This window comes from Corvus kubaryi, unplaced genomic scaffold (assembly GCF_017639235.1).
Source record: "Corvus kubaryi isolate FWS band 111438036 unplaced genomic scaffold, C.kubaryi_AGA036_p1.0 71, whole genome shotgun sequence".
NCBI classification, from domain to species: domain Eukaryota; kingdom Metazoa; phylum Chordata; class Aves; order Passeriformes; family Corvidae; genus Corvus; species Corvus kubaryi.
This window is the reverse complement of record NW_024582059.1, coordinates 28,867-173,045: the sequence shown is the minus strand read 5'-3', so window position 1 is coordinate 173,045 and position 144,179 is coordinate 28,867. Positions and strand designations below refer to the sequence as shown.

Genomic DNA, 144,179 nt, shown 5'->3' with positions numbered 1-144,179 from the left:
TAAAAACAAGCAACAAAACCAACAACTAAATCCTTTTTTGACACAGAAACTGACACAGACATTAAACTCCTTTTTTGCCCTGGCTTAAATAGCAAAAGGACTGATTTGGCATAAAATACTTTAAAGAAAGCAATGAGTATCACAGCTAAAATAACTTTGAGTGAGTCTGAGCACAGACTGCTGCAGAGGAAGTTCTTTGGGAAAAATTGTCCATTTGGGGTTTTGGAGTTCAGTTAGGAACTTGTTAGCGCTGCTTTATATATGTACAAAGCTCAGGAGTCGTGTGTTTTCCTGACTGTATTTCGAGATGTGAAATGCTCTACTTGATGATGTCCTGATCACCGCTGTGGTGTCAGTAAAATACTGTACCTTGTGTTCTGTGCTGTGCTGCTTGAGTCACACAGCAGGAAGTCTTGTTCAGTGAATAACTTACTGTGTACTGGTGTAGAAGAAACACCAAAGTGCCCGTAGGAGTCCTGATAGTCTCCTTACTAACACTATGCAAAAAGTCCTTGTGGCACCTCAAAGGAAGGGCAGGTGGGAGTTTTTCACACTGCCAAAATACAGGAGTCACCCCTCCTCCCCTCCCAAACAAACCAAAGAAGCTCTAGCAAGAAAACTCTGGTTCTGAACTCTGACAGTTTTGGCAGGCTTCAGCTGGTGCATTTGTGTCTTTAATGTAACCACACTTGAACGTATACTGGTTTATGCATGTGGCACATTAACCTGCCTTTTACTGCTTGGCCTGCTGCTGTCATCCCCTTTGGTCAAAAACTGGTGCCAAGTTTTTTAAAAATTTCAGCTAAGATAAAAAATTTAGTATGTGAAGTAATCACTGGTCACTCTATGATTAAGCGCCTCCCAAAGGTTTTCTAGCCTTTTTGTTAGTGTTTGCCCGAGTAGCCTTTGAATGCAATGCTGTGCTGTGTGATGCTGTATCCCTACCAACAAAGAACCATTTTCCTCCCTTCAGGCAAGATTGAGAATAAAATATGTGCAGCTTGAAACACTGATCAATTCACTTCGGAGAACTGCATGTGAATTTTACAAGCAGGGTAACAGTACAAGTACTGTCACACCTTCTACTTTTAAATGCATTTAATCTTTGTAGAAGAAGATTATGCAAACATTTGGGTTTTGTTTGTGAGTAGAAAACTTACTGCTGAGAAAGCACTACTATGCAAGTTTTTTTTATAAGGCTAATGCTCTAGAGAAATGTTTTAATATTCTCCTGCAAATTATTGTATTAAAAAGGAAAGGAAAAAAAGGAAATCAAAATTTTGCATGCTCTGCAGCAGTGACCATTTATAATTAGGCCATATGGTCTTACTTGGATGTCTGTGGAGAATTGAGACTTTTTCTCTGTAAAGTGTTTTGTTGATAATGAGGTAAACTTCCACCTTTTTATTGCTTATTGTAATTGCTTCCAAATACTTTTAGGCTGTGCAGGAGTTTTTTTCATAATTGTCAAGAAAATCCAAAGTTAATCCTGGTGAGAGGTGTAAGTCTTCTCATGAATGTCTGTTTTCTGCCAGTGGGGATTACTGAGACCATTCCTGTGTGCTTTATCCTCATAGTAGGCTGTGTTTGTGCAAAGATGGGCCTTTCCTAGGGCATGACTAGGGGCTTAGGTCAGTGGTCTGTGTTCCTCTGTATTTTGTCTCAAGTAGAGCAAGTAAGGTTTCTCCGAGGCAAGAGGCATTTAAACAACAAAGCATGCATGCAGCCAGCAATCTTTTCCTGATTGTAATCTCCCAGTGAGCAACAGTGTAAAAACTTTGTGAGCCAGAAGCTGCATCAGAATCACATTTCAATAGCTATGGGCTGTCTGTTAATTATCTAATTCTTTTTTTTCTGAATGCCATTAAGCTTTTGATTTCCACAGTGATAGAGTTCATGATTCCATTCTGAATCTTTTTCTCCTAATGGATCTTGCTCGTTGTTCCTCATCTGCTCTTCTTCATCTGCTCAAAAAAGCATTTCTGGTTTAGGATATGGAGAGAACCGAGCAGCATGTAATTCTTTTATTGTCTTGAAAACTCTTGAGAACTGAGTTTTCTGTCTTTTCTTGACAGAACCTAGGCATCCTTGTTTTTTAGGTGCTTCAGTTTAGCACAGTACAGTCTGATCACCCAGTCTGTAAACAGGGATGAGCTTGGCCTGGCTTGAGACCTGTAGTTTATGCACTGATCAAATACACTTCCATTCTAGTTTTCTGTGCTTGTGCTGTTCAAAACCTTATTAACCTGTTCACAAAACGTAGTGTCTTGTGCCCCTTTGTGAATAACACTATGCCACTTCCAAATGCAACTTACAGATTTTTATAATATATGGCTTTTGCCCCCCCTCACTCCTGTTCCTTCAAACAATGGTGCCTTTGGCTGTGTAAGAAAGAAGGAAAGGAGCCTATTACTGCAAAAAAGAGCTGCATTTGTCTGAGAGAGAATTGGAAACTTGAACAGCTTTATCTCAAGTTTCAAATAATCGCTGCAGTCAGGAAGATCACACACAATTTTTTGGCAAGCTTTATAACCATTAAAAAAAGCAGTCTTGATACAGGTAAGATGACCTTTTTTTGGCTTTTTTGTGGTATATCGCAAGAGGCTGTACTGACTTTCTCAAATCCATGTCTTGTACTTTATGAATAATTAAGACTGTTGAAATAAGACTTTCTTGACGAGCAGCCCTGCTTTCCATCTAGGAAAAATTTCCATCTATTTTTTGTTAAAATGCAGCCAAGCCTGCAACAGTTTCCTTTGAAGAATGCTGACTTGTAGTATTGTTTAAATTTACAGTCATGACTTCTGAAGTCACAAAGGAAAAGTTTCATTCCCAGCATGGTCCTTTGGGTAGCTGGCACAGCACACTTGGAGGAGAAAGTTACAGAAATGCAAGGGGTGTTTGGGAACTTCAAGGCATTGTAATGAGCATATTCTGCTTGATAATGTGTTATGCTTTACAGATATCCTTGTAATACAAAGCTAAAATTGCCCCTTCAAAAAAAGTGCATGTAAGGAAGAAGGAGTCTTTCTTTGAAACTGTGGAAATCACTTCTGGGAAAGGTTTTAAAGTTTATATTCCTGCCTCCTCCCACTTTTCAACAGAAAAACGCTTTTGTCCTGTTTGCAAAAGAGAAACCATTAGGATACTTAACTGTTTACTCAGATCTTAAAGAGAAAGGGTATTTATGTGCCAAAATAACTCTGTACACGGCAGTGTGGAAAAACGACAAAGAAAACCAGAGTTTTATGTTTGAGCAACATTCTATTACGTGCCCTGAAACTACAGTGAAAATAGTTTTCTTTTTAGTTGGCACTTGTAAAATCAAATATGCAAGTTGGACAGATGAACATTTAGAGATGTGCTCAGACATCTACTAACTGTATTTTAAACATTTTACGTGATTGATACTGTATCATGCCAAATATGCAATAATGTTGGGAGATGGAGTGCTCGTTCTGCCTGTTTTGCTTGTTTCACTGATCATTGGTGTAGCTTTTGTGTGGAATCGCTGTAGATTTGGACAGAAATGATGCCCTTTAAATTATTCAGTGGAATGGGGAACTCAGGGATATAATAAAATCAAAGATGGTGTTCCTTTTTCTGTCATGGGGGAAAGACTACCTCTTGATTTGGTGCTGTCGAATCCTTTGGAGGAGAAGGGGAATGTAACTTCCTTTATGAAACAGTCAGTATCAGAAAAGTTATAAAATGTTGGCTCCAGGGCTTTTAAAAATTCTTAGTCTGTCAGACCAGTATTATTTTTATTATTTTTTTCCCCTCAAACATCATAGGTTATTTTATGTGAACAACATTGCTAAAACTGATAATAAACATGTATTTAGGACTTTTAAAATCACCTTCTCACTGGGAGAGCTCTGCAAGGACAATTGCTTTGTACAGGCAGTGGTGATGCAATAGTAAAATAGCAAACAAAAGTGTTGCTTGACTGTGGAGTTTGCTTTGAGTCCTACAAACTCAGAAAGAACCTTACTTGCCCCGTACTGATAAAGTGACACATATTGCACTTACTGTTCCCATGTGGAACATCCCTGAGTTGTGCAAGTTTTAAATTCTTTAACTTAAAATAGTTGAATTGTAAAATAAAGTAGATACATATTGTAAAACTCTCATGGAGTGCCCCTCAGTCATGGTAAAAGTATTATCCGACAGAGATGATGAGTCAATATGTATCTTAAAAAAAAAAACAAAACAAACCCAGACAAAAACCACCACAAATTTCTAATTCCGGCTCTTTTTTTTCATTTTCCTTTAGTTCCTTGGCATAGCATTTCTTGGGATTGGATTGTGGGCATGGAATGAAAAGGTAAGTTGAATATAGCACCAAACTTAGTTTTTCCTCTTTATCTCTCTTTTTCTGATGGAATATTGAAACAGTAATATGCTGCATATTTTGTGTTCGCACACAGTTTCTAGTGAAACAAAATCAATCGTCTCTGTCAAATAAAACCTTAGCTTGGGTCACCCAGAGGAACATTGTTGACATCTTTCCCAAGAATACCTTGGCAAGGAATGGTGGCCGACACTTGCCCATAAAATAACCATTCCAATCCCTGCACATGCAAACTGCAGCTCAGATACCAGAACACTCTGCTGAGGCAGTATGTGCAGTGTGTCTCCAGGAATGGAGGGGGAGCCTAAATGTCTTAGGCAGCTTCCTGAAAAGCACCTCACTGGGCTTTGCCTTAACATAGCATGTTAATTGCTGTTCCTTTTAAAAAAACAAAACCAAAAAACTGAAAGCCAAGATGAAGTCTGTAAACCAATGCAAACTGGAGGCAGATTAACTTGTTTTTTCTTGTGCAAATGAAACTGGCCACTAAAACACCCTCTGTTGCAAGACTCTAAAATCAGCTTTGAAATGGGAAGTAGATGTGTGCGGGGTGAGCGGGCAGGGAAGGAGAAAGCATTTCTGAACCAGAGTCTGATTTTTAGTTTGCTTGCTGCAGAAGTTGGGAAGAAGATAAAATATCAAGGCATAATATACAAAACAAGTCCGTATGTCTTGGGTTACTGGATGAAGACTTTGGCTTGCTAAAAGACAACAGCTAAAATTAAAGCCAGGATTTCTTTTTCTTCTGTGTTTAAAAGATTGAAAATAATAAAACCTGGCTGTTAAAATTGGTGCTGTGTTGTTCAGTTACATAATAGGTTTTTCTTCTTTTAATGGAAAACAGAGTAAGTTATAAATTTATCTTCACTAAGGCATAATAACTGGTGCTTGCAGCAGAACAAATAACATATTTGCAAGATCTGGAATTCTGCCTCCGAAAAATTCAGGACAAATTTTGAGTTGTTAACTTATATTCTATTTGCTCTGTGTGTGTGCCTTGGATGTAGATCATTACAAACAGTAATGGGATATTAATTAACGCACACTGTATACACCTATATAGATGTATATGTATATTTACATACCATATGATATTGATGTTGGATAGCTCAAATAGGCTTAGAAAGAGGTACTGTGACTTTTTTTATTCAGCAAAGATGTAAAAACGTTTTATTTACTACTCTGAACATACTCTCAGAGCTTGTACCTATGTCTAAGCCCTTGAGGACTGGGTTGTTTGGGAGTGGCTTTACAGAAGAGATTTGAACATTTTTGTATCATTATGGTCGGTAACACAAATGATTCCTGTTTAGAGTGAATGAGCAGGTAAAGGGAAAACAACTGTAGTGTTTAAAGTCTAAAGTATGCCAGTCTTAACAGCTAGAAGGTGTTCTGGTGGAATCCTGGTTCATTAGGGTTTACATAATTTCTGTATGGGAAAGCATGTACCCTTTCCTAGGGCAAATGCATTCAATTCGTAATTGCTAATAGCCAGAAGCCAAAGCTTGGGTTTTTATGTGACGTGTGGGCATCTGTTATCAAGTCATCTTAAACCATTTTTAATCAGATTCTGTAAGTTGGAGAAAATGCCATGTTGTTTTAAGACAAGCAAATAAAACCATCCTAGTTTAATATGCATTAACTCAGGCTCCATATGAAGTAGGTTTTTTAGAATTTTGTTTTTTAAATTAACAAGTAAAATAAAATACTGTTTATTGGTTTAAAACGTGGGTTTTTCCTTGAAAAATGAGTGTTTCCCAGCTTCTTTAACTATTGTATTCTGCAGTGCTTAGTCTGGAGTGTTTCAGTTCATGGTTGTAACAATCAAAATGCTGTATAGGTATAGCTGAACAGCAGAGCTCTTGAGCACAGACAGATTTGAGTTTTGTAGAAGAACTATGGAAAAATTGACTAGTGTCAAACCAATTTGAGTCCTTTATTTCACTCAGCTCTTTAGAGGACAGGCAGTGGCCAAAAGCTGCAGGATCAAGTTCCAGGTACTCATAGGCCCAGTGTTATTTAGTGGGGGGTAGATCAGTTAGATCCCATACAGAGTTGTTCTTACTGCTGTTGAGGAGTTGAAGATGAAAGCCAGGTAGGTGAAGTCCAGGGCTTGAGAGATCTGTAAGACAACTGAAAAGCACTTCTGTAGCTAGGCTGCTACTTGCCTAAGGCTGGGATGGATATCCCTTAGGCATTATGGGCTGTTGTGATGGTACACTGTAAGACAACAAAGCATCTTGTCAGAGAAGGACCTGGGGGTCCTGGTGTACACAAAGTCAAACCATGAGCCAGCACTGTGTCCTTGTGACAAAGAAGGCTGATGTGTCCTGGGCTGTACTAGGAGTGCTGCCAACAAGTTGAGGGAGGGAATTCTGCCCCTCTGTTCAGCACTGGTGAGGCCACACCTAGGCCAGTTCTGGGTTTCCCAGTCTAAGAGGGATACTGATGTACTGGAGAATCCAGCAAAGGGCTGCATAGATGATTAAGGGACTGGAGCATCTGTCCTACAAGGAAAGGCTGAGAAAGCAAGGACTGTTCAGTCCAGAGAAGAGTAGGCTCAGGGGAATCGTAATGTATGGAAATACCTGCAGGAAGAGTGCAAAGAGAATGGAGCCAGGCTGTTTTCAGTGGTGCCCAGTGACAAAGACAATGGCCATAAAATGAAACACAGGTGGTGTTTCCCCTGATCATCAGGGGACACCTTTTTTTCATAATGTGAGGATGACCGAGCACCTGCACAGTTTGCCCAGAGATGATTTGAATGAGGTCTCTGTCTTAGGAGATTTTTCCAATCAGGACATGGTTCTAGGCAGCCAGAGCTAGGTGGCTAGATGACCTCAGCCATTCTGTGAAGACTTGCTGCTGCTCCAATGAACTTGACATTATCAAACTTGAACTTGACACTGCTGTTGTATAATGTGTAAATTTGTAAGGGGTTTTTTTGCAGGAGTAGGTCTTCAGAACTCCTACTGTAAACTTCATTTGGTGGTGGGGAAGATTTTGATTAACTTCTGTTTTGAATTGTGTGGCTTTATATTCAGCTGTGTGGTTTTACAGCCTGGCCATCAACTTGTATATACTTTTGTTGCTTCACAGAACCTTTTTCAAGGTAAAAAGACTGTGTTGCAGGCCACATTAAAACTGCAGGATGTAAAGAAATAATCCACACTTCACAGGGAGTCCCACTGTCTGTGGGTTTAAACCAGTTTGGGACAGATTTGTGGACTTGATGCATAGTTTCTCTTTTTTTTTTTTTTTTTGCTAAGTTGGCTTGAATTCTCCCCTTTAAACTTGTGAAGAAGAAAAGCACAATATCCAGTCTTGTGGCCTTCCTTATGGCCTTTGCAGGGAGGCAAAAGAGCTCATTTGTCAAATAGGCAATAGAATTGGCTTGACAGCCAGTCAGCCAGCCCTGCACAAAAGCTGGGCAATTAGCATTCTGAGCCATGAACCTGAAAGAGAGCTGGGGGTGGGGTGGGGGCAGTAAACTCTAGGATGAATAAAGCTGTCTATACATGGATGTACTGTATAGCTCACACTCTTGCAGTGTTTTCAGGCACGCCAGGCTTGGGCTTGTACCGTTAAATAGTTCATCCATGGCAGCTGATTTCCACCCTCCTCCCTGCAACAGTGACATCACCATTGTTAACATATAAAGAGCCTGTATGGAGCCTCAGCAACTTATAGCACTTTTGCTCAGCAGCAGGGGAAAACGTTTATATTTCATTGTTTTTCTTAACCACTTCAAGTCATGTCTTCTGTTGACTCTTTAAAAATAAACTTGTACAAAATGCCTATTTCCCTCCTTGGTTGTATATATTAGATACTGCGGTCTTAAGGCTGTTCATGGTGTGATACCAGCTTGGGAAAATAAGTTTCCCGGCTATCTCCAGGAGATTTATATTCAAGAGTAGCGTGCCTAAGTGATGAACTGCTGCTATGTCTTCTGAGACCTTATAAGATTGTCCATGGAGAGGGACCTTTTAGAAGGAAAGCACTGTGGTTTTGGGGTAAACCCTTAAGTAGGAGGTAGCAAAAGTAAGAGACACTAAAGTAGGGTAGAAATCTTGCAAATTTTGTTGATTTGGTTTGTGTATAAAGTTGACTGAAATGAAGAGAGAGAAGTGAAAGAAGCTGACAATGTGCATGAATTTGGCTTCTCAGCTCTCCTTGTTAAATCAGCGTAACAATAAGATGCTTCAGCTCAGAAGTCAAGTTGTCTGCAGTTTGGAGTACCAGTATGGTACCTCTGGGTGCCAGCAGTGCACCCATTCTTAGTGAGCAGGAGCTCTGAATCTGGATCACAAGTTTTAAGATAAAACTTTTACTTGTATAAGGTGATTTAGGTCTGCTTTGGTGTTCTCGGACAAGCTAAACTCCCTACATGGAAGCAATCACAATTTGTCAGATCAAATCAGTCTCTCCTTGCCCTGAAGTGAAAACTAAAGTTGTTTTTGAGAAAAAATTATCACTTCTCTAATTGTCCCAGTGAGTGGCAGACATCAGGAAGGAGTGATGCACTAGTCACTCCATAATTGTTGTGCATAACATGTCTATCACACAGTTCTTCTAAAAATTATTGCCAACAAGGAAACTGTGTACATATCCTATGTTCCTTACAGGCTGAAGGATACCCAAAGCCTCTATCTCGTCTCTAAGATAGGGCTGTGTGTGGGTTTTATAGGACTGGAGAAGAGAGGAGGGGATACACTATTACACTTAGTTTAAATTTCAATACATAAAGATACATAATCTAAACAGGCAGGGTCTTAAAAATGATTTACTAGTGTTCCAGTACTTTATAATCATTAATCCTGAAAAGTCTAAAAATCTTGTATATATTTATGCCAGTTATTCACCTATTGAACTCTGCTTTGTCAGGACAAGAAAGCTAGGCTAGTTCTTCTCCTCTGTTAGACTCTTGAAAAATACAGTTCTGCTATTATTACTGTTTGCTGTTGGAAATGCAAAACCAGCAAAAATCAAAGGAATAAGATTTGTCAACATCCCCCACCTAGTTTCTTGCTTGCAGAGGCAAAATTCTGGAGTAGAATTAATGTGGCATATTTCAATAAAGTATTGTTCCGTTCATTCAGATGCCCAGCATGGAGAAACGGCATGAAATTTATGACTAACAAAGCAGAGAGATATTCTTCTGTTTTAAAATCATGCTTTTGAAAATACTTTTATTTACCATCACCCCCCAAATGTTCCTGTTTGCCAGTGATACTAAGTCCTACAGACAAGCCTGGGAAAACGCTGAACCTCTGTTTGCAAAAATAAATGTTTCAGAACATTCTGTATTGATATATCTTGTTCTGATATTCTGGGTTTTTTGTGTGTATGGTGTAGGGTTTTTTTTTTCTTGCTTGTTTTTGTGGTGGTTTGGTTTTGTTTCTTTTCCTCCCAGTAATGGGATATCACAGCAGAGTAGTTTTTTTTCCCCATCTTGGAGGAAACGGAAAATAAAAAATAGCTGATTTCTCCCATCCTCCTGTACTGTTGAGTGCTCTTCTTTTACGTGCATCCTGTGGGCCAAATTCCATATAGACTCATTGTATTTCCTCTTTGATTCTTAGGCTGATGATTCTCCAAAGTTGTCTCTGACTCATGATGCCTTGAATTTTCATTACTGGGTCAGCTTTTCAAAATTACTGCTGCCTGGAGTGTTTTCAGTTGGAGCCATTCTCTCCTGTCCTGCAGTTTGCTACTGTGCGTGTTAAAGCGGCAGCTGTTCAGCAACAGATGATCCGGGAATGTCACTGGTTTGTTAGTGCACTTGTGACTCCCTTCTCTTTGGCCCCATTAGGAACCCAGGAATGCATCAGATTGTGTAGGTGTGACAACACTGGGTCATTGCTCCAGCCAAGATGTGTGTCTGGCTTTGGTCTCAGCCTGTGAGGGCTGTCTGCTAAATGCAGGCAGTGGGGACCAGCAGGAGAAGAAGTGGTGCTGAAGATCCAGCTTGCACACTCTGCAGGTGTTGCAAGGTTTGAGTTCTTTTTAACCTAGTTCTAGTGTGATCTTGGGGACTGAATGCCTGCTAGCGGTTGGAGTGTGAGTTATGTTCCAGGGGCACATCTTCATTTGTAAGGAATCCTGTCTGTGTGCTCTGAGACTGTTCCCTGGTGTGAACTGAAGCACAGCTTGTGTGTGATCACTTCCAAAAGACTGCTGGATCTGACCTGAAATATTAATGTAGATGTGCACCAAAGGCAGGAGCTGGAGTCAGGGGTCTGTCTCTGGAAAGTACTGCAAGTTGTTCTGATGATCTTAAAGAGTAAAGGACGGAGAAGGGTTTAGGTGTGGACTCTTCCTGCTTTTGTATGTGACCATTGCTTCCTTATTCTTTATTGATGGGATAAAGGCAAACTATTGTGCAGCTATAGTATCAGTAGGGGTGTTCATGAGCTCCTGTGTTCAAGATCAGCATCTTCCCTTTGCCTTGTTCTCCCCTGAGCTATACATGAGATCCTACTTGTAGCATGGTGGGCTCTGGCCATGGGGAAAACATGACATGGCAACAGAGGGGACTTGTCAGGCATCTGTCAGGCTGTTTTTCTATCTGTGCTCACATACCATGAGGAGAGGACTCCAGTTCTGCAGGAGTTTTTGTTGGGCCTGGCTTGGTTGTCTCACATTTCTTGTTGGGGTAGAAGGCACCCTTGTGTTGAGGAAAAGAGCAGGTCCTACTATTTCATTTGATTTCTCCTGAATTTGGGGTGGAGTAGAAATACAGGGTCAGTCTTTCCTGTTCCATATGTCATTGTATCCTACTGGTTGAAGTACATTTCACAAACGAAGGAACTTTTTTCACAACTTCACTCTTACTTATTTTAATTCACTTATGGATTACACTTTTGTTGTTTTATTACACCAAATAAATTTTGACTTGTGTTGGATTAAAATACTAAATAGCAACTCATGGACTTTAATGTACAACAGGCTATGAAGGGTGGAGGAACAGAGCAAACAGATGAGCTGGAGATAAGCCAAGGAGCATGTCCTGCTGGCTCTCCTCGTGGGACTACAGAAGAGCACTGGGTTGACACCATAGTGAGAAGTAAATTACTCAAGTATGTAGCTTTGTACAAACAAAGCATTTCCTGCCAAGTACAGGTTACACACATGCCTAAACTACCACGAAAGTGATGTGCATGTACCTCAAAAATAACCGTACTTCAAAACAAGAATGTGTTTAGAGGAAAAAGTTGTTCCTCCTTTTAGATATTGAAATATCAGAGTACTTTCAACTATTTGACAGTCATGGTTGTAGTGGGCAACTGTAGTAGTGTTGTTGAAGAAAAATACCTTGCATTTGTAGAAAGCCTGACTTTAAAGTATTTACAGGTGGTTTGTTTAGGTCTTGCATTGATGCAAGAGAGAAGTCGACAGTCACAATATATTGCATGACTGACTGCTCAGCCAGAGGATTCTGAGTGTGTCATGGAGGATGCTGTGTTAGAATATGAGATTGCTGATCCTTTGCTCAAGCACCTCTGGAAGTGTTTTGTATTGGTTTTGGCTAAAGATGAGTTGAAGACAGAATTGGTCACTACCAGATGTCTGTACATTTCTGTCAAACTTTTCCCAGGAGTAGCTGTTGCAGCCAAAAAATACTTGATACTGTGGTAGTTGGTGTAGTAGGCTTTGTAGAAACTTCTAGTGGATCAGAAGAGTATGTGCCTAGAGGACTGTACATTTAGATCTTAACAATATAAAGTGAGATATTATTCCCCAGTCGTTGCCCTGCTGCTTGAAGCAAAATATGCTTTTCTTAAGGGTATTGCACTGCTGTATCTTCAGAGAGCTTATTTTTAAGTGTCCAGAGTACAAGACTGGAAAATTTTATTCTAAGCAGTAAGCAGGAATCTTCTATCACACTACCGCTGTGTATCTCCACCTGTAATCACAGAGAATTGTCTGTGTTTCTCATTCCCACTGCTAGCTATTGTTTTATTGATGAAGCCTCTCTGAAGATTGTGTATCCTGAGATGTCTCTCCAGAATACTGATAACTTGGGGTTTGTATGCAGAGAGCATACGGAGTACAGATGAGAATTGAGTAGCATGTACTTTGCATTGTCAGGATGTGTTATTTGGGATTTATCCAAGCTAGGCTTATGATTGCCATATGCAGACTAGCAACAGATGCACATAAAGGTGCTTTCCAAGGACAGCAAACAATGGCAGATAAAGCCTGTGTTGTTCTATTCAGTATGTGTTGGACCATAGCTACCCTGAGGAGTGACCAGCCAAAATGTGGCATTACAGGGTGCTAAGAGCCTGGCAGTTCTAGAAAATCAAGTAAAGGGAGAAAGGACAGGAGTGGGAAAACAGTATGAAACTGTCTCAATAAATTTTATTGCCATTGAATTTAAAGTGAGTGTGACAAAATGCAAAGTGGTGTGTTTCTTACTACCACTTTTATATTGTGACTGTCTTCTCTAACACTATTGTCTATGAAATTTTACTTGGATTTATTTTAATTTGAATTTTCCTACTTTCATATGGAAAGAAGTTGATTTAGCATAGTAGTTTGCTTTGAGTTTTTTGTTGAATTATTTCTGTTGCTTTGTTTTTAAAGAAAAGCAAAGTTTCTTATGAAGAGAGACTTAACTCTTCAGCTTTTTTGGATTTTTTTTTTAATGTAAATACAAGTAATACAAAGGAAACATCTTTTTCCCAGTGACTGTTTTTTCACTCTACTACACCACAGTCCATTAATTCCAAAATCAGCTAATGTTAAAAGAAAAGAGTAGTAGTCGTTGCTTTAGGGCAGAATTTATTCTCATCTTATGGTAACTATTTAAGCACAGGGGAAAGGACTTCAAAACTTTGTGAAGAAATCATTTTAGTAGTTGTTTTTCCCCTTGAGGCAGAGCTCATGCTTCTTGACTTGTGTAGGGCCAAGGCCTTGATTTTTTTCAAAGTTTTGTATGTCGTTGGATTATCCTGTTTATATTGCTTATTATTCTTAGCCAGAAAGTTGGCTTGGATTTCTTTTCTATCACAAATGTAATGAAACAAAAGTAGTGGAAAAACTTTTGCACAAGTTGATGTGTTAATGACAGGTAAGTGTTCATTTCATCTTGGTGTGTAGCATCTCTCACATAGATGGTACCAGAAAAAGGGACGGGCCCTCTGCTTTGCTTTGGTAGCATTGCTGGCTTGAGTTGTGTTATATAGTTCCTTACATCTCTTTTTGCTTTTTTAATGAATGACAGTAAGGCTAGTACTGTATGTGATGTAGGAGGAAAGTGATGAATGTGATATTTTTTTTTTAATTAAAAAAGAATTTTTTTTTCATCCCCCTCAGGCTGTAGTAGGAGGGAGAAGAATATGCTTTGAGAATGTCATTCATCCTGTTGGATTATTGTTCATACTTTAGGATTAGGTTGTAGTAAGATTTTTCTTTGGGTTTCAGCCTTTTCTAAGGCTTCTTGATATATGCATTGGTGAAATTCACATGTATATTTTGTCTACTCTGTCCTTGTCTGCAGGATTAAAAAGCTTTGAGTACTGTCTTTACTACTTGCTCAAGTTTTGCTTGGGAAACTATGAAAGTGGTTGCAGAATACACGAAGTAATGTGTTAGAGATATTGGTTACGTGACAATTGATATGTTTTGAGTGGTTCAAAATGAGTATGTGTGTGTATATATATATAATAATCACAGGTCTAAAGCCACAGTTGTGAACGATCATCATTAACAGTGTTACTATAAGCTTCTGGAAATGAGGTTATGATAAGTTCCCTCTAAATTGTTGCTGTTTTGGGACTATTTGAAAGAAACAAAGGGGATATGAACAGGAATAAGAAAAAGGACGAACCTTAGAGTTTTGCAGATGAGGAGCTGTAGATGTAGAGATCTCTATTGCTGCTTCTCAAGCCACAGCATCATTCGGGCGTTAGAGGAAGCAGTAGTCCAAAGTACTCAGCCTGGGTTCAGGCTTCTTTGAGGAAACACAGCAGTGTGCTTTGCATTGACCTACAGCACTGGGGAGGGGAATGAAGAAATAGTGACACTTCAGCATTTTTTTTCTGCCAGAAAGCCTTAGGAAACTGTAATTGTTCCTGTGCAAACTCACTGGAATAGAGGAAACTTTGTACTTGCTGCTTGATACAACCCATCTGTTCAACATCAGCCAAACTCTGCCTAAAATGTGTTCAAAAAATTAAAATAGTTCCTCAGGATTACTGGTGTCCCAACCCAAGCTTTGCTTCTAAGGCAAAAGTGGCATTACAAGCAGACTGTGCTGTCATATCTGAAACACAGCATATGTGATTTAACGTATGATAGGTCTACCCTAAGTCAGTGTAAACCGTGTCCCAAGACAAGTTCTTGAATTGTCTTTCGTCCTACTAAGAGACTTCATTATTTTCAAATTTTTCCTGCTAACTAGTTATTCAGTAGCCATACTTTATTTCTAGAATGAGGGTTTGGCGCTGTAGATGCCTGAAGTTGAATTGGCCAGATATGTAGTTTGTTGAAATTTGTTGAAAAAAAAATTTTTTTGCAAGATGCTGCAACCTAGGAGCTCATGTCTAATATCTGACAATTGCTGTAAATAATGAGCCTAAATGCTAAATTCAATATGGTTTTAATGCTTTTAACTGTTTTTTTCTATCATAACATGTAACTGTGTGTTTACATAAATGATGTATATGATTCGTAAAATGTATCTCAGCATGGGTAATAAGATGGAGTTTTGTTCAAATATCTATTCTGAGTTTCTGACAGACTACTTCTTATAGCTACACAAGCAGAAAATGCCCTGTGGGTTTCTCACCGAGGATTCTTCAAGAACATTTTGTTACTTATTCATGTGTTGATTCAGAAATATTGCACGTAATGGCACTTTTTATCTCTTTTGGGATACAAAGATTTTCTTAATTGTGTTTTCTTGCTGTGCTGTGGAACATTTATTTTGCTGTAGTCTTCTTTTTTAAGAAGAAAAATGCAGGCAGAATTTGTGCAATGGAAAGCTGAACATACTTTTTATCCCTTGGCATTGTCTCTTTCTCAGGGAGTGCTGTCCAATATCTCCTCCATCACTGACCTGGGAGGCTTTGATCCTGTTTGGCTCTTCCTAGTGGTAGGAGGAGTAATGTTCATTTTGGGATTTGCAGGATGCATTGGAGCTTTACGAGAAAACACTTTTCTTCTCAAATTTGTAAGTAGCCTTTGCAACTGTGACATTTCTCATTTACACAGCATGCCATGTTCTCTGTTCTGTTTTACTGTGTTAAGCTTTTAAAATGTATTTTGGAGAGGAAGGTGTTATCCAGTGTCAGAGTACCATGAAAGCACTTAGCTTTTAACACTTTACAGCTCTTCAGTCTCTGGTGCTTACTGGTTGTGTTTTGTTGAAGTTCAGAACTATTGGTGATAAGAATCGTATCATGGAAGCACTGCTTTTGATATGGATGTAGCCTAACATTTTGCTTCCCTGCCACAAGAGAAAAATTTCTTGTGAGAATCTGTGTGTTGAACTTGGAGTCCATAACAAGCTGCTTATGAAATATGAGGGATGTAGATACAGCAGTGAATGTGACCCGTGTGGCTTCGGCTGTGCAAGGGCCCTTCATGGTACAGAGGAGGCAGATTATGAGGGGTTGCTGGCTGATATCCCCAGTCTGTGCCATTCAGCTAATTGGAAAAGGCTTCATTGCTTTCAATGCTGGGGCCTGAGAAGAAGAAGAGGAGGAGAATGTGTCCGGGATGCATAAAGAAAATGGGAGTTTTCTTGAACTCTGGGCTGGATTGTTGGTTAGGGAAGGAGCTGCTGACATACAAAGGTACCTCAGTACGCTGAACTTCTTTAGCTAAGTAGCCGGGTTCTATATTTTGAAAGACCTCCTCCTGTGAAGATGAGGGTAACAGTGTCATGTTCCCTTTTAGGTAAATTGAAGATTTGTAATAAAAAAGATTCTTTCATCCACCACTCCCATTTCCAGAGGTGGGCACAGCCTGGGTGGTAGTTGTGTCTTCATAACCATTAACTGTTAATATATACATGGAAAAGCTTCCAGTGAAATAACTGCCTCCAAGTGACACATTTGGCTCCCACAGACATGTTGTATAAGGGGAGGAGGCAATTGAGAGTCACAGTTCTTGTGGCATTTATAAAGCAGCTTGTAACACTTTTTTTTTCTTCTTCCTTGCTTCTCTTAGCTTGCCTAAAATGAACCCATCTGCTCTACCAGAAATAGCTTCCCATACAGCAGCTGCAGCAGAAATTAAAAATGCATCTGAACACACACAGAGAGCATATTAAAATAAAACTCAAAAGGCACAGTTGCAAAGGGGATGGACTTCCAGTATACCAGGACCCCTGTGTGGTTTAAAACAGTGTAGACTCAGTGGAAATGCTTAGAGAAAGTGGCAGATCGTTAGTAATGCCTTTGGCCTCCATTGCATTTGCATTAATCATAGCAGCCTCATTTAGTTTTAATGTGGATGTGAGTCATTTCATAGACATTCTGCTCCGACTTAGTCATTAATTAATTTCTGCTGTTACCAATTTCTGCTTTGTCTGCTTAGACGAAGCTTTGCCAGTGAGAGGATCTAAAGCAAAAGTCACGTAGAAAGCATTTTACTGGCACTGCTGGTTGTTTATGCCCTCTGAAATGTAGTGCCTATGTAGAAATTTAAGATGGGTTTTCAAGGGCCCTACATGTGGTGGTGACTGGCCGTCTCTTGAAATTTACAGTGAATTCTCTCTGATCGCTTTGAAAATCTTGGTGAAATGTCCAAGGTTTGGACATTTGTTAGCATTTTTATTATTTGTTAGAATAGAATTAAGATTTCTGTACTACAGCTCCAATGAAAATGGTGTGTTTTTCATTTAAAATTTCCTGTGTGCCAAAATGGCTTGAACTTGCACTGAAACAGATAAAGCATTATCACTGGATATAATTGTGAGCTTTGAAAAAGTTTTTGATCAGAAAGTAAAATAATTTTAGCCTTTTTTATTTTCTTCGTAGTTCTCTGTATTTCTTGGAATTATTTTCTTCTTGGAGCTCACTGCTGGTGTTCTAGCATTTGTTTTCAAAGACTGGATAAAGGACCAGCTGTATTTCTTTATAAACAACAACATCAGAGCATACCGAGATGACATTGATTTACAAAACCTCATAGACTTCACACAGGAATATGTAAGTTGGACTATGTTTATTTTCTTGGTAAAGCTTACTTTTAAGAAATACCTGCTCTTATTTTTTACTTTCAATCTGTTTTGTTTCTTCAAGAGCAACAGAAATATTCTAGCATATAATACTTTTGAATATATGTATATTTGTCTTTACAGAACTGCAAACATACAGCACCTGTGAAAAGTGGCTTTATTGATGCATGAATGAGTAAAACAAGATGGACAGTTGGGGTGGCTTTTCTTGAAGACTTAGAGATAGTGTGTCAAATGCACAAAGTTAAAGTATTTTGTTGTAGAAGCTATCACATCTGTTTAAGAAGTTATTCCTTTTCTAAGCTTGATTTGGTCCTAAGATGAATGTTGTTGCGGTTTTAGCAACATTTGCTGTGCTACACCGCACTGCAGAGTGGCAGAGGTATTTAGTTGGTCCAAATGAAACTACAATGTTATTTCTTCTGAATTTGACTTAATGGAATTAGCCTAATGAAGTGGGACACTTGTGGAGTTCTTGTAGGACATCTCTAAGTGATGCCATGTCTGTGCTTGGGAGGGAAGGGTGAAACCAGTGGTGCACCTGTTTGTGCAGGTTAAGCTCTGTAATTTATCAGTGTGTGTGAAGAAGTCTTGCATTGACTTCAGCACACAAGGTGTGCCAATACCTTCCCTCTTCAGTACTCAGTTCTGGCCTGTTTTGATGAAGTCCTCTTTGAATTTGGCACTCTGTGGCTAACATAGTTAAGTGTTGGTTGAATTCATGTTTCCTGATTTTTGAACGTTCTGCAATTAAAATAGTTTCAATGCTTGATTTGCTTCTCCATGCCTGGGGGGAAGAATGGTAAGTAACAGGATTTGGATCCTTGCACTGTTTTGAATCTTTTGCGAGAAGGTCAGAGGTCACCACAGTCTGAAAGCAGTGGTCCACTTGTATGCAGCCAAAGGCTACAGTCCAATTTTGCAGTCACTACCTAAAGCTTCCTCTCCTAACTGGATTAGCACTCAGCAGATAAGCCAGGGCCAGCGCAAGTTGTGAGAGCGAGTTACTTCTTCAACCAGTAGAGATAGTGCATGTAGACTACATGTTCAGGTATTGCAAAGAGAACTGTGCTACATCTAGAAAAAGAGAATTGCTATTCCACCACTTTAAAAAATGTGGTTTGTTTGTGAGGTTTTAAATTTTACCTTTTTTTTAAAGTTGACACAGATGAGTTCATTGGTGTAGCTCCTTAAATGCTGTAAACCATCAGTGCTTCACTGATCTCCAGTCCATTCTGTGTATGTTCAGCAAAGCACACCAATTCCTTGTGTGTTCAACATGTTTTGCCAGAGACTAAGCCTGCCTTTTTGCAGATTTACTCTTTGAAGAATTCAGTATTAGAGGTGTTAATTGTGCAGTGTGTGATGCTCAGGGAACAATGTGTTCACACTGTCCGATGTACACCCAGGCAAAGTTCCCCCAAACTGGCAAAAGGAGTAGCTGTACCAGTGTAGCCCTTGGAGCTTGTTTTTTTTTGAAAATCCAGGGCCCATTAGACTGGACAGAATATTGTACTCTTGGCTCGAACTGTCCCTCAGGCCTGAGTTTGTGGGCCTGTGCAACTTTGTGGTATTGTGTAGGCTTATCAGCTCACCCACGGGTTTCTCTCCAGAGAGCAGCATAGCAGGGTGTGAACATAACTTGAATCACATGATAACTTTGGAGCAACTTACAGGTCTGGAATGGTATTTTAAAAAATGACAACCCCAACCAAGCAAAAAAAAGCCAGCTTCAATGAAAGCAGTGGGAGTCTCAGATTTTGCTTTGAAAGCTAGAGGGAAACTGGCAGCAATGATGCATGTTACTAATGCTAAGATTTTTGTTCTGAAATTTAAGAAGCTCTTCCTTTTTTGTTTTAGTGGCAGTGCTGTGGGGCTTTTGGAGCCGATGACTGGAACCTTAATATTTACTTCAATTGTACAGATTCCAACGCGAGTCGAGAGCGCTGTGGTGTGCCATTCTCTTGCTGTACTAAAGACCCTGCTGTAAGTGACAGTCAAGAGGGTAGGATGGGTGTGCTGTTCCAATTGTAAATAACTCTTCAAGATTTTTCTTCTTTTTTTTTTTTCTTTTTTTCTGGAGATTGTGCATAATAATTGACTTCTCACCAACCTGTATTCTTTTTGTTTTTGCAGCTCAGCTTTACCACTAGCTTTACTTCAGTCATCAAAAATCATAAGCTAACTTAAGTCTTTATTTTGTGGCTTTTATTAAAAAGAGAGAACCATGGGCTTGGCTGAACATACGTATTAATTTTAGCAAGTATAAAAAGGAGAAGCTCTTAATGAGTTGAAGGATGTAAGCTTTCAATTGAAATTCATTAGAACAGGAATGCTTAAGATCAGGCACTTTAAAGGAGGTATAATTCATTATTTAATGCAGTGTCCTGAGGCTGCAGCCAGTTTGACCCAGTTTGTGCCAGGTACGGTGATGAATGACAGTCTGTGCCCTGAGGAACTGGCATGTTTGCATTAGAATCTTGAGTTGGGTATGGATATCTTTACATACTCTTTTTTTACCTTTAAAATTACTGCCTGTCGTAGAGTCACTTGAAATCAGACTTGAAAGGTCAGAAATTGTAGCGGGAGCAGCTTTTTAGTAAATTTTCACGTCTTTTTAAATATTTATAGTTCTGGATCACTAAGTGGAAAATGTTGGAGCCATGCATTGCTAATGTGGACATGATTAAGAAGAGCAAGGTAAAGTGTAGGGAATCAGTTCACTAATAGCGAAAAGCTTGGAACAGGAATGGGTGTGTACATGGAAACTGTTATGTGCCTAGCACTGTATACATTTGACTTTATATAGCTTGAAAGAAGCTGGCTTTGAGTGCTTTTATTATCTATCAATTCAGCTGTGGCTTTTTCTCCACCTGGAATGACTTACAATTCCTTGAATGTATTAGTCTAGCACAGACTGAAGTTAGGTGAGCTGCCAAAAGGCACCTCAGGTGCTTCCTGCCTTGCTAATAATGCAATGCAGCCACTGCTGCTGGCATCCAGTTGCTGCTGCTCACCCCCTCTCCTTATACGGCACTGCCACTTGCACAAGCTGGTTCTGGTTCCTTTGCAGTGAATGTGTCTTCACAGTAGTTTGAATTTTTCTGACAAACATAGCTGAAAATGTTTTAATGAGATATTAAAACAAAATGTAGGTTAGGCTCAAACATTACATTATGCTTAGGATTCCCTCTACTGTTTGCCTTTCTGCCTACCCACCCACACAGAGGTCATCACAACCCAGTTTTAAAAATATAGTTGTTATAAAACCAAAGCAGTGACAGCAGTACAAGGTAATCCTATAAATACATAATCCATCCTAAAGTTCTCTCTTTCTCTCTCTGTTGTGTAAATGGCTGTGCATTTTGTTAGGGTGTGATGCTGCAACCAGAAATTTAAAGATAAATCTCATTCTTATTCACTGTAAGGAAACAACAACCTTAATGGCCTTTAAAGACTGAAAATATTAGAAGTCATGCATACAATTAAAATAATTTTAACCAAGCTGTGGTTGGTTCAGCTGCAGTGATAACATACAGGTTTATTCTGTGGGAAAGCTGGTCTGTCTCTTTTAGAATTAGGTTTCAGTGTTGGACTGATGCAAACAGTTACATGGATGCCTTATTGTTTTTAGTTTAGCTTGAATCAGGAAGTGGTAAGTTTAAAGTGGGATAAAATAAGTCTTTTAAAACTACTATAGTTGACTTTGATGAAGTTAAGGAGGTTGAAGTGTTCCAAATTCCTGTACAGGCAAGTCTAGAAAATTTTTTTTATTTCCATTGCAGTTTTCGTACCTTCTTTTGGGTAACAAATTCCAAGGCTAAAGGCAGAAGACATTAATGATGAAGCAAGTAGGCTTTTAGAACAAGGAAGAAAACTTAAAATCTCTCTGTCAGAATCCTAGGCACTTCTACATCCTTGAAGTCTGTGGCACTTAGATCCTGGAACAGAAGCATTCATCTCATTAAGAGATACAAGTAGCTCAAATTTTGAAGGTCCATTAAGGGAATCCAGTTTGGGCAGCTGACAGAGTGTGACCTCTTGTACTTCCTGCAAAGTGAGGAAGCAGAGGAGCTTTCCATGCTGATAGGAGATACTTTTTTCCATATGGCTGCTTTTTAAAATCCATTTCTTGACTGCCTGCCTTTCTCACTTCCCACAATTTGATTAAATTGTGCTGTTTGGTACACCTAGCTAAGATTGGCTGATTTTCTCACTTACTTGAGTAGTCCTTCTTCTGCTCACTGTCGTTATATGATAAATCAGTAACTTAATATTTTGCTACCATTGTGGCTGATGCCAAAAGTTTCATGCTTCATTTTATTACCATGAAATAACTGTATACAAAGTAAGCACACAGCTTAAGCTGCCAATGGGAAGCACTTGTTCACTAGGGAAAGTCTGCCAGAGCCTATTTTATTACCTGTGCTTTGGGTGTACTAAAGGAAAGGGAGTAGGCAAAAACCCTCCTTTCCCATTGGTATCAAGCTCCTATAAGAAAGAACAGGCAGTAAGAGCATATTACTCCATCTGTTCTTTTTTCTTTCATGTTTTTGGAAATGAACTAGATACTGTACATATTTCTACAGACATTCTCAGAAAGAACTTGCAGCTTCTGCAACAGAACTGCCCCTTGTCACCTCTTCATTCTGCACAGACTGAACCCTGAAAATGATAACAGTACTCTTGGCATATTTTTTAGTACAGACAAAACGTTTTCAGCAGAAGGTTTTAACATGGATGGTCTCTAGTCCCTTTACTTTGACTACTAAATGCTTGTATCTGGAACATGGAGTTCACCCAAGTGGAGGGCTGGTTTTCCCAGCTTGCTGACTTGGGAGATAAAAAGTTTTTTGACCTTGTGCTCTTGTTTGCTGTGAATAATTAATAGTGCAGAGTGAAGGAGGAAGGTTTTTTTTATTAAAGCAATATGCTAACCAAAGTCTGGGTGATTGTCTTATTACATACAGGACCAACTCCAGGGAGCTGGAAGAACGTGTTTGGGAGACATTTTACTGATTGCCTCTCTTCTCTCTCTCTCTCTCTCTTTTCTAGGAAGATGTTATTAATACTCAGTGTGGCTATGATGCAAGGCAAAAACCAGTAAGCTTTTTTTTCTTTACCTTAATGTGGTATGTTAAGGATCTGAATCCCCGTTTCGAGAGGAGATTATTCTACTGATGGCGTAGTTGAATGTAATTATCTCTGTTTTCTTCCCTCTTCTCCTTGGCAGGAAGTTGATCAGCAGATTGTTATCTACACTAAAGGCTGTGTCCCTCAGTTTGAGAAATGGTTGCAGGACAACCTTACCATAGTTGCTGGTATATTCATTGGGATAGCATTACTGCAGGTAAACATCATGTTCCATGTAATGAGTTGCACAGAGGAATAAAAGATAAAGTGAATATATGACAGGGGGAAACTGTATATGAGAACTGGAAATGCAGTGTCAGTTGCCTGTTCATGGATTTTAGCAGTGGGAACTAAATGTTTGAGGCTTTCTTTGTGTTAAGGAATATTTAATTTTTATCTACAGGGATGCATTTTTTTCTTCTCAGCTTTCAGCAGGTCAAAACTAACATCTGTTAGATAAAGCTTAGGTAGAGATTTTTAAGCCTGTACAGACCTACTGTTTCCAGTGGTGCTTAAATGAGCAGCAGAGAGCCTTTAGGGTCGCTTTGAAACAAGACTAGAACTGTTAATTAACTGCAACCCGCTGTGACTATAAAAATACTGGTGTTACAGGAGTTCTGCAATATTCTTACTTCTTCCAACACTTACTGTTAATTTAATTTCTACCTCTGTTGTTTCTTTCATATCTAAATTCTGTATAACCTAAGGAGTTTGCCTATGTGAAAAGAGTTGTCTTATGCTCCAAATGAATAAACTGTTGTCTCTTCCAGATATTTGGGATATGCTTAGCCCAGAATTTGGTTAGTGACATTGAGGCTGTCAGAGCCAGCTGGTAAAACTGCTGAAGTAACCACAACAAGACACTGGACAACCGAAACCCTCTGAAACCTCCAGTGTGTCACTCCGACACCAAGCTGTATGGACATGGGTGACAGGGAAGCCTTCTCTCCCAAGTAGTCTCAAGTCTAAGTTCCTGATATTGCAGTGAACTCGTGTTTCTTTGGGGTGGGGGAGAGAAGAGTGGGCTATTGAAAATCTGCTGCTCACTACAATTTTTTTTTTCTTTTAAACCACCACTTTGAAAGCTGTTGAGCCGTGAATCTCTACTGTATTCTTGATTTTGAGTAACAAGTGGACACTTTTTTAAATTGGTGTATTCAGTGAGACAGAGTTGCATTGTTGTAGTCTGTGGATATGCTGTTTATTCTTCATGTCATGAGCTCTTTGATAGCTGCCAAATATTCCTGAGATGATGGTCTATCTCCTCACCACTCTGTAAAGGAACAATCTTCTTGTTTTCACAGCTAAACATAGCTACAGGCCTAAACCCATGAAGCAGGAAGCAACTTTCTATGCATCTATTGTACAGTAAAAAAAATTGTTTTTAAAACAAGGGAAATTTTTTTTTTTTATGCAAGCTCCCAACCATCTCCCTGTAGTACTTTGAGGCTGGAATCAGCAACAGGGAGAATTGCTTAATTTTGTCAAGATCTTTTTTCCTTCTCCACTGTTGTATGAAGGGAAAGGAGTTTTATATTTGACAAACAAGGGTTGCTGCCATACCTTTGGATATCAGTCTCTTAAGGCAAGGATGGGATATAACTGTATAAATGTATGAAAGCAGTGTGGATGTTGGGTCCAAGTGAAGAATAATATTCAAAGAATGAATTATATATTAACTTAAAAAAATTGAAACTTATGTATCTGATATGGCAAAACCTTTTGTTTCTCTGAAATTTAGTGTAACCTAATGTATTTAGGGATCTCACTAATATTAATGCTTTGACATACTCATGCGAAGCTTGTTTCTTTGGTCTGTTCCTAGTTGGGGCTTTGGTCTTTCTTTTTTCTTTTACTTTTCTTTAATTCTTTTTACTTGCATGAGCTGTGGAATAAGAATCTGTGACACTCCAGTGCTTTAAATATGTGCATATGTTTTAATACAGTCTAATCCAAACTTATTTATTGATAAATGCATGTGATTATGGAAAGATCATATATCCCATTCTCTTGGAAGTCGGAGAGAACAGTTTTTGCCAGAGTAAATGCTTACCTCCAGTGAACGAATCCATGCTATGGGGATGTGTCTCCCTTTCCCGCTCTAAAGGCAACAAAGAGCTTTCTTGAAGCAACAGAATAACAGTCTTAAAATAGAAGCATTTATTAGGATCAGCTAAGACAGACCCTTTTGAATTGGACACAAGAAAGCAGAATATGGAAAAAAGCACAAATAGTGACAGAAGACTTAGATCAGGCTCCATCCAGCTTAGCGCTTTTGATTTGTTCTTCTTCACTAATAATAGTGAACTTAAAGACCTGACCATGCCTTGGGTAGTTTATTGCACTTTGTATAAATTGAGCTTGTTTTATGACCCTTCTCAGTATCTCCTATACCAGTCCTGAAAGCTGTGGTGCTGCTTTGGTCAGACAGCTGCAAAGGGAGTGTAGCACCTCTTTGTAAGAATGTAACATCTTTCTCAGTTGAGTTTCCTAAAATAGGAGGCATGTGGAGTAGAAGAGAGGAATACGTTGCTTTCAAAGCTTCCTTGTTGTGGGGGATAAATAGAAGGCTGATCTGATGACCTGTTAAGGCCCTTTCTGGTCCTGTGACTGTTAAACAAATGAATATATGTACCCTTGCACATTTGGCTTTCTGTGCTTTAGTTGGCCACAGTTTTTCTCCCCTCTGAAGGCTGGAGATGGGCATGCTGGTGCTTCACAGATGCCTCAGACAGACCCATTGTCCTCCCATCTTTGAGCATTACCTCATCCTCTTCTGGTTAACTCCCACTGACTGGCTCTGAATCAGGCAGCCTCCATATCCCTTGGTATCTGCTGTTAAAGGCCAGACATGACTCAGAGTATTTTTTTAAAGCCTTTCAAAGCACTTATAATTCACTGTCCTTAATAAAGTTGGTTCCACCTCAGCACAGTGTTATCTTTTTCTTAGCCACTCCTCAACTTGAGGAGTTACTGGTTGTTTTTCCCCAGAGGGACATACTATTTTGCCTGATAGTTGCAGGACAGACAGATCATCAGCACCAGTGTTGCTGCACTGAGACAAAATGGTGCAGGGAGGAATCAGGGAAGCGGGGTTGAGGAAATAACCCCTCCACCAAAGAGCCTTGATTGTGATCCTGGGCTTTGGTTTGGAGGGAAAACAAAAAGCCTAATTACAGAAACATTCCTTGTTGCCACTGATCTTGAATTCTGCTGTTGCTGCTCTGAGCTTCTGAAGATAGCTTCATTCTTCTACTTGAATCTCTGCAGTTGTACTGTATTGGCCTTCTGTCTTGTCATGCTGTTCTCTGAGTTCCAGTCTGCTGGCTGTGCTGTTGGCAGTGTCACACTGATAGGAGGGTAAATGCTCCAAGCTGAGCAAATCTTGTTCTCGCAACTTGCACGTCTACTCACAAATGTGCAACACTTCTGCTGAATCCCAGAATGACTGACTGTTCTTACAAAAACCACTAAATAACTTATTTTTCTAGAGCTTGTCTTTATTGCTGCAGATGTGGATCCTTTTCCCTCCCTCATTTCCAAGAGATACTTATTTACTCATTTTTGCAGTTGTTTGATGGATGTGCACTGAATGTTTAGGATTAGCTGTCTATGTTACACATTTAAATCCCACATGTTTTTTGTCTACAGATCAGGTAAGGTGTCCTAGAAATGTCCCATCAGCAGCTTCTCAGCAGCTTAGGTGTCCGGTTTGGAAAGCTTGTGGGAGGCCTTGGAAATCGATGTATTAGTGTCAGAGCCTGCCAAATACAAGCAAACTTTCTTTCAGGAAACTTTGTAAAGTTCAGGTGAGCTGCGAATAAAGCACAACTGCTGGCTGCAAGGGCTCAGTGTCTAAAGCAATAAGATATGGTAGGTGCTAGGACTCCATGGCAATTTCTAGCCTGCCTGGTGTGGTGGTGGGGTTAGATGTGGGTTCAGAGATCAGTCTAATTATCTTTAATGTGCAGTAGTTGTTCAGAAATTTGTTGTCAGGCTTATGGAATGTGAAACAGCTCTGTTTGCTGGGTGATTCTTGTGGAGTAGTGGCATTGCTAATGAGGAGTCTGGTAGCTCAGCAGCAGCCCTGGCTTTAAAGCTATTTCCATATATCCCATTGAGCCCTGCCAGAGGGCATCACAGTCCTTGCTCCTCTGCTTTCTAAATACCCTCTGTATTCACAGGCCTTTCTGTTGTTTGGGGTTTTGTGTTTTTGTTTTTTTTTTTTTTTTTTTTGATTAATAGCCTAATGGACAAATGTTTGATTCATCTCTGTCTGTTATGGTAGCAGTAGGATCTCTTTGCTTAACATCCATAATTTTGATTGTGCCCCTTAGAGTTTCAAGCTGTGGGGGTGCTTGCTCAAGTGTACTCTGTCCCGAAAGCCTTCTTCTCTCCCCTTTGAGAGAGATGCTCATTGTAGTTCTCGTGTGTAAATAGTGTTTGAAATGTAAATAGTAGCATGCAGATTAAATGATTCTTGCACATGACTGCTTTTCATCCTGAAAGTGTTCATTATGGATAGGAAAGGTGTCCACCGGGAGAGTTTGCTGGTGAATCCCGAGTGGTTGTCCGGGCTGTCCCTTGCCCTGATGGAGCAGCAGGAGCACCTCAGCCTGTGCTCGCATGTCTGCCCAGTGGGTGGGTGGCTGCACCTGTGCAAGGTGAAGCCCTGGCCAGCCCTTTGGGCTCTGGCTAGTGGCAGGGCCTCCCTTGCCTTTTCCCTTTGCTGCTTGGCATTAGAACAGCATTAGACTGTAAAGTGGAGAGTTGGTGGCAGCACCTCCTACCAGTTTGGGAGGTTGCCATCACTTGTGGCAGGACTAAACATGGTGCTATAAGAACTGTCCTGGACATCAATCTGTGTTTCTACTACTTTAGAGATGCCCTTGTTAAAATTGGTCTTGATTAATATGGTTGGTTATGAGAGAAACTATTGTCTGAATTTTTGATTCTGTTTCCCTTCTTGCTGTGTTATGTCTTTTGGGTGCATTGAAGTAGCAGTTCTGCAAATACCTAGGAAGGAGATTAGACCTCAAAAGGTGTCAAGCACTGCTGAATGTTCCAATTCCAGTTCCTCCCTTTTTGTTTTTTCTCTGAATCTTTTTCAGATACTTGTAACAGGTGATGAAACTGTCTAAAACAAATGAAATAATACTTCTCTGATCTATTAGCTACCAAATTTTGCCACTTGAAAAAAAGAAATAAAAACATCTGTCTCCCTTAACATGCAGTATAAGAAGAAGTGTTGTACTACTAGCGTGCACGAGGCAGCACTGCTAGTTGTCTTCTGTGTTTTGGCGATATAAATGTGTTAATAAAAAACTCCATCTGTATGTGTGTTCATGTTCACGCTGTGTACATAGCAGAGATGGACCTTGAGCTCTGGGGAGATCAGGAATTTGGGTTTGTGACTCAGAGCTGTTTCTGATATGTATATTCCAGATTAGTTCCAGCTGAATCTTTCTCTCTGGTTCATCTGAAGGTGTACAGCAAGGTGTCAATATTTACCCTTTGTGTATCATTCCTTTTTATACGAATGTATTCTCTTGTGTTCCTTTTTTATCAGTTGTAAAATTGATTGTAAAAGCCAACTACACATACCGATTGAAAGTATTGCTATAACAGAACTGCATGCCCAGTAGAGTTTGACTTGAGCTTTAGTTTTCTGAGTTCAGACTGGTTCCCTTCAGTGTAGGAGAAAAGCATAGATCAGGTGCATAATGTATTACTTGTCATCTTTAGCATTAGACTGTGGTATTGTATCACATGCTGATCTCAATGGATGTAACTGGAGTCTACTTAGGAAGTTAATGCAACTTCCTGGTAATTCATTTTAAGCTATTGAAAATGGTCTTGGTCATGCTACTTGTGTTCTTGGGTTTTTGTTTTTTAATAGAGGCATTTTTTAGGAATGTTTTAATACACTTATGATGGACAATACAATAGTTTTAATAGTTGTGCAGTATTCTGTATTTACTTGAAGTAAATCATTTTATATGCAATTTGTTAGATAATTACAATTTTATAAATAAAATTGTGTGAAATATGATGTTGTGAATGTGTATGTACTCTTGATGTAACACTTAATATTAACAATAGAAAGATACATTCATGAAAAGTTTCTCCAGGAAAAGATCCCTACCTCCTTTCCTCCAAACTAACAGGGGAAATAAATCCCTATCTCTCATATGTGTTGTGGAATACTGTGTTCTAATTAAGTCACAATGCTCATGCCACCAGTGGCTGCCCTTAAGTGAATAATAAGCTAGTATATGAAGAGCATGTCCCCACGTGAAGAGATCCCTTATTTGCTGTCAGCTGTTGTTGAAGTCTCTGCCTAATGAACACACTCTGCTTCTTTCCAACAGGTTGCTGATGTTCCTCAGGCTGCAGTGGTTGCGCTCTCCCCAGAATTATTCTGGTGACCCTGATGTGTTCAGAAGTTGCTGCTTTGTATGACTTAGACAAATGAAACTCCCACCTCCCTTTTCAAAAGTCTAAATAAGTGCAACATGTCCTTAAACAGAAGTAGTGAGAACTGGCTTACATAATTGTGCAGGTAAAAATGGGTAATGATGTCTTCTGCTACTTTGGATAGAGGAAGAAGCGGACTACTTTTTTTTTTTTAATATTTCAAAACCTCTAGTTTTTGTACACAAAGTGGCACCATGATCAATTTAAAAGCATGTCTATATCCAGATTGAAGTCTAATGCCCTTTGGATATTTCAGGCATATGACATTTATCTGTATGTATGGAAACAATTTGGCAAAATAAGCATCTAAATTGGGGACAGATGACACACAAGCACAGGAATGGCCAGAAATTAACAAAAAAGAAGAGCCAAGGACATTGCCCAATAGATGTGACAGACTTGAATAAGCATTTTCATGATGGAGAGGGAGACTAGGAGTGGCTTCCTGCCATGTGTCAAACTCCTAACAGACTTGAACACTGATTCCTGAAGCTGAGTTACTGTTTGTAGGACTTTTGAAACAAATGACTTTTTCTGGGTCTCATGGTCTCATTTGACCAATGGGTGCTCTGGATGCAAGGCCAGTATTGTTGGGGTTTGTGCTTTACCCAGAGTGAAGCTTCTCCTTGTAATAAGGACACCGTAAAATGTAAAAACACGTGGATGTGTTCTCCTTCCTGACAGTGAGATGCTGAGCCTTGCAAAGTTTGTACCGATGCGCGAGACCCTCAAGGGAGGTGCTGCCGGTCCTGTGGTGTGGCCGTAGGGATCGTTCTGGCTTGGCTTGCGGTGGCACTAAGACAAAGACAAGGCCCCGTGTCCGGCATTGCCGTCATAGAAACAGTCTGAGCAGCAGATGTCAAGCTTTGCTTAGATGTAATCTAGCTAGTAAGCATCTAATTGGAATTACTGTCAGCAGTTTCACTTCACTTCAGTGAATAGTGAAATGCATGTGATAGTAATGTCCTTAGATCCCATTTGTTTTTAAAGGTGCTCAGAGGATAAATGATTTACCAACCACATAGAAGTGACCTGCAGGCTGCAGCACGCCTCAGGACAGCACAGCATTTGTGTGGCTAGATACAGTCTCTTCAATTACCACCTTCTACTGCGACGTACACCCATCTTTGCCCTTATGTGGGCCTTTCTTCCTAGGCTCAGCACAGATTTTATCTAGGAATGTAAGTAATCTGATATTCCATCCAGGGAAACCATCTGAAAGTAGGGTATCACCACTGGCCTGTATGTATGCTTGCTGTGACAGTGGTATTCCTGATAAACATTTGGTAATGAGCATAGAGCTAGTGCTTAACCACAGCTCCAGTTAGACAGCCAAATGGAAATCCTGTCAATGTCACAACCAGTTTGTGTGAGCACTTGCAGTTTATACCAATGTCAAAAGGAATAGTTTCTTTCTAGAACCAGGCAGGTTGGTGATAACTAGCCTTTCAAATGCTATTTTGGGTTCTGTTTAAGTCAATAGAAAGAATTTCTGTGCCTGAGAAAACTTGGGCCTGTGAGCTGTGATTGTAAACACGCTGGTTATGTTCAGCAGCAGTGCAGAGGTTCTGTATTATTTGGAGCCTGATGTCACAAGGTCCTGGTCTGTATTGACAGCTCTGCACTCTGTCAGCAGCTTTATTGCACTAGTACTAGCAAATACCTTTTTGAATGTGTGTTTTGTTGTTTTGTTTTGTTTTTTGCTGTTGCGCAGTTTGGTATTGGAGGCTTTTTCTGCATGTTTCTGGCACTGCCTTAAATGGATGTGGAATCTCTGCGGTGTGAAAACTCCTGTAGCATCTGCTGTGTTTTGGTACAATCTGAGAGCTTAAGCTGACTATTGAAGGCAAATTTCTTTTCATACCCAGCTTGTGTAAATAATCCCTTTCCCCTCATGACTGACATCTTCTCATCACAATATCTGAGGGATAGGCACTGGTTTCATAGAGCTGGGAAGTGAATTTGTGAAGGTCAAAAGCTGTGGTTTGCAATTACCTGGCATGGGATCTCATAGGTGTTTGGACTTTGGGTTTGCCGCCTCTGCTGGTAAGAAAAGGAACTTGAAACTTCTGAGGCTGGCACTTCAGCACTGGGAATGCTGAATTCACTTTAAAACGTTATAGATCTTACGACCTTCATGCGTGGTGGGCTTGATTAAGCTAGGCAATGGTATCACACAGTCCAAAATAACATCTGCTGGCTTGTTGGAAACTGCTATCCCAACTGGCTCCTTGTTTTGCCAAAGTGGTGTCTGCTGGTTTGCTCACTGGCATGTTACAGACCTACAAAAGAGCAGCTGTGAGATAAGATGCTCAGACTGGCAGTTTTCCATCTCCCTTACCTAGGAAAGGAGAAAAAAGGAAGACTCTTGTGTCTTCTGTTTCTCACTCGATGGGCTTCTGTTGAACAGCTGCTGCAAGATATGCCTTTAAAAATCCATCTATAAAACCCCCCCAGTAAACAAAGAAGCAATCCCAAGCAAGCCCAGGAGCACTCATACGTACATGGCTTTATAGGATAAGGATTGTATCATGCATTGCTGCTAAAATGCATGATTGTTACGCCACACAGTGCCTCCGTGTGAGCACACACAGTGAAAGTGGTTGGAATAGTTCCTTTGTATCCACTCAGCCGAAAGGCAGTGATTGCATTGGGCCAGAGCCAGGAACAAAAACAACTCCTCACCAGTGCATGATGGTGCAGTCGCGGCTTCTGCGTGGGATTAGAAAAAAGGACAAACCACAGGGTAAAGTGAGAGCACTGAAATTTTTATTTATTACCTCTAGGTACCACGAGTTTGACATTAATAGGCAAGACCAGTGAATGAGCAGCAGTACATTGCATTCAAACCTGAATCTCCAAAGCACCAAAAACTGAGCTAGATTTACTTCTTAATCCTATAGTCAGCACACTAGTCTGGACTTGCTGCATCTCGTATCGTCCCTAATTTAGTAGTACATTATTATGCAGTTAGGGGGCATGAGGAAAGAGTCAGTTGTGTAGTACGACTTCTACGTCATCATAGGACTACAACATGCACATTCTACTATGTGGCCCAAGCAACAAGAATACAAGTAGAACAGTTACGGGTGGAGACAGGTTCATGTTAACACCACCTATGAATTTGTAGAAACCTTTTTGGACGGGTACCTACAGCAGTTCATCAATTTGTGTGGGAACGTTACACGCATGCACAAGTGATACAGTGGAAAACATAGCAGGAGCGGCAGCAGGACGGAGGACAAAGGTGAAATCTGTGATGGGATGCACTGGAAACAAGACCTTCCTCAGCTTTCTACAGCAAGTCTCTGCTCTGTTAGCGAGGCCTGCTGGGCAACAGTTTTGTTCTCATGGCTGCGGAGTTTTGATACGACTTCTAGAAATGCCATGCTCTGCACTTCCTTTTGAAGAGGTTCTGGAAAAGGAAATATTAAAAGAAACAGTGCTTTGTATGAGACAGGCAGAAGAACAGAAAACTGTGAGAAACTTTTCTAGTAAACCCTGTACACACAAGCACGTAGCTGTGTGTCCACAAAACCTGGTTATTTTTGAATTGCTTTTTGAGGATGGAGAGAAAACTTTTCAGGGCTTCCAGCACACACAGACTCCATGGATTTCAGGTAATGATGAAGCTGCTGCATAGCAGTTAAGAATATCCACCTGGATTACCTTCCAAAACAGATGCTTAGGAAGTATTTTTAGTGAAAACATTTTTTTGGTTTATTCTTTAAATTAGCCTGCCCAAGTGAGCTGGCTGTGACAGGCTCACTGCATCATTTGTGTCAACTCTTACTGGTTGTATGGGAGTGTGAGATGGGTCCTTAATGGATGTGTCACCACCTGGTCACTGTCTGCTATCCCTTTACAGCTCAGCTCTGAAGTTAATACAAACACAACACGCAGAGTATTGCCCAGTGCTGTGCATGTAGATGCAGTGTTTATGTTCTACGCAAAACTAGGAGACACTGTCTGATGATTCGGATCCTGGGCTGCCTGTTATTTTTTGTATTAATTAAGAGAGGTTGGCAGCAACTCATGAAATTGAGCAATTTTGTAAGAAATTTGACGGGTTTTCTCAAAGACCTGTACTCTGAACATCTCTCAGTTTTGATCTAAAACAGTTGGTTTTGGTTTATGCCACTCTAGTGAAATCCCACTCAGCAACAAATACTTGCATATAATTTTGCTTTCCATGTGCTGCTGGGGGCTTAATCTCTTGAACTTCTCAGGAGAAAACCCAACCACCTGTTTCAGATAGCTACGCTTTATGCTGTGCTATTTACTTTTTTTTTAATAGCAAACTTGGCATTCGTTCCCATCCCTACCTACTTTCTGGTTCACATGTTTTCAGTTTCATGCAGTTTAACCCCTACCATGTAAGAGCTGGAACCTCTCATGCTGCTGTGCACCTGGGAATGTGTATGTACAGAGTGATGTCAGTGAAGTTGTTGGGGTGGTCATGCTATGTAAGCACTTCCTGCTTTCTCCTGAGATACCAACATCTTTAAGCAGGCATTTCACTGTGCTTTACAGTGGCTGATAACATCCAGTTTCATGGAGACTTTTGCCTACAGAAGACTGTGCTAGCTATGAATGCTGTGCTTGGGTAATTCTTCCATTTTCCATTGTCCTCATTTTTCTTTCCCTACCCATTCACTCAGTTGCAAGAGGAACTTCCAGATGCAAAGAATCACATAAAAATAGGCATCTATTAACTGTTTAACACCATCTGAAGTTGAGCAAAGGCAAATGTGGAGTTCGGCACCTGGGGAAGAATAACCCCAGGCACCAGCACAGGCTGGGGGCTGATCTGGGGAAAGCAGCTTTGTGGAGAAGGATGTGGTGGACAACAAGCTGTCCATGAGCCAGCAGTGCCCTTGTAGCCAAGAAGGCCATCAGTATTCTGGGGTGCAGTAGGACGAACACGGACAGCAGGTCAAGGGATCCTCTGCTCAGTCCTGATAAAGCGACATCTGGAGTGCTTTGTCCAGTTCTGGGCTCCTCAGTACAAGAGAGATGTGGAGCTCCTGGAGTGGGTCCAGTGGACGGCAGCAAAGATGATTAGATTAAGGGACTGAAACATCTCTCACAAGGAAAGGCTGAGGGAGCTGAGCCTGTTCAGCCTTGAGAAGAGATGTCAGGGAAGGAAACTTATCAATGTCTACGAGTATCTGAAGGGAGGGTGCGAAGAGGACAGAACCAGGCTCTGCTCAGCGATGCCAAGCACTGGGACAAAAAGCAATGCACAGGAAGTTCCACCTGAACAGGAGGAAGAACTTTACTGTGCAGGTGACTGAACACTGGAACAGATTGCCCAGAGAGTTTCTGGAGTCTTCCTCACTGGAACTTTCTGGATCCAATCCTGTGCCATGTGCTCTAGAGTGGCTCTGCTTTAGCAGGGAGGTTGGACCACTGTGGTCCCTTCCAACCTGACCCGTTCTGTAAACCTGTGAACACACAGGTGTTGGCAACATCAAGTTAAATGTGATGCCAGATACCCCATAACAAAGCATAGTAACAACAGCAGTCATGGGAGAATTAAACTAAACCAATAGGTAAACCACTGGAACTGGTTCTAGGCCTTATCAAACTATACTGGGGTCAGCTACTTTAAAAAGAACTGCACAGGTCTGTTCACAGTAGAATAAGGAAACATGCAAATGCTCACAGCGTGGAGATGGTAATGAAAAGAGTTTAGAGGCAACAGAGCTAGGAGAGGTGTACTTTAGTATTTCCCCATGTAAAGAACAACTAGTTCCTTGATCCTCTTCTCCTTGGTTAAAGTAAAAATAACCTCCCCCAACTAAAAAGTCCTCCCTAAACTTAGAAGTTAATACCAGGGTTGCTTAGTTGTTAATCTCGTGTCCTTACTGATTTTACACAGGTCTGTTCATAAGGAAGCAGGACAGAACACGGGGTCAGTCAAATGCTGGGCCTTACCTTCCCAGCTGCATAATGCAGTAACACGCTGCTGTCCGTTCTCTGAGAGCAGGGTAAGGAGCCTTATGCCTAGGCAAAGCTTACAGTGTGGTGGCAGACTAAACTCCGCCATTTGGATAGCCATAAAATACCCCCCTAAGATAAGACTGGTCTGTACCCTGGTGGACTAGAGAGACAGGTATTTGACTTTAAATAACTCTGTCAGTCTTGCAGGTGACAAGATTCAGGAAGGGAAGATGCAACTGTCAGGCAGATTTTCTGAAGATGATTATTTTAGCTGGAAACAGTGGAAATAAAGATCAAGACAGTGAGGCTGACTGTGAAGCTTTGGCAAAAGGCTTCTGCTCTAAAATGAATGGATAATCCCAAGCATGAAATGGCTCAAGAAGGTTGTGAGTAACAACTAAGTTTACATGTCTTAACATTAAAGTGAGTGCTTACTGGGAGCTGAGGTTTGTTAGCACATTTTGAGCACAATCTTTGCACACTGAGATGCATATACTCTCTAAAACCGAGTATTTGTTCCTATAAAATGGCAGGAATACAATATGCACTTGCATGGATGTACAGGTCTTCAAAATTACACTTGCAGTAGGCATGGTGAACTCTGTTTAAGGAAAAAAAGCATCTTTGTTTACAGAGACGGCACATGTTTAACTGTGGTAACTTTTAATCTGTTAATTGAATTGCTGTAAACTCATCTGTGGAGTACCTTCATGTATTTCAAACTTGACAAGTTGTGCAGGTAGGCTCTGAGTTTCCACCTTTCTGTAATAATTCCAGTTCTTTGTCATCTTAGTTGTCTGTAACTACCTAAAACCTTTATGGAATGAAATTTGTTCTCCCTCCACAGATCCAATCTTTCTTAAAGAACTGAAGAAATGTAGCAACTTCTTGAAACCTTGAATGAAATTTCCCTGTGACACCTAGCTCTTTTTTGTTTTGTGGTTTGTTTCTGTTTGTTTGCCCATATGCATGTGGGAAGTTGGAATATCAAACCACAGCCTGCTCCAACAGCCTGTAAACAGCCTGACCTATAGCAGAGGGTGAGCTCAGAGAGATGAGAGTTTACAGTGTCCAGCACTGATGTGTGTTAGTGCACACTGTGCCTGCCTGGTGGGCTGAGCATGTGAGGGCTGTTGAGGGAAGGAGTCTTTTCTAGCAACATAAATGTAAGGATGCTTCCTAAAGCACCATCACACATCAATTACAGGGAACTTGCAGCTAGAAATGAAAATAAAGTTCTTGTTATCTGCATATTTGCAAAGACAACTTGATACTGTACAGTTTTAAATGCTTCTCCTTTCTTTCCTGTCAAAGTTTGAGCTAGCTACATCCTACAGAAGCCAGGGGCAAGTTTCTGCAGTTAATATCCAAAACTGAGTTAACAGCCTCATCCTTGACACTACAGATAGACACTATAGAGTCATAGTGAACAGAACCTTTCTGTCTACATCCATTGTTGACAGAGAACCAGTCGCACTGTGTTTGCACATGCTCTGTGTTCAGCTGTAGGAGAGAACTATATTGCATACATAAATCTTGGGAAGCAGCCTCTCCTGAATACTCACCAGATCCTATAAGAGCACAGATCAGCACCATGGAGTTATATTTTATTTCTGGAGCGCTTCTGTCGTCTGAGAGCAGTCTGTGTAGAATCTGAACAAGCTGAGCATTTTCAAGATCCTTTTCAGCAGTGACTGAAATACAAGTGAAAATGTTTAAGTCTGGAAGTGCCACTTGCTTTGACGCTACCATGTGTTATCCCTTTACTGAAACGTGATCTCTCACCAAAGTGAGAGTGAGGCTGTGGTACATAACTCATGGGTCTAAAACTCGAGCATGTATTTGATGGTATGAGGACAGGAATCACAGCTCTTGCTATAAAAATGTGAAGTCATCTAACTGCTTGAAAGGACAGTCACAGAGTTTAATGATGAAATCCAGTCTTAATGTGCAGTAAGCTGATGATGGACAAGCCATGAGGCTTTCTAGCCATTTAGGCCAACACCTGGAATACTTCAGCTTTCAAGACTTCCATTGCCTGAATTTGCTTTTGGAAATTCTGTCTGAGTAAATATAGATTGTGTAGTTCTTGATTCCATGGTAGAGGGAGCTCTGGGTCCACTATAAAGGCTGTGGAAAACTTTTCAAGATCTCCATTTGAGTTACTACATCTGTAGCTTTCCAAGATACATGTATTGAATTTGGGCTCAACCTTTAAAATCCTGAAGACAAGACAAAGAGATGATTCATGTGAATAGGAACATCTTTCCTTTTATTTAAAACAATTCCTTGATGTATTGGCAGTGATTCAAAAGTTGAGCAGAGCATTCCTGGAGTACACAGTGGCAAGAGAAGTCAAGAACAAAAATATGTAAGGTAGTTTGTTTAGTTCCTTAGTTAATAAGCAAGCAAATAGGATAAACAAAACCTCTGTTGAGCATTTACTCTCCTGTTTGAAAAGCTGAAGTGCTACAAATGCAGGTCAAGACACGTAATCATGTCTGCCTTCATATGGCAGTTCTTGCACTTACTTTTGTGAAATTTAATGAAGACATGTTGGGGGCATTAACGACCTCTGTGTATTCTCTAGTTCTTCCTTACTAGATAAGCGCTCTCAAAAGGCGATTAACATTCCAGTGTAGGAATGGGGTCAGGTCATATAATCTAAGGTACATTTATTTGCCTTCTGGGTTTTACTCCAAATCTGAAAGTGGAGGGCCTTTCTAGATCATACCATCACCTACCAGAATGATGGAGCAGATCCCATATAACCAGCACTCTCCAGTTTCCTGCATAACATGATGGCCTGCCTGTACTGCATGAACCACCACATATTTCCGTGCTACTGAAAGGCAGGTGGAAGGAGGAGGCTATCCTCCATTGCATTCTCCCTCTCTGGCTTCTCTTGGGCATGGACTGGAAAGGAAACAGGTGGAGTGAGCTGCTGGGATACTCACCTAACTCTAGAGCCGCTATCAATGCCAGTGCAACAAGAGCTTCGTTTTGCATTATTACATGTTCACTGGTCGCCATGGTTACTAAATGCTTGATGCCACCGCTCTGTACAATGGTCCTAATTACATCCTAAAATAAATAATGCAAAGATGAAAAAATTCTGCATTGCATACAAACTGTATTAAATAAGGGAACTGTCAGGGATGCTGTTATCTTTGGGTAAGGGTACTCGTTGGCTTTATGCACATAGAATCACTTTATACATCAGTGTACACACATGTAGGCCTACACATTACCTGTTACAACTGCAGAGCAGTAAGGTACAGTGTGTTAAACCAAGGCAGGTAACCCCATGACTAAGTTAAGACACACATAATGAACTCTTTTCCAGGTTATACAGTGTAACTCAAGTTCTCATGCTGTGCCATCAATCACCAAATAATTAGGGGTTCAAAGTGTCCAACAAACTATATACTTAGGGTAAGGAAACTCAGTTGTAATTGTTATTAAATCCTTCATCTCTCTCCATGAATTTTCAGAGTTTCTTCAAAATGTTCAGAGAGGTGAGATCACAAATATTACACCTTACTATGCAACAGAAATGGTGTACATGAAAAGCTGTTTAGACATGGACGAGAAAATGAGCAGTGGTCTCTTACTATGGAATTTTTCTTCAAATACAAAACAGGTAAGGAAAGGGTACGTATGGGATACCAATGTGTTGTTTCCTGTTTTAAATCCAGTTGTTAAAATGAACTGTTGCGCAGTACTGCTGCCCAGTATCTAGGAACTTAAAATGTCATTTAACTGGGTTAAATGTGTCCAAAGCAGATAAAAAATACACAGCGGGGATTCTGTTTTCAAGTCTAAAATTTGATCTGACTTACGTGACAAGGGATAAATAAAGATTTCTGGTCTCTACAGGTATTTGTTAGTTATAATTTCAAAAGTGGTTGTGCACGTCATGTTTTCACCATCTTATGTCCCAAAAATACTTGCAAAATGTTTGCCTGAAAAATCATGTAACTTGGCAAGCTGAAAGGAAACTGTTCAAGGAAATGTGGATTGGGTTTTATTATTTTTTATTTGTCCTGTGAGTGCACAAAGGTTTGAAATAGCATTTATTTCTTGAAACAAGAATCTAATTTTTTTATCTGTATGTTAAAAAGAACCACCATTTGTTTAATACCATTTAAAACACACCCCCCTTTCTAACACCAGCCACAAGCCAAAATTGATAAACTGACGTGTGTTGAGAATGAACTATTTTCTCAGTTCTTGCGCAGGCTTTGCAGTGGTGCTGTTTATGCAAGGAAACAGACACAATATAATCATAGTCCTTGAAAACAAAAATATTTTTAGATAATCATACTGAAGATACTAGCGGCCCAAAGTATAGCCTAATGACCCAAGAATATCATATTTAAAACCTTTTTTTTTTTCCTAAATCACATAATGTATGCAAGCATTTAAGTATTTTTATTTTTCTGTACTTGAAATGATGTATTTTATTATTTGTGATTTTCTGCTGGAACTCCAAAGTAGTTTTGGGAGTGAGACAATCTGGGAACTGCTAAGTTCTATTTGAATTGGTGTGGAATTTTGGCTATATAAGTCTTAAGAACCAATCAGTGTCTTTGGCATCAAGATTTTTTATTTTGTAGGTGAACATCACCCTTTAAAAGGCAGTACCAAATAGATGACAGCCATCATGTTTGGTGCTAGTGTGGCTGAAATCACAGGTACCTACTCTGGTTTTTTTAAAATGACTAAAACTGACTGTTGCCTTTGTAAATATTACCCCAAAGCATTTAAAACTAAAAGCCAAAATCAAACCTGATCTTCTGTTAAGAGCCATACAGCCGTATTCATATTCAAACCTAGAGGGCAGCAAAAGCTTAAAAAACCCCACCCTTTCAGCTGTGTTATCCTCTTCCTGTTAAATTTCCTCTGAATACATGCACCACACAAAAATTAATTCACCTGTGATAATGCTGTTAATTTTTGCCTTAATATCTATTTGATGTCAACAGTAGTGTCTCCATATTTAGAATTGAATTCTGTTTTCCTATAGAGAATATTTATTAAATCTCACGTCTGTGGTGGTGTTTGCCATCCGTGCATGCATGTTGGGGACTGTGGGGAGGGGGGCAGAAAAAGTGAGAACTCAGAGTAAGTGAACCCTGATCAGTTTTAGAGGCTGAAATGGAGAATGGGTATTAGACAGACAGTGATATTAGAAATCAACAAAGATTTAAATCCCTGTAAGGCCTGTTCATTTGTTCTTGGAGAGGCTCAATATAGATCAAGCCCCTACGATGTTTTTCACTTCATAAATGCCATGGATGAATGAAGACGTCACTGTTACAGTCTGAGTTCTCCAAATCACACTTGCTATTTAAGCTCAGTAATGCAGCCGGTGTTCATATCAGTGAACATGCTAAAGGAAGTCTGAGCCTGAAATAGCCTGTCTCCAGAGGAGATGTTTGTCCTTTATAAGGCTGCTTTGTCTAATACTCTGCTGAACAAGAGTGATGGACCTGGACTGCTTAGGTAAAGATATTGATTGATGTGAAGGTGATGGGAGGGGCAGATTAATTTTTCTTAATGTCATACCTTTTGCCATATACAAGTAAGCTTTTGTTAGAATTTGGAATACATTATCATTTCTAATGATCCATCAGAATCTTAAAACTCTGAAATATGCTGTATGAAGAGTAGGGAGACAGACTATTTCTGGATCTCAATTTTATATAAATATATAGCAAGATCCTAACAACTGAGTTCACTGATTCTTCATATATAGCATCATTAAAACAGAGAATGCAGCATGCTGAGCTTCTGCAGGATACGTTAAAAATAAAAATGAGTCAAGCCTTGGGCAGAGGAGATGTAACACAAGAATACCCAAGCTGGCTCGCTAGAAGGATTGTAAGCTGGAGGGTTGGCTACCAACAGCAAGTGCACAGGTAACTCTTAGTTCTGACAAGCTGACCTTTTTCTCCACTAACTTACTTTTGATTTGCTGTGTCGTATAAGTGCAGAAAGTAGTCTGTTGGACTCTCCCATCACACCTGCGTGATCCTTGGCTTCACACCACTCCACCAATCGTTCCACCAGTTTTACATTTTTGCCCAGCTGTTCAGCTGCTTCTGCTACATGATGCCGGAGCCAACAACACAACAAAAAGGTTGTCACTTTTTTTAAGCAAGTGCTAGAAAAACAAGCTGAAAGTTACTAACTAGGAGGAGTTAGAAGAACTTCACTAGCTTGCACTACCAGTGGGAGAAGTCAAGGTTGCATTGAAGCAAGTAAAGCCAGTCAAAATGGAAAAAAAAAATCCAGAAAAACATTCATAATTTAGTTTTTGAAGCAATTTATCAGCCCAGTTAATGAAGCTCGTGCATTGATTAAGAGCAGGGAACATAAGATGATGTCACATCCCCAGCTGAGCTGTGAGCTAGGTCAAAAATTTAAAATCAGGCAGGACTGCTGCCAGAAGGGAGCACTGTGGTCAGTTAGATTGTTTGATAGACTGTAAGTCATGAAAGTTTCTTCAATAAATTTCTATTTCATATCTAATAGCTTTGCTAAAACTAGAATGGATCTTTTGAAAAAATCTGTAGGACTGAGTGAAAAACAAACACACAGCTAATTTAACTCATGAACTACTTCTGGTTTTTAGCAGACTTCTGATTTTATAAATCCTCATCCTGGAACAAAGTGTTAACTAAAAGGTGCTTTTTCTTTCTGAAATTGCAGTCTATCAATTAATAGAGTATTATCCTGTTCCAAGGACCAAGGTACAGCCAGAGAATACAGTAAGTGAACAGCAAAATAGGAGTGGTAGCTTAAAACACTCACGCCTCAACACATACTTGTAAAGAAGTTCAAAAGTAAATAAGCATTTGACACCTGTTTGGAGGGTTTCTGGTAGTCAGTTTAGGAGTTCTGAAAAAAAATCAACCCACATTCCTCTCCTTTTGTATATGTATTAGATTTATTCCATGACTGCAGGAATGAATTTAAAAAAACTCTGCTTCTCTCTTTTAAGAATCTTGGCAGCATATCACAGACTGAACCAAAGAGAATCACTTAACATAGAGAACAGTTTATTTTTACCTTGTGCATCTATTAACATTCTTAATGTTCCCAGCAGCTTGAACTGAACGGGGGGCATCTCCGATCTGAGAAATTTCAATACAGCTTCTGCAACACCAGCTGATAGCATCTTAGCCTTATTTACAACTGCATGAATAAAGAACAGGGATTGATCTCAAAAACATTTCTGGAAGATGCAGTTTATTTCTGAGCTGGTCTTGAAGCAAATTTTCAGACATGGTTTGAAAAAGAGGTTGTGAGCACAGATTTCAGGAACAGTGTGCGCTGGTGATACCGTGTTGTGGAAAAATGTCACGGTTCCTGTGAAATCAAGTGCTTTTTCCTAGCATGCACATCTAATTTTCAGTTCAGGTTGAGCACCAACTAAGGGCTAGACTCCTCCCCTTGGTCTAGGAAAGGCATCTTCCACAAAGTGCACAGGCAGAAGTCCAAGCTAATACTTGCACCCCCAAATATGAGGAAACTTCTCTGAGTCCCAATCACACTCTTCTATTTCTCACAGGCAAAGGAACTAAAGCTTCTAATTAGCAGAATAACCTCTTACCCAGTTCCAATACTTCATACAAACAACACTGTGGCCTGACATGTCTGGAGTTTGTAGTCTTTTGTTGCCTCCTTCCCCCCTCCAACCTCTCCTTCATCCCTTCCACTAGTCCATGTTCTCCACTTCCACAGAGCTCTGTGAAATACATTTAAGGTGCAAACCTTGCCCAATAGTGTACTTGGAAAAAAGTCTTATTAGGTATTTGAAATCGTGTTTTGACACACAGCTCATCACTGAGGTCAGTTCTTACTTGCTCATTTCTTTCTAACGATGTACAGGGAAGGTTATGTAGGTCTCTGGGAGACACCCTTCAGCATAGGCTACAGGGAAGCTGACTGATGGAAGTGAAAAGAATGACTCACCTGAGAAAGGTAAGCAAATGGAATACTGCTAAAGCTGAGTGGGTTCAGTTATGTATGCATGACCATTTCTAAAAGTTACTATTTGTCAAAACTGAAAATAGTAAAATGAGGTTAAATGGATGAAAGACTTATTTTTGGCTCGGCACAAAAGAGCATACATAAGTGTTGCAGATTTGCTTTGTTTTGTGCATGTGCTACCTTTACACTTGGTAATCAAAACTCATACAAATTAAGTTATTAAAAATGACAAAATTACATTCAGCTTACTGCCAACAAACAGTAACTAACTGCAGTAGGCTGGCTATTCTGACAGTCTACCTCCGGCTCTAATTTGGTAATTTTCAAAGTCTTAAGTAAGATACAGTGTTTTAACGAAGTGGGCACTGTTCTCTGGTGGGGACCCTCAGCTGTGAGACAGATTGCAAATGAAGGAACCAAAAAGAAAAGTAAATATGCAGTGCTCTGGACAAAAAGGGTTGAGAAATCATATTCAAGGCCTCCTCAGTTCCTTGCCAATTACAAGGCGGTCTGCCCTTTGGTGGGGGATGCTGTGGGATCAAAGTGGTAAGGAACAGTCACTATGCCTGTGATGTATTCAGAACTGCTTGTCACAACTGCTGTGCAACAGACACAAAAGCAGCGATGGGTCAGAATGAAAAGCAGCAGTCTGACCTGCCTCTAGGACTGTCAGTGAGTTCTCCCACCCACATTCCCTGGGGGTTACAGTGGGAGGACAGAATTTCACCTTTATGCAGTTAGCAATGCAAAGAGAGGCTTACCAGGAATAGCCAGGTTTCTGAGAGCACTCAGTGCAGCGTGCTGCACAGTCACATTTCCATCCTCCACATGTCTGTCTAGCAGATCCATCAGCTTTTGAACTATGCCATTATCCACCATATGGATGCAGTTTCCATCTGTGCGAGATGTAACAAGTCACTTGTGAAGGGAAGATTATTACTAAGATTTTTACAATAGCTTCTTATGAATGGAAGGGTTATTTCCTTGGTCCTTTCTAGATTTCATTGTTGAGAATTTGATCACTATCATCTGTAAGAATTGCAGTGCTCATGATAAACTTACAAGAGTGATAGAAGAAACACTGAAGAAGTCAGAGATCCCTTATACCTCTCTACAAATGCAAAATAAGATTTTTAAAGTAGGCTTAATACTTCTGAGGATTATAAAGTTTAAAACTACTCATGTTTCTGTGTAACTCAACAGCAGCTTTACTGCAACACAATTCTTGTTTGCAGCTGTACAGCTAAAGCATGATAGAGGGGCACACATAAAATTACATAAGCTATTATGGCATGTTCTTACCATTTCTGGCAAAATTTGCAATAGCCAGTGCTCCTGCAAGCTGTAGCTGATGACTGTTGGAAGGAATCCATGAAAGTACTCTTTGGAACACACTGCCTTTTCCTCCTTCAAATAACTTTTGCATGGATTCATCTGGGGTAAAAAGCAGAGAGAGTCAGCAAGCTGAAGGGTTTGTTAGGGGAACTTCTATATTTGTGAAGCTCTGCTGGTTCCACTACAATTAATCCAGTCCTGCAATGAGGGACAAAATCTGACCTGTTAAATATTTGTCTGGTGGGTAGCAGGTCCTCTAGGTTATTTAGAAAATTAATAAATAGTGAAATTCAGCAGCCAAACAGCATTACAAGTATCTGCTGTTGCTTTGCAGAACATAGTGGCAGCCCATACTTACCTCCAAGCAACAATAGAACCATAAGATCAGACGCTGTTTTAAGCTCTGCAATATCATCCTCTTTGTCACTGTCCACAGTCTTCTGGACGATCTCAAGTAAGCACTCCACCAAACCTGCTTCAACCAGCTGCAGTTTAATGACATCTGGAAAATAGCGTGGATAACAGGAGTCAGAATCAGGATTTTACATGCATCTATCATACACACATGCAGGACAGACTGTAAGAAATAGTGATGTCAGTGTTTTCACTGACAACTTGTGTACATAAAACTGCAATTTCCTTATTTGAAATTCTTATGGCCGACTTCTGTTATTATTCATCTAACAGGCTTTCCCTGGCTCTGGACTGCCTTTAGAGCTGAAGGTATATGGAGCTCTTCACTTCTAAAAATGAGGATATTTCTCTGTAGCAAACTTCTGGCACCTCAGTCATAGCACAGCAGACTCATAAGGACTGTGCTGTGTTCACACTTTCCAAACACAGACAGTATATCTGCCATTTGTTCAAAAGTCTGCAGGAGGAATGCAGAAAGGCCAAATCCAAAAGGTTCGGTTGGCAGAGAAGTTTGTTCTGGAAACTGATGAGGCAAACAATAATTTCTTAGTTGTTATTCAAAACAAGGCTTGAGAAGGTAATAAATTTTTTTTTCAGATGACATAGAATCTGGGAACAATATTTTTTCTTTTGTTTCTAAAATAACAAAATATTTAACAGATCTTTCCCTTGGAGTTTCCTTTACATGCCTAAACTCCCTTTCTGTTAAGAGGGAATGGCAGGCTGTCTTATGCTATGTTAGGTCTTTTCACACCTGAAAGTGATTCCAGTAGATTTTGCATGCTGATTTTGAAAAACAGTCACAAAGCTCTGCAGAAGTGTGCAAAAGAAGTGGATCTCTCTCAGTTTTCTACATGAAATAGTGTTTCAACAAAAAGGTGTTTAACGCAGGTTAAAGTATTTTTTGGCCAGGGCTTTGGAAATATGTTTTTCACACAGTTTACAAGCCACATTTGGGAGAGGAAGTGTGTTCTACCTCGGGTGAAGGATGTGTCTGACTCTCAGGTTCCTGGTGTCACTAGGCTTTTTGCCTGAGTGAAATCTATTGTTCCTCTAAGAGCAGCTGACCTTCTCATGAACTTTGTAAGGAAATGCAAAATCTCCAGTTGGGATTTTTTTTTAAATAGGCCCTTTTGCACTGAGGTGCTTTTAAAAATACAGAATTCCCTTAGCTACAGAATACTGGGTTGCAGATGTTCTGTGATTAGAAATTGAAATTGCTACACCAGCATGCTTAATCAACAACTGAATTACAAAAAAAGCTTAAAACACTCTAACCACCAAAATCTAGACTCTGCAAATACTTCATTTAGATGTTTTTCCCTTCTGACCTATTGCTAATTATCTACAATCAAAAGCACCTAAACAGTACCAGCAAAGTGAACTCATTTAAGTATGCCTTGAATCCACAGTGGAAATGTTCCTCTCAACATGGAAGCATCTGAGCCAGGGTCAGCCAGCAGCAGTGAATTTCTCAAATCTTATTGAAACTAAAAACATACTCTAAGAAAAATTAAGCATTTGAACTGACATATGTCAAACACAAAAATTTCAACCCTATTCCGTATCAGCCTCTGAGGATGGAACTATCTTAGAGGAAATAGCAATTATTATATAATAAATTAAAATATTTTGGAAAAAGATGGGCATTTTTAGAACTGAAAAAGAGGAATTGATTTTCCATGCCACTTAAAAGTCAAAGTAGCTTTTTAAATGGAAGTGAAAGTTTATCCTGACCTATACTATGTAAAACAGACACACACACAGTGTGTATGTACAACAGAGTAGAATGAAACATAAATCTGAGTCTGCAGTCCTATCTAACAATTTATTGAATTAAAACAAGCTTTAATGCTTTGGTGGTTAAAACAAGGTTAGAGAGCCATCAAATAACTGTGATGTCTTCCCTACACAACTGCTTCCCACATCAGTCCAACTCGACCTGTTAACTCATTTCTTTATTTCCATTAAGTGCAAATGATACATTGTACAAGCCACCTTTGTCTGATCCTTTGGGAGGAACATCCTGGAGGGGGTGATCAGGTGCACATCAATTCCTGCTCTGGCTTGAGCAGCGAGTCAAACTCCCAGGGGCTGCTGGGGGCTACGTAAGATATGCCACCAAACACCCAAATTAAATTCATATAATCTCTCAATGAACAGTAAGGGCAGAGTGTTTAGCCCTTAGCTCTGCCATTGACATGCCCCTAGCAAAAATAATGTCCACAGGAAATGGAACAGCCACGGGCTCTGCAATTCCAGGAAATTATGTCCTGGTGCTCCAATGGTCTACGAACACTTGAGCCAGTGTTTCCAGACAAATGTTGTGAAGCCCTCTAAAAAGCAGCTTTTTGATATTCCCGCTGTGGGCACAGGGCAATAAAATATAACATAATTGTATACAGAGTGAATCAGTGATGGAATTACCATCAACAATGTCCTGGCTCCTGTCATATGCTCAACAATTAAGATCTATTCACTTGCATGAAACTACAATCACAAGGATCAGCCATGGTGGCTTTGGAATGAGGCAGCTCGTTACTCTGCATTTAGTGCCTGAAAAAGATACTGATATACTGGAATACAGAATACACATAAGAGAATGAGTAAAAGAGTAAGAAAAAAAGAATTCTCACCATTTTCTGCTAGGGGGGCCAAAACTTCAAAAATCATCTCTTTTTTATCATGCTCTATTTGCTTCTTGAACAGTTTCACAAGCTCTTCAGCAATGTTTGTGTAGGCAAACTGCTCCTTACTTGACTCTGTGAAGCAAAAGGAGAAAATCAGCATAAAGTAAACAAACCACATCAAAAGGTAGAACTACTTTTTCTCTTTGTTACCAGGTTTATTCAGTAAGATGACTAACTGCTATTTACAGACAAGAGCAATAGACTCATGCTTGTCACAAAATGAAAAGATAAATGTCTAACACTTCAAATGTGCTGACCTGAATTAATTATGGTTAAGGCTGTTAAAAATATATTATTATATTATTCAAGACTGCTGGGTCTGGTTTTGCCCAACAAAATGTAAGGTAGCTATAGAAACAGTAATAATACAAAAATAATAAGTCTTTGACTTCCCTCATCTTAACAGAAAGAAGGTTATATACCTGCCCCAGCAGGTTATATACTGCCTTTGCTATGGGAGAGATAAAGATTTGCACCAAATGCTTTAATATTTACAGGGTTTCATGATGGTGACATTTCTTTTGAAATCTGTGTGTGGCTGTTGCTGGGCCGTCTCATACTGCACAGGTACAGCATAAAGCAGCTTTACAGATGGGTGAGATTCCTACCAGATTAGCCAGCAGATCTTCACATGTACATTCAACAAAAGCATCTTTTATTCCATTGCCTGTATCATAGTCCTCCTCACTGGCAGTATTACAGAGGATGCAGGTGGTAGGGCTGGTGTTCTGCGTTCTCCAGTTGCCACCTCCTGAGGGCCATCTGTAGTTAGAAAACCTTCCAGCACCTTTGCTATTGCTCTGATGGATGGGATTACTTTACTGTAGAATTGACCCCAAGGACTCGGGGAAAGTATGAACTGCAGTCCTAGACACTTTTGTGCACATTGTGTGTCATTATTGTTTTCTCTCACTATGCATGGTTGCATTGTATATTCTATGGGGATTTTTGATCTTTCCAGTATTTTAGCAGATCCATCACTGGTTTGTGCCCTGCTTTGACACACAGTAACAGTCATATAATGCTTTTCAAATCTGTGCAATGTTGTTGTCTCATAAGTGATGAAAAATGACAACCTCACAAAAAAATTCCCTGAAGTTACAAGGCAAAAATAAAATAATACAGTTACAATGTGATGGACTAAACTATTGCTTAAGAAAGAATAAAGTATTACAAAGTAAATTAATTTTGTGCCAGTCTTAAAGAACGAGCACCTTTTCAGTGTATACGAACTGGAAGGGAAGCAGCTGCTCTTGTGTTTCTTTCCCACAGTTCTCATTACTCAACAAGACAGAGCTGGATCTTTCCAAAGAGGGAAAGGAAATTCTCAGTGAGGCTACCATTTATTACATTTAATATCATTATGGTTTTGGTTGCATTTAAGCACTAGAACTTTCAGTGTATGACTCTTATACTTTCTGCTGTGCAGACTCAGTATATAGTGCCCATCTTGAAGACCTCTGATCTGTTGATTTCTTTAGTGCTACCTTGATGGCTCTTTCTGTTGTTGATTTGTTAAGACTTGTCTGCTGTAAATAAATGTGTTACGTGTATGATCAGACTAAACTAGGTAACATAATACTTTCTCTGGCCTGAAAATCTATGAACTCAGGCCACCAAATACTACAAACTCAGAGATATATTCTTCATATTTTGAACTGCTGAATGTTCTTAGAAATACAAGATGATATCCTAAGTGCTATGTATTATTTCCTCCAGTGCAAAAAAACCCCAACTCGTAAGACTAGAATTTCACCAAATAGGTTGGCAAAAGAACAGCAATATAAACCACAAAAGTTAATAAAACACAGGCCATAACAACCTGTTGATTTACACATGGACAAATTCCAATGAAAACTGATCCACTTGCAAAGACATTGGATCAAAGCAGGGCCACAAACTTCAATTTAAATGAAGTTGTAACTAAAATTAACATCTATTCATGATTTGTACATGGAGGTATTTAAACTAGAACATGTTAAAATTCTACACCTAAAATAATACTGTATATGCAGATTAATGAACTGTGCATGCCTCAGTTTCATTCAGAGATTTTCATGAGCCAAATTTAATCCTGATAAAACTTTGTGGAGCTACACCAGGATACAACATTTATATTATTAATAAATAATTCACATTAAGTAGCAGTGCTATGGAAATACTGTTCAGATGATTTAAAATGTGCTTAGTTGCACCGAAGCACAGTAACATAAAACATAAGGCTGAATTAAGTACCCAAATAAATTTCACTTACTGAAGGGGAAAAAAAAAAAGAGACAACTATATATTCTAGAGAAAATAAGCAAAAATTTCTTGTCTGTTATTATTGAATGTACCAAAAGGACTTGAATGAGCTTTTGCTAGGCTTTAACTAAGACTTAACATTATGAAAACTGGATGTAAATTTGAGAATAGTATCATGGACTTACCGAGTTCTGCTAAATTGCCAAATGCAACAAGGCACATTTCTGTCAGAGCTGCATTTTGGCAATGAATACCCAACAATTTCACTAACGTAGGAATAACACCCATATTGATAAGCTGTGACTGCAAGGTATCTACATAAAAAAAGAGTACAACGGTGAGTTAGCATTTCTCTTCATAGTTCTGTTCTTTTAACCAAAAAAGCATTTTTCACACAAAGCAACTTCTAAGCTAAGCAGCATTAAAATGTCTGTCTCCTCTACTCTTCAAACTAGGATTTGGTCCAGATTTGAGATATGGACTCATAATTCTCCTTGTCCCTGGCAATGGAATGTATTCCCAGAAATATTCCTTCCTGATCTGGTCATAGGGTATAGTGAATTATGCAGCTACTGACAATTTTGTGGTTATCAGGTTCCTAATACATGTCAGATTTGATTCTGGGCTCACTGAGACTAGCTGACTGAAATTGACCTGAACTAGGTCAGTGAAATAATGATTTATCTGAGATCTTTTTGTATATACTCTTTTTAAAATTAAAGATCAAAACTGGAAAATTAAAATCAGAATGAATATAAACTGGCACTGAAATAAACATGAAAAGTTTTATAAACACAGGAAGTCACAATGTAGATTATGAGGAGCTTGAGAAAAAAGAAAGTTTAATAAAGACAAAAAATGGAAGGTTTAAGAAAAGTCCTTAGAAGCCATTCTGATAATTTCTTGCATAGGATGAAAGCTTACAGTATTTACAAGTAAGAAAAGTATTGCTCCTAGGTGTCTGCAAATAGAAAGATGCTTTGATGGTTAGGCAGAAACATGACTGGTTTAAAAGATTATTTATAACAGTATTTCCTCTTACACATTTTACCTATAACATAGCAAAGAAGAAAAACATTGTTTCACAGTGAATAGAATGAAGCAGACATAAACACACCAGATGTTGTTTAGTAATTTTCCTAAGCATCTTTTTTCCTTTGTTTCTAAAGGAATTCAACTATGTTTAAATGTTACAGACTCAAAAGACAAGGAAGGATCCAAAGCCCAGTGAAGTCAAGAGAATTGTATTACTTCATTTAGCTTTTGGTCAAGCCCTATCGGGGAATTCTGAGGGGTTTTTTGTGGGTTTTTGTTTGTTTGTTTTTTGCTGTAGTTTTCTTGTTAAGGAATTTATTCTAGGCAACTGAAATCAGTTGGAGTTCTTATATCTGTGGCATCAGAGCCATAAAAATTTGCAGATTTTTACAGGGAGATAAAAACATATGACATCTGAAGTTTAGCAAATTTAGAATCATCTCATGCTCTTGAAAAACTCTGTGCCCTCAAAATTCTGCCAAGCATGTTTGAAATTTTCATATAATGAAAATTATTATATGATTCCAAAATATTTAGCTCATTTGTATTCAGTATAAAATAATTTGATAATAATTATGAATTTGGTATACTAAGTAAATAGCATAGTTATTACAGGTTATTGGGGATGAGCAGGAATCCTTATGGCTTGACATCTTTAATAAAACTGTATTACTTACCAGTAACTGAATTTCCTTTTTTGGGGGGAGGGATTACCTCTTCCACAGATTCGTGGTCTTTAGTGAAATTTATGAGAACGCCATGTCAGACACCAAAGAGCTGTTGAAGTTGTCAAATTTCAGGTAAGTACAAATTGTACTAGCGCATGCATTGAATGCCATTTTACCTCTGGCAGATGTGTGAGTCACTACTACACCCTCCTACTTCATTCCAAACTGACTGTAAAAATCTGTCTTTCAGTAGGAAAACTGGGGAGAGGGGGAGATGGAATGGTTCTATAGAGAAAATTATTGTGTAGGAGAACTCAAGTTACTGGTAAATAATCTGTTTTTGTCCTTGGCTTGTAATTGTCCCCTGCAAACACTTAAAAATTCTGAAGGAAAACTGGTCATCATGGAGAGTGGGAGAACAAAGACACAAACCACAAATGCCATAGAAAATTATGTGGAAAGAAATTGCTTTGTTACTAGACGATACCTTTAGTCACTCTAAAAGTCGCTTTATCCAACTTTAACGGATAAAGAGACAATCTCTATGGACTTCATTCCAACATCAGAAGCCTAAACTCTCCATTTTGAGCAGGGTTTTTTTCTGCTGTCTCTTTCTTAATACAAAATATATAAAAAGCATGGAGGAGATGAGTGGAAAAAGGGAAACCACATAATCTTTGAAAGGAAATAGGAATCTTAAGAGCCAAATAGAAAGATATATTGTTGATCAAGAGAGCACAGAGTGCACTGACTAAAGGACCTCTAGAATTTCCAAATTAAAAAAAGAGGAAAGAGCCCCATATTCTAAGAAAGAACAATTGTACTGGGTCAGAAGTCAGATATTATAGCAGACTCCATACCAGTCAGATTTTTCCAGAGTAGAAGGATGGCACCTGAGTACAGGAATTATCTATCTACAGTGGTAAGAATGGCATTACAAGAATTGTCAATAAAGTAAACATTGCCTTAACAGCAGTAAGTGCTAATTTAAAATTTATAAATTTTCTCGTTTCACAAAGACAGGGCAACCCTGTGAGTCACAAAACTGCACAGGAAGCAAGACCCTTGAAAATAAAAGGCTGCCAGCAGCTATTTGCTGTGTTTATACTTAAGCCTGGGCTTGCCATAAAAATTCTGGACCTGACATTTACATATGTAATTATCACCGATAGGAGGCTCATTCTCTAGCGAAGTCTATTAAGCAATTTAAGATAAAGCATTAGGCATCTCACTGGTACGGAGACCTACAGCACTTTTTAGTTCAGATAAATTAAAAACATCTAAATGGTTCAATCTCACTCTCTCTGTGCCCTAGGAAAGACCTCAGACTGGGTAGCTCGGGCTGTGTATCTTGGCCTTTCACTGCAGAAAGTGTTAATGCCCTACTATAGCAGGAGACAAATTTGGGGAAACATGCATCCACCCTACAATCAGTTGTCTGACACAGGACTAAAGTGAGCCATGACGCCAGGCAACGTCGTGTTTAAGGATGGAACAGCACTTCTATCCACTTCCTAAGCAGAACTTTATGCACAGCAAGCAGGAAGCATGAAAAACTGAATGCCTCTTCTGAATTTATGACTTAGAGCCACATTTTACACTGCTATCACATGTTGCACTATGCCTGTGTGTTCTTTTGGGGTGAAAAGCACTGACAGTGATGCTGTACAGATGCATATACAGGTAGATAAAAGGCAATCAATACATGCGCCAGCACAAAGAATTACCTACCTAAAACTTGAATTTCAATGGCTCCATGTCCTTCGGTGACACACATGGAAACTCCAAAGAGTAAGATCTGAGGAGAATATCCCAAATTGAGAACTTTATTGGGGGCATTTTAGTTAAAAACGCTAATTTAGGCTAATTCATTATTTTGAAAAGAATTTCAGAAAACAACTCATCATTTGTGTCCCATCAGTAATTGTGATTATAATGCTGAAGGAAAATTAGTTTTGCACAAATTGATGGCATAATTTCATACCCTAGAGAAACCTGCTTGCAATCCCCACAGCTATGTTAAATCATGACATCTCATAAAAGTGATTGTATGGATTATCTCACTATGGTAAGGAACATACTTTTGATCTGCTTTTACATACTTTAGGTTACTTTGCATCTAAGTATATTTAGGTCTTGAAAGCATGCTAGGCATCTCTAGCTGTGATGTAAATGAAACAAAAACCAAGACAAGCATGAAAATTAGCAAAGGTAAGTCTTAGGAGGAAGCATTACTGAAGTATTGCTGTCAGACCATAATAATGGTGCCATAAATCTCCCATTCATTTCTTGGTATTTACATAGCTTCTGCAGATGGTCAACAGTGCACATCAGACCCCAACATTCATTCCAGTTGCTAAGTTTTGTGAGAATAAGAAAGCAGTTGTATGATTTAACATCAGGATGTCACATTTTACAAAGGTACTGAAGGCAAGACAATCTCAACAGACTGAATTTACTGTGAAATGAAATGAGGCAGCAATCTATAAACATAATTATTTTTATCTACGTATATATGCTCACATATATAAATGTATGTATACTTTCACACATGCACACTGTATCCAGTTAACTTCTGATCTCCAGTTTGACTACCTAATAAGCCAATTGGCCTAGTTCTTCCATAATTTCTCCGTTTCTTTAAAAAGCCTTCATGGTTTGTTTTAGAGATCTTAAGAGACAATTTGTTACCTTACAGACTGATCCCATTAACTTGCAAATAGTCTTGGCTCACAGGATTATGAGATCTGCAGAATAACCACTCATATTTCTAACTCTTTTACGTGAGTGTTTGCATATGATTGTTAATTTTATTAGATTAGTTATTAGTTTTCCCCTCTTTATCCAAGCCTGCTTTGCTTCTTGCTCTTAAGCAGATTAACGGCTACACAGAAGCTAATAACTGAAAGCAGGGATGAGCTATTTGTGTCTGATTGAATTTGGGTAGTAAAATACAATTATGACAAGAGGGTCAAGATAACCTGGCTGAAGGCAAAGGGACATTTTGCATCAGAAAAAACCCTCTCGTTTCTAGTAATGGAATTAAATATCAACACTTTTTTTTAAAGCTTAAAAGAACTGCAAGAAATGCCAAAGTTTGAGTTTGTTGTCTTAACAATTGTAGTTACTAATGAAATGATAAGATACCAAGGAAGCAAAGAAAGAATTGAGACAGTAAGCAAAAATAATTCCTGAACACAAGCAGATGACACAAGAACCTTGTAAAAGGAATCCTAGTTTTAAAGCTTAGACAACAGTGTTATGACTGGAGTTAAAATTGCAAGCTGAGTATCCAGAATCAGGATGAGATACAAGAATGCTCCATTAATTTGCTCCGTTTAGGAAAAGGAAATCTTACTTGTAGCTGCTCCTTAGTTGCCTTTTTTGTAAAACTCATGTGTGATAAATCCCTTGAAGTACTCAAGATTGAGTCTCTCATGTTAAAAAAATAAGGCAGTTGATAGTTACTAATAACGAAGTAGTAGCTATTGGAAAAAGAGGGCAATGACAAATTAGCTGACCGGGAATGACAAATTGTTTAGAATCAAATAAAACAATTTATATACTCTTTTGATCATAAAATGCTAATGACTGGAAAATATTAGGGTGTTCACAGATAATTAGATGCAACTAAGAACCAACTGTGCTCTAATGGTCCTTAAGTGGATAGCTAGTACAAATTAGAAGAGTGCAAGTCATTAAGAGGAAGTAAAGAAATCTTCCAAGTCCCCACCTGTAACTTTTTAACATGGCATGCCAAGCTGGAAAAGATTATAGAAACATGCAAAGAGAAGGTAGAAGTGCTATTCCAAAGACTGAAACACTTCCTCCTAACCTAATATTTTTTCTTTTATTTTTGTCTAATTGGTTTCCATAACTACAGACAAAGAAATCTGACTCTAGGCTGCAATCCCATACTCCTCATCCTTCAGCAAAACCAATGCAGTATTTACCTTCTTTGTAAGTAGCTGGGATCAAACCTTTGCAAGTAAATCCCGAAAATGGTAATCACTAAGCTGTGAGCACAACTAACTGTCAGGGCAGTCTCAGTTTTCATATTTAACAGGTCAGCAAAGAACTGTATTTAGTCAGAATATTATTCATCTGCTGGGGCAATGCATGGAAGTAAGTGGTTGTCTCGGGCTCCTAGTTGACATTGACTGCTGTCCTGAAAATTTATCATGGCCCACAGGTGATATTTTTAGATCAGCTCACAATTATGGTCCAACTGTACTCATGACCCTTAAAACAAAACTGGCAAGACAGGTCAACTACCTGTTTCTCCATTCACATGCTACCGTATGGTCACTGAGTTTTCTTCTGAAAATTTAGTCCTCTAAATCACTTTTCTTTTTTTTAAATATTGATTTGGCATACTATTTGGGGTTTAATTCAATTAATTGCCCCAGTCCGTGAGCAAATTCACAATGGAACTAGAGGACACAAATCTTACACAGACTACCCATGAATGCTGGGCCAAACACGAGCTGGGTTCCTACAAACAGGACCCTTCCTCATGGAGACAACCAAGCGTGTGGGGTAAGGTGGAGGTTTGGTAAAGCCCCAGCACTCCTCCCTGATGTGATGGTACAACACGGGGCTGGTAAGCACCCAGATCCAAGAGCTGGGAATATTCCGGCATTTCTCACTTCTGACATTGCTTCAGTGGCTCCTGTGAATAGTGTATGTCTGAGATGAAAGATGTCCTCTAGCAGAGAAGAGAGCAGCTAGTGAATCCTGCTGGCTGTCACTGAACCACACAACTGCTTTATTGATTGCATCAGAATAAGCTATCTTACTAGATGGAATGAGTCATTTATTCAACGTTCATAAAAGTTAAGCTGTTCTGAAGCTGCTTGTTTGGGAGATTTATCTTGTAATTAGTTTTCCTAGAGAAGATCTGCTTGGTCACTGAAGCAAAACTGATACCAGTATCTCTACACATCACTTTTGGACTTGCCTGTCTTGAGCTACCAAGTATACTGTATGCTTATTAGTCTTAATTAATACAGAGGGTAGCTTAGAGGTGAGAATATCTAATTTCCTCCAAATACTGCAACAAAGAAAGTACTGAATTAACACTATGAAATGTAATAAATCTGATACTCATGCAATGTGGTCAAGCAAAACAGTTCTTGGAAACTATATGAAATAAAAGAACTAGAAAGTTGCTATTTAAAGATGGGAGAAGTACTGTAAACAAGAATTCTTAGATAATGAAAAGAGGAGGAAAAGAACCCAATGTAAGAACAAGAGAAAGAGATGAGACACGTACAACAGTTATATTTGGAGCTGGATGAGTAACACAAAGAGCTGAGATCTCCAGAGAGATGGCACAGAAAACACACATAGTAACTATGCTAGAAGAGATAAAGCAGATCAAAAATGTATACAGTGAAGCCTATGGACCATCCTGAAAAGTAGGAAAGTTTTGGGGACATAGGAATGGAAAGTGAGTTACAGCAAATGCTATCTTTCAGGAAATGGTAAGTAACTAATCAAAAAGATATTTCTTCCTAAGATAAAACACTGCAATTCAGGAAATGGGCATGATTGAAGACAATGTAATTACTAACTATTTGTAATCTGTGCCATTGCAAGTCAGGAGAACAGCCTCTCTGTAGCCTTCCTAACATAGTCCAATTTTCTTCACATTTTGAAAACTTGAAAATGTGCGAATGTTGTAAATATACTTCGGCACATTAAAGCACTTGTGTGCAGAAGCAAGCTAGGTACTAGGTTGTACAACTAATGTAGAATGGTATTGTGTTACTCTCAGTGGTCAAGGGTTTCTCATTTTATATACTCTCGTGTTTTTATCCCAGTCCCTAAACATTTCCAATTAATGGGACAATGAACATAAAGTTATAATTTGTAGACACAGAACAGTGTTGAACATACCTATAAATGATTCCCTATTTATCTTAGAACAATGTAATACACGGTTTTATACACATTTCACAAGGAGAAAAATTATTAACTGTTTGGCATTTATACCCTTAACTAATTAACAACACTGCATGTCTGCAACAAATTAGTCTTAAGATGTTATTTGATACCAATGAGAAAGAGAGGACTTAATGTAGCCTTCTAATTAACTTCTATAAATGTGTATGATACACCTTTATGCTTTGCTTTTAGACAAAGAAGTAAATTCCAGATGCTGATCTTAAAACTGTACAATTTATGTTATATGGAATTGTGTCAGGAATATATCTAGTATTTTTGGGAATATAATTTTACTGAAACAGAAAATTGTATACGTGAATTGAGGTCCCTGATCTCTTCAAGAATAACTTAGTGTTAAGCATCCACAATGTAAACCTACAGACGACTTTAACTTTTTATCTTTTTTTGTTGGGGTTGTTCTCCTGGTAGACATAAAGCAAATTTTCGGTGTTGTTTACCATTCTCATTGCTATAGTTCATCAGCATGCCACAAAAGACAGTCAAGAGCTTCTCACTGGCTGGATCTGTTTTACTGCACAGTGACCTTAAATGGTCTACTACAATATGTGCACCACCTGCATGGTCAACTGCGTTCCTGCCCTCATCTGTAAAACAAAGAATTACATTAAAAAAAAAAATGAAACCAAACCCCACCGTCGAATCCCGAACGTAACAGTAATCATACAAAATGAAGCTTTTAAACAGAGTGAAGTTATTCCTCCAGTGTTGTCAAATTCGCCTAGAGAGATGATCGAGGGCCAGCTTTTAGTGCAACAGAGCTAGGAAAGTGAAAACACCTACAAAAAACCAGATTAACCACCTAGCACTAATACCTTTGTAAAGAAGTTCAGTGTTTGAGGCAGAGCTGCTGGAGCTGATAAATAATATTCTGAAGATACACTGAGTTTTGCCAGAGGGAGGTACTGAGCACTTGACATAGCCTAGCTCATATGCAGGTAAATTACTCTTGCTGTTATGCAGATCAAGAAATTGAAATACAGAAAATAAATTGCTTGGGTTACTTAAAAAGGGGAATAAAACAGACAAAGCAGAGGTTCTAGTTCTGAGTGGCAACTGTTCATGCATGCACTCTGCCACATAGCATGTTCTCTGTACTTCTGTAGCTGAAATTTAATACCACTATCAGATTCTTTCTGTATGCCTGAAAGAAAAACTTGCTCTGCATCTATAATAGACTACAACTTTCTGAAGGGTTGTAAATAATAGATCATAATCATTGTATGGAACTCTTTCCATATAACAAATCAGATTTGACGCAACAGTGTAGGAATAAAGGAAAAATAAGCCTTCTATTACAGTAATCATCAATACTGCTTCCTTCCCCAGCAGGCAGTAAGCAATAGACAACAGTCAATAAACTAAATTCTGGGGCTTCCAAAAGGAGAGATTTCCATGTGAGCTACCACTGGACTCAGCTGGAAAATCTGGATGAAAACAAAAGCTTGGGGGGGCAAGGAGGAGGCAATCACTAAAGTTTTGCAATATAAAGAACTCCAAACCCTCTCCTCCATTTTTAAAATTCTTTCCTCAAAGCAAATCTCCTCTTTTCTTTGTTATTCACCATTCCACCATCACTCCTCTCTCTCCCCATTGTATGTGGAGGTCAAGCTACCAAAGTTTTCGTCATTCTGCAACGTATTCAGCATGAAACCCAAGGCTGTACACATTTATAATACGATCTTCCACTGTAAAGTGTTCCAGAGCTCTGCAAAAAGAAGCTTCTAAATCTTCCAATTCTTGTTAATACTATTTATGAACTATATATACCCCTTATACTATATATAAAAAACCAGGATTCTAATACTGCATATAGGGACTTTAGAAAATTTGTCGAATGGAGCTGAAAGAAGGGTAATTCTTGCCAGGTCTTAACTTAAAATTATTACCAAAGCAGCAAGAGTTTTGCAGAATAAATTCACTGCCACGACTGTTTCCACCTTGGACAGGATCAGGATATCAGAAAACTGTGTTTCGCTGCAGGCATGTCTATCTCATTTTGAAAAAGGAGAAACTGTGATCTAGTTAATAGTTAAATTCAAGGTAGGACTCTGTGCCAAGGAACAACTGTTAAAAAAAGGACAAATAGAAAAGAAATCACTCACATCCTTGATGTCATAACAAACATAGCTATAATGCTGAAACAAAAGGAAGTCCTACATCAAAATATAATAAAACAATATAATCAGGTGTTTAGACTCCGTGCTTACATCTACCAAATCAGCAGAGAATAGAAAGTAATTTGGGTTGGAATATTCAAGCATTCTGCTTTATGTATCCTTTTCTGGTATTTTTTAATTAGAAAATTTATGCAAATACATGATTTTGTATTTGACTCACCTGTTCTTTGAGTCAAAACAGGTGTGCAAAATGAAACAATCACTGATTCTGGATCAGATGGACTGAATGTGGTTCTCAAATTTCTATAATGCAACTGAAATCAACAAACTAAGATGATAAATTCAGGTAAGAATCACATGTCAAGCTCAACCCTGTGTCCTGATGTTGAAGAACAACATGTAAAATATGTAAGCAAAGAATAATATAAAGGTAGAGTTGGGTGATGGTTTGGAAGCAAGTGTTAAAACACTAAAAAAAAAAGTTGCAAGCCAACTTCCTTACCTGGACAGAATTTGGCAGAACTCTACTGAAAATTACTGTGGGATGGTATTTTACAACAAATCTAAGTCATATATCCTTTAAATTCCCTTATCGCTAGTTTGTCAAAGAAGTTATATATTAAAAACTGCTGTATAGTCTCTCACTTCAAATACATGACAAACTCTTATCCACACAATGTTTTTGTTAGGTAAACAGATAACCAGCTTCTGCTGTACAGACAGAAAAAGTAAAAGCAGGAAGATTCAGAGACAAATCTCACTCCAAGAAATGTCTGTCTTTATGGTATACTCAAAAAGTTAGGTGCAAAGGAACCTCAGGATCCCTCCCAAGAAGGCAGCAGGCTGTGAGTGCCAGCCTTTGACAGGACTACATAGGATGGCAGATTTGTGAAGGAGATGCCATAACTGAGTTTGTTACTCTCCCTCTTTCCCATGCTGGAGCTCACCCTGCATGGCTGCTTCTCTGCCCTAGGCAGCTGAGTGAAGAACAGACCTGAGTGAATGTTATAATTAGGATCTGCTACTGCCTTCTTCACCCAAGAGGATTAACTCAGCTCATTAGTGCAGGGCCACAAAGAATCCTGTGCCAGATGTAGGAGGAAAACCCTGAAGGTCCTGCCTACCCACTGCCAGCACTGCTGTGACACTCCACTGCATCCCCAAGCAGAAAGTGTAGTCCTGACTCAGAATGCTTGATGTGCGTTTCACCAACTCGCTTCTCACTACTCCTCTGTCACTAAGGAACAGATTTTGCACACAAGAATACTCATCAAACTCCAAATCATTTACAGTCAAAACAAGCCCACAGCATGTTGCTGCGTCTTGTTCTCAATCCAACTACTACCTTGCAGTTCAGCAGCTCTATGAACTCCCACATTTAGCATGCTTCCAAGCCTCCCAGAAGCTGTGTTCAATTATTTTTCCTGTGACCTTTTTAAATACACATTTGCTATTCCTAAGAGAACAATGATTGAACAGTTTAATGAGAGCATTCACATTTCTGCTTCAAAATGCTTCACTGCAGCTCACAAAGGGCAATGCTGTTGTATAGCTTTTTTAAAGTACATGTAATACTGTCTAAAGATGCCAGAATGATAACCCAAGAAACCAGGAGGATTTTTTCCCTATAAAATGTACAGTAAGATTTACTACAGAGTGAGTTATTACTTCCACAGTGTTCTTTAGCCCAATTCAACACAACTGTCTCTAAGAATTAGGACAGTCCCTTTTTCTATACTGAGTTGCTCAAAGGAGTTTCATGCAAAAAAAGGGTTTTAAGTGGATTGTCAAATTACTGTGACTGTTCACATTCCCTCTATGAATAGGTTTGTCAAATCTTCCTGTTGCTCAATCATGCCCAAAGTCAACAACCAAACTTTTTTTAGTGTGCGTGATTGTTAGATGTTTACAATGTAGCACTTAGAGTAGTTTCAGTTTGCTTTTCCCAAGCCATTTGCATCAGTTTCCCTTGAGTTTTTGTCCCTAATTCTCCAAGTCCTAAAACAAATCACTAAGTCACAAAATGCTAACAAGAAAAAATCTAAATTGGGAAAAAAGGGCTGTGCCATAGTAGAAGGAGATATTGGAAAATATGTAGGCTTTAAAAATACACCAATTTCTCAGTAATTTCAGATAATCTGCTAGAAAACAATTTGATGGCATTTCTTAAAAATAATCTTTTGGGCTTTAAGTATCAGATTTATACTTTGAAATGTTCTGGTTTTGTCTTGCAACTGGAAACCTGAATTATCCTTTCCCCAATTCATGTCCTGCCAAAGTTTATTGGTGTAAATAGTTGCATTGATATAAATGCTGCAATTCAGGGAGGGAAAGGAAGATCTGCATTATCAAGGTCCCTCATTTGCATAAACCAAATTGCCAAGACAGCAAATTTGGGTGACATGGGAAAAATATAGTATTTATTTTAAAATTCTTTTTACTTGTGTAATGATCAAATCATTTACGTGACATACTGCCATTTTACTTTAATTACTTCATCTTTATTGCATTTGGCTACAATACTGCATTTTTTGACCAAATATTGCTTAGATTAGACCAGTGCTTTACAGATAACTCTTTCTTGTTTATCTTAATTAAAAAAGATGAACTCATTTACATTAGCCCAAGTTGGGGGGTGAGGCTTTTCTGTCTACATGTTCTATTTCTATTTTCCCCTGTTTTTTTAATTAGGTCTTCTTCGAAGACTTTTGTGGTGAGGCACTCATTTGCTCCTGCTGCTTATTTTTTCACCTGAAACCATAATCATCTGTGATAGCAAACCGGCTTCTGCAACGAAATTATGATGTGACAGAATATTACCAACATGTGTAAGGAAAAAACTGCAGGAGTAGAACTCCAAAGGAAAAAACATCCTGGTCACATGTGGAAAAAATAGAGAAAATATTCAAAAACAATGGCAAACCCTGAGCTAGTGTAAATGACATTATCTATGTAGACACTAGGAAAACCACTGCCACTTACATAAACTGGGAGTTTACCTTTTTTTTTCCTGTCTGAACACTGTAAGATTAAAACTTTTTATTAAATGCTGTCATTCAGTTTTAACACTTGACTCTACTTTTTATCCTGGTTAGTGTAGGCTTTTTAGTCACTGCCCCGTCAGCTCTCTGACTGAATGACTACAGACTACAACCCTGTTACACAACACATAGTAGCATTTAATTAATTTTATTTTTCAAGGAAAGTAAGCTTCATGTGATTATACTACACTACTATTATTTGCTGCTTTTTCCATGTCTTCTGTGCACTTGTCTAAATGGGACATTACATAGCAATACTGTATTTTGAGATTCATGTTTTAATAATTTGAAAGAATTTTTGGGATTGCTCTATCTTGTACTGAAACTTCCCTTTCCTTTATTAATTCCTTGAGGAATTATAAGACTGATTACCAGAAGTACAGTTTTGTTTTATTTGCTTACTGATTAAAATCAATCAATATAACCTTAAAAGTTTTGCTTCATGAAGAAAAAAAAACAATCTTGAATTAGTTATGCTTGCTTCAGAGATAAACAGAATTGTCCTGTAGCCAGTTCATCTTAAAATGCTGGCAGCTATCCTTAGCCCAAAGCGTAAGCATTGAGGATACTGTTTCATAAGTTATTCCTTTAGAATAATTGCTAGAATGATAAACATGTGAACAGTAAAGTAGAAACACTAGCACAACATTGTCTTTTAATACAGCCCCTTCAAGGACTGAAAATAGGTAGAGTTGATCTTTTTGGATAAAATTGTTGCCAGCAATTTTTTTGGCTAATGACAACTGCTGCAGCAGTGTACTTGGCCCTCTTATGCAACTAGTTTATTCTAACAAACAAATACAATTCTTAAATGTATCCAAATAAAGATCTAGGGACGTTTTTGGTAGACTCTTCATAACACGTTCAATGTGTGGACCATAGGATATCAATGCCAACAAGCCCTAATCTCTTTCATGATTTCTTTTGTCTACAGAGTCAGAAGCTTGGCAGAACATTTGAAGGGGAAGGTAAAGTGTGCCAGTATTGTAATTTCCCTAATGCTATGCTGAGGCAGCAGTCAAATGTAAGCTGGATTCAAGACCACCACTTAATTTCAATAAAATTTGCTTATTTGTCATATTCCTCTTATGTCAGATAAATACAAGAAAAAACATGTGTTTCTGATTTCAGACAAAAGAACAGTGATGAATTTACTGCTCAAGACTTCAATAATTCACTTCCAGTCAAATGCTACTAGTGGATCTGAGATTCCAATAGAGCAGCAACAATGTTTTTATCAGCAACAAGACATACAATACTACCAGACTCAGTATTGGCAAGTCATTTGTTCTGGATTCCAAGGATACTTCAGTGTGTAATTAAAATGTAGTAATTACTGTTACCGAATTCTATTTGAAATTAAAGAAGCCAACTAGAGAGAGAATGTTCTACTTAGATATACTAAAGTCAGGTAAAGGTCCTCAAAGCTGAATGTAGCACTTCCCTTTGCCTTCCTTTTCATATGCAATATGCTTACAGCAGACTCTTCTCTTGATTTTGTAACTCTGTGAAACTCCTTAGCAATTCCATTGCAGTCAAACAAATTACTCTAGTAATGAGAGCGTAAGTCAGAGCTGAAGCCAGCTTAGTATTTCATACAGCATGAAATAAATCATGGAAGCCAATTATATGGTAAAACAGCAGCCAGTTTTTCTACACTGGTAAATAGGCATTTATAGCATCTCATGCTATTAACAGAACAGACCTGCACACCACAATTAATTTAGAATTCCTACTCCCAGGCCTGCAGTGCAATGTTGTTCCAGCTTCAAACTCTCCAAAAAGAAGAAGGGTGCGAAGTGAGCATGGCATGGTCACAGTCTGGTGCAGAACAGGGGTGTGCTGCTGGCTGCTGCTCAAAGGAGTTTGGCAAGAGGCTGAGCCTGGTACTGTGTGACAGTGATGCTGCTATCTGAAGGAGCCTGAATGAGCTGTGGGTCTCCACCAAAGCAGCCAGAGGAGCCGTCTCAGAAAGTGTGAAACTCATGGGGATTTGGAGTAGGCTGGGAAAAGCCCAAGAAGGAAAAAGTAAAACAGAACCAAAAGAATTCACCATAAAGCGTATTTGTGGATTCTACTAGGGTACTTTTCTTTCTCTACTAGAAAAAGAAAGAAAATTATTCCAAGAATTGAAAAAGTAGTAAGTGGACCTGGGATCTAGGAACAGCTGAGGCAAGTCCTGGGTTTGGAGTCAGTGCTACTTATCCCTAATAATGAAGCCTAGGAGGAGCCTAGCCTGAGAATGAGAATTCATGGGTTTTGCATCACCTCTCAAATGGCTTTTTTCTGATGCTCTAGAAAGATTTCCTCATCATTCTGATTCCATTTAGGCCAGCTGTAAAATAAGGAATTAGAATAATATTGTTTAACAGCTTCCTAAGAACATTGATGATTAATTGCTAGTAAGAACTCAGTATTACTGAGGAAGTATATGTTGGAATACATACACTCTAGTTTCTAGCTGATGCAATACTTGTGTGCAGAGCCTTGGAAAAAAACCTGCACTATTCAAGGACTTCTAAACTAAAAATGCTATGGTTTTCTAAGACTGTGACATGCCTCAGAGAGGACAGATCTAAAGGTAAAACACTATTACTGTACAATCAAAACCTTGAATTTGAATTCTCTGCAAGCAAAACACTCAGTTTTCAAGCAACAATTTAAGGACTCTGGTCTTAATTCCATGGTACTTCTTGGGAAACAGCTTAGTAGGTGGCATTTGCATTTGGTAGGATCAAGTACAATGATAAGTGAAAAATTGTGGTAAGATGCTGCCTAGCTGCATGAATCAGGGTGACCTTCATAAAAAGGATTAGCCAGTAGTGTGCCATTATCAACAGCAGTTGTGTTCTAGGATTCTGCTGGTTTTCCATATGGTAATGAAAAAGGTTATGCCATTTTTTGAAGAAAACTGAATTTGACTTCTTTCCAGTATGGTTTAAGTGTCTGATTTTCTCCTGTAGATCCTGAAAATAATCCTGTCTCCTGAGAGAACGTAACTGTACAACTGAGCAGTTTCTTTCTTTTTACTTAGCCTTTCTTAGAAGATCCCTGCAAGAGATCTGTACATTCTTATAAGACAGGCAGCTGAGTTTACAGAATTTATAGCATGTATAAGATCTTTTTAACAAAAAGTGATAAAATGTACATGTTCTGAAGTGGAGGCTGAGATGAAGAGGGATCTGGTTTTATGTGAAAGGCCACATAGCTGAAATTCAGCTAGGAGTCTTGCCATCAATACAAGTAAGTGTGCATAGATAACAAAGAATGTACAGCTTGGGAAATGAGAAAAGGACCCAATAAATCTCCTGCTGAGAACAGTAGATAAGCAGCTGTCAGAGGAGAGCCATTATAGAATGAGCTGGCATTTCTAGCTTCTTTCCAACTCTGTAAGATATTTATATACCAAGTATGGTTGCTAAGAACGTGTACCCAAGCTGGTGGTTTCATGAAGAAACAGGGCTGTGGTACAAAAAGAACTAACTTCTGGATTCCCCAAGGAGGTCTCTAAGCACTACCATTAATATGTATATTATGGAGGGGCAGAATGGGAAATTTTTAACTTCCATTACAAGATATATGGAGAGTTTACCTCCCTTTGCTAGCTTTCAGAATATGTGAATGCTCTAAAAAGCAAGAAGGAATTATTTTCTAATAGATAAGAGCCTAATCTAATCCCAACTGAAGTCAATCAGAATGACTCCCTCTAGTTTGTACGGCTACTGAATCAGGCTCTAAATATCCCAGCCTTTTACTTCCTCTTAGAATTATCACTTTCATAGCATAACTATGGCAGCCTCCATCATGTGCACAATGCTTTATAAAAACACAGGAAAGTACTTTGGCCACCAGAACTGAAGTATCTAACAAGTCACCTGTGGAAAGATCACTGAGATTAATATAGCGTGTGCATCACAAACTTCAAGATAAAAAATATTGTGAGGCTATTATTAGCTAAGAAAATAATAGTAATTTAATATAGCATCATCTTCCATTGAAATACTTGATAAAATTTATTTGGTTGGTGTGATCTTTCATCTAGACAAACTGCACTGGTATGGGGGGCTGTCAGAGTAGGACAGAGACCTGGCTACAGACAGGTTTTGTCTTTCTCCCACATTGTCTTGTTGGTCTTGCAAGAAAGTAGGCCGAAGTTGAAAATTGTAGCCTCAGTCTCCCTGTCCCCCATGCACTTGATCAGCCACATGAGTCAAGTCATCAGACTCTTCCCAGTCTACTGTGAAAAAAGCCACCATACAGAGCCGAGGGGCCTACTAATCACCAGGGTGTTCATTATGTGATCATGAGGTGCAATTTGGATAATGCTTTTCTTTAACTTAATACCCCAATGGCCAGAGGTGATGGCAGCAAACAATTCTTAGGCTTTATCTACAGCAGAATTAGCCATTCTGCACTGAAGTAAGACACTGCTTTTTGCCTCAAAAACCATATTAAACATAACCTTTTCCAAACAACGGAGATAAGATCTTTATGCTGCATGTGGAGCCAAGGTGTAGGGAGAACTCAGAAGTATCCCTTATTTGTAATGTCTGTACCTCTGTAATATCCCTTAATGAACAAACTTATTAAAGAAACAGTACTGGGGAGAACAACAGGAGGGGATGGACAGACAGACAGTAGAAAGGTACCTTGAGTTTGACTCATGGCTAAAAAGTGGTGAAGCAGCTGGGATAGCTGTTATGCCCTGACTGGAAAATGCCTAAGTATTTAGCTTTGATTATAAGCAAAACCACATAACTGGTGGTTAAAAGGAAAGAATGGGCTAGGAGCTTTGCATCTAATAATATAGTTCTGATAAAATTCTGCCATGAGTGAGGCTGAGGACTCTGTTGTCTGGGGATTCGGAAATACAAGCAGCTGTACTTGGTACAGGCTGTAGATACAGTGGGGGAGAAAGCAGGAGGGAGAAGAGGAGATACCATGTCTCCATTTCTTTACTTTGCACTTTCTGCTTTGATGAAAATTTGGGGGCTGAGGTGCATGTGCATGGATAAAGCATGTAGAACAATTACAGGCTGTACAGGAACACGCAGTAATATATCTGTTCTTAAATTGTAGGGCTGCACTGAACAGTCTGCATACAGTTGCTTCTGACAGTCTACAATTCATTACTTCTGGCTTAAAATCTTTTTATCAGCCTCAATTGTTTCTTTCATCTCTACATACAAGAGGAAGGCTGGGAGACCAAAAGCCTCATCAGTACTAACAAAGCTTCCTTCAAGTCTGCTCTGCAATTATATTTGCCTGTATTCTTGATGTTCAGAGATTCACATAACACAAATTTCTTCAAAACAAATACTTCAAAAAGGATGCTCTCAAGGCTGTTTGGTATAAGTTTGACCTAGTTTTTCCCCTTTAACTGTTTATGTAATGCATTTAATTCTCTGTATTTTCTTCCATGCTCAAATAGGTGATTAAGTAGTGTTTTAGAGGGCTAGCACTGATGAGCACCCAGACAATAACATGTCTACCTCAAACTTAACAGACAAGAAAAACTGTCAGTAAGTCAACAGGTTTTCATCTCTTGTTTAATGTGAGGAAATGAACCTGTTCAGTGAGGTCTTTGGCCAGGTGCAATTCCTCTTTTATCTCATGGAAGGTACTAAACCTCTTTCAGCACAGGGACTTAGTAATGAATTACCTTTCCATAGCAGCTGTGTTCCAGGAGTAGCCACTCCTGAACTTAGGTGGAAATGGTCTTGCCTTCATGTAGCAACTCTGGGATCTGTGAACACTGAGGAACCACTGCCATCTTCCTTTAATTTGGAAAAACAATTCAGGCAATCCTTCTCTTCAAGGCCAGTTTTAAGGGGCTTTCCCTGCAGAAGCAGCTGTTTGTCCCACAACTTTCATCCTGCACCATGCTAGCTTCTCTCAGAAATAGAGACCTGATTAACTCATTTTGGCACAAGCTGTCACTAAACGAAGTGATGCACGCTTGCTGGAATGAAATATAGGACAATTGGGGCCTTCAATAAATAGAAATGTTGCTATGAGCCATACAATATGGGCTTTAATGCATGGTCTCAGCCTAATACTGATTTAGAATTTAAAGATATTCCTCATTGCTGCATGTTATAGTTACATGGGCAGTAGAAGTACAAAAAAAGCTCATGTATATGGAAAAATATAGTTACTGATGTATTTCAAGTTCTTATACAAATCACAATTACTAGAAGGGTAACAGCTGCTTTTTTTTCAATTGAAAAGAAAAACTACTATCGATATGAAACATTTTTAATTAGAACTACTGGCCTCCACATCTTGTCTTTGCTATACTTTATATCTCCTTGTTAGGGAAAACCAATAGAAAAAAATTGAAATATATCAAATTTTCTAGTAATAATCATAGTGAAAGTATTTGTCCTAAATAAGAATTTAGGATAGAGTACATAACTATTTAATAATTACACATTAACATAGAAAAATGTCGGATAGGGTGGATGTGACAACAAAGCACTGTAAATAGCCTCTTCTACTCAAATCCAATATGCTAACCTTGATTTTTGCCACATTGTATTACACTTTACTTATTAATTTTATTCAAATACACAGGGAAGCTAGTGACTCTCCTCCCACAGGAGGACATGACACACAGAACACATCACTGCCCACTGTAGATTTTATCAGTGCCAGCTTTGCTCCACAGAAGGACAACACAAGGTGAGTAATACAGTTTTCTGTACAGGATAAATCCTGCACTGTAAAAGCCAGCAGTAGTCCACAAAACCTCACACTACAAAACCATTTCTGTGTGTCCTTACCGTATTTCATAAAAAAATGTGGGATGAACAGCGACATGAACAGTTACAGAGATTTTACTTATATGAAATAAACCAGTGCACCTGAGTGCGATCTCGATCTCATACATAATCCTGAAACAGAATATAGTAAATAAATTATGTTATAGGAAGCTTAACAGCTGCTATTTGAAGTTTCCATGGGGAAGCAGCTGTTCAGTTGATTGGTCACCTTAAAGAAAATCCTAAATGAAAGAATTATACATTAACATCCTCAAGCAGTAGTTGTTTGTAACTGGAAATGCCAATATACGATTAACTTCCCTGAGGTCAAAGGGAAGGTAATTTAAAACAACATAAAATGTAAATTTCTTAACTCGGATGAGAAAAAGTAGCAAGGAGAAAGGCTACAGTCAGTATTCATACAGCAGAACTTTTGGTAAATGCAACATAGTATGCAGAAAAATTCTCGCTATATAAAATAAGGCATTAACTCTCAGGACAACAAAATGATTTTACAATTTCATCTCACTTCCCATCTGCAGACATCCACAGGCTTCTAATTCCTTCATGTGCATTAAAACATGTTCCTGGTGTCTCTGCTTCTGCACCATATTTATTGTGCACTGACTTTTTTCAAAATTTTAAAGTAAGAGATAATGAGGCTGCATTTTCAAAACACTGCAACCACTGGTTTGGTTTTGCAGATGACACAGGCATGCATGTAATCAGCACATGGAGTCCCAACTGCATTTCAAAACTCAATTGCTTCTCAGTGTAAAAATTCATTGTGCCCATAAAAAGCTAAAAAACCTCACCAACCTCCTCCCGCCACCACCCTTGACTACCAAAAATAATAATAGGTAATCCTGGAGCAATTGATTGGCCACATAAGAATTTTGAGAATCAGCAACATAACTCAGGCATCATTCCAGCCACATATGCAGCTCTGCACAGATTTTAGACTGGTTAGAATATGAATATTCCCTTCTGACTCTGTTCCCTTCCAACACATTCTGTTTAAGGAAAAATTAACTGTTCAGTGCCTCTGCATATGTAGCATCTGCTCCTTGAAAACCTAGTTCATTACGTTTGAGAAAACCCCTCAAAAAAACCAAGCCCAGGATCGGAAAGCCTTCCAATTCTTATATCCAACTGTATCACAATATTGAAGAGGTGTTTTATTCTTTCTGTCACAAAAGCATTATGCAAGTGTGATGTTCAATTTTCCCATAGAAGAATCATGGGGTAAATAAAAACCGAGAAAAGAGGAAAATGACCCCCCAGGACACAACAGACAGAACACCAAAACATTCCCTCCCTTCCACAGGAGCATGTACAAAATACAGCAGATTTCAACACTCACGGCTATCGTAGCATATATTGCCCAGGGCACGGCCTGTTTGAAGCAATACTTCCTGGTCTTTGCAGTTTAACAGCTGCACCAAGGGAGGGATCAACCCAGCATCCACACAGGGGTTCCGCATGAATTCTGCCAATAAAGCAAAGCCTATTAATGCAAGGCCAGCTATTTCCAGTTTCATCAATTCCAGCTACACTGGCCTGGCAACTGGGCCTTTTGTGTGCCTAAACACGTGCACAGACAAACAGTGTAAATTCTCATGCAAGTTTCTAGAGAATAAGCCCAAGTCAGGATTTGGGCTTAATTCTTTCCATTATTTGCTAATTTAGAAGGAATTAAGGGTATTTAATTGACTTCCATGGAAACTAATTTAACACAGTTCAGACTAACCATATTTTTAGCATCACAAAGAAGTGCTGAAAAGAACAGTGAATTCACAACAAATTCAACATAAACTAGAATTACTAAATAACACAGAAGATGACTTAAAACTAGTATTCTAGAGCAGCATTTTTTTTCTCTCTATTCCCTTAATTAGAGTTCTGGAAAAGCTTTTGCTTTAAAAGAATTTTTAAAAAATTAATTAAAGCTCAGTAACAGGCTTTTATTTGGAAGGTGAAGAAAGGAATGGAAAAAGAGAATGAGAAATACAAGAGTTTATGTGAACCCAAAGGCCTGTAGTTTTCCACAATCTAACACTGCCTACCATGGGAGGAAAGGTAGAGGATCCATCCACTGCAAGTTCTCTGCCCTTCCCTCCTGCTATGCCACAGAGAACCAAGGAATTATTTCACATCTGTGTAAGTCATAGAGAACTATCCTGGTGTTAGAGACATAAAGGGATGTTCTCCACAAGGAGATATAGCTAGGCAGGCATTGTGCTGTACATTTTAAAAAGCAGTTTTATAGAAGGAACCACCTGATACACCAGTGTTACTTTACAGTTTACTACAGAGCACCCTTTAGAGATGTAGTATTGTAAGGCAAATGGTCAGCATGTTTTTGATTTGTTCTGAACTACAAATTATCACAGAGTCAGAGAGTGGATAAGATTGGAAGGGACCGCAATGGCTCATCTGGTCCAACCTTCCTGCTTAAGCAATGTCATCCCAGAACACATGGCACAGGATTGCATCCAGATAGTTCTTGGATATCTGCAGTGAAAGAGACTCCACAACCCCTCTGGGCAATCTGTTGCAGTGCTCGGTCACCTGCACAGTAAAGAAGTTCTTCATACACTGGTAAGGGTCCCTCTCTGTTGTCTCCTCTCCAGGCTGAACAGGCCCAGCTCCCTCAGCCTTTCCTCGTAAGAGATGCTCCAGTCCCCTCATCGCTCTTGTGGCCTCTGCTGAACCTGCCCCAGGAGCTCCATGTCTCTCTTGTGCTGAGGAGCCCAGAACTGGACACAGTAATCAGGATGCAGCCTCAGCAGGGCTGAGTAGAGGGGCAAGTTATGTCACTTTCTGAACCTAAACAATATTGGATCTTTCAGAGTGAGTTTACCTTTGTGTTACTTAGTCATTTACGAGACAGAATGAACCAGTGTGTACAATCCCCCTAAAAACAGACAAGAAAATTTCTCTGATTCTGGATCAACAGAACTCCTCATGGCAATAACTCAAAGATTCATACAATGCTTGAAGTACAAATACATCTTCTTAAGTACTCCTGTTGTTGCACCTATTACAATGTTCTTTGATGTTTCAGTAGCTACAAAATCTAGTCTCTTTTGTATTTAATCCTGCAGTGTTGTTTTAGCTAAAGAATTGTCAGAGGTAAGCAATTCTCATGTGATGATAAACTCTGATATATCAACAAGCAGATTACGAAGAATCAGCAGTATCTATACACTTGCACAGGTCCAAGGGAAGACAGCTGTGAGCACAATTAGCCCACCTTCATGAAGTACTGCAACATTTTAGAACTGTGGCCAGATGCTACAGTGTGATAGATGGTGACACTATCCATTGTAATGAATGTAACAAATATCAGATACATCTGGTCTTTAAAACTGGTCTTGCCATGTCCTTGTAATGTTCAGTCTATTTCTTTATTACCCACTTTCAACTTCATTGCAATATTTATTTACTAGACGTATTTAGTTTCTTCCTCTGTATTCTCTGTCCCCTCAGCCTCTTCCTCCCAATTGCCTGTAAAAACTCTTCTCTGTTCCTCAGCTACCCCTGCATCACTTTCCTTTACACCCACTAATTTACCAGTCTCTACATCATCAAAGTCAGATTTTTTTTTCTCCTAGTCTGTATCAGGAAATGAAACTTGTTCTCTCCTAAAAGACTGAGAGATTTCAGTCTGTTCTGCTGTTTGTTTAGGTTCTTCCTCACATGGTAAAAAGGAGTAAGAAACCCTTCCTCCACTCTCCCTCCATTTGGAGTGAGCAGAAGCTTTTCTGCAACAAAATCGTTGGTCAATATGCTGAGCAAACCTGTATTTATCAAGGTCATGTAAGAGCAAGAAGTAAAAGAATTGGTGCCATATGTATCAAAATAGATCTGTGAAACAGGAACAAAAATATGGTAACTGCAACTACTTTTGCAGCTGATACTACACAGAGGTAATAGAAGAATGAGAAAGTGATTGACAACATAGTCTTTAAAAGGTTTACACTAGCCTGGGAGAGAAATGAAGCAGATCCTTTGAAGGAAACAGTGAAGAATCGCTTAAGAAGTTAGGAGGAGAACCACTGAGGACAGAGTAACATAAACCGAGAGAACAAGATTTTGAAAGAGAAATGTAACTGTGTTGTAGTACTACAGACTGTGAAGACGATGTTCTCTCATTCCTGCACGTGGTAAAGACTAAAAACCTTGGAAGAAGGTTTAAAAGGTCTACAGTGGAGAGAGAAACTCCACATAGCAAGTGCATCTGAGCCTTCATGATGCTCACATGATGGCTGTAGTTGGAGAGACATATGTGACTAAAGGGAGTTTTGTATGTTTGGATGTTTAAAATAGGAGAGACAAATTTGAGCTCAAGCTGGGAGGAGGAAGAGTCATGTGAGCAGAAGAGGTGAAACAGCAAGAGCATGAAGAGGTGAAAAGGAAGAGATGAAACAAGACAAAACCACTAAGGCAAGTAGAGAGATTCGATGTGGTCAGATGTGTTTGTGTGTAAGATCATATGAGGGGAACGTGAGAGGAAAACAAGAAGTGGGGAAGGAAAAGACGCTCTTTTATCAGTAACGCCCAAAATCAGAGGCTCTGCTCCCAGCTCTGGCAGTAGTGCATGGCATGACCACTCAGAGAATGGGTTTAATGCCTACTATCCATAGAATGTTGATAACACAAATTTCTCAAAGGGCCCTGAAGTTTGTTGAAAACAGGTACAGTATAAGCATTAAACTCTTGCATTTTTATGCAATAAAACAAAGAAAACAATAGAATTCAAATGAAGTATTCCCCACTATCCTGCTTAAGTAACTATTTCAACAGAGTTAGAAACCAATGAGAAATACCCAGATGATCTCAGTCTTGAAAGCACTGGGCACCTTAAATAATTTCTGAATATCTCCACTTTAACCTTGGCTGACAGAGGTCCCAGTTATACCCGCAAATGACCCTAAGAAAAAGACAAAAACTATTTTGTATGATGAACCAGGTAAAATGTCAGCTTTTCTGAGAGTGTACATAAAGCATCCGTTTAAAACCTGTCAGGAAAAAGGACACATTAGAAACTATTCAGACATTTCATGTGTTATTTCACATTTGAAATATACTGGCTAAAATGCGCCATAAGAGAGTCTTTGAGGAAAAAATACATAGTAATCAGTTTAGCTACTGTGAACATTGATTTTATTCATAACTTTTCCCCCCTTGGGTAGGAGCTAAAAGGACCAACTGTGAGGACACATGGTTGACAGTGATGTTCTACATGTACTTGTTATGAATTCATTAGGTACAGAAAAAAAAAGCCTGTGATACATTTGCCTAAATCTCTATCATTCTGAAACATTTCTAAATTTAAATTTCTATGTACATATTTTTTACTGGCTCTTTATCTAAATAATTTTAACACTTAGAAACTAAACATATATCTTTTCTCATTAATGTTGTTTCTGAATAACCATATATAGCTCTGTCTCAAAAGCAGCAAACTGGGTGGAGGTCACCATGGGGGTATCAGTAAGGAGCTGTAGTTTTGTGATTCCACAGAAAAGGTGGAAAAGGAATGTGAAAGTAGTCAGCAAGAATGTAGCCCTTTCCCTGAAGAGGCATCAGCAGGAGATGGAGGGGGATAAGGCTGCCAGGACAGCAGTTAAGGGACATCATACTCTTCTCTGTCTGGCCTGCAGGGAAGGAAAGTCCAAAATGGAATCTGTGCCTCTTAGGCTGGGACAGCAGCAAGTCCAGGAATGAGAAAAGTCAGCCACATACATCCTCTACCCTCATCACAGGGTCTACCAATAATGTCTGCCTGCAAGTATGAGGCCATTCTTCTGAGCTCAAGATATGCAGGTATTTGGTGAGGTTAATGATAATCCTGTCTAAAGAAAAATTTAAATAGCTTGTTTATTATCTCCTATGTTATATTACATACTGTATGTATATAATCCATACCAAAATGGACCTGATTCTTATTTGGGACTTACTCTAACACAGATAATGCTCTTTAGGTAGGACTAATTGGTTTCAGTGTGGTATCAAAGGCCTCATAATGGTAATAATCTTATGAAAAATCTCAGACCAAAGAAATTATCTACTATCCTTTAACCACTGTATAGATCCTACTGCTATAACTATGGGCACTATGCATAACTGGCTGCACACATTGTGCATGTCTCTTTCTACATGCTGTTCATATAGAAATGCATTTCACCAGTGGTGGGCTATTTCTGCCCAGTAAATTACTTTACTGTCTTAAAAACTAAACAGCATGAAAGTAAGAGTAAAAAAAATTCCAGCAGCCAAATGCTGTTTTGATTGTATTAAAAAGTAGAGAAAAAAAATTAGGCAAAACAAAAAGAGTGAAAGGGAGGGACATGAAAGGTGTCTAAGCTATAAAATGAAAACATAAATGAAGTAAAACATACTGACAAGTGAGGTGAAAAACTGAAGATGTTCCAGCAGAAAAGTTCTTGTAGAAAACCTCACCATTTCTGGCTACTTCTGCTATGATGTTAGCTACTTTTGCTGTGCAGGAAGATTGTGGCATCAACAGACTCGCGAACACCTGAAGAACTCCACTTTTCTGGATTTTTTCACTTGTCTCCGTATCTGAAAAACACATCACACAAAAATGACTAGTGCATCAAATTATTTTGGGGAAGAACAGAATAAAAAGAAGAAGGGGAGTCTTCTCAAAAGTAATTATGAAAGTCATTATTTCCCATATAAGAAGACAGGTGTTATTTCAGTAACAATACTTATTTTATCTGATGTACTCATAGAATACTTTGCCATTTCGAATCAATTGATCTTTATAAGGTGACTGCTATATAAGTATATACAGATAAATACTCATGCTTACATGGGGAAAATACTGGAGAGATTGGTAGAAAGACTAAAGGTCAGAAACTGATATGCAGCAGATGAAGGTATTATATAAAAGTCAAGGAATGACACTGCGAAGAGATGTATTACTGGAAATGTTCAAGGAATGATGGGGGAAGTCCTTACAGCTTAGGGTACAGCTTAATGCAGTGTAGGAATCAGAAACTGGAGAAGAGGGAGAGCTAAGATGATCCTAGTTCTAGACTTCTCTTGCACTCACTTAAATATCTTCTGTTACTCAGTAGTTTCAGTATAGCCTCAGTAGAAGTGAAAGGGAAAAACACTGAGTTTCCTGTAGCAGGTATCAAAGATTCGTGACAGAAGCTCTCCCACTTCTGTATGTAATAAGAGGAATTGTGCAGCTGCTCCCTGACAGGGCCCCACCTAACATTGCTGGCCAACAGCTCTGTAACAAACTGAAAACCAACATTGGTTCAACTGCAGTTAAAGACAAGGTACTAGATGCCATGACATATTTTCTAATGCTTTAGAAATGGCTTATTTGAGATGAATATTAGTGTGACATACTAATAGTACGACTAGATGGCAGCTATCATTTTAGAAAGCAGCATGACTCCTTAAGCCATTTATAAGGGAAGTTATTTTCATTCTTCAGAGTTTACTGTGAGATGCTCCAATTGATGACTTTTGCAAAGCAGAACAAATCCATCTGAACGCACTTTGCAACCACTCTTTGGCTGTGCTTCACTTGTGAATTGATAACGACATACCACACCCTCTCTCCTCTTCCTCCTCCCTTTCCTTACTCTCAGGGCTGCAACTGAACTCCCGGCTGCCTCTGGGAGTGGGAGAGATCCACTCAAGCTGCCCCTGAACAGAAGCCAGCACAAGCCCGGCAGATGTGACTCACATTGGTTTTGTGGCTCACACACAGTATGTACATGCTTCAGTGTCTCAGAGTTCGTTGTGCCTACATGACAGAAAACAGACTAAAAAGTGAGAACTTCAAGTCTGGATTGCAGTTATGGCTCCCATTTCTGTATATAATTCCAATTTGGGATGTTTGGGTAGGACCACTCAGCTGCAATATGTTGGTGATGACATCTGATCACAAACAGATTTGGTATCAATAAAGATTAACCTTAACATCTCATGCATCATATAAATGCTAATTATTATTAACTGTTTGCAATCTAGTTAACTGGAATTTTTAAAATACACTGAAAAAACCTCTCAAAAGATATAATGCAAAGGAGCTTATGGATCATTTGGAAGCTTTTATAAACTGACATAAAGCATGTACTTAGCAGCAATATTTTCCAATGGATATAGGCACGCAAAATGAAAGTTTGAATTTAGAGAAAATCATAGCAGGACTAAAGACTGGTCCAGACATCTTAGATATCTATTAAGGAAGAGCCTCTCTCACCTTTAAGTTCAAAACTCAAAGTACAGAACTCAAAATGCAAAATATGGGTATGTGTGAACCTGTATTAGTAGGCAGGAGACATAAATGCATTTTCTCCTGTCACACTGCTGAGATATACAGTATCCAATTGTATTTTTTTGGTCTGTAGTTTGATGGACTCATTACTGCGCAAAGCATAAATTACATAAGTACAACTAAATATATCCTGCAAGAAGTGGGAAAATAAAATTAAGTGCTTCTCTGGGCAAGTTGTGTGCAGCAGATACACCCTGATTTATTTTATTAAGAAAAGCAACTGAGCACCAATAAAAGCATAGCCCTAACAGACCTCTCAGAAATTGGGAAATCAGCTGGGATCACGCAGATGGAAACTGACCAATGACTTGCTCTTACTCTGAAGCAGTAGAGGAGGCACACCTGCATATATTCATCCTTTGAAACCGACATCCTAATGTTTCTTGTTAGCCAGCTGGGTATCAATGTCAAACTTTTGCTAGTCATAAAAGAGGGAAGAGTAATTCATTTAACCAGCAGTGAGTGCAGAACACCCCTGCTTCTACTCTACCCTGGGTGAATGCTCAAGCATCATTATTTGGGGAAAAGCACATTACTCTGGCATGAGGCAGAAGAATTACTATCAGCCCACAGCGCTCTCTGAGGCATTTTTGCCAGGAATTGCCTTAGGTGTAAAAAATGCCACAGGGTGCTTCAGCTTGTCTACTCCAAGTCTAAGTAAGCACTGCTCTTCCTCTGCAGAACACATACAATTTACACTTGGTGTAATACACAAATTAATTCAGTTTCAAAATAGATGACAGCATGACACAAAATCTTTGCAAGTAGTTTATAGTAGATCCTCCATAAAAGGCATCCTAAGAGAATGTGCCAGGAAAATTACTCTTCCATCCTCATGCACATTACTCTATTTTGTATCTGCAAAATAAATACATTTTTTTTCCAGGGATTCTGTGTTCATCATATTAAAGTTCTAATAAAGAAGGTGGGAAAAAAAAAGTACTGTAATATACAAATTAATTTCTTAAGTCACATATAATTAGCAGATATTTTTGTTATAGGAAACCAATCTTTCTGGAGTTTTGAAATGCTTAAACAGGGAAGGGTATTGTTAAATATAGCATTTTTGCTCAGTATTTTTTATATTCTTTCAAAGGAGGAAGGCAAATGATGCACAGGGCTGCCCTGCGAAGTCCAGAGGAAGACCTTCAACCACCCTTCACCTGTCTGCAGAGTCAACTGTACGCTCAGTTCAGGTACTAAGTGTTAAAATGCATGTCTGTAGATGAGAATACCAAGGTGGAGGTCTTGAGGATGATTTCAGCACAGCTATAGATATATAAGCATTGCTTATAGTGCCTAAATGGGACAATTGTTTCACTTGCAAGACACAAGCAGTCCAGTGTGTGACTCTCCTTTGTGCTCAGCTTCATATAATATGTGTCCTGTATAAATACCTAAAACATACAGGGACATAGGAACAGAAATGCAGGGAAGTGTGTGTCATGTTATTCTTTGGAGTGGGCAATAGATTGTCAGGTTTATGTAGCAGTACTTTCACTATGATTATAAAAATCATCAGTTGTTTTTGATTCTGCAGAACCTGAGAGACTGGGAGACCACACACATCAATGCTGCCGAAGTGCTGGTACCCCTACCACTGCCTGGCTCTAGGAGAAATAATGTAGAGTTTGCTGAGAGTTAGAAACTGCTAGTGGCTTCAGCATAAGCAACTCTCAACTCTTGCCTTTATTTGTTCTCTTCAGAGGCTGGAAAAAGCCCACCTGGCTTCCTGTCTCTCTGTGTGTTTGCACTAAAGAGGTATTATTTATTAAGGATATCAATCTTCTGCATGCTGGTTTCATTCTGGGCTTCCTTGTAAATTATTAAGAGGCTAAATTATTTTGAAAACTTATTTCAGTTGTCATCTTTTAAATTGCTATTTCAATTGTAGTTGGAGCATGTAAACCCAAAAAATTTCTCCAGGAACAAGAAAGACCTAGGCAAATCTCTACCACATATTCTCCTCCTGTGCTTTCTATACTGGCCAAAAAGGAAATCACAGACAATATTCCTTTAGCAGAATGGCACCCCCTTTAAATCTATTAAATTTGTGTCTGAAAGAAACCTAGCAATCTAGATAGCCTGACATTAGGGTGCCATATCTGAAAATCCTTTTGCTATCTGTGATTTCAAATACTTTCTTTCAAAGCCTGATTTTGAGTCTGCTTACACCAGCCCACCCCTAGAGCTGTCCCCTGTCTTAAAGCAAAGAAGCTATAGGACTGTAACAATGCTGCATTAAAAACAGCCCTTTTGCACACAGTCTAATACAGCATCACTGGAAGGGAAAACCCTCTAAGGTTAAGCCTGCTGCTTTAGATGTCTCCTTGTATCACTAGATATCAAGACAAAGGTATGTCAGATCACATAGTGTCAAAATCTTATTAATGTCATAGCTGAGTGATTACAATGTCAATATGCTTGCTTTTTGTGGTTTTTGCAGTGCCTGAAGTCAGAATAGTTAAGGGTGTGGGCAGGAAAATCTTTAATGCCACAGATCAGAGCTGGTGAGCTGAGCACCATGGCTATCAGACTGGTTAATTAAGTAGCAGAAATCATAGGAAAAAAATCGAATGTGTTTAGAATTAAATTCTACACTCTTTTCCCTCTCAGCTCTATTTCCTCTGAAATTTCACTTCCCTTTGTTCACTCTTTTCTCCTCTCTGTATTATTTTGTCCACCTTCGAATGAAAGAAAAGGCAGAAAGGGGGGAGGGAAAGGCAAGGCATATCTATCAGCAGTGCCTTGCTAGCAGAAGAAAGCTAGAGGCTCACCATTCCTACTCCCTATGAACAATGAGTTTAAGTTACACTATTATTAGTAACCCGACAGTAGTGGGGGCTAGCACTGCAATAATTCCCATGTTGTGGAGCTTCACATCACAGAATTATAAATAAACAGCTTTGTGAGGGTCCCCTTTATTAAGCAAACCATGTTTGCCATGTACTCTTTTGAAAAATGCATGTCTTTCCAGCTGCAAAGATGTTTTATAAACCTACTGAAACTACTGCAGAAAATTACCTTGCTTGATAATGTTCCTCCTACATGTACTCTCATCAGAAAGATGAACACATGAATAAATAATGATGAACCACATATATCATGAAAGGAAACTTCCATCTGCTCTTTCAGGAGGCAGAAGGGAAGAGAAGGAAGGGAACAAGGATATCTTTCGAACTAGCACATGCTCCTAACCACCACAATAAGAGGGTTCATGTGACCAAGCATAAGCACTGATGCTCTCTCCATATACAGCCTCCCTCATGAAACATTGTCCCTCTCTCTGCAGCCTCCTACTGTATTTTTCAAACCACAAAATGAAGATTTTAGTCTGGCTACAAAAGCATAAAAAGTGAGTTGTAAAAAACCTCAGAGAAACAAATTATATGCTCTCATGAAACAAAGAATGCACCACTGATAAGGATGTTTTGCTTAACAAACCTTAACCAAAGAGTCTGTTCTAATTATTAAGAGTTATTTTTACGTTTTTTACGGGGGGGGGGGGGGGAGGGGAGGGGATGTCCTTTAATAATAATAATTTCTGGATAAAAATAACTGTATACATTTGATTTCTTTTTGGCATGCTCCTCCTCACACAAGGAAATCCCCAAAATCTGCTTGCTCACTTATCCTTCAAATTAGACACCTATGAGGCAAGGAGGGAGGATTCTTCCTTAGCTGTACAAATGTTTCCATCATGGTGTTTGCTCTGTTTTGTCTCTGTCAGCAGCTACAGGGCAACTTCAATTCCTATTTTTAATGGAGACACTACACAGATGTTTGTAATTAAAATCTCAGCTCTAACAAGGAAGGAAGGACAGATGGAGGAACAGATTTATCAATCAACTAGCTGCATGAGACTCGATGATTAAATTCTCCAAAAGCTACATCCAAAGTATAAAAGTGAATTTCAGGATGAGATTCTACGCATTGGATAGCCTGTTGCAGGTACCAATAGAAGTAAAAAATACGTGACATCTTTGCCTTCAATGAAGAAAAATGCACACCAATACTTCCACGAATAGGTCACAGCACAAGGCAGCATATTAAAGTTAGGCAGCTTGGAACCCCTGAGTTCCTGAACTGGATCCGGTTCCGAGCCCTGGCACATAGCTGGTGGATTTATCCAAGCTGTTCCCCTGCTCCCCCTTTCTGACTCACCCTCTCCAGGATGCAACCACTTCAGTAGCAAGGTTGCTGAAAGAGTTTGATGTCAGTGCCGGAGCTGCCAAGTTTGTTGTTTGGCGTCTTAATACAAATGTCATACACTCACATCTTTGTGTTTTGTATTCAGCCATTCCGACATTTTCCCCTGCCTCCTCTCTTACTTGTACTGACTGAACTTAGTACAGGTCCCAGGGTGAAGGGTATTCTCAAGCTTTAGTTTTTCAAAATGTATAACAAATGTTAGTCCCATGGAGTAAAATCCTTTTTCCAAATTTGGTTTAGTTTATTAACATCAAATCAAATTTGAAAGCTGATAATTTTATATGCAGGAAATGGAAATGTTTCATGTTCCTTTTAAGCAATCTCTTAAGAGTGCTCTTAAGTGAGCTGAAATGCCTGCTGTGAAATTCCACCCTTTGCTTATTGAAAGAGTACATCTACACATAAGGAATTCTTTAATCTACTGGTATTTTCAGTGAGCTTTGCTATCAGAGTAGCTTCAAGAAAACCTGATCTAAAAAAGATCACATTTTTAAGTTATAAGGGACTGGGGCAAAGCTAAGAATGAAACTGCAGACCTGAAATTGTGAATTACATGATCTCTAAATATAATCTTTTCGGTAAAAAGTAGGCGTTTTCCTTTGCATTTTTGAAATGCAATACAGAAGCAAAAGAAAAGGCCTGCCTTTTGAAAATGCAATACAGAGGCAATCTAAAAAAAAAGATGTGTCAATTCTATTACCTGGAATTGCTATTCACTGATGCCTTCCGCAAAGAAAAAAAATGTAATAGTTAATCTTTATTTGACACATTGTGTATTCAGTGAATAGCACTTGGAATTTAACACTTGGATAAACATTTAACTATCTGGCACTAACTAAATACATCACTATTAAGGGGAATTTATGTAAAATATAATCCCACTAAGCAGCAGTGATTACCATTCAGTATCATTAGGGTAACCCAGTTTACTGGGAAATAGTCCAACAAAAAGCAGTCACCTTGATTTAGTATAGTTATACTATAATAATATATTATATACAGCACTTAATGAAGCAACATTTCTGGATGATGTGTGTACAATATCATGACAAGGCAACAGCCCATGAGCCAAGATGCAAAAAACATCCTTCTTCAGCAAAAAGAAGGAACACTTTATAACACAGTATTTGAGCCAAAACTCCCTCTTAAAAAATATTCATCAGGATCCCCAAAGTTTAGCAGGCCATTTGACTAGAAATCTTTGCAGGTAAGCTTAATGGCCTGCGATGGGCTTGACTGACTGAACTGGCCCAACTCAGTTTGAACCCCTGGCTCTTTTACAAGAGATGATCTGTGTCAGAAGCAGACTAGAGATTCTTGCTGGTCTGAAATGGGGGGTTTTGGTTTGACTGCTTCCTAGCAGCCACTCAGGTACCTGCATTTAGCTTGTTCTTTTTTCTGTCAAAAATTTTATCTTTATATCTGTTTCTCCCTTCTGCTATTTCTCTCCTTCCTCTAAAATAAAAATCTTACATTCCACTGTGTTCCTTGTTACTCATCTGCTTAGTTTTATTTCTTCCTTTTTCATTTCTACTCCCTCTCCCTCCCTCGGTTCAAATAGATATTAAATGCATTATGCCCACTCCACTGAAGTCCAAAGATGCTGAATCAAGATTTAGTAGTAGCTAAACAGACACTAGTTCATATCTCCAATATGTAAAGAAAACAAGTCCTACAAGGTACTGCGGGTAGCTTAGTGCTACTCTTAATATTTTTGTAGTCTCCAAGCCAAATCAGGAATAATAATAAAGTCCTAAAATCTTTGTCATAGGCTAAGGACACCATCTTCCTAAAGAATACTTTAATCTCAGCAGAGAGCCATAAATTTCAGTAGACAGTTAGCAATGATACTGTTTCGTTTTTATCTTATTGGAGGAGGATGTTCTAGCTTTCATCTGCATATTACCTTTTCATGGATAATGCCATAAATGTCTGTTGCTTGTTTGAATGTCCAGGCTGAGACACTTACATGTCAGGACTAACATGCAGGCCCATGTCTGCTGGGTCTGAGTATACATCCATGGGTGGCCCCCTTCTCCTTCCAAGATCACAGGTGGGAGACATCTAACAGGGTATGCTGGAGAGCACACCCGAGGAGGATCAAAAATCCTCCTGGAAGAAAGACTGCTGCTAAGAAGAAAGGGTGATGCTAAAGATCAAAGAGGAATAAGAAAGCAAGGAAATGCTATTTGTCAGTGAACTTAATTCTACTAGTTACCAGTTGTTTTAATAGGCCACTAATCCAATTAGTACCATTGCCTACTCCATTGGTTGTGCTAAGCTCTCTTGATGTGCTTATGCACTGCCTTGTGTTGTCACAGCTTATGTTTGTAAAGTGTGTTAAAGCTGCAGGGGTGCTGAAAGCTCTTTTTTTATTTATATGAAACTAGTGTGGCTAGAAGTTAGAGGGTCAGAATAGGGCCTGTAGACAGTTACTGTTTTAAGCTTTAATACTATGCAAGCATTCACATTCAGGAAAGCATTGTTTGTTGGCCACAATCTGCATGAAATGACAGTCGCATCATTTTACTCTTATTCTGCTCAAAGAGTTTCTCCAAAACAGAGAAGGGTTAGTGTGCTGATGTTTAGGAATATTTTTGCTTGAGCAAGCTCTGAAATGTGGAGCTTTTTCTCCGTGCTCCATTCCATGAAAGGGAATGGAGAAAGCTTAAGATGTCTAACCAATGGGAAAAAATGAAGTGATTTCAGTTGTTTGTGCCTTAGAATAACTCTGCTATGACAAAAGGTCCTACAACTTAATTTTTTCTATGTTTGGGGCAGGAAGATAGATATTTTCATGCTAAATGTGAGAGGGCTGTGGAAACAAAAGACGAAATGAATGCTTCTTAATCCTCTGTGTACTAAAGAGGTACAAGGCTTCACTGAATCAGATGGCACTTAGTGTTACCAGTTAAGCAGACAGCTGCCTACCTGATGCTGCAATCAATAAATAGGAGTACGAACACTATCAAGAATGTCCAAAAACTAAATAGATAAAAATAGGCAAAGCTCGATTTTTCTGCTACAAATCAAAGGCACTAATAGGTTCAATAATACATTTTAAAATTTCAGGTTTTTTTTTAGTTGAGCTCTGAATTAAAGCATTATAAATGTCTAAATTCTCCATGATTTTTCTGCTCCAGTAGAGGAACTGTTCCATCTTCTATGGCCAGTAAAGATCAGGAAAAGGAACATCAAGTATAGGAAGCATGAGTACTAACTAAATTCAACAACATATGGAAGCCATGGCTCTGAAGAACAGAATAAAATTAATTTCCAACTCAAATATAACCTCTGTGTAAACATATGGTTGTGAGAACTGGAAACCCACCAAAATAATTAAAGAGAGAAACTAGATGCCTGTGAAAACAGGTGCCTACCAAAGATGCAGGGCATTCAATGAAAAGTTTCACCACTGAGGAAGGAATGTGAGAAATCTGCTGTCCCTGCAGATATCCAAGATTTTCTTAAGCACTCCAGATGCTATTACATGCTCCTCTGGGGTGCCATCAGATACATTTCAGAAAACCCACTGGTGACTTTCAAGAGAAAAACTGAACAAGAAGCTTTAGGTAGGGGGGATGAGCCCATGGTCCTTACACCATAACGCTGGAAGAGCAGGAAGTGATGGCAAAGGCTTACTACAAGTTGCTCAAGGAATTTGTAACAATGTTATTTTCTCTCATACAACACAGCCAGTATATGTATTCTAAACAAAGAAGGCTCCAGCATACAGCCAAAATACCATCTGGGGAAAAGCAAAATACTATTAAGAAACTGTGTGCATTATGGGAAGAAAAACGACATGCTAAAGTAGCCTTTGAATAATGCTGAGATCTCCAGTTTCAAGCATGAATTTAAGATTTTCATGTGTCATGTGATGGTTCTTTGAGTAACCAGGTATCAGCAAAGCTCAACAAGCAGGAAACAGGGCATCTTAGCCAGCCACATCTTTAAGGTAAGGTGCATTATTTCAAATCTTTCCAATGTTTCTAAATCCTTTTCAAAACTGGGACCTTGCCCTCTTACTTAAGCTTTTCTTTATTGCTGTGATTTTGCTTAACCATTTTTACACCCAAACATGTAAACTCATTCTTAGTTTCCTATAAAGTATATGTAAAAAAATACTTCAAATGCATGTGCCAGCCTTTGCACTTCAACTACATGTCAGACATTTTCAGAGCCAGGTGCTGAAATCTGGGATTAGTGGGCATTTTCAGCCTCTTACACTGAGTACAGCAGAGCCAAAAATACCATTCTGATTTTTCAGATTTCTCATTTATCAAAACTGGGTTATTTATGTCTGCTATAACTTCTTGTATCTGAAACACAGCATGTTTGCACTAGCAGTAACTTTTTGTTGTTGTTAGTGCAATAATTATGTCCCAGAGAGCCTGCTGTTTAAAAGAAAACCTCTATTTCCTTTTTGCTTTCTTTCTCTCTGGCAGTCCTTTCTTGTGGACCTCTACCTGGGGATCCTAGGATATGTGCACTTTTTTGATAAGCATAGTATTTATGAAAGAGCTCTTAACAGGTATAAATTCATGTACGCTGATTGAAAATGGTGGCCAATATGTTTTCTCTTGTAATTCCTTATACAAGACAATTAACCAATTGTTCCCAATATCAAATAGTAGTACATACCCATATTTTTCTTTGGGTGCAAGATACAAAATAAAGCAATTATACTTCAGAATATGCTTCATTCCAGAAATGTAAGCATAAGATCTTTCAAATTACTTCTCTTCAGTACGTGTCTTACTCATTCTTTTGAGCAGTTTGTGCCTTTTCTGACTGTTATGATCATTCTACACTCCTTCCAGTCTGCTTCCAGATCAGCAAAATTCTTTCTAGACAATAACACAGCAATCCATGTCTGTACAGAATTAATCCAGATTCTATGGAGCAGACAATGGAGTAACTTGTTTTAATGCATAGTTGTTAAAAGAAAACGCATGCAATACATGACTTCCACCTCTTCATTGAATCTGGTTTTTGCTGCTAATAATGCTTATGGATCATGTACCCCAGCCTTTCCTTAAAAATCTGAACTATGCGAAGTTTAGCAGATGGTAAGCGCTTGCAGGTGGAGAGAGATCACGTATTTGTGTTTTTCTTTCAGAAGCAAGGTGGACAGCATCTCAGCTTATGTGAATGAGGTAGATCCACAGAGGTGAAAGGAGATCTTACACTACCTGTGAATCACAACTAATGTTACTGCAACCTTACGGCTCCAAAGTCCCCAGATATTCCAGTCAACTTCACTGGGAATGCTGAGGGAACTCCACACAAGATGAGGTATGTCATTATTCTAAAGCATTTCTAATGCATGTTTATGTCTTATTCTTCTGTCATTGTTGTCTCTTTCATCTTAACCTCCTCAGTTTTCTCTAGTGCCACAAGCTAGACCATATATGACTGGCCTCAGACAGAAGTGCTGGTGACAGACAAGAACTAAAATATCTGCATAAATAGGAATATTTATTGGAAATAAATAGGAATATATATTGGAAATATACATTTCCAAACAATGCCTCCTAAGGAAACCATCTGTGCAGGATTTTCAGATGATTTTTCAGACCCAGATCTCAGATGTGGAGAGCTATGCAATTTCCTCCTAGACAAACTGTAGTTAAAACAATTTGAATTTGGCTTGCCAAATATTTGCCAGCAGTTATCACACTCAGCTGAATATTTGCCTCACCCTCCTGTAGTATAGCATATGTGTGTGCATGCACCTTAATTTGACTGGTGTGACAAATGGCAGAATAGCTCCTAAAGTCAGGCAGGAGGTATCATGTTCCAGGGCATTACACCTGTCTAGGATTATCAACAGATCAGCTTTGAGAAGGAGAGTGAAAACCAAAAGAAAACACAGCAGGTTGCATAGAAAGAAACAAAAAGTTACAATATTCATCATAACTTTGTCATCTCTTTCTATACCGCAGAAAAGATGAGAAGAAAGTAATGTTTTAACATAATGAAGATTTAAAGGATTGTATGCAGAGTAAATGGAACTGTAATTTTCACTGTATTCTTAGAGGCTAGAGAATTTAACTGACATTTCTGCAGCAGCCACAAGCCTATGTTGCATGCAGATAGCAATTAAAAACAGCGTAATGGTCACTGAAACATTCATGTGTACATGCAGTATGCAAAACTGAAGCTGTCCTTTGCTGAAAATCTCAGTTTGTTGTAGTAACATGGGGTTTAACTACTGATTTTGGCTGGCAGTAGATGGGAGTGGGTTGCATTCGCATATTAGTAATGTACTAAATTTTATATAAGATAAAATAATATTTTTATCTTAATGCAGTGAATAAAACTTTAACTTCTGTGATTTACAATACTACCATGAACTCCCAACAAAATCACAGTGCTATAAAATTCTCTTAAAATATTCCTTGCATGGCTTTTTTTCTCTCACATTAATATGATGATTTACTGAGCTATAATCTAAATGTATACTTCCTTAATTTAATCATACACATGGAAATATGCTAAAAGAGAGCACAAAAATTATTTGCAAAATATTATTTAAATTACCTCTACATTACAATTAACAGGTACTTTAATATAAACAATTTTTTCATTTCTAATTATTCTTGTATAATTATTTATACACAGACACAAAGGTACAGTGTATCTCATAACGAGGTATCATGAATATGGTAATATACCCTGTAACTAAAAATCAATCAGTCAAATCCATATTAAGATGTTAACTGGATGGATGAGAGCTATGAAAAGGTGTTTAGAAAGCTGCTTCTGTATCTATTTGTTGAATCAATCTATTATATGCAATTTACCTCAGTTTCTGAAGTCTTTTGAATGTACTGCTATTCTCATAAAATTATCTCAAGCCAGAAGTCTGTTCCCCAGATCATGAGACAACCTTGAGAACTAAATCCTGGTGTCCAAAGAAACGTGGCAAAACTTAGGTATGGAAGTGTCCAGTTCCCTTGAAACAGAATTGATATTCTAGTTCCTAAATTACCAGCAAACTGTTTAAAAAACCTGTCCTATCTGATCCATCTAATTTTCAGTGCATTATTTTAGTTGCCCTCGATCTTGGGCAAATGTAAATATGTGCAGATATATATCATGCAGCAGCTCAGCGGGGCTATATCCATGTTACTGACTTAGACACAAAGATCATGGGAAACTGTGGAGAGAATAAATTTTCTAGAACTACCCCAAAGACAGAGGTCAAAATCCTAATAATCTGTTTATCTGATATGGCAGCTACAAATCTAGAAAAGAAAAGATTTTGGAAGGAAGAGCAAAGCCCTAGACTGAGACAGAAGAGAGTCATCTGGTTGCACAGAAGCATCAGTAAGTTTGATGTTGTGCTGGTTTGTTACATCAGTAAAATTATTTTGCATCTGCCAGACTTCTTCTGTGAAACAGCTGTGTCACCTTCATAGGCAAAAATAGCAAACTCTGCTGTTTACACAAGTAAGTTGCCACTTTTCATACGATCTTTTTAGTACTTATTGTTTAAGCATTAGACTTAAAAGTAGTGGAAATAAATCCAATTGGAGGTTGGATTAAAGTATTGGATATACCTTATAAATAAATCCATAATAAAAATGATTCAGCATCTTCAAGAAATGGTTTCTCTAAACCCCAAAGATTTTATTACGTTCTGGCTGATATAGCCTTCTAAAATAATGAGAATTAAAACCAGACTACTACTAAAGTAGACAATGTTATAATTCATTTTTGACTTGATCTGGATGGTGCTTATACTCAGTTGTGAAAAGCCTCATGAAGTATTTTAGACCAACTAATCCAAAAGACTTTGATTTGTAGAGTACCATCATGTGAAATAAAACCAAGACCTAGTAATAGTATGTACTAGTGTATTGCTATTTCCAAAGAACTAACTCTTTTTTTAAATAAATAATTTTTAATCATGGCTTGTACCTATCCTGAGAAGTTTTTCAACCTGAAACTGTACACATTTTTCTTCTGGCATGATCTGAAGGACTAAGAAAGTTAAACTCAGAAAAGTCTTATAAACTGTCATCTTCATTTACCTTATCTTTCTGTCTACTGGGAGTGGGGACAAGCATTCTAAAGTTTGCGGTGAAAATGACATCTTGTTCCATTCTGATATTATTTTCACCATAATATATATCAAACTTGGACCATCTTTGGATATCCAGCCTAGTTCTGCTAACTGAAACTCCTGGAATTAAGAAATCTGTGATCAGAAGTGTGAGGAGAAATACATTGCAAATGGGAAACTATGCTCTTTCAACCAGATTTAGCAAGCAGCTCCCTTATTGTTCCCTCCATCTTGTCAAGCTTATTTCTCCATCCGTGTTCCTTTTTTCTTGAATAATCAATTCAAAAAATAATTGTGCTACTTCATCTTGGAAAAAGGAACGGACCACAGCTCTTCCAAATATTCAGGTATTTACCTGTCATTGTGTTTGTTGCTACTAGAATGTTACAGACATATGGGTTAAAAACCCTCAAAACTCAAGAGAGCCAATCTAGCAGCCTACTGCTTGAGTCAGTCTTTCTACCACATTTTAATTCGCTGATCTCATATGATTTAAAATTTGAAAGGTCCATACAACTTACTGTTTTGTGCCAGAGCTTGAAGCAGACAGTCCAAGCATCCCTCCAAGCTATCTGCTGTGCTGTCAGTGGATGTTATCTTCAGCTTTTTCAGGGCTTCACTTAAATTGTCTGCTTGACAAAAGAAAAAAGAAAAAAGAAAAAAAGAAATCAGTGTCCTCATCAATTGGGTAACAACACTATAGTCTTGAATGTAAATAGTTGGTATACAGTAAACAGTTCCTGTATCAATGAAGAAGACATGTATGGGCTGTGTACTGAGGATACAAAAAGCCAGGAGTAAAAGCTTATTATTTTAATTATTACATTAAATTTCAAATTTATATATACATTTATCATTTTGCATCTGAGAACAGGATATCACAGCAGTTGCTTTATGAAATGCCACTGAACAGCAATTTATCCATCAGTATTTTCTCAGCCTTGCTGGTACAGAAAGCAAGCCATTTCTTTGCTTCTCCCCTTGTGCGTGGGAATAAAATAGAATGGAAATAAGCATATCTTAATCTTCTTCATCAACAGAGGCAAAATGATTGAAAATGCCAATTTCTGCATGCTGTGTAGGCTTCCATCTTGACTATTCACAGATGCCTCGTGCTAAGCTTACAGCCTTTTAAGAATTATGCCATTTTCCACCACAATGTTGCAAGCATCATTCTTAATATGAATTGTGTTAACTCTTTAAATTCAACTGAACCATAAAAACAGATGGCATCTTCTTGAAATAAGAAAGTTCCGTTGTGGATTTCAGGTAGTTAACTCTTCCCTCTTTTAAAAAAACCCACCACCACCCAAATGCAAATGACACTACATCATTCTCAAAAGACACCTATCTTCCCAGTAAAGGCTGGGGTAGTATGATCGTGACCATTTTGAGGATTCTATCTACTCAAGAGCAAGGTTTAAGTGCTGGCAGCTGCCGCCTGAGCCTCTGGTAAGCCCACTGATGACTAACCTCACTCTGAATGGACTATTCTTCTAAAAATGAGTGCTGATTCAGTTTCCATGCCAACTCTGACAGTAAGGAGAAAGTGTTACTCAAAACAAATAATGTTAAGTAGTGTCTCACTGTCTTTTATTCCCAGTGGCTGATCAAAGAGCCTTGACGCAAGCCCAACACAGCCATAGGTGGAGTTTCTTTCCAGTGCATCACTGGTATCTCCTGAGCCTGACTGGCAGCCAGTGCTGCCTTAGAGCTTCACACCAGCGTAGGAAGCCTCCTTCATAGGTGAGCTGGCACCTGCTGTGCTTTGCCTCCTCCTCACTTGCCTACATATGGGATGGTGCAAAGGAAAGGAGTGGAGACACAACAGGCATCTCATGAAGAGGGCAGAATCTCACTCCTGGAGCTGCTTTGCTTCTTAGCCAAAGCTGTGGCTTTTGTTCCACCTCCAGTTTTTATTAGCATATGCTTTTGTAGTTCAATATCCCATAGAGATAAAGGTAAGATACTTAATTTTGAAGTGCTCAGTATTTATATATGAAATTGATTATATGTCTCTATGACGAGGCAGTTATTTTGTCTATTCAGTGATTAACATGTTCTTAGCAAAACTACTATAGCCAGGAGTGTCAGTAGTCCTAAATGCAGACAGCCAGCAGCGTGCTGGCAACTCTGCAAAAGCCTTTTGGGCAACCACACTTGGTTGTGGCTCCTCGAAATCTTAAAAAGCTTCCTCCCTACTACCTCCTCACTATGCTGAACTGCCACCTTCTGGAACAAGCTATCAGGGAAAAAAACCCTAAATTTTATTCCCCCTCATACATTACTCTCTAGCAGGGTTACTGCAGCACTTTTTTTCAATCACATTTAGCCTACATAAAGTTGAACATGCACTGCAAAGTCTCATTGCTTAAAAACATTATTCAGGAGGTAGCAGTGTCAATTGTCACAGGTGTAGGGTACTCAATGACCAGCCCCAGTACTACAATTAACATTGTGCATTCCACCTCCTCTTATCCCTTCTTCACCTGCCTCCTTCTCATATTCTTCTCTTCAGTTTTCTGCTAATACAGCACTAATTCTCTTCCCTCCTTACAGGCATCTCATCTCCTTGTATATTCACACACTTAACTTTGAAGCTATAGCAACACTTACAGTAAGAAGACTCAATCTACTATATATATAAAAAGCAAGGGTTCCTATAAATCTGGAGAAAAAGAAAATGCAAAGATAAGAAATTCACTGTCACACCAGATTTTGCAGACTGTGAACTGAGGCTATTGTCAGAGAGCACACCCAGACTTTATTTCTCTCTTACATCCATCTTCTACTTCACTTGTGCTCAATAAACCCCAAGATCCCACTTATTACTTCATTCTTCTGAGCAGAGATGAGTGCTTTATATCAAATACTTGTTACTTCTTTCACCCCATGCCACATCAGAACCTGCAATAGTGTTAGGAAAGTCTCCCCAGCCTATTTTCCTACCTCTTCTTTCTGTTCAGTGCCATGGGAAGTTTTCCTTGGGAAACTCCACTATTCTAATACTACACAATTACAGATGATATGCAAAATTATGCATGTTGGGCAAAATTGTTCAAATGTGACTATCCAAATATTTCATTCCCTAGGACAAACAGCTCAATTTTTCATGGTACCAAGCATGTGCACATCCCACTGACATACACGGACATTTAACTGCAACTTTAGACACACTTCAACTATCAGTGGGCACTTGTGGCAATGGTACATATGTGGCCATACTACTTTTAAAGTATCTTATGAAACTATGTTGCACCGTGTGCCAAACTGCCATTCCACTAGGTATACTTGGGTGCTGTGAGTATTTTTAAAATAACATAACAGTAGAGATTAATTTAGCAACCATATGCATAAAATGTGCTTTGAAAATAAATTACAATAATCCTTGATTTTCTAATAAGCCTACAACTCTAAACTTCTTGCAGCTTGATACTTAATCAAACTGTGCTAAAGAAGAAAACAAAATAGGAATACTGTAGAAACAACAGATCTCTTGACACAATGTCAGAAGGCCAAGAGCACAGAGGGAAGAAACCATCCTTCAAGAAGGAACTTATTTGCTCACTTTGGTTTTTTCTGTCCTAGTCCATCTCCTTTCTAAACTGACTTAATACCTTGAAAGAGACAGTTACTTTTGAAACCCAAGAATCTTGGACATGTGCAAACACATCTTCAGCAGATTCAGAGGTTTGGTTATCTTTTTAATCTTTTTTTCTTTCTAGTCCTGAAAAGAACAAACCCTTATAGCCCGAGATGACATTGACAGGGATATTCAGAGAGAAGTGCTGTAGTGTTTCAGAGGGCTCTCACCATATAATCACACAAGGCTTCCCGACTCCTGCTGTTTCACAGTTGTCCTAAACCCATCATTTAGGGAAGAAGCTGCAAACGCTTCTCTTCCAACTACAAAACTCCCTGTTGTTTTCTTGTGATCATCTCCTGCTTACTTTTGTGTGTCTTCCTCTCCATCTATAGAGGCTGTTTCCAGGCTTGCTGCTGCACAGGCTAATCAGATTCTCGGCAATAAAACCCCATCGAATAAAAGCAATATAAGGAATTTTTTTGGCTGAGTATCCGAGAAACATGAATAGGTACATTTTGTCAACATGCAAGTCATGTGAAAGCTCACATTACTTAGGAAGATCTAAGGGGGCAAGATTACAATGGTAGAGGTAAAAATTGGCTAGTAATGTCCCTGTGGTACAGCTGATCAACAACGTGGTATCATGTGTGTTTGTGAGGCATCAAGTCTGAAGTTCAACAAAAGTATCAACTATTTTGTTGATGACCCTAAGCAGGGAGTCTCTCATACTTACATCTGGCTTACCATATTGCTTTCAGAAAAATTAGTTATTTTATCCGGACAAAAAGCTCTGAATCCCACAGACCTTGATCCTATAGATCCTAATGTTACAAACTGGTAAGTTAGGAAGTAGAGTCTGCCAAGAGCTGTCACACCTGTCTGGCCCCTTCCACCTACGGTTGCATTTTATTTTCACCAATAACTACTCCTGCACAAACACTCATAAAAATGAGGCAGTTTAAATACTTTGATTGCCCGCATTGCTTTTTGGTAGCACAGTATTACTACTATCTCTTGCAGCCTTTTGCTATCTCTCGTGCAGGCATTTTTATGGAGAAAATTAGTCAGAAACTAACATTAGTGAATGTTTTAATACTCCATTTCATTTCACTGTACTCTTTTTCTGAGAGCTTTTCTGTGACTCATTCCTATTTGCAGTCACTGATTTGTTTTATACAGAAGAACTGTTCTTTCATCTAGTAAAAATCTGGTAGTTGATCAGGGCCACAGAAGTGGTGGTTAAACTGCAAAAAGTTTGACAAGGTACCCAACAGTCTTTCTAGTAATGCAGCTTCTGAGGGTAAGAACCAACTCGCCAATTTTGCTCTAAGTCCACAGCATCTTCACCCAAATCACAGGAAAAGCCCTATTTCCAAGAGTGATGTTAATAAAATATTTAGAATGTCTTAGCTGAGTACTTAGACGGTCAGCTTTTGTCTAGACTGTTTTTCATATAACATTTTTTCCAGTATAGATATTTTCTCTACAAAATTAAGACTTTCATATCATATCATTAACATTGACTGTATCTTTTGACTGACACTTTGTAGACTGTTGTTATTAAAGAGTCCATTACATTATACATGCAACTTAACAGATAAGGAATTCAAAATTAATAGATAATGGAATGAGACATACTGAAACATGCTGATCAGATAAAAAAAAGAAGTTTGAGCAGTCCTGCTATTGCAGGGATGGTGGCTGTATTAACATCTGACCATTTGGAGTCTGTTCTACTGCCTTTCAGGAAACAATGAGATGTCAAACTGAGCAGAAGGAATGGTGCCATTTTATGGGTCTCCTTGTGTTATAATAGCATAAATGTCTTGAAAATATAAGTGCATACATGCACATGGGCTAGACTGCAGAAACCACTTAATTTTCTTGTACAGACTTGAACTTACTAGAATTTCAGTCCCAACTAACCCATAGGGGCAACCCACCCCAGGTTCACCACAGTTGTTTTTGACAAAAAGTGTATTCTGAGGTGATATTATATGAGAATCTGACACAAAGATCAGACACATAACCCATTTGGGTGAGATTTATATATTTGGCCTGAATTACTTTTTGCAGCAGAAAGCCCAGCAGGCTGGTGACATCTGTAGCACAACTTTGGTCTTTAATGACCCCAGATGCTACTTCCCCAAAGAAAACAGAAGACTGGCACAAAATTATGAGAGCCCTTTAGCTTCCAGGATATTGAACAAGCTGGCAAAAATGTACAGGTCCCTTCTGAACCTATATAAACTGAGACACTTCCTCTTGGATGATTTTTCAGAAGATACCTACTCGCATACAAATGTTCACATTGACATGCAAAATACTCCAAATACAGAGTTTGAGGACAGAAGAATCTTGTTCTCACATTTAGCCCATTGCAAAGAAATACTCCATCCCCTCCTGTCTTTGTAGCAGCTGCCCTCAAGTGCTCCCAAGTGTACAATGTTTTCTGTCAAACCACCCAAACCCATCATTAGAGACAACTATTTGCTCCTAGCCCATCCAGGAAATTTTTAAACCTGGCATCTAATCAGGAGGTACCTATATGCTGTCAGAGGGCAGCATGAAGAACTAGTTTTTGATTAGTAATGTCAGAAGACCTGGTACAGGCAGACAAGATCAACATCTTAACCAGGAAATAACTTTTTTGAAAAATAAAAGAGGCCTGTTTCAGTCCTACCATGTTCACTGAGGTGGGTTAACGCTTTTTTCCCAACAAATTTCCTAGTTCCAGGGATATAATGATGGATCATTAACTGCAGGGCTCCTTCTGCAACCTGTTTTTTACGTAGGTACATTTGCTCTACTTTTCTAGCATAGTAACTAATTTTAATGAGAGTGTCTATTTTTGACAGCAGTTCAGCTGCTTCATTCTTAAACACTTTCTGAATCTTAGATATAGGCCATCTGGTCTTAGAGACTTGTTACTCTTTCATTTATCCACTTGCTTCTGCATCTGTTCTTCTGACATGGGGCTTCATTTTTATTACCTGAAAGTACTGACACACAATGACTCACTGCCACCTGAGCACTAAACTACCTAATTAGTTTTGGTAATTATCAGGTCAGCCTATACACACAAACAGCTACTTAGTCAATCCGTATTGAAAATCAGGATAGAAACCTAAACAAAGGGGCATCAGCCAGCAGTTGGTACACTTGGAATCTCTTGCCAATGCAGAATTTTCTGTTTGCTTTTTATTCCCCCCCGGAGGACATTTGATATCTTTGAAACTAATTTCATGTATTATTTTTACTGTAGTCTCAGACAAACAGTAGATTCTAATATAAAAAATATATTTACATTATGGCAAGGTACATGGATCTGTAGCTGTTGCTATTGGCTTCTGCTCGTTAATGATCCTCTATTACTTAAATCATGACTTGCAAAGGCTGGACTGTAAGAATGACATTTCAGAAGATTTTGCAGAACCTTGGAAGATTTTTTTCTCTTTCCTAGGAAAACGTGGTACAGATTTAGGTATCTTTATATTTCATAATTAAACACTGCAGATCTGGAATTATCTTAAGTTCTAAAGAAACCAATCAAAATTCAGTGAAATCAACATAACTTTACTGCTTAAAAAAAAGTCCTAGAAGATTTTGCTTAAAATCAGTCCTAGAAGAATTAAACAGATTTTTTTCATTTAATAGAAAATGCTTGATAAAGGGAATCTGTAGTGGATCAATTTCATTTAAAAAAATCACCTAATGATAGAAAAAGGAATAATTTCAAATAATTAGGCTCTCAGTTTATGGAAAGACCTTTTCTGGTACTCCATTATTAGCAGTAGTTGGAAAAACCATCAAGATGGCTACCAATTTGTAAAGAATTACAACTTAACTGACAAGACTGTATTTGCACATTGTATTTTTGTATAGCTTTTTTCCTCCAGGTGCCTGATCTTCACTGAGTCATATTACCAAAATGGTTTTAAACAACACACAGAGTTCCAGAATTAAATCAACCCACATATATTTCACCATGTAAAATATTTACCATACAATACAGTGCATGCCAGGATGTACACATGAAGAATACTGTTTCATCCAAGGGATACCTCTCTCTTTCAGGACAAATGTTCTGTCAAAGAACAGCTGAATGTCTTCTCATATCCTCCTTCTTGGCAAGTGGTTCTCCTTTTATTTACCAGATACTACGAAAAAATGCAGGATTGCTTCCTTTCCCACTGGCAATTATAAAGTTACTATCATTACATTATGTCATCATGCTTCAAAGATATGAATGTGCTTGCTTTCAGAAGGCATTTATAAAGTACAAGGAAAGGAATGCACTGTGTAAGTGAATGGGAGAACTGAAAATTTAGGGTTAAAAGTATCTGCGTGGGAAGTAGGGTTTCCAACATGAGATTTTCAGGTTCCAGAATTACTGCACACTCTGGATTCTCTAGGAGTCTTCAGATGCAGGTAGAGATTACACTCAGCACTTCTATAAAGCAGACCACAACACACCATGGGCAGGTATTGGGAAAGCGTCAGGTATCACATGGGGCAGAAGGGAATCCAGTTCTTCGTGGGAACACTCATCCATAAATGCTTCTCTATACATGCCCACCCCGCTTAGTTCATGACACAGGTTCAAAGTACTGCAACATAAAAGGCAAGAGAAGGTCTCCTCTACCAGATTATTCTGGATTACTGCCCGCCCTATGCACAGAATGAAAAAAATTTAGTGGAGGAAAAACAACAGGACCAAAATGACTACTGTTACTTCAGACAATAGCTCAAACCTGTTTCTTGTTCATGCTAAAACAAAAACTCTTCAAGCAAATTAAAATGGACAGCCTAAAGTAGACACTTGGAATAGAATATAGCTCTTTCTGAAGAGTCAGTAAATGACTGAAACAGGATCTAGGAAAAAAAGGAGTAACCTTAATACAAATCAAATCTATCATTCCTTACAATGCTCTATTACATATAACCACCATATGGAGCAGTACAGAAGAGACAAGCTGCATGTCTGCATGTGTCTATGCATGCACACACACACACACACGCAGCTAGCAGGACTTGCATCTCTCTACCGGCTCTTTTTTGATTTATTTTAGGTGGTTTATTATGTTCTTTTGTCTTCTTTTCCTTTTTTGCTCTTCCAGATAATTTCTGCCTGAAGCGCTTTTAATCTAGTAAGAGTCACTTTGTCGAGCCAACACAGCAAGAACAGAGAACAGGTGCTAGAAAACAAACAGACGAAAATCAAACTACACAAAACAGTACAGTCTAGAAACAGCACATTTAAAACTAAATGTATCAAGCTTTTTCAGCTTTATCTTTTCTTTGAGATCATCTTTGCTTACACTACTGTGTCTAACCTTTTCTGACTGTATCTACTCTAAAAGTCTTGATCCTAATGTGACTCAAGTTAGCTGACTAAAAATGCCAATCTAGACATTACACAAACAAATAAGAGGAAAACACCTTCCTAAAGAGCTTTTTAATTTTTAAAAAAATTATTTCCCTTACTATATTAGAACACTTTTCTTTTGTTGCATAATTTAACAAGGCTGCCAATTCTCTGCACTTTTTCCAAGTTCTATACAAAATATGGCTTATTAAGCAACAAAATAACCCATAGGTAATGCCAGAAGTTAGTCTGAGTGGACATTTGTAGGATATTACAATGTGGGACAACAATTTATACTTGAAGTATACATTCCGAATCAATCTAACAAGCTTACTTACTCTACTGTTAGCTTTTTGGATAAACAAGTTAAAATTACTTTTTCTTCTTACTGAGCCTAAAAAGAAAAACAAATACATAAATAAATAAATTAAAATCAGGCAATACAAAGGTGAGAATACAAAGTTCCAGGACTGAGAAAAATTTTCTTTGAGTTCACAAGCTCTGGTTCTAGTCTTTGGCCTACCCTCTGCAAGAGAGTGCATATCAACTGTACGAGTACACAGTGCAATATCTGTCATAACTATACCTATGATACCAGCTTGAGTTACTGAACAAATACAGGATTTGATTCTGTATAAAGCCCTCAGGCACATCTTTCACCAGCAACAGTGAGAATTTTGTCTGGGTAAGATACCCAGGCTCAAAATTGGTACTGCTAGCTCTAATTGTATGTCACATCAGTGTTCTTCTGTCAGATGTTATGAAATACTGATCTCTGACTACACAGCACTCTTCTAGCTATCATGAGTTCCCTGAAAACCTTAAATATGGAAACACACACCTGAAAGGAATAGGGTGAACCATGAGACCACAGAATGTTACAGATTTTGTTTCTTTTCTTTTAAGCTGTCTGGTTTGAAGGTCACAGAATCATGGGCTCATTAAAGCTGAAGAAGACCTCCAAGATCATCAGCTCCACCCTCTGACTGAACACCACCATGCCCACTAAAACATATTGAAAAGTGCCACATCCACTCATTTTCTTCCAGGGATGGTGACTTTACCACTTCTCTGGGGAGCCTTTTCTTGCTTCCAGTGAAGAAATTTTCCCTAATATCCAACCTGAGCCTCCTCAGGACAACTTGAGGCCATTTCCCCTTGTCCCAGTTACCTAGCAGAGGCCAACCCCCACCTTGCTACAACCTCCTTTCAGGGAGTTGTAGAGAGTGGTATGGTCTCCTCTCATTCTTTTCTCCAGACTGAACAACCTCAGGTCCTTCAGCTGCTCCCTGTAGGACTAACGATCATCCTGTGATTTACTGGAGACAATTGAGATTCTCGGTTTTCAGGTATTTCTTACTGACAATAAATAAATCCATAATGATGCCAGAAAAGGAGGAGTCACATAAATTCACATGGTCTTAATACATTTACCAGGATTCTTAAATGGAAATTTGACATCACTACTGTCAGTGGTTACTGATATCAGTAATTTTTTAATACTTTGTTATTTTTTGTTCTTTTTTATAAAATACATTCTTTAAGTCTATTTTTCAGAAAGCCTGCTTCTAAGTTCTGCTTTTAATATGACCACAAATTGTATATAAATTTATGTATAAATTGTATATAAAAACGCCTTTCTGAGATTCACTAAAAAGTTGTGATACCTAAATTACCATACATCTCATAACTCTTCTTATCTACCTTACAGAAATGACAACCTCTGAAGCAGTCTTCATCTTTGCATTAAGGGAAGGTATATGTGTAATTTTGTGTAGTAGGAAAGTACATCAAGCTTTCTGACACATCCTCTACAGGCGTTTCAAAAATAGTAAGTTAAGAAACAAAATCTCAGCCCTTGTCCTGCCGGCTGTTAATAAAATTCCATCTGGTCACTTAGGAGCTGTGCCAACATTACCACACAAAGAGCTTTTAAGCTGTTTGAATGTTCAAGAGTCATTTAACAGCTTTTTTATTTACCTTTTTTTTTTTGTCAAATATGCACCTAATAGTATACAGATGGCTAGGTTCTAACAAGTTTACTTGTATGCAATCTTGAAACTAACCTTGAAAATAAACTGCTGAGGTTTTGTTTTGGGGTGTTGCTTGGGTTATACTTTTTTTCTAACATTTAGGATTGTTCAGTCTACTGCTGCTCCAAGTTCCTTATTAGGCAAATACAAAGTGAAAGTGAAAACTTGGTGCCTGGTTTTTCTAAAACAGCAAACATAGTAAGAATCTGCTCAGCCTGCTCAGAGCCAACAGAATGGAAGTAGGGGACAGGGAGCTGAAGTCTCAGTAGACAGCAAGCAAAAGAAATGTTCACTGACAAAAATCTTCACAGGGAAAGAAATCCCAAGAACCGCTGTGGGCAATGAGAGAGACTTCAGCAGCAGATGGAGACTATTCTCAGTGTATATTATCTGTGTATCTTTCAGTGCCAAAATCAGTTCTAGATTTATTCTCTCGACGTTGTGATAAATGGTGTGTACTTAATACAGAAAAATAAATTTCACACTGTAATTTATATTCAAATTTGTATTGGAAAACCAAAATTGGTTTGCAAAATAACCCCACCCCCATTAAAAAAACCTTCTGAGTGACCTGATCTAGCTTCAAAGTTACCCAGCTTGTCACAGGAGGCTCTATTAGGTGATGTCCCCAGTGACTTCATTTTTTGTGTGAAGCTATTAGTCCATGTGATGAGCCTGTGAAAATCATAAACACGTAACACTGAATTTGCTTGGCCTGGTCTATTGCCTTCAACTATCATTGTAATAGCCAAATTATCAGGGAGGATTCAAAATGTTGCAAGACTTGCTGGGGTAATGTTGGTCATTCACTTCTGCGTAATACTGACCCAAAAGGGACAGGTGAAACAACACTGAATGGTCCACCAGACTGTCAGCTCAAGGATCAATCATCTGGGATGTGAGAAATGCACAGTCAGACAAGAATGCTATTTCAGTTACAAGAAGTGGTTTAGCAATGCTCTCTCCTCATCCCTATCCCTCGACATCTTTTAACTGAATCAAGTATAAAAGCCGTAAGTTAAGTGAATCAATTTGTATCTTAAATCTCTGTAGGATAAGCACTCAGTATACATGTAAGGGTCCAATTCTGTCACTATTTAATGATGGGTAACTGAGTAGTCTTACACATCTGCTTAAACTCTAAGGTCCTGACATGCAATGAGATAATAAAGGGAATAAACCAGTAAAAATATAGAGTATTTTTACTGTTGTTTTAATTAATTTGTGGGCAATTCAACCAAATGAAGTTTTGGAAAGGATCTGACTAGAAAGATCTTGGCTTTGACTTTCTCTTTCAATTCTTTACTCTGGACTTAATTAAAACAAGCTACTCCAATCTTCAAAGCTATAACATATATGATTAGAACCCAAAGAGCAATCTACTACAGAAAATAAAATGGGTCTGAGCAGTGGAAAATAGAGACTAATCTAGGAAAAGCGGTGAAGATTTGAGGAAAGACTAGTATAGATCTAAGAACATAACAATGTTTCTACTTATATTCTGTGTGATGTATTTTTGTTTTCTTTAATGCTATATTTTTAAAGGTATCTTGGCACCTTAAATAAAGATGTAATTGAAATACATAATTTATGTAATCTCCTTTGTACTCCTGGTCTGAAATCTTAGATTTTGATCAGTTAATAACTTGAATTTCCCGATCCTTTTCCAGGCAAAGAAATTGTCTTGTTTGTTGGACCTTCAAGCAGCTCATTTTAAATTCAAGGTTGATCAGAACACTCTAGCAACCCATTTTCTCCTAGTCCAGCTATCAACTTGAGTTTCTTTGTGGCAGCTGCTACCACAGCGTCTGGTGCTGAAAGAGCCCCCTTTGCATGTCAGCTCTGAGAGAAACCTTTCTGACGTCCGACACAGAACAGATATCAGATATTGAAAAGCTTGAGGGCTCACACAACACAGTTCAGTGAAACCTCAGCAAGGAAAGTAAGTATTTACCCTGATAGAATTATAAAGGTCATTTGTTTAACACAGAAATATAAATATAAAATAAATTTTAAAAGGTAGCAATTAAATTAGCTCAGCAGTTCCTAATTAAAAAGGCATAAGGCATTCTCTTATGCAACAACACTCATGCAAGTTCCATTTTCCTTCTTGACAAGACACATATCCTAAACCAGCTGATCTACTACACTCATCCCCGCAGCTATCTTTTTATGGAAACATACAGTTTCCCCCAGTTCTCTATCCCAGCAGAAGGCTGAATTGCAGCCTCTGCTTCTTGTCAGACTAGGGGACTTCACAATGATGTTTCAAAGGGTACATATGCCTTAGATATAAAGTCTTAATAGTTGTTTATGTTGGTCACAGAGGACTTCAAAATTTGTGTTTAATTTGGTTTTATTTATTTTTCCCCAAATTACCCAGAAAGTCCCTACTTTTAATTACAAACTGCATGATAATTACAAGCCTATTTTTAATTACAAACATGCATGAAAGTTTTAGCCCTGAAAATACACTGAATTTGATGAGTATGTACAAGTAAGTTCCTAATGGAAGTGACCTGCCATTTGTATTATTGTTAGGTTTTTAGTGAAAGTTTCTTAGAAACAGGTTGCCTGCAAATCTAGTAAGTGCCTCTCAACCCTTTTATTCACATATGTCTTACAATTAAACATTCATATGGTTGTAAGTACTTGTTTGCCTGCATTATCCTGCCTAATGCTACTTTCGTCAAAGCATTTTTGTCCCAAGGAGGAAAGAGAGGAAAGACTATCAAATAAAAATGCACTGTTCCACCTGAACACACAACTGTTAAAACCTGTAATTGAAAAATTCCCTTTGACCACCGAAGGGCCCAATAGACGTGTGACAGTCTCCTCATGCCTTGGAGAAAAAGGCTTTTAATGTTCTCTAAGGTTGATGAAGGATACAAAGGAAATTAAGTCCGTTTTGGAAAGCCTTGCTTCTTGGCTGGTGAAATGCCACTAAATCCTGCAATTTAGCAGTTTAGCAAAAATTACTAAAACGGCGCCAAATCAACAATATGCACTTTGTAGGCAGATTGCAGTGCCCACATATCACAAACTGAAGGCTACATTGTCAGCATCATTCGTCTATAAGCTTTTAGGACCAAAATGTACTCTAGAGTTTTTAGTCTGCTTTTATAGATATCATGTATGGTTTTAAACCTGGTATTACTAAGATTAACAGACATCTGTGGTTAATCCTTCTAGAGATAAATAGTTGCCTATTAATGCAGTTATTTATTTTTACCTAGGAATCCATAGGGTATAGGGCATCAATAAAAACACTACAGTGATAGGAGCAGCTCAGATCCTCTCTAAAGGAGAAGGATTCAACTGAGTTTTCATGTAAGACTGACATAAAAGCAGAATCAGATAGCGAAATTAAAATGGTGCACAAACTGCTCAATATAACCCTATTCTAAATAAAGATTTCCACAAAACCCACTAGTATTCGGCATGACTGCTGTAGTTACAAGTGATCATTAACCTCTGCACAGCCTTTAAGAGCTTTATTTAGTAAAATTCATAGAAGAGTGACAATGCAGTAAACATGACACTGATGTTCTGAGGCAGCACATTACAGTACATGGGCACAGCTGGGTAAATCACAGTCTGAATGTTACAGCCCTCAAGTATTACTTCAAATCACTATGAAGAACATTTGAATGAGTGAGACAATGCAATAGGTATCCACTGAAAATATGGTTTTGAAAAGAGAAAATCTGACAGCGCAAATCAGGGCTAAAAATCTCCAAAAGAAAAGGCTACTTTCTATGTCTTAAATCTCAGAACTCTTAATTAAACTATTAATCCCCCATTCAATCAACTGTGTTTGGGCAACATCCCAAAAACAAGTGAAATGCTCCCAAGAGACACATATTTACAGGAAGCTCAATAAAAAAGGCAAGTAAGACTTTTTTTCTTTTCAAAAAGAACTATATCTTTTAAAGACAAAAGATTTCTGCAAAATGCCACTTGCTACATTAAATTGCAAGTCATTTGCTTCCCCCACAAGCAGGATCTGACTGTGTGCAAAGCGAAGGAGTGCTTTGCTTTCACCGCTTAATAACCATCTCTCAGACTAGGTAAAGAGTCATATTGACAGAAACTGAAAGGACTCGGGTTCCGCACACAATGTGCAGGTCTGAAGGATGAAGGGCAGATGGGAAGTACAAAGTCCTTGGGATACATTTCACAAGGGATGCAAGGATCTGTGTCAATTTGTTACAGCTGCATGTGCTATGTCCCCAAATCAAGAATGCCCACTGTACTCTCAGAGACATTTATCCCTCTGATGACCACGAACATCTTGACTGATCCTTAAATCACAGGGGAGGAAACAAATCAGCTTTATATGCAGAGATGACTGCAGGAAGCCTACCTCCCACGGACTCATTCACCAGACATCAGATTCTGGAGAAATATAACCTTTTTTCCTCTTAAGTTTCACATGCATTTTGCTTAAGCCCAAATCCAAAACTCTTAGTTCTCTCAGGCAGCTTAATAACCAAATTCATACATTAGTCTTATTGGTATCTCTGAGGGTATGGCTCTTCTAGGCCCTGCTTCAAATGTGCCCTGTACGCACAGGCAACAAAGGAATATTTGGGAGAAAGATTCTAACACAAAGCACATGGCAAAAATGTGAAAGTGCCTTTTGCACATTAGCGTGAACATAAAAACAAACCAAGTGCTATTCTCTACCTGAAAGGATTTAAACAAAATTTCTCCAAAACATACTCAAATCAGATTTTTGTATTTTTCATGTGAGCACTGAAACACCTCTTACTTCTTCTGTTGAGATATATTTCATATTGGATGGGGCTTGAGTAACCTGTTCTAGTGAAAAGTGTCCCTGCCCATGGCAGAGGGCTTGGAACTAGATGACCTTTGGTGTCCCTTCCAACCCAGCCAATTCTATAATTCTATATTAAACAGTCATTGCATAAAACAAATTAATAGTCACAGGAAAAAGTGCTGGAACGAAAACCCTTCACCTTTTACAAAATATGCCTTAACTAACAGGCTATGAACACATACCACTATTAGGTCTTATATCCTGGTTGATTTGAGGGTACAGCTTCAATTTCAGGCAGAGGAGAAGCTCGGACTTTTGGAGCTCTTTGCTGCATAAACACGTGCCTGTCCCAAGGAAGGCAAAGGTGGTAACCCAGTTGTGTCTCTTCCTCCATTCTCATTTGAAAAGAAAAAAGGTTTCAAACTTTCTTAGAAAACAGGCAGGCATCCAGCTCTAAGAAATAATTTCAAGCCCTGGGCTTAAGGCAGAAATCATGCTGATCAGAAAATGGCATGCATATTAATTACGGGTGATTTCCCACTGAGCTTGGTGGTTCATCCTATTCTGAATTCTCCAAGCACTTTTTATTTACACAGCCAGAACTCTTGGCTCAGGTTTCTGAATGCCACACTGGAAACCACCCCAAACATACGCATAATGCAGTCTGCCCCTAACCAGGCATCTATAGAGAAACTGCCAATGCAGTATTTCAGGATATTCATAGTATTTATTTTATACAGACTCTTAGGAGGACTGAGCTACTGATCAGCTGCCAGTCCTTTTGCCAATAGGAATGAAAGAAGCAGTGATACTTCAGAAGGAAGACAGAGAACAGCAGTCAAAACACAGCATGATTTTTTTGACCAGCTCCTGCATGTAGCGAGGATGTTGCAGCCTTTGGCATAACTGAGTGCACTTAGGAGTTATTTATGGACTGCTAGATAGTCAAGTGGTACTAAGAATCTTTGCAATGGTCTGTCAATAGTCTGAAAAACTTCAACAATGTGCCCTAGCCCATCCTCCACTTGGCATCTTGCACCAAACATTAAGGAACAGCACAATCCTTTCTATATCGTATGTTTAGTGTTTACAGCAAGGAAATTTGTCTCGTTCAGCATATAAAACTCCCACAGATGCCAGCCACAAAGGGACCACAGTGGAGGTAAGAATCCCTCTCCGACTAAGTTTCATGGTTGTTTTCTTTTTCCTGAAACTTTATGTTCACCATTATAATTGGTCCTTTGAAAGTGGAAGAAAGAGGAAGAAGAGAAAACAATAGTTCAGAAGTTGTCACATTTCTTTTACACAAGGGGTAAAAACTTAGCGATGTTTCATGGAGTAAATGTGCACATTATGCATTAGCCAAAAGCTGTTGTCAATTTTAATTACCGTAGATATGCTGATATTTTAATGAATAAATGAATAAAAGAAAAGGATGTTTCTGTATCAGCAGGCATAGAGCAAAGCAGCTTTGTTGCTGACCATATCCTATTTACTCCCAGAAGCTGCATATAAGAATAAAAATTTAAAAGAGTATTATCATGTGTAATATTCTTCCTTTCCATTTTATTAACACATAAAAGCATCACATGAAATGTTATTGAGATAATATTAATTAATGCAGTAATCAATTGATCCTTAAAGCAATATTTATCAGGAAAATTGATAATTCAGCAATACGAACAAGATAAAAAAAAAGAAGTCTTTCTCCTTCCTCATGTTGCTTTGAGCCAAGCAGCTAGGCACAATGAATAGTAGTTTGGTTACTGGTGATAATTTCAAATCTGAGATAAACCAGCAGAAAGGACACGCTTAGTTCCTTCTATATCTCATCTAGGTATCAGAACTTCTCAGACTAAGCACTCCCCCAGTCTAAATCAGCACTTTCATGTGTAACCAGAGCCAGACTCCTCTATAGAAAAGAGTAGAGGAAAGCCCAGAGAGAGGGAACTAAAAACTACTAGAGCTGAAAAATCTAAAATATCCTAGGAAACACATCTGGTCACCACCACCCTTTTCTACTGAAGTTTGTCTTCCCTGTGAATAGCATCCACTGTGATAATCTCTTGAAAAACAGTGCAGTTATGTCCCAGTAGAGAAGTATTAAGTGCCTCTATCAAAAGGAATTATTCTCTGATCTAGTTGAGCAGAACTTTTGATTGTCCTACAGGTCTACACCATAGGTGCTCTAGAAGGATAAAAACCAGAAGACACTACCAAGTAACTTTGCAAGGATAGATTCATCTGTCTTGTAAAAGCTTCCTTTTGCTCCAGGTTGATAAAAATTTACTACCTAAGCTAAAAAAATAAATTAGTAATAATACACAAGTAAAACCACAATGTGTTAGGATAAATGAACCTAATTTAGGTAGAGGCTTTTACCTCTCTAGTTAATAGAGATGTGGCCCATGACAGACAGACTATGGCTATGACTGAACTGTGGGATTCAGGAGAGCTTGTAAGTGCATGTTCTGGCTCATCGTATTTCATGCCAGAGAAGGCTCAAGGTATGCACTCTCCTCTGCTTAGCTGGAAAGGAATATGGTCATGTCATAGAATCATAGAAACAGCACTGAAAGCTGTACTAAAATCCAAAAAGATTACATCAATGACATGTAGACAGAGCAGGAGATCAGTAGGGCTTTCATGAGAGAAGCTGGGAGATCTGGACCCATCCGTTTCTCATTAATTGCTGCTGCAAGTCAATCTCAATGCATTTCTCATCAGCTAAATAAGTAATGTAGCACAGAAAGAGCTGAAATCCTATTTAGGCTACACCTGATAATCCATCTTTCATCCCCAGTGTGATTCTGCAGAATTAAGTCTGTTGGGTGTGTACAAACAAAGGTCTGCCATCCTCTAACCACTTGCATTAACTTGCATTAACTTGTAGTAACTTGTAGTAACTTGTGTTCACTTGTAACTATGGTCACTATAGGGCACTAGCAGTATGTGCTATGGAATTTTTCTCTATAGGAACTCCTATGGAATTTTTCAAGTATACAGACTTTAACTTTCCTGTATAAATAAATAGGTTTTGTATTTTACATATAATAAATAAATAAACTTTATTTTTCCTGGAGTTATCAAGAAGTCAAACATAAATCTACCAGCCTTATTCAGACTGGCCGAACAGCAGATCTTGAGTATGCACTTTGTGCTTGAAACCAGTATAGCCTGAAGGCAGATATGCATTTGTAATCTTTGCAGACAACACTGAATCTGGAGGAACAGCTGGCATACCGAAGAGGAGTCCAGAGGCACTGTCCAGAAGCCTGGGGACTGGATCAACAAAAGTCTCCTCAAGTTCAACAGGGGTAAGTGTCAAATTCTGCAGCTACAGCAGAATAACCCCAAGCACCAGTGCAGGCTGGGAACAGACTGCTGTGAAGATCTAGGGGTTACAGGGAATGCCAAGTAAAACATGAGGCAGCAGCATGTTCCCAAAGTAAATAAAGCAAACTATACTTTGGTTACATTAGGAGCGTGACCAGCAGATCGAGGCTCTGCTTGATGCCTGCAAGGATTTGTGTCTCCCCCAATTCCATGTCTGGTTCTGTGTGTACCAGAACAAGGACACTGAAAAACCGGGCAGAGCTATCAAGGTTGTCATGCTCTCACAACTCATGATGTGTAAGAGGTTGGGGGCCTCTTTAGTCTGGCAAAGAGGAGGCTAAGGGGGAAGCCTGAAACTACCTGAAGGGATGCTACAGAAACTAGAGAGGCTTCAAGTAGTAGCTAGACTAAGTCATAGCTGACCTGGTTCAACTGCCTCAAAATCCTTCCAAATGATGGTTCTGTATTTCTTCTACAATTCCATGAACCTGTTTCAAATTTCAGCTCAAAACACTTTCACTGTTTCTACCACAGTGTCTCCAAGTAGGATGTGCAGGTATGTCTAAGTCTTGCTGTGTCACAAATGTAACTGCTTGGTCCTTCTAAAAATTAGCAGAGCACAGATTGGAAAATTCCTCATCTGACTATTCCTGCTCTCTAACTTTCATTTAGCACATCTTTTCCTTTTCTTTCCGAACAGATTAAGTACCCTTTTGCCCTACAAAACAGGGAGCAGTTTGGAGCTCATGAAGAAAAGGTCTCAAACACAAGTAAAAATTCTCCTTTTACATCTAAAATTATTTCACTTCACTTGCTAACAGACTGTTAATTTTTATTATGAGATTCTTCTATGGCACTTACTCAACAGTATATGTAGTTTTGGTACTGCCTGAACTCCCATGGATACAAAGGTGGACTGTGATTGTCAAGTACCAGGCAAGCTAAGTTGTACTACTGGGAAAAAGCAACTTGGTGACTATGATGTAAAATTATCTTGGCTTGGTAAGTCCCTCATATTACTCCAGAAGGATCTGAGCACAACTTTGAAGAACAGGGAAGAGGGACTCCCTTTCACTGTGGTCTTCAGTTGTAAAGGTAAAATAAAAGGAGCTTGAATGAGGCTTGATTTCTGTTACAATGTTTTAATATTGAGGGAAGATTACTAATTGTTTACATATTTGAAGAGAAAAAGAATGCATTAAAAATGTGAATTCAGGTTTTAAAAAAAACCCTCAGAATTTGTGAGATGACAGTGTACATGAGACAAATGGAACAGAAGTACCACAGAGGCTATTTTGTGAACTGTTTACTAGTAGAGTTGCAAAAGTATATTAACTCTCCACATTCCTATTAAAGCAAGCACTTAGGAACTTCACAGCTTATTAATTGTTAGGAGGTGATGCATATATAATGAAATAATACCTAGAAACTTTATATTTTGAAGTGAGTAAGGAGTTTTGGTCTGAACACAGGCCTTTGAAAATGCTGAATTAAACTCTAGCTGTCGTTAGACATATTTTGCACCTTGATATCTCTTTTAATGACACAATGTCACACTAGGAAACGACATTTTAGGAGAAAATGCTTTCATATGTATCAAACCAGTATTTCTTTTGCACGGCCTGCCTTTCATTTGTTATGTTACTTGTTTACTTTCACATTTCAAAGTTCAAGGTAAAAATCTAGTTTTCACTTAATTTCTATTTCCCTATCTGGGTCAATCATGACCTTTTGCAATGTGCTAGCTTTAAATCCTGCACGAGAATGGGAGTACAAAGAAAGACAACTTTTTACAATCCACTGTCTTGGTCTTGTTGTTTTCCCTTTTTTAAAGAAACAGATGGGAGGGGGCTAAATTTAAGCTTGGTTTTATTTACTTGCTCCACTTTTTATGGAATTAAACACTATCTTCACTCTTACAATTAAAAGGTTATTTAGATGAATTAATATTTATAGATACCTCTTCAGAGGACATTTTTTTTTACAACAGAGCTGAGTGCTCTTATCTTTTCAGCAGCTGTTTGTCACCCATTGCTGGCATGTCTACATTTTCTAATACACGAGAAGTCAGATTTTCTCATCTTTATCTGACAACATGATACACTGAAAGGACTTGTCATTTGAGAATACAAGTAATTCCCCTGTGCCACAAATTCTACAGTGTGCTAAACATCTGCAACTTTTTCTGACTCCCACAGATGTGAGTCACCACAAAAAAAACCCCCCTCCGTCTGTAGATCATAAAGCCATTAATTCTACTAAACCATGATGGGTATTTAAACATGAAACTTCACCAAGTCATTTCAAATATGAAGGCACCACGTGCCATTTTATTATGCATCACTTTATTACCTATTATCCTATGGCCATATATGCTCAGACAGAATATAAAAGCTACAATTTGGCCCAAATATCATCTCAAATCAAATATGCAGTCTCTTTGCGCATAATACAAGCGATGGGGAACTGAGGCTGTAATCTGACTACACTGACGTTTCAGCAGCAAAGCTGGTTTCAACAGATTACCTTTTCTAAATGCTCTGCAACCAGGTCATTTAAGGCATTGCAATACAGCATCATTTAAGTCTACAACACACACGTAAACCTGTCATTTGATAGAGTTTGCTGTATTCAATTTGAAGAAGTCATGTCTCAGCACTGAATATAAGTTTTACTTTCATTAAATTAATGCCTCAGTGCCTCTTTATAAGCTCTGTTTAGCATGCAGATCTTTCATGTCAAAGCAACTGCACTTTTTTGTCTGATGGTTTTACACTACCCTTGGATTACATTAGATGAAGCAGCAGAAACATCTAGAATGAAAAGATTGAGATGATATGCTGAATTCTGGGAACAAATTATTTCCTCAAATACAGAGCAGAATAGTATGCTCGCCTATCTAACAAGCAGAACTGGGCTTCTAAACTTGAACAGAGCCTTGGAAAGTTAGAACATAACACCAAAGTCCAACACCAACACATGCTACATGATCAAAGCTCGAGTGGTACAGAATCTGTTACATAAACGCAGCACCAGAGTGGACATCACAGCCCCATTCTGGCTGTTCTTTGAGATGCTGACAAGAGAGTGTTAAAACATAAATATTTTTATTCCAAATTGTGACCAAACTCAGAAGAGGCCTTTTTGTAATAAAGCTGCTTTTGCAAGAAGTCAGGGAGCTAAAAGATATTAAAAAATCAGGGGCTTGCAAGAATTTCTGAGTTTTCAAGTTTAATATCTACTCCTTGAACTCAGATTTACATCTCTGCCCAAAGAGCATCTAATCTTAATCTGGAAGCAGGCTCCTCAGCATATTTCTGATTGTAAGAAATAGACTTCTGGTGATGGGGAAAAAAAAATAACAGGCTCATCTATATATTTTTTAAGAAATAAAAAGGGTCAAGCAGAAAAGCCTTGTGTTTCAAAAAATCTGCCAAAACAAAGTCATTTTTAAAATGTGCCTATTGACCAGCCTTCAAAAATCCAGCAAGTTCTTTATGTACAGCCAAAGATGCTGTTTTGTTGATGACAACTTCTGATTTTAGAAATAAAGCAGTTTAAATAGTTGCTAGAGTATGTTCACTTCCAAGAGATACCTCACTGCTGTGATCACTGAAGTACAGAAAACTGTTCAGAAGTGGCAGAGCTAAAAGTGGGCTAAAAACAATCCAGTAGTCCACAGCTGTTGCTTTTTATCAGAAAGCCTATACGATACCAATTTAAAGAAAAAAAGGAAAACATCAAACAGGCCACCCCTTGCTAAACTGAAGTGCTGCATTATCTAGGGCATTTCTCTCTCCAGCCATCTGTTTTGAGCTGGGTGCATGCACTGAACTCAAATTTTATGTTCACAAGAGAACTCTACCACTTTCCTCCTGAGACTGCGTGAGAAGACTTAAATTCTACCTTGTTCTCAACAGCAAAAAAAAAGAACCATGATACCTTGTAAAGGGAGAAGTTATGGCCTCCATAGCTAAGCAAGCACTTCAGATCATGTCTGGGATGATGCTGCATTCCGAAGAAATCTACTGACTTGCTTTTTGCTAGTTTCCATCATTCCTGCCTTCGGAGAAGTGTCCACACTAATATATGTGTGATTAGAAGCATAATGTGTAAAAGTCTTGCAAAGAGAAATTCCTAACATTTTCTGGGACTATCAGGAAGCATCAAAAGTCATCACCTAATGTTTACAAAGTGAATTTTATTCTGAAAATGCAGTATTTCCTTTTTCCCTATGCTGCTATAAGATACAACAAAGGTCACTGTATGTCAATTAATAGCTTATGGCACTGTGCTCACAGTTCCTTTTACAGGAGGATGTTCTAACATGATGATCTCCATGTTAAATTGGTTTCTCCTTTGATATAACAAATTATGTAAACTACATAATTCCATCAATTTGAAAGAAAAATCAAGTTTACCAAATAGTTTTATCTGTCATCAAATACAGCTCTTTCTTCATTTAGCGAGTTCCTTCAGAGGCTATGTATTAGTATAGCACCATATCTAGGAATAAAAGACATGTTAAAAGTGCTTCTGATGGTCAAAATCAGTCCAATGTCTGCATTCCTCCCCCAGCTGTTAAACTGGGGAGCCAATATTACTATTCCATGAAAGGATGGAGTGACACATGCCATTTTACATGCTTTCACCAAAATAGGACAGTTTAAGCTGTACTACAGCCAAGTCAAAAAGCAGGAGCCCAATGACTTCAGTGGTACTCAGTGTGGGCTTTGTGGGGGTACAAGAATGCTGTATAAATAGCACTTACACAAATAGGGCTCAATTCTGTACAGTTTCTTTCCTACAAGATACATTCTTTCATATAGTCTCACTTCTTGTACATTAGGCAAAACTGAAGCATGATTTTAAGCTGGTTGTAAATAACTAGCTATTTAACTAAAGAGAAGAACATTTAAAAAAACCAAAACACTTCAGCTCTTGAAATTACAAAGCTGAGCACCAGTTTTTCAATTCCTTCCTTAACAAAGATGGTGAAAAGGGTATATGGTAAAAGAAGCTGTCACGTATTTAACTAATAAAGAGATAGGAGGGAAGATGAAAAGAGTACGTAACTGGAAGAAGATGATGTAGAAAACTGGGCAATGAAATAAAGAAGTCTGAAGGAATAGGAAAGCTGTGAAAAGAGAGTACAAAGAGTAAAAAAAGAGTATTAGGCAAAACAGAAAAGAATTGAATAAATACATGTAAGTCAGATACAGGTATGTGGGCTTTGCCGGGAAAGTGCACGCTTTATTTTGGGCACTACTGCACATAAATGTATTGCTTACTATCTTTGATTCAACTGAAGCACTATCTTGCTGTAAATGGATGATGGGATTTTCATTGCAAAAGCTTAAAAAAACCCAAAACAGAGCCAACCCTCCTGCCTCCCAAACCTGCTTGGTTCCTGTCAGCAACTCCTTACATACATGTTCCTCCTCTTTCTCTCAATCACCAATGCTTTCCTGCTTTTCCTGTAATTCCATATGGCAGGAGCCAGGATGTCTATATATTCTCCCTGAGCTTCGCAAAGAAACGGGTAAGAAAGCCTGGCAGGCTTTGCAGGATGAGAGCAAATTTGTATTTGTATAAAGTGTATTAACGGATTTCTAAATTAATTTGATTCTACCAGACATTTTTACAACAAATGTGTTCACAGACTGGTTTTCTGTTCTCATTGTCCTTTTTTTCCTCCCACAGAACAACACCCTGATCCTAAAATCAGTTCAACACATAAGCAAGGAAGAGGAAGGAGGAAAAATTGTGGCTCCCAGTCACTTAAGGGAGAAGGAAAAAAAGAGAGAACAGTAAGTGTGAAAATGCCTCATAACTGTTACACTGCTACTGCCACTCCTCTTGATGGTCAGGTTCACTCGCTGCATTTCCTCGTAACTGGCTCACTGAAGTTCAAGGCAGGGTGTCTTAGATATAACAGGGCTCTACCATGACCAGCGCTCCAGTGATGTCCATTGTGCACCCTGAAGGACTGCTGAAGGAAGTGGTAAGATATAGAAGATGCTATCACCAAGCACAGCAGACTCAGAAGACTGACTTCAGTCAGTTCCACCAAAGGCCCAGGAGGGGTAAGTTAAACGTTCTGTGGACAGGGAAGATTTAGGTAAGAAAGATGTGTACAATCCTGCTTTGGTTTAAAAACCCTTTTCTCTTCCCATGCTTTGTTCCTGCTGTCAAGATAAAACAGCATTTTGATTTAAGGAATAGTTCCAAAGCCTTCATGTAGCAAAAGTAGCTATTTGGCAGTACTGAACTCAAGTTTTGCCTGCAGGGTACTGGGTGCTGTTGACAGTGAACACAACGGGATTTCTCCACAGAAAAGGGATACTGGAATGAACTTAGCAAGGCTAAAGGAAGGAGAAGGTATGCTACTGGTCCTGTAAATAGTGGCATGTACTTGTAAGGTTGTATTTAAGGCTAGAAAAGTTAAAATAGTCTAATTAAAGTCACTGGACTGTCATACTCAACATCAAAGACAGGAAGCATTTCTAAATATGCTCCCAAGAGGAGTTCCCAGCTGCTGGAGAGCAAGGCACCCTCAGCAACAGGCAGAGCTCCCCAGCCAAACACTTCACTCACCCTAGAGATTATAAAGGCTTGCAGATGTTTATGTTGTCTGATTTTGATATTTATGTAAAAGATCTAGGCTAGCAGCATTTTCAGCTTCCATTCACAGAAGTAATTCATATGGTACAATTTTAGTTGCCAGGCTGTGTATAATTAAGGCCAAAAGGGGTAGAACAGAGTTTGCAAAGTGCTGAGTATAAGAGCTCTCTTCCAAGTGTGGACCTCAAATGTACAGAAGACAGGACGAGAGAGAGAGGAGTACTCCGTTGTACATGGTGTTCTTTCTGGACTGACATATTCTAGAGGTAGAGGCAATTACTGAAAGGTAAAGAAGGCAATAAGAACAGGGTTTTCAACTGCAGGTTTTGTACCCTGATGCTCCATGCTAGTACCTCATGAAGGCCATAAATGTACAGGCAGCCGACAGTGAAAATGAGAACTCAAGACTACCACAAGATGCTGTCACCTCCCCAGATCTCCCAAGCACAACCCTGTTCCCCACAGGCTCATTGGCAGCCCTGACAAATTTCTAAAAGGTTTTGTTCAATTCTCATCACATCATCCATCCTATAATGCTTAGCTGCTCTCCTCCATCAATCCCAGTCTTCTCAGTCTCCATCTCTCTGTTCCGTCTTACTTCCAAACACATTTGCAGAGCATAGGCAGGAAGCCTGAAAGAAAAGCTGCTATTCACCAGGTGAGTTTAAAGTACCTGATTAACTGGATTTAATCAGATACTGAAAAGACTTGTCAAACCTGAGACAACTGATAGGAAGGGTCAACAAAAAATTTGAATTATACACAAGTTTTGCATACGTCTTCAAAATCATTGTGTCTGTCCAGCTGGTAAGTATCAGTGGACAGAACCAACTAATGAATTCAAACACTGATTAACTTTCATGAACCTCCCTGAGTTATCACTAACACAATGGGCAGCTCAGTGTTTTGATAAAACCTCAGAACTGACAAATGCCTCAGATGTTCCTATAACACACAACTAGGAGGCAGTAAGCTTGTAAGAGCGGTTAAGTATGAAGGAAATGGGACCTACTGTTGAAATGGATCACTAAAAATTTTCCTGTATGAGAGTGTGATTTTTAATTTTATTTTCCCTGATTTTTTGAACGTGTAAATATGATTTTTATAATAGGTTTCTGTCTGACCTAGAATGAGAAATCATGAAAGCACTTCATTTATTTTAAACTGCAGAGTTTAATACAACTTTATACATGCATCCACACTGTCAATTTATGCATATTGTTAATTTCAGCTACTTCAGACATACATACATTTATTCACTGACATTTCTTATCATAATTTGTGAAGATGTATCTGAAAGTGCTTCATCTCAGGGATATTTCTAAGACACATGCCTTGCCCGTGCCCACTTAAACTTGTACAGTTAAGGCATGCTTTATTTATTTGCAAGTCCCAAAGCATCATGTACTAAATTCTGTCCTCTACCTGGAGATAAAATGAGCAGCAGTTATCTGGTTTATAGATTTGACAAATTCTTCTGGGCATCTGCCAACTTTGTACTCTACTTGAACTATAGCTTAAGAACCATATGAGATCACCAGGGTTTCTGCACAACTTCAAAGCTCCCTAAGCCAGAGCCATGCAGTTCTCAGGCTGAATAAATGTCGCCAGGCTCTGTGCACAGCTTTGAGGCTCCTTGAACCACAGCCACTTGTTCCAGAGGGTTTACAAATTCTATCAGGCATATCTGCAGCACACAAATTCTAATTCACATCAGCTATGTTTCTGCACTAAAAGGAGCTTCAACATTCAGAAATACATGGCTTTTAACTACCATTTTACTCTACCAAAACAAATTTCATTTGGTTGCCATTATAAAAAAAAAAAATCTGTAAACAGAAACAATTTTTTATACCATATTTAACAAAAAGAGGCCCTGGGAGATTCTCCTTGCAGTGAAAGTTGCTACTTATACAATCCCTTAGTAGGAAAAGCTCCTTGTCTAATTAAAATTCAAACGGTCATTTAAAAAATTCTCCATTAGCTGGAGAACACATATTAACATTTTAAGACACCTAATTTCCAGAATCTTAGATGTAGTTCCTAATCTATTTTAACCTGGCAACACGTTAGAATCTGAAACTTAATGCCTTCAACAGTATCAAGACAGCAGGAATGCTCATTTTCTCAAGAACAGCATGTGAACAGACCCAGGTGGACTAGTCAACAGTGAAAAGTGGGTTTTCTCTTACATAAGTAACTAGGTCAGTCTAATGCCCCTTTGTTATCCTAAATCATGAACTTCATCCTGTGGCAGAGTTAAGAAAGGATAACAACCAACCTCCTTTACAGATGCCACAGAAGAATCTCCATAGCCTTCTCTCCCGTCAAACATTAATGACATTATTTTCCCTTTTGTTGAACAAATACTTATTTATGCTAATCTCTTCTTTTTGTTTCATGTATTTGCATATAATTAAATTCTGAGAACTCCGAGAAATAATTCAGCTTTACTTGAGAACGATGGAAAACCATTACAAGTCTTCTCAAGGACTGTCAGCAGCATACAACTGGTACTATTAAAAATAAAAACCAAATAGAAAGTAATAGTTATCTGATTTTATTTACATTATCCCAGCTATTTTCTTTATATTTTGGAGAGGGACATGGAGTAGAACTCCTTCTTTCTTCCTCCTATTTCTGTCCTCTGTTGTTCTATTCATCCATCTTTAGTTCTAGTATTTCTCTCCCTTCATGCATTTCCCTAAAGGGATTTTTGTTCCCTTCTATTCTTGTCTTGGTAGCTTTCTCATTTCCATTATTACTGCTTTTGTTTCCTTCAGGTTTCAGCTGTTCTTCTGCCCTTTCCTCTTTCCACTTTTAGTTTGATGCCACAGAAAGCCAGACATTCCTCACAGACTTCTGAAACTAACTCTGAATCTTCTGTTCTCAGGAAACATATTTGTGAATTAAGCCTTTAACCTAAACACAAAATTGATTGGTTTCAGCCTCACACAGCAACAGAAGATCACAAATACTGGCCTGATCACAGGAACAGTTATTCATTGAGGAAGGTCAGTCAGAAGCAACCTAACCTTTCTGGCTGCTTCAGCAGCACACTTCAAGGAACATTACTGAAGCAAGAGATGCAGTCTAAAAGCAGCTTCCTCTCTGTTTATGTTTTAAAGAGAAGACTTTTGCCAAAAGCAGCCTCATTTTTTCAAAAATGCTAACACAACCCTTTATACTGGCTTAAACTGGTGTATTCCGATTGGCTAGAACTAGAATATGCTGCTGGTGTTAAAAGTCTCATTGTTTTAGCAAAAACTTTAAAAGAATTACAAAGTATCTTCTTGCGCAATTGACGTAACTCTTCTCCAAGCAGTTTGTCAGACTTGCATTTCACGTAAGAAAACTTGCAAAAGAGTTCAAGATGGAAGACTTTTTCTCTATTAATTTTCATTTGTGTCATCTGAAGCTACTGATTACACTTTTTTTGATCAAAAGCATGTTGACCTACTCTATCTTCCCAGAAGCAATATTGGACACAGCCATGCCTGAAGCTTTACATCCTCCTGCCTTCTCTATTTCATGAACCATCGTCCTGAAGACAGGCACTGGTTTGTTACACCCTGCTCTGTGGTTCAGTTTGAATTCAGTGTTTTACAACCAGCAGGCTGGTTGCATGTGCTAATTCTTCAGGAAAAGTGGGAGAGAAAATTGAGTATATCTGGGAGGAGAGCAGTAATAGAAATCTTTGTTCTGACAAGTGAACGGACAGTACTAAAACAAATCCATGTACATTACAGACTGGGAATCTTACATATTTTTGTCACCGAGCCTTTAATGTTAGGTATTGTAAAGAGAGCCTAGCAGGCTGATTTTGCAGTTTGTTGCCCAACTAAACACTTAAGTTAGAGCAGAGGCTGCCTTCCATTTCCTGCTAACAAAACCAGGACTCTCAAAATGGAAGAATATTTTTATGAGCTTTCACTATTACAGACTGTAACTAACACTTCAAACAAAGTGATAAGTACTGTAAAACAAATGTATGCTGTATTTGTATTCTGCATACAAACTCCCACACGTGGTGTTTTTCCATCTTTTGGGCTCAATGGATTACTGCTGAGTGTTTAAATTGTTACAGAGCTCCTCATTTTTGTTTTATTAATTTACATCCAAGGAATAATTGCACCCTGCTTACAATAACTTCCATAGGCCACTGCTCTAAAACGGAAAGATTTTCTTGGATACAGTGTGATTGCATGAGTTTACCGGTTGTGTTTTTTGAGGTTAAAAACAAGAATCAACTGAGGAAAGGGACCATTAATTGTGAAACTGAAGCATTACATTAGTAACTGAAAAGTAGAAGCCTGTAAGTGTTTTTATAACAACAGAAATAAAACGGTGGTGGTGCACACACCAACTAAAGTATTGAAAGTTCTCTACTGCCAAAACTGCTTAAGGCAACCTACCTCTCAAAGCCAGACGTTGAATAGTGTTTAAACTCTACTCAGACACAGCTTTACAAACTACAAATGCAAGCAACAGAAGTTACAATTTTGGAAAGAACCTGTGTCAGTGAGAGGAAACAGCTATCCTTCAGGAGGAGACAACTGCCATGATAATGTCTTCAGAGGAACACACACATGGAAACAGTGTAGCAGAAGAGATATTTCTATACTATAAAGATAATACAGATCCATGTGTACATAAGTATTTTTAACTACAGAAATCTTTTGATTGGACTTAGAATATATCTGCTTGGGCTTCCATGTTATATCTTTAGTATACAAAACCAGTTAATACTACGCCAACCTTCATAAATACAGAACAGACCATATGTTTAGCCGTAAGATATCACTGCACTCTCTGCCACAAACACTTGTTTGTTGAGCACGATTTCTGGAAAGATATAAAAGCCATTGGAAGAACAAATTCATCCTTGATTTAATTCTAAGGATTTTCAGCTTTTATGCTATGTGTTACCAAAAAGACAGCTAAAACCTGAATGAGGGCATCTACTGCATTAACTGTATAAGCTTAAACACAGATCTTAGACATGAAAAATCATTACAGTTGTCAGCCAAGGTGAAACTGATTCAATCCTTGTCATTCACAAGAGCTGCTGCAGAGACTACTTAGAGTTTGCTCTGATTTTAGAGACAGTGGAATCAGACCCTGATACATGAAGAACAAAAAAAGCCCAAAAACACCCCTCCTTGGTATTTTCACAAGTAATCTCGCTGGGCAATTACAGACAGGTGCTGACAGATTCTACAGGAAAATTATTCCAGTCTTCCTGAAAGTATAATTATAACTACTCTTTTGCAGCAAGACGTAGCAGATTCCCAAGCTATTTACAAACTTGCCTGGAACTGAAGTGTAGTTTCCTCTAAAAGGGAGTGATGTGCTCATTCTGCACCAGCTTTTCTGAGCAGGTTTCAGCTGATGCCCTGAAGTTATTATTTCTGGAAGCCAAAATAGCTACAAGTAGACTTTGACCAGAATGATGAGATTAATAGTCTTACTCTGTGAATGGAGACAGGAAGCACAGGCAAACTATATTTTGTTATTTTGCCTTTTCAACCCTCATTAAGAAGAGATTTTCACTACATCGTTAAGAGTTTTAACTAATTCTGATGAAATCTAATAGTTATTATTCCTCGTGTCTGACCCTGGAAGCTTCTAGCTTGAACCATTCTCCAAAGGTTTCCCAGTGCTTTAAAGGAGTTAAATAAGCACTTAACCTCATTTGACAACCAGAAAAACTGACGTATGGCAACTGCTTCCTTCCATAGAAACTTCTAGTTAGAAGTGAAAGATGCATGTGATCGTCAAAGAAACTACTGATATACCTAAGGCCACAGGAAATGCTGATGTCAAATCCCCGCGCCGAATTCAGGAGCTGCCACCTCCTTAGCCTGGCTGTAAACCACAGTTCCTTGCCCTCTGGACCTGCAGCCTTGATCCCACCATCACGTTTGGCAGCCTGGCTGGGTCTTTGGCAGCTCAACGTGGGCACCTCCTACCCATCCCTAGGATCTACATTACAGCCAGATTTCTGGAAAATCTGTTGTATGGTGGCTTTTCATACCGGGAGAGCTGTAGCTTTGTGCAAGAGGATGAGGTGGAGGAGGCAAGAGAAATTCACCAGCAGCTCTGTTAAGAAAACCCAAATACCATGCTTCCTGGTCTCGTGCGGTATTTGATGGACACTCCATACAAGCGCCAATCAGCGTGAAACTACTAATTTATAATCTTAAGACAAAAAAGGCAGAGGTAACATGGCTGCATTTCTAGGCACGATTAATGCTCTGAAAGACGGAGAAATACGAGGACCCTTGTCTTCCTCAAACAATGAGCAGAGATTATAAAACAACCTAAACATACTACCCCAACCTGTCTCCATTATGCAAACAGTAACTGGGAAAGCGTTCTGGGGGTGCCTTACATAACTCCTTGCTCTGAGTACCCCTTGGCACCCGGGGAGTTGATCTTCCCCCTAACCCCAAACGCAGCCCCAGCTCCGCGAGTGCCGTGCGGGAGCTCCCCGGGCTGGGCGCGGGCGGCAGCAGCGCAGTGGCAGCCGCGGAAACTTTGCGCCGCAGGGGCCGCGGCAGCGCCGGGGGAACCGGGGGGGCTCGGCAGAGCCCCGAGCCTCCTCCCCGGTACTGGGAGGGAGGCAACCGATGGGAAAGTTGCACCAGCCACCTCTTCCCGCCCCGCCGGAGACGAGGGGGCGGCGGCCTCCGGGGACAGAGGAGTGGCGGCAGGAGCTGCACAGCGCGGGGCTGGGGCGACTTACCCATGGTGCCGCCGCGGCGGCCTCCTCCTCCTGCTGCTGCTGCTGCTCCTGCAGCCGCCGCCTCTCCGCCGGCGCGGAGGGAGGCGCCGGAGGCGTGTGCGCGGAGCGGGGCGCGGCGCGGAGCCTGCGTGCGGCGGGCTATGAGTCAGGGCAGCACATCCGGGCACGGCCGGGAGACACCCCGCCCGACAGCCCGCCCGCCCGGCAGCACCGAGCCGCCGCCGCCGCCGCCGCCGGGGAAGGGCGGGAGCCGCGCAGGGAGAAAGGAGGCGGCGCGGGACCGGCGGCAGCGCCCCCGGCTGGGGAGGAGGCGGCGGCGGGGCGGGTCAGCGGCGGCTGCCGCCCCTCGGGCCTCCTTTGTTACAGGGGCTGGGGTGGGGCCGCCCGCCGGGTACTGGGGGCGGCTGCGGGGGACGGAGGGGGAGCGGGTGCGGCGCGGTGCGCCTTGCGCATCCCCGCACATCCCCGCACCACCGTCACTGTGCGCCGTTCCTCGGTCCGCGAGGAACGTGGGGTGGTTTAAACACGGCGAGCGCCGTGTTTAAGTTCATATTAATTATATGGACTCAAAGGAGGAGCGTTTTGCAAGAAGGAGGGGATTGTGCTGGATGGATAAGGGGGGGTTTTTTTAGGTGGTCTGTGTGAGGAAAAGGATCGGTGGAGGAAGCGGCAGGTGATGTCCAAGTGCTGCACGTTTTGCTGAACCAACATGACAGGTTTTACACCCGAAACTGAAAGGCACAAGGTAGTTCGGTGTGGAAGGCATTTTTAACAAGGAAACGGATGTCTGTGCTCAGTGGTCCCGGTTCCTTTCTGCCCTCGGGTGTTCAGTATCCGTAAAGTAAGGAACAATACGGAACTGTTTGCTGTTACAGTTCTCATAGCACTTTCACCGAGAAACATTTGAGGGGGAAGGAGATGTTGAATTGAGTAGCTTTTGTGGCATTTTCCAGTTCTTCCCATGGTCATGTATTCATGGTTTTACCGGAGCAAATCCTAAAGTACGGTTACATAGAGTAGGATCACAGAGCGTTTTAAGAGGAGTTTGCTTGCTGTATAGAAGTGGATGGGCCAGGGACAGTTCTGATTAGTGATGCAAAAAAAAAAGTTTCAGTTGAATCATCCCCCACAGTGGCTTCACAAGTGACACCAGTAGTCCCTCTCACCAGCAGTCAGCAGCTGCCAGGGATTTCCTCTCTGGAACAGGTCCCAGGAGCTTTCATGCCTGTAAAAGGGCAGTGTGATGTGACAAGCAAAGAATAATTCATCAGTCTTTCTGCAGAGCACAGACTGAACATGTTGGGGTTTATCCATTTACCTTGGTGTAGCTGTATGATTCACCACCTCTTTCCTTAGGACATAGCAGAATTTTGTAGTTGACTTCAGCAGGGTTAACCACTGTCCCAGTATGCAGAACTTGGCGCTGAAGATACGTGATTTTATGATCAACTGATACTGCAAATTAGTATGTTTTTATAATGGCTAGACAACTCCACCAGTCTCGTTACTGTTTTCATTGCACTGAGACTGCAGAAAATTCAAGCCAGAACATGTTGGTTTTTTAACTGCAGGGTTTATCTAATTCAGTACTTTTAAAAACACAGGGTTACTTAAATGAGTCTAAGAGGTGAAAAGCTGTATTTTTTTCTGCTTTCATCTATTTTTAAATCTTGTCTGAAATTCGTCTTTGTCCTATGTTTTTACCTCCTTATTTCTTTCACTCAACAATAAATTTTGCTTTGGCTTTTTAACTGTGTCCCAAATGTTTCCTCTAATTGTCCGGGGAAAAAGTCAATGAAATTCTCTCCTTACTGATCTGTCTTTGAGGGATCATGGAAGAGATATTCCACATATTATTTCATGTGGGATCAGTCCCACCTAGGATAGACTGGAGAAACCTGTAAAATGCTGAGGTTTCTCTAGTTTACTTACATCTCCTAACTGAAATGCACATGTATACCTTTGCAAGACCCAGAAAGGCAGGACCATTACCTGCTCCAAGAAAGGATTTGGAGGACAGTCACTTCTAAAGAGTTCTGCTTTCAAAAACACTGCCAGAAAGAGACTACAGAATGTCTTTGATTATAATTTATTTCAGTGGATTGAAAAGAACTGTACAAAACTAGGGAGACCTTTTTTTCTTTTAACTTATTAATTCTAGAACAGAAAGAGAAAGCTCCAAAGAAGCTGATGACTTGATTTTTGTCAATCCCTTAATTAGGTACAAGTTTACAACAGAACAAAGGGGTGTTGTTAAAAAAAATCCAAATCAAGTCCTGCCATTCTTACAGTTGAATGCAAGGTCATCTATGTATGGCTACACATGGAATAGTTCAAAAGGGAGTGGTATTCTCACGAGAGGAATGTTCATCTCCAAGAGACTACATAGAAGAATTTTGGGCCCTTAGGCTTAGATAACATATGTGTAGAAGATAATACACAAAATCAGTGTGCTGGTTTTTTTAAAGTGGTCAGCACCTGTGAAGTGTGGTCCAGTGATACCTGTGAGAATATCTCATTAAAAACAATGAAATTAGGATGCTCCTGATGTATTCATGAAGGAAAAAATTAATTAAAATCCAAGTTTTGGAGAAAAACTGGCAACTAGAAGTAATGTATGGAATTACTGGTGAGATTTGCAGTAGAAATTGGGAAGAAACCTCTACAAGTGTGTTCTGTGGATTTCAGAAGATGTTGAATTTTGACAGTGGTGGAAAGACTGAAAGATTCCTTCATAAAAATATCCTTTAGAACAGCTTATCACTGCTTTTTTTGTGCACTTCTAATGCGGCTGTGAAATTTGAGTTGTAGACTGTGGATGCTAAAAAGCAGGAGCAGAAGAATTTTCCAGCTGCTAAAGCATTTTGTGAAGTTTTCCTTTCTCATGCTTTAGCTGCGAAACAGTGAAAGACAGTTTTGTAAACTATTTGCAGGTGCAGGCTGTTGTGAGAATGCAGTGGGTATTGTTTTGGTTCACTGAAGAAAATATTTTGAAATAGGTGTCGTAGCATTCAGCTAATCACTCTGGGAGGTGTATGGTCAAGCAGCCAATAATGTCATTTCTCTATTGTGAACCAAGTTATATAAACGAGGTGATAATTAATTAAATAATCCCCTTCATCCTGGACCTGAATTCAGGTCATGATTATCACTGTCCCTGGGGACAACAGCAACAGTAGACTACAGAAGTTAGGAAGTTATTAATAAGTGCTTTCTCTGCACTCCCAAACATTGACTGTGTCTGCTGTCCTGCAAGGAAATGGAACATTTTCTTTGACCAAGTGACCTTCCAATGCTTACTACTTCATGAATTTTCTTTCTCAGATCTTATACCAATTTCAAATTCTCAGCACATCTCCTTGAAAATCTTCTCGCATACATTATATCATTTAATTTGGCACAAAGTCGTGTGTAAGGAATATATTTTAAATTGCCTCTGTACTGATGCTAGAAGGCAACAGGAGCATGCTGGGAAACTCAAATACATAAGGAAATACGATATGCTACTGTAATTTAGTGGAGTTCGCACCATCTGATGGGAATGGGCTGTCAGAACTTGTTCCGTCAGTAATGAAGGGCAAAGAAAGCAAAAGTGTGGGGAGCACTTTACCCCGTTAGAGGCACAGACAACCTTTTGAATCCTGGCACCCTGAGAAATCTCCGTTCTTGTAAAACTAGAGGTGGAAATAGTGCAGGGCTATCTGGGAGCTTGCACATGGAAAATAGGACAAGCTACTTCTTGAGACCTTCCTGTGGTATGTGAATGGGGAGATGATAAAAGTGTGCAGAGGGAAGAGTATTGCCAAGGGATGAGTGGCAAGTGGCTGGTAGACTTCTCTCTGAAGGTATGGTGCCTCACATGTTCCATGGGATAAGAACAGTTATTGTTTCAGAAGCGAACACCTTACCTTCTTCTATGATAACTCGTTCATGCTCCCTGATCTGCTGTGTAAGTGTTCATTATAAAGCCTTTCTTGTAAGTTGAAATTAGGAAAAGCCAACCTAAGGTACTCTTTCTATCTGTGAGTGCAATTTAAATACAAGAATGGCTGACCTGGGAAAGTGAAATCTGAGAAACTAACTAGTTTTTTAATCCCAAACTTTAAAAAAACAAAGCTTTAATCTATCTGAAGAAAAAAAGCCTGCATCTGAGTTTGTATGCATTGTGTATCATGCTGCAAGACTGCAGCAACCCTTTCTGGCCTAAAAATTTGGGGCTTTTTCAGTGAGCAGTCTCCATGTGTATTGGGGACAGTAAAAATGGCATATGATGTCTGGTACATTCATAACACATGAAGTTATAGTAGTTGTAGGTTTGACTCACACTTCAGAGCTGAGAGAGATTTCCTGTATAGTCAAGAAAGAATTTCTTCCTCCTTCCCCTCAAATTCAACTAGACAGTTGTATTATTTTTTATTTGCTTGCTAGGGTTTTGTATTTGTTATGTCTTTTTCTACAAACCTCAAGAAGATATAGGAGAGCAACTGGAGGGTAAAATTTTTCTAAGATTATTTAGTCTGTTTGAAATCTGTCTGCATGACCTAATCATAAGATCTGGACTTGGGAAGGACTTTGCTTCCAGGTGAGATTGGGAGGGGTCTCGCCAATATTTGCTTTTCCCTTCACTATGGAGGTGGTTTGCCAGCTGGACTCCTGTCTGTAAATCTCACCTAACCAGCACCCAGTCATGCAGCTGTCTTGGGTAGGAGAACTTGGTGGTTGCTGTTCCTCAGGGATGGCACACAGCTGAATTTGGCTAAATCCCGATGGGGTTCAGGTGAGTAAAGTCAGACTAATTATGAAACATCTAGGTTAAATTGTTGGCCCAATGGCTTCTTCTGGCATTGTGCTTAAGGAAGAAATTTAAGACAGCTGTGAGACAAAAAGTTGAAAAGGATGAAGGGGATTTCTGGTTTATATTCCTGCTCAAGGTGGGTGAGAATTCAACTTTCCTCAGCAAATTTAAATACCGTAAAATGAGAAGAGTTGAAATATTCACCAAGAAGGGGGATGGTCTACAGACATCTCTCGCTTATCTCTAAGTATGTTCTTCCCCTGACTGACTATCTCATGATTTTAGTAATATTCCTACTTAAATCAGAGGTGTGCAAGATAAACTGGAAAAAAAAAAAAGTTTTATTGATTCACATTGCTATTTCTGAGTAAGTGCTATCCTGTTCTTGTGTAAAGGCTTATTTGGGGGTTGTTAGATGTACAAAGCCATTATACAGTGCTCTTTATTTTTAATTGTATACCTTTAGTACTTCTTCATTTGTGTAAATTACATGGACTTAACCTAGTGAAGGGACTATATCTGCAGCAGAGTTTGCTATAGTGAGTTTTATTTTAGTAGTATGAAGCGTTTTATACTTAAATATTATTTAGTACTGCATAAACAATACTCTTCCATTAGGATAATTATGCCCTATTTATTTCTCTGCTTCCCTTAATTTCTCTAAGGCAATTAAAAGTAAGCTCTGTAAGTAATTTCTAAATTGTGAAAACTACTTTAGATGTGATAATACCAATGGAAATAATTTGAATTCTACCTGAGCAATAATAATTGCAATAGCAAAGCTGTAGCTGAGTAATGCTACTGTGTTTGAACATTAGTAATGCCTCAACTACAAGATTACAATACAAGGAAAAGAACATTTTAAGGCAGAGTCACAAAAAAAATCTACTTTGGAATATCACCTTTATACTTCCTAGGTGGTATGGGCAAGTTGCTTTGGTCTGTGATTGTATGGTTTTGAGCATGCCCATTCAACAATTGAATGGACAGTGATCTGTTGTTTAATGCCTGTATTTTGCCAGAATCAAATAGCCAAAACCCCCAAAAGTCCAAGAAAAATCCTACTATCCCTCAGGGCTAGACAAAATGCTGCAGAGCTTTAACAACATCAGTAAGCTTTCAGAATGTAAATAAGACATTACAGCAATTTATACGCCAGCCTTTCTTATTTAAATCTTTCTGCCATTTTTCATCACTGCGATTCAGTGAGCTTGGGCTTCCCTGGTGCTCTTTCTTTATTTTGGCTCTGTTTGCTTTGTCCCTGTCAGGAAAAAATTTTGCCACACCTGATGACTGAACTAATTCTGATTGAAGTTAGGGAATGAATAATGTATTTGCCAGATAACTCTCTTCAGAGGAATTTGCAACTCTGAGGCAGTGACTTGCCTCATTATTGCCCACAACATGCTAGTGTTAATCTGGAGAAAGGAATATCCAACTGCCTGGACTGTGTCCTTTTAAAGCCTGTCTTCAGTTGAGGCAGATAAAGTATGAACTCTGTAGTTTATTTCATTTTTGATTCCTTAGTATAGAAATTCAGGTTATATCTTAAGGTAGCAAAAATTGTTTAGTATGTTTTTACGTGAAGGACCCTGTATGTTTTGTGGTTCCTTAACTGTTAAATTGGCTATAGTTTTCCTTGAATTTCATAAAAATAGCTTCTACTCAATATATCATCTATCCATCCTCACATATATTTAATGTATATGTCTATATACATGCACAAAAATATGCATACATACATAGCTATTTCTGGGATATCTTAAAAGTATGAGTTGCATATGAACTGTAAAAAAGGGGTTTTTTGCATTTGTAGGAGCCTGAAATAATAACTTTGAATACCACAGACAAAATCCTTAGGCTTGCATTTTTCTATGCTACAGAATCATTTTCCCAAATAAGTTACAGTCTTCACATTCCTGTTGAAGACAGCATTTTGCTGCAGCTGCGTGCTTTCCTCCTTTCTGGTTTTTTTTTGTGGGATTTTTTTTTCTTTCTATGCCTTGAGCTACTGCAAGTCATATTTCTCTGACTGAATTCCAGAATGTAAATAATTAGTTGCATCTTGTTTGCTCTGGGTCTTGGAGGTAGAGCCCCCTCTACAACTAGACAACTCTGGATACAACCTGGTGATTGAAGTAACTTTCCAAGTTGTCATTTTTTCCCAGGCAAGTTCTCAAAATTCATGATGTATTTGAGATACTGCAAGAAACTTAGCCTGCAATAACATCTGTCATTTCTATAGCTCCAATCACGCAGTTGGGCAAATCTGAGAAGACTGAATTTTCAGATAGATGTTGAGTTCTGGTCTGAGCTGCTCGCTCTCATGTTTCTTTTTTTTTTATTATTTTTAATTTCCTTAGACCATACAGCTGAAGAAAGTTGGGGTGGGAAAGCACCTTATGCTGTGAAAGTGATTAATGTGTACCAGCAAAAGCAGGGGATGTGTCTGTGTGTGTGTAAAATGTGCATGATGGAGCTATAACTGTAAGTGCTGCTTTAGGCAGTGAAGATGCTGGTCTTCATGAAGGGATGAGTAAGTGTCTCAGATTGTGAATTTTGAATTTATTTTTTAGTGTTGAAGTCTAGGTACCAACAATGATATTAACAGTAAAACCCATGATCATTATAGCATTAAGAATAAACTGTGGCAATTCTATAGAAAGATATTGTCTTCCAAAACTAGAATTGGGGAAAATCTGCACCTAGGCAGCAGCAGTGGGGCCGTTATCTCCTCTGAATATTTTAGCAAGTGCTTAGCAAGCTTGCCTGTTCACTGAGGCTGAGAATTTCAGAAAGGCAATTCTGAGACACTCAAATGCCCACAAGAGCTACTTTCAAGATGTTGAAGCATTTCACCCTGTCTGGCACTGCTTGAAAAGTTAGATCTAGATGTTTGATTCTCCAGATTTCTTGGGATTTGCATCCACAGAGAGCTTTATGTCTCAAAATGTTGGTATCAGTTTCTCCTTCCTTAATGACCTTTGCTTTTCCTCAAAAAGGGCATTAATCTACATATACAGTAGTAGGACATCTCAAAAGTTGTCAAATGTGCTAAACTAGCTTCACTGAGCCAGGTTTATCACTTCTTATTTTTTGCCTTCCTAAGGTTTGGTCCATGTTAAAAACTAAACGTAAGGATATTCCAGGCTCAAAAAATATTTTTACTTTCCCCAGTGGGACTAGAAATACAAAAAAAGTATTGTTAAAAATCATGCCTATGGGAGCATGTTCAGTTGCCTTTGGGTTGTGTATAAGGCTTGTGTATTATGTCTTGTTTTCCTTGGGAAAGATGGAAATTTCAATACAACAAGCAGAAGAATAATACAGGGCATCAAGATTGCTGATGAATGTGAAAGAGGTGTTGCTTAGTCTGGAATCTTTGAGATGATATTTGAAAGGGCTGTGAGGATGATTTGGCTTGGTGGATGATGGTTCCGAGATACAGCAGTGGCTTGGTAGCTGATGCAGCAGTTGGACTAGGAAGGAACTAAGGAGTAAGACAGACTATGAAGAGTTAACAATTGTAGTGCAAAATTACACTTGAGATCAAGAAAAAAAGATTATTATCTGTTATACTCCAGGTTATGGGAGAAAGCTAATCTGATACATCAGGAGAAAAGAATGCAATAGAGAGACTAAAAAAATCTGACACTTAGCACGATAGACAAGGATTTGTGGTCAGCAGTAGTGTTCTGACATGTAGGGAAAGCTGCTAATCTAGGAGATATCCAGGCTATAGCAGCATTAAGAGAGGATCAGATCATAGGCAGAATTGAATGCCAGTGCAATTAGAAATTCAGACACCCTTTAATATTTCCATGCCTTCATTATCTCCTGAGCAAGCTACTAAAACAAAATAGAAAAAAGAAGTAAATTAAAATAATTCAAAGCCATACTGTCAAATCATTTAAAGATTATTTTAATCAGTATTGTAGTCTGTGTAACTCCTTGTACGAAAGCCTCAAAATTGATATAACATAAGGAGGTTCAAGAACAGAAAGTTTCATTGTTCTTGTCCTTACTGAGAAGACTATTGTGGGACAGATGGGAGACTGTGACAGATTTACATTCTGATTCCATGTGTAAGAACTTGGACCTTGTTTTCCAGGAACTGTACAGGTGTGCTCCCAATATTTGGGACAACTCCTAGGCATGCTGTGTATGAGCATTTAACAGTGTAGATGTAGACTATGTATTGTACGGGTGCACTTGTCTTTACAGTCACAGCTTTATTTCTAAAAACTGCTAGATATGTGCTTTTCCTAATAACAGGTATTAATGTACTGGTTTTACTCATCAGGCTTTCTAATTTTAAGAGCTGATTCCAAGCTGCCCTATTTCAGTGCTGTGTATCTCTGATAGCATGTTTTTCCCTCCACCTGTGTTAATTTAGCCTGTCAGGCATTGTGACACACTGCAAGACTGTGCGGGTACTTGTCATGGCAGTAAACTTTATCCCAGACGCTGCAAGTGGGGGTGGAAGTCACAACAAAGGTAATTACCACCTATCTTGATCTTCGGGCAATGGAGATTGTGGTTAGGAGTGATTTCCCTCGGGGGAGAAGTGGGAGGTAGGAGTCAGCAGTGCTGACTCGGTGCGCTCTGAATGGTTTTTGGCATGGTGAGGAGAGCTGCAGCAGCACAGGACCTGCAATCGGTAAGAGGAAATACAGCCCATCAGCAAGAGCGGGGACACACTGAAGCTGGAGGGGAGTTGATGGGAGGGAGAGCAAATAAAGAAGATTTTAAAGGGAGAGTTTTATAAGAGGTGCGTTACATTTTAGCCTCACAAAGATAATTTTTATTTAAATGGCAGTTTTCCAGTACTATCTACTAGTGCCTCTGTGTTAGAGCCCTGAGCCTCTGTGTTAGAGCCCTGAGCTCCCCATCACCTCAAATGATACTGTGGTTTGCCTGTTGATAGTTACTGTATAAAACAGTCTTTTATTTGATATTAGTCTGAATTCAAGGATACCCATATATGTACCCATATTTTAGTATTTTTAGTTATAAGGACCTCTGGAGTTGAAACAAAAACACTGTTGTCAACAATGAACTGAGAGGCCTTTGAAAAATTAGCTTTGAAGTCTTAAACTTCTTGCTGCAGGGCTGACTACAGCTGCACCACTTGCACTTCTTGATGGCAAGAACTGCAGGAATGTTTAAGTGAAAGAAAGGGTTTCAAGTAATCTTATTGCTGCTTTGTATTGCTGAATTTTGTATTTTTTGATGCTACATTTGAGGTTGTGTCCTTTTTCTTTGTATATGAAACTGCTAACTCCCCAAGCTTTAAAATTTAAATCAGCTTAAGATCTCTTAATTAACAGCCCCCAAGCCTATTTTTTTTCACAAACCTAATTATTAAATCAAAAATTAGCAGCAAAAAAATTTTTAAAATAATAATAAGTCATGAACCAGTGTAGTTAAAATGGCTATTTGCTTCTCTGTTTCCTTTGATATGTTTGTCCTGTATGAGTCTTTACTGACTGTTTTATTAGAGGAAGTTTTCTAAGCTCCTGTGAATGTTATCGTAAGTGGTGGCCCCAGTGAGACTGCTGCTTAGTGAAAGCATATTTCCCTCCTTTCTCGGGTTTGCATTAGTGATGATGAGTTTCTGGAGCTTTCAGAGCTCTTGCCAGAAAGATAGGGCTATCGTGTCTCTGCTGTTGTTGTTCATTAGAGTCACCACTGCTTGGTGATGTGCCAGGAATAGTTCAGGGATTAGCTGGAGCTGGGCCTGTGGGTACACCTGTGTATTATGCTAACATTGTGAAAAGAGTGGACTTGGAGGTGTAATTCACAAGTACGTTCAAGTGAAGTATGTGGAAATAAAAGCTGCAAATCTCACCTGCAAATTACACGGAGATGTAGGTCTGAAAAAACTGAAAACTCCTCTGCTGCAAAACACTTGCTTAAAATTGTGTTGTTGGAGAGCTGTGCCTACCTCATTGTGTAGAGAGACAACCTCACCTTTTTGTTCCCTTTTCTTCTCCTGTCCCTGCCTGCCTGGCCCCTTGTACTGGCTTGTATACATTGTAGTTTTCCTAGTTCGCCTCCTCTGCAGAGACCGTAGGGCTGTGTGTTTTGCAGGGAAGCCTCTTCTCTTCTTTGTGCTTGTCTGACTCCAGGTGACCTCTGTGTTTCCTCTAGGACTAACAATGAGACCCGAGCCTTAATCGAAGCAGCTGTGTGTCCTGACAACATCAATGCTCACCCAAGTCTAAGCTGAGCCTCCTAGAGGCTCATACACAGACTCCTGTGGGATCCAAGGCCATCAAAATTCAGCATTACAGACAGCTTATCTACATAAAGTATCTGGAATTGAGAGCAAACAATAACCAGTGAATGGTATAGTGATAGCTTGTTCCCTGACAAATTGGAAGGCTTGCAAGTCAAAAGTCCTTGGGTGATTTTACAGGAGGGAACAAACATAAATAACTGGAGCCTTCAATAACTGTTACTTCTGCCTCAGAGTTTCAATGGAATATTTAATCCATTTTCCCTTGATACCTTACTCTACCAAAGTAGAAGCATTATTTATTAAGATGGTTGTCAGAGTGCCTAAAATAAGGGAATAATGTACTGCGGTTCCTTGTAGGCTCTTGGACCCCTAGGTCTTTATTCTGACTGAAAAATTCTGCTGTTCCTTAGGTTGCTTATTTTAGTGGATTTTTTTTGTTATTGCTCTTGTTCTGCAGGGCAGGTAGGATGTAATCACTTCAAAATGAACAACAACAAAAAAATCTTAGATAATGTTTTAGCGGAAGTTGAGCATTTCCAAAGCTTCAAACTTTGGGGAGCTGAAGCTGCCTCTCCAAGAGCACAGCTCTTTTCCTCTGGGTCAGGCTTTTGTTCTCAAAGAGGATGAGTCAAACCCTGCTAACTGGCTTTATAGAACTCTGAGCTCTAGGAATTCTGCTGTCGTGGACTTTTTTGCAGAGCTTTTTATTTCCCAGGCAAAAACTCATTTGCATTATGGTATTGTTATGTGTTTTCCTTTGATCTCCTACTTTGGATTTCTAACACTGAGTACTATTTTTTTTACTTGCAAATTTGCATTGCCCCAGGATATGAGAGGTTTGTTTGAACTCATTTAATTGGCCAGTGATGTGAAAAATGATTCTTTTCTATATTGAAAATGAGCTCAAATAACCCCTTCATGGAGTTCTTATAACCTACCTTAACTTTTCATGCATTTTTACTGACTCAGATTTATCTTGTGTGGAAGGAGCATGAACTGTTCTAATCTTTTCCATGTTTGCTGCCATGATCTTTGGGTTTACAAGACATCACCATAAAAATATAGAAAAATCAAAAGATAATTAGCCATGCTTTCCAGGGTTCTTATTTCAGCAAAAAAGATACAATTCTAATTAAATCAAAGGAGATAATCTGAGTAGATATGATGTGCCTAAGAATAAAATGGTGTTTGCTTTCATGCTGATTTATATTGTAATTTTGGAGAGGTTGCCTTTTATTTACACTGAGGCTTTTGGACAAGAAATAAAAAATACCTTTTTATTCTTTGTAAAGCCTGAATTCAAGAGTCTAACCTGAAGTGTATGAAACCTGCATGACTGGTCTTAAAAAAGAAGATGCTTTATTACGATATTTTTATCAGCATTCATGACGTCTTAAAATTGCTTGTTGATATTTAGAATGTTAGGAGGAAACTAGAAGTATATAAATTAAACTTGACATTTTATACTGAAATTATAAATACATTGAATTATAGACTGTTTCTTCTATCAACTTTATCAACACCTGTAGGTTTCCTACCATCTCCTTTGTCTTGCCCCACTGCAGAATCCTTGCCTGTGACATTTTACTCTGTTCACAATTGCCAAGCACTGCAACCAGAGGTTGCACATGTCCTTTTAGTCCTATTTAAGAGGAACTTGTCTCTGCCTTGTAGGTGGGAGGGTGTTATCTTGAGATTATGAGGAAAAGATGGCAATTTACTTGGCTTCCATGCTGTTCAGAATCTTTAGCTCCTGCTTTTTTTTCTTCCCACTCTTTCTCTACTCCAACTTAAACCATACACAAGAAATAAACTTAGTTATATATATTTTATTTTTTGAAAATAATCTTCAGGTATAGCTGGTCTGTATGATCCTAAGTGGTTTAACCAATGTGCTCAGGGAAGACTGAATGCAGAGATTTGCTGTTGGATCTTCTTGTAGCAGTTGTTTAGACTGAGTTACTGCAGGTTGAAACTTGAGAGGAACTTTATAATGACACAGGTGGCTACTTGCATTGTGGTATGCCTGCTATCTTGGTTTTTTTGTGACTACTATGCCTCTGAGGTTGTGTTTTGTTGTTGAAAATAATAGTTAATCTTACTTCCTACTCTTCAGTGCAGTTGCTGAGTTATAGTAGTTTCATTCTGTTGGGTAAGAACTGTGATAATTTTTCATCATGTAGGCTTAAATATCTTTAAGGCATGTTCAATGAGCAAAATCGTGATGAACAAGTCTGAGGAAAAAACTTATTCTTAACTCCTGAAATATGTAGGGAACTTACGCTATTTCACTGTGTAGTTTAGAGCTAAATTAAGATAAGAGGGATGGCCAATGTTTATTCTAATTTTTGCCTTCTAAAACTCATCAAAGTTTATATGTTTGGTCAGTTGTAGGGCTTTTGGTGATCTTGACTGTATTCCCCTTGCCTTGCTGCCTGGCTGCCCTGTCAAGGCACACATAAAAGAGATTATTTTTGAGGGGTTTGCAAAGCATTCAACAGAGGTTCTGTATAGCAGAATTAACTTGTCATGCTTGGGATTTCTAAAGTGACATTCCAGATTGAAACTGAGACTGTCACTTGCATCTCATCACAGATAGTGCAAGAAAATAATTACAGAGGAAAAAGAGCAGACAGACAGCGTTCCAGGCATTTTATGCTGTCTGCCTCTATTTTAGGGTGAATGTGCACCATAGATAGGAGTATCCAGACTGGGAGGGATGTATGCAATGCCCTGTCTCCTTTTAATTTTCTTTGGAGGAAGAAAATCCAGGCCTATAGATTCAGGTTATTAAATTACCATCTTTCATGTTCTAGTTCTCAGAGTTTATTGAATAAGAAATACTCCCGAAAACAAGCACAAGAATTGTTGTGGTTTTGCTGGTTTTTCTGCACATGATTTATATTTGGAGCAATCTAAAATAAATGGTTGCAAAAGATTTACAGGAGGTTAGTCTTCAAGCTGTTCTAAGGATGGCCTCCTCACAAGTACTTGCAGCCTGAGAGCTATCCAGAAACAGATTCAGCAAACATTTTGCATGTAATCCCCAGTAAAACTTTTCAGTCTTTTATTTCAATGTGTTTTCTGTACTGCTGCAAATACCTTTAACACCATAGGTGATATGTTTCAATTAAATATATCTGTTCATGTTCTCACTTCTATTATTGTTCTAAATCTATCGAGTCTTAATCAATCTGAACATATTATTTTAATTTTTTTCTTTTTATGTAAGTGGTGTATTTTCCCCAATGTACCACATAAAGTATCCTATTAAAATCTAGAGCTGGACATAAATAAGACATCAAATATGACTTCAAGTTGATAAAAACCAGCAAAATACCAATTGCTTTCATATTTGTTCTTGGTTAAAGGGGAAAAAGGATAAAAGAGCTACCACAGGATACCAGTTCAATGCAAGCTCCTGGTGTGGACAGGTTACATTCACACCCTTGTTGAGTTCTGGAATAGCTCCTCTTTGCAGGCGAACCCTCAGATCAGTTGACAGGAATGATGTCTCATCAATGTATGTGTGCATATCTTGATTAAGGGTACACGTTGTTGGAGCTGACAGGAATGTCAGGCTCTTTAGATTCCCAGAAATTCTCTAAGCCTGACAGATATGAGGCTGGTGTTGGCTGAATACATTGAGATAATTTTTCACAAAAGATGAGTCATTCCTCTTCCTATATGAATTAGTACCTCTTCCAGCATCTGAATTTACAATTCCTCTGTGAGATGGTTTTTTAAAATGATTTACAGTTCAGAGACAGAGCTGTATTATACTACCTAACAAATCCTTAAATGCAAGAGCATGCCATACTTTTGAGACATACAGAGAATTTTTCATTTAGAAAAACCCACTAAAGTCTTACCAAGTGTTACCAAAGACATATATTGAGATGCAAATATATCTATTGGAAGAAATTCTGTTATTCTTCTGGGCAGAGACAGAATACCTATCAAAGCATGGCTAAACCTTGGACAGTGTTGTGTTCTGTAGCTGAGGGAAAGGATGTTTGTCCTGGTCTAATTGCTTCATTTAAGTTAGATCTTACCCAAAACATTAAAGAGCAGATCCTAATATAGTGTCATGCTATGGGTTTAGTAAAAAAAGATATAATTTTTTATTTCTTTAAAGATAAAACTGGCATACTGATAAAATCCTGAGTGTGGAAGGAATTTTATAAGGAATTTTTTAAGGAATACTTTAAACATATATAACTAGCAGTAGCTGTCACCTTTATGCAGACATCAGTGTGTCAGTAAAATAGGTATTGTTTAATTATATCAATTGCATGTTAGTATGTATACCCACTTTTCTTTCTCAAATTTGGTTCAAGTAGTCATTTAGGCCAGATTTGCACTACAAAATTTTGCTGGCATAGCTGTTGGTACTTCTATTGAATGGTTGATAGCCACTGATTTCCTTTAATCTTTTATTCATAATAATCCTTCTCTTTGTATACAGTTGCCAATAAAATATTCTTTCAAGTAAAAGACGCTGGAAGTCTGAGATCTACCTGCTGGAGCAGAAATAGATACTAATGAGCTTGGTGAGGGAAACAGACTTGTGCCTCATGAGAGATTGTCAGGGAAATTAAATGGACTGGGCATGAGATTTTAGGCACAGGCAGAGCATAATTACAGCCCTCAGACAGTACTGAGGAAATGTTTGACTACTGCATCTAGGATTGAGAAGGAAAGGGATCTAGAAGATATCAAGCACCCTGGTACTGATGATAACGGAGACAATTTTCATTGAATACTTAGGCAGTAATTGCTGAAATTGAGTGTTTTGGTGGAAGCAATAGTTGTAAGCTAACGGGTTGTGTAACAGTTCTGTTGTGTCAGTACTAAGTACAGTTTAATATTTACTAGTTGAGTGTAAATTTTCTGCCAACATTAGTTTTGATTACAGGCATTGGAACTGGATGTTGCCCTGGCATAGATACAATCCTTCTGTATGTGTGTTTTTGTATCTCTTTTGCTGCATCTGGTCCTTAGTTAAAGCAGCACAAAAATCTGCACGGACAAGATGGAAATGAAAAATAAGTATAAACAAACATCAACAAAAAATTATTTCAAAATGCAGCTTGCTGTTCTTCCTGAGCCTACTTACATTAACCTGATCCATTAGCAGCAAAGGGTTAAACAAGCAGAAAGTGACAAAACCCAACTATTTTAGTCTTTTCAGTCATTCTACTTTAGTGAAACAAGGGAATAAATATGGGCTGGGTTTTCCATTTCTTTCCGTCTAGCCTCTAATCAAGTATCTGCTTTTTTCTTTTGCAATGGATAAAATGGGGCTTAAGAGACTTCAGTTAAGAGGGACATGTGCATTAGTCCAGGGCTTTATCTACTCTTAGGTTGTCAAATATACAGATCCTTGATAATACCTACTCTTTAGCATCTCACTGATGTCTTGATCTGTTTCCAGCATGAAAATTCAAGCTGTAAGATGTCTCTTAGTGGTTAGATCTTATTTACGATCTCTACATAACTATGGTTGCCCGTGTTCAGGAAAGGCAAATTGAAATTTGCTTTACAGGAAAATGGGGTCTCTATATTAAAAGTGGAGTATGACCTGCACTGTTGCAAATAGATGGCAATTGGCCAACACATCTCCTAATTTATCAATATCAGAAAGGTGAGGTACTCAGTTTTTGAGTGCTTTGTAGTTTGTGGTGTTATAGGAATCATAGGCAATTAGAATTCAATTAGTTCCTTCCAATGTCTAATACCTTGTGGCACTGATCCAGACAAGAGCTAGTCCTTAGACCAGTGCAATATTTCTTTGTTTGGGAATGCTTAGTTTGGCGTTGTGTGGTTGTGGTGTGTGGGGTTTTGTTACTGTTTGTTTGAAGATTTATCTGACACCAAACAGAAAGGCTGCCCTGCAGATGAGCAGCCTCTGCCTTGTGCCAGACAGGAGGCAGCCTTACAGGTGCCTTAGCAGCAGCATCGCAGCCGAGGCATGATGCAGAGTTTATGGAATGACTTCTACATTCTCCAGCTACCAGCAGAGAGGGAATTGGCAGGTAAAGAAGGTGTGGATGTATCCTAGTAACTTTGGGCTGTGGCTTTGTGTGCCGATGCCCTCCACAGCCAGCCTGCTGCTCAGGTACTATGTTAGTGACAGGCAGGAGGCAGGTATTTGGACAGGTAGATGTCCACTTGGGCAATAGTGGACCTTGCTAACCCCATCCCTGTTCTTCAGTAACGTCTAAAGGCCATAACATATGAAACAATGAAAGTGCTACCTGAGGCACTCAACCTACACAGACACCCTATGATTTTCTCCATTAGATGAAGGCTAAATTTTGGTGTGCTGGTGTCAGAGTAAGAGAGCTTCCAGGAAGAAGGATACTGAGGTGATATTCCCAGTAAGCCCAAACAGAACTGCTACAGAGATGCTGAGAGGACTGAAAGGCGCAAAAAAAAAAAAAAAAAAAAAGCTATAAGAAGTCTAAGAAATGAGACAGAAAATTAGAGATTTTGAAAAATGAATTAATAATATTCTTTCCCAGTCTCTTCTGGGAGACCTCCAATGTTTTGTCAGGGGAGATAAAAACTCTGTTGAGCCCACAATTTAAAGTGTCTGAGTGGATGTGGAAGCCAAATCACAGAGCTCTCTGTCTGTAAGAGCAAGACAGATTGATGAGGTGCTCAGTGACCTGGCTGTCATGACCCAGAAAGTTTTCCAGGAAATAAAGGAGACATGGAAGCTGCTGATCAACTTGGAAAATGCTGAGATAAGATGCTGTAAGTAGTGCAGGACCTAAATAATTAGCTTGCAAACAAAGAAAAAGTTTTAGCACTGCTTTCTGCATAACATGTGCTGAACATCCAAAGGGCTTAGGTAAGCAAGGGTGTAAAATAAGAGCAGTCTGGGAAAATATCCTATGTGCAGAAGGCAGAGCCAAGAAATTGGATTGCCTCAGTTTAAATAACATTATCTTTGTAGAGAGAACTCCTTGTGATGATTATTTTACTATGATGGACGAAAAGAGGAATTTGGGTAGACAGCTTAAGTAACCCACCTCTGAGGATGCTGCAGAGTTTACTTGCAGGAAAAGAAATCTCATCATCCAAAGCTCAGACAAGTCTGTAATCAGCGCCTTAGAACTACTCATCCATCTCAGTTGGCCAAGAGACACTTGAGAACTGGAAAGAAAGAAAAAAGAAATTTCATTTGGACTGTTAGAGGTATGAGATGATATTTGTTCCTTACCTAGCCAAAACCCCATGAGGCATTCTAGAGTAAATTGGTAGCATGCCAGTTTCTTGTTCATTGGAATTTAAGGCTCAAGATAAAAAGCCCCAGCATAAGACAAAGCAACTGCTAGTGAGCGTACTAAAGAAGAATGTTTTGTCTGTGCGAATACTGATGTGATATGGCCTTGCTTGAGAGAGTCTGAAAGCTAGTGCGCTCTAATACCTGGGCTAGAGGGCTGTTTTACAAAATAGTTAGAAGTTCCGCCATAAGGAGTCAAAAATATTGTAACAGTACCTAGGATGTTCTGTTGTTTGAATTCTTCATTGCACTTGGGATTCTGATTTACAAATATTGGATTCTAAGTAGGTAAAAAAAAAGATTAAAATATTAGCCATTCTAGCTCTTTCCTCAAGTCAGCAGAGAAATCAAAGGATGGGAATATGTTAACTGCTATTTCTATTGATGACATGCTCAACTGTCAACAGTGTGCCAGACTATAATCTCTTACGCCTTCTGCTCTCAGCTTCTGAGAGTAGCAAAGCAATAGTGTAACTTTGCAAACAAAAAAAAGCCCTAGCTAATTCAGGTATTGAGTGTTGAAACGTAGAGACCAAAGAATGTTGCGGATTTGGCCAAGAGCCAAAGCTTGAAACCTTGCCCAGGTTACCTCTGGTCTCTCACCAGGCCGCTGAGATGCATGAATATGACTTCCCTATTAATCAGATTTTTATAAAGACCTGATTATCTTGGTTGCAGTGATGGATCTAAGGTGACTGCAGGCTTTTGCACTGCACTGCACCTGATATGTAAAGCCTTTGATACAGCATAGAGCCCCAAGGAACGTGCCACTTAGGCATATGGTAAGAAATTAGCTTGAAAGAGAGACATATGAGCTTTCATTCCATAATTGTTCTGCTGAATGCATGCCAGCCCAGCAAAACACCTTCCCTAGAGTTCAGTTTCCTTTTGGGAGCAGGCTGAAGACTGCTTTCAGTTCTCTGATGAGATGGTAGCGTTAGCTTGCACAAGGAGGTGCTGGAAGCTTGGTCTGTTCTGGTGGTTTGGAGAAGGAAGGAGCCATGTGGGGGAGGAAGTTTGAAGGTGTTACAGAGTATGAGGACTCCCTGATTCATTGTGTGTAATGTCAAAGCCAAAATAGCCTTTGGGTACTTGAGGGAAATTCAGCAGCTAAAACTGCCCATGCAAGTTCTGAGTTGAGATCATTAACACAGACCTTGTACAGTGCTGATAGGATGCCTGTCAGCTTCTGGGGCTTTAGGGCAAGCAGTAAGTAACATCTGATGAATTGAGACACAATATGCATGGTTCATACACTAACCTTTCCATTTCCAGAGGCCTTGCAGAAGGCCCAGTGAATCTAAGCCGTATCTACTTCGCTAACTGAGCTAGTTGTGAGCTAGAATTGCAAAGCTGGGATGAAACTGCATTATGTGGGAGCAGGCACCAGGAAGCAATTGTGGGCTTCATTCAAGATGAATTCAAGTGCATGGACGTCCTTCCTAAAAGCTAAATGGAAGAGACAGATTACATTATTGAATAAGATGGCTAAAAACTCAAAAGTCTTTGCCTGGGATCCTCTGTCATGAATGCTTATGTGGGAGGAATGGAAACAGTTTGAGAAGAAAACAGACTCCTGGACAGGCTAGTTGCAGCTGTTGTCCATGGTAAGTTAGGCACAGAAGGTAACCAAAAATCAGAAAAAGTAAACAAGAAGTAGAGAAGAACTGAACATCAAGGCATATTTAATCACTGGGACACTCATCTCCTTCCCAAGTTTAAAATTGCTTTCTTTTTATGCTTGAATTTGAAAAGGTTTTGTAGGTTTGGTTTTTTTATTTATAAAATATGAAGTGGAACTAAGTTGAGTATGTTTCTGAAGATGTCTGAGAAATCCATACATTTTGCTGAAAACTAAATAACTGAAACAAATCCAACAGCTGAGAGTATGATTTGAGGTCAAAATCGAAAGTATCCAGAAAAGCTTTTATCATATGAAGTCAGCCGCCTGGCAAAATGCTTTTATTTTGCGAAAAATATCAATAATTCAGAAAATATTTGTAAAAGTTTGATCTCATGTCAGGGGAAACATTTACACATTATATTTTTCCAAGCATAACAGTAGAAGTGTGCAGTGTTGTTTAGCATTTTGGGAACAATCTTTACTTCTATAAGTGCAGATTGGACTTATCAGTCACTACTCCAATTTGACACTTGAACTGCCTTTATAAGTGTTTAAAACAAAATAAATATTCCTTTCCCACTCATCAGTAACCTTCAGGCGTGTAGGCTGTATCTTAAATTCTGTGCCTTTATCCTTGTTTACAAAGCAGGTATTTTAGCAGCATATGTAGACCTTAGCTAAGGGTCTTTCATTCCCTGAAGAATTTACATTTCTGGAAGTGTTATGATGGTGTGTCTGCCTTTCCACGTATTTTTTGTACATATATTAGTGGAATATCAGTGTATATTATTTGGCAAGTGTTCTGTCATATCCACAGTGCATTAACAGTTTTATTTCTGTATTTATTAATATTGAAGTGAGATTTGCTTGGGGGAGATCTGACTTAAATTGAAAGACAAAAGGAGGATTTAATGTTATTTTCCAGAGGAAGGAAAGGGATGGAAGTAAATAAATGTGGGCAGGGCAAAACCTAGGAGCTCAGAAGGACAATGTCAGCCTTTTGCCATTCCACTGGATTCACCCTTATTCTGTTTCCACTTTTCTTCCAGACTCTTTTGCCATTAGATGTGCATGTGACTGCTAGCTGGAACACACTGAAAGATTTTTTGAGCCTCACAAGCCCTCATCCACAGGGATCAGGCAAGTTGTGCTGACTTGCTGTTTCTTTCCTGTTGCTTTTTCAGAAAAGTAATGTCTAATGTGACTTTTGCCTGTAGTTAAGGGCTGAATTACCAAACGGTGCTATACATTCACAAATGGGAATGAGAAGCTCATTTACAAATGAGGTGGAGGTGGGGCTCATGCACATGAAAAGGAGTCTCCTAAAGTGCTGTTCGTGTATTAGGGGGGAAAGAGGGGGGAGTTATGGAATGCAGCTGTAGAGCCTATAGAGCCTGCACTGTAAAATGCCTACATTGCTTGCCTCTGAGTTCACAATACAGCTGGCATGCTATCAAATATCCCAAAGGGGATTAGCAGTGGGATTTTTGTAAAAGCCTCTCTGTATAATAACTAGTGCTTTTTAAAAAATACAAATGTGTCTGACACTAAGTGGAGGGGAAGAACCTAACAAAGCCCCAATTGTGCAAGTCCTATTTCAGTTATGTACATGTCTTTGCAGGACAAAGAAGAAATACTGGGTTTTGCTGATGCAGATGTTGCTTCTAGAGATGGGTCACAGCTTTCTACCTTATACTCCAATTAGTTTTTCACTTTTGTGGTCTTAGTTTCCAATTTTTTTTGTG

The 144,179-nt window shown here is 38.9% G+C and overlaps 2 protein-coding genes and 2 long non-coding RNA genes across 10 annotated transcripts in view; 3 read left to right on the top strand and 1 right to left on the bottom strand.

The window, feature by feature from the left end:
* Nucleotides 1-28,731, top strand: part of TSPAN5 (tetraspanin 5) — an 85,557-nt gene extending 56,826 nt beyond the window's left edge. Inside the window, exons 2-8 of one of the 2 annotated variants that reach the window (XM_042049734.1) lie at nucleotides 4,277-4,327; nucleotides 15,387-15,533; nucleotides 17,347-17,517; nucleotides 19,407-19,532; nucleotides 22,602-22,649; nucleotides 22,780-22,896; nucleotides 23,450-28,731. In XM_042049734.1, coding sequence (XP_041905668.1) covers nucleotides 4,277-4,327; nucleotides 15,387-15,533; nucleotides 17,347-17,517; nucleotides 19,407-19,532; nucleotides 22,602-22,649; nucleotides 22,780-22,896; nucleotides 23,450-23,515 — 726 coding nt within the window. In that variant the 3' untranslated portion in view covers nucleotides 23,516-28,731. The remainder of the gene's footprint in view (nucleotides 1-4,276; nucleotides 4,328-15,386; nucleotides 15,534-17,346; nucleotides 17,518-19,406; nucleotides 19,533-22,601; nucleotides 22,650-22,779; nucleotides 22,897-23,449) is intronic. The other variant, XM_042049735.1, reaches the window with a different exon arrangement.
* A 3,172-nt stretch (nucleotides 28,732-31,903) lies between these two features.
* On the bottom strand, nucleotides 31,904-122,653 carry RAP1GDS1 (Rap1 GTPase-GDP dissociation stimulator 1). 6 transcript variants are annotated; one of them, XM_042049725.1, is made up of 15 exons: nucleotides 122,478-122,653; nucleotides 90,521-90,628; nucleotides 75,850-75,972; nucleotides 70,745-70,870; nucleotides 57,897-58,043; nucleotides 49,972-50,100; nucleotides 47,489-47,614; nucleotides 44,797-44,940; nucleotides 44,406-44,537; nucleotides 43,865-43,999; nucleotides 42,180-42,305; nucleotides 41,073-41,212; nucleotides 38,060-38,186; nucleotides 36,668-36,796; nucleotides 31,904-32,571 (listed from the first exon to the last, which is right to left on the bottom strand). In XM_042049725.1, the coding sequence occupies exons 1-15, from the start codon at nucleotides 122,479-122,481 to the stop codon at nucleotides 32,444-32,446; spliced, it is 1,824 nt and encodes a 607-aa protein (XP_041905659.1). In that variant the 5' UTR covers nucleotides 122,482-122,653; the 3' UTR covers nucleotides 31,904-32,443. The 6 variants fall into 6 exon arrangements, with proteins under 6 accessions (XP_041905659.1, XP_041905658.1, XP_041905661.1 ...); XM_042049724.1 differs by lacking the exon at nucleotides 122,478-122,653 and adding an exon at nucleotides 90,848-90,878; XM_042049727.1 differs by lacking the exons at nucleotides 57,897-58,043; nucleotides 122,478-122,653 and adding an exon at nucleotides 90,848-90,878.
* Nucleotides 62,990-63,981, top strand: LOC121674913. Its single transcript, XR_006019893.1, has 2 exons — nucleotides 62,990-63,641; nucleotides 63,749-63,981. It is a non-coding gene; the product is annotated as an uncharacterized LOC121674913 (long non-coding RNA).
* On the top strand, nucleotides 100,194-115,268 carry LOC121674912. The gene is made up of 5 exons (XR_006019892.1): nucleotides 100,194-100,302; nucleotides 100,665-100,784; nucleotides 102,657-102,928; nucleotides 108,980-109,086; nucleotides 114,809-115,268. It is a non-coding gene; the product is annotated as an uncharacterized LOC121674912 (long non-coding RNA).
* Nucleotides 122,654-144,179: the final 21,526 nt, after the last annotated feature.

What these genes read in the sequence shown, in the direction of transcription:
- RAP1GDS1 (XM_042049724.1), bottom strand. An exon ending in AGCAGAAGTAGCCAGAAATG is followed by an intron (nt 70,871 to 75,849) that starts GTGAGGTTTTCT and finishes CTTTATTGGCAG; the next exon opens with AATTCATGCGGAACCCCTGT. An exon ending in TGGCAATTTAGCAGAACTCG is followed by an intron (nt 47,615 to 49,971) that starts GTAAGTCCATGA and finishes TTTGCTTCACAG; the next exon opens with AGTCAAGTAAGGAGCAGTTT.